The 144,179-nt window shown below is 36.1% G+C and overlaps 1 protein-coding gene across 1 annotated transcript; it reads left to right on the top strand.

The window, feature by feature from the left end:
* The first annotated feature begins 61,865 nt into the window (after positions 1-61,865).
* Positions 61,866-62,681, top strand: LOC149196294 (uncharacterized). The gene has a single exon (XM_089403726.1). The coding sequence runs from the start codon at positions 62,082-62,084 to the stop codon at positions 62,517-62,519; it is 438 nt and encodes a 145-aa protein (XP_089259852.1). The 5' UTR covers positions 61,866-62,081; the 3' UTR covers positions 62,520-62,681.
* The last annotated feature ends 81,498 nt before the right edge of the window (positions 62,682-144,179 follow it).

Raw genomic sequence — 144,179 nt, 5'->3', positions numbered from 1 at the left:
TCAGCTGTGAGGGCCAGTTTTCTCGCGTATATGCCTATCACATCAGATTGTTGATGCACTTCACTAGGGTGATAATGATGAATCTCCCCTATTTTATTTGCCGAAACATTGAGAAGATGACCACCTTAGTGGATAGGAAGCCTTCTCAGCAGCAGTTAAACAGTATATATCATTTTGCACTAATCAAGATTGTGGTCTTGCATAAGCTTGGTTTACAGAACATCTCATGGGAGGATTTCATTTCACATGACGTCTTCACAGGTCCTCAAGTACCCCCAAAAGTTTTTCATGAGACAGGAGGACCTTCACATCAGCAGGAGATTCATGAGACACAAAGCACTAGTGTGCCAGTGTTTGTCACCTATCAAAAGGGCACTAGAAGGTTGTTTGCAGCGGCAAAATGAGTATTATCTCCACCCGGGGTGGAAGGGGTCTCATTTCCTCCATCAGCAGAGCAGGTACAGGACAAGGGCAAGCAGCCATTACATGATGAGGGGCCTTTTGGAGGGCAGGAGATAGATTTCATTCTTATTCAGGATGACAGGTTTTGAGCTTCCAAAAAGGTCAAAAACACCTTAAAAATGACCTTTCTGCTCCTTTTTGGACACACGGGAAGCAGTGTTGGGAGAACTCAGTTTTGGAGGGGAAAATGGAGGTCAAATTCAAAAATTTGACTTGTTCTAGAAGGTAGACAGAAATACCTTTCCAACAAGCCCACTTGGAGCAAATTTGGACACCGGGAAGGCCTCCAAAATTAGCTGCAAAAGGCGCTATGCATAGGGAAATCAGCGCGGCGCATTGGAGGAATTTTGCTCATTTTGGCCAAAAAACTCTGTTTTTTGCCTAGTTTCTTCACAGTTTGACTTTTCTCCTTCTAATTGTCAAACTCATGATGTAATTTAATGTGACTTGATGGATTTTGATGTAATTATGCTAAATTTTCACTCATAGAGGTAGATTCATCCATGAAAAGGTAGTTTGCAACTGAATGAATCAGTTCCCTAGTTTTTAGAGGCAAGCTGTTCCACTGCCTACTTTTTAGTTCTCAGTTTAGAATTTGTTGGAACAGCTCCTAAACTTATGAGCTCGACCCCTAGAGGCTAGGATTAGTTGTTGGTTGCTTATATCTTGTAATTTTTCAGTCATTAGCATGGTTGGACTTTTGGGAAAGCTTGGAGCTTCATTGTATACTCATTTCAACAGCTTGGCTAAGGAATAAACTAGGGTTTGCAGCACTTTATGGGATTCCAGTGGCATCTTGTTTTGGTATTGTGTTTTCTTCTATAATTGTAAGTTTACATGTGATTTATGTATGCAATTATCTCTCCTTACTTCATCTTAACTAAATCAAACAAGGATAAAAGGTAGAATATATTGAAATTGCAGTGCTCTACCTAGGGTTTGTTTAGTTATCTATGTTTTCAGCTGTTTGAAGAGGATCCCTGAGACTTTCATGCCCTCTCCAACTCCTCACCAATCTAAAATCTATCCATCTTACTCAATTTGATATACCAAACCACTTACCTACCTTGCCCCATATAGATCTCTGCAAAACTGAGCCTCATTCCCCAGACCCAAATTTTCCGTTCACATTTGAGCCAACAAAACATCATTAAATTCAATCAAACACCTTTGTACACATACCTAGCCTAAAATCAGTCATTACATCAGTCATCTCAAGCTTCATTGGCCATATTTTCTGAGATTGACAAGGAGAGATCCCTCTCCCGACCTGGTAGGGCTAGCTACCAGGTTAAGCGTGGTTTGATGTTACCCTAGATCCTACCTTTCTCAGCCTGAGGTAGATTTAGGCCCTAGCAAAGTGGAGACTCCACTGGGGAATAAAGATTGTTTGTTTGTTAGTGTTCTTCATTTTATAAACTACAGACGGAGCCTGAAGTTATGCCAAGTAGCCTTCAAACTGCACATTGCTTTGCTAGTGCATAAGTAGATAAAAGTTGCTTCAGTCAATCTTCGGTCTAGTCTTATAAACAAAACATCTGACTTGCATATTTCCCCCAGTACATCAGATAATTCTAGACTTTTGTATGATGATTTTAGAATTCAATAGGCTGAATAAGTTGATTTTTTCCGTTTGATTTTTGGGAATAATTCAACACATTGGCTTCCAGATGACACACCAGAGCAAATCCTAATCCTGATCCACCTCCTGTGTATGGAAATCCCAATCTTATTCCGAGAATCCTTTGTCGAGAAAGTTCTGTGATTCCTGTGTTCAAATCTCGTTCATGTCCTGTCTTTTTTGAGTATCTTGAAGATATTGAGTTTGACGAACAGTTTGATCTGTCATTGTCTGAGACCAAATCTGAAAGTGTTGTTGGTTCTACTGCCCTAAATCCAGAGTTTTTCAAAGATCTTGAAACTGAAAAGACCAATAAATCAATTAATGATTATATTTTGAAACTTCAAACTTCCATTGTGGCTACAAACATTCCTGAATTCTTAGAGTCTACATCTGCAACTCTTGGGTCATCTACTATTGCGTCTAGTTCAAAAATTCCTACCGAACCTCCTTTCATTCCCACCATTCCCATGCAGCCTTCCATCTCTGATCAGAAATCTACAGTGTTGTCACCTCCATTCACTCCTTCTACCCCTCAAACATAAAAAATTTCTTCACCTCCATCCACACCTCATACATCAGCTGCTTCAACCCCTCCTACATCCCCAAGACCAATCGTAAATCCAAGTACAACAATGGCTGCCCGATATGCACCCCTTGTGTTGCCTCAAAACTTGGATGACATGCCCGCTGATTATCAAAGCAAAATTCCATTGTTTGATGGTACCCCTCAAGGTATCACAGCTCAGCAACATGTGGACAGGATGGTATATTTCTTTGATCTCCACGAGATCGATGCAAAAAATGTAACAATGAGATTGTTTTTGCAAACTTTTGGAGGTGAGGTCAAAAAGTGGTTTAGAGCATTGCTGGCTAGAACAATCAATTCATTGGAGGCACTTAAAAGACACTTTTTGGATCGCTGGGAGGTAAAGAAGAACCCTCTTCAAATTCTTTCCGAATATGAAAACATCAAGAGGAATGTTGGGGAGAGTGTCCAAGATTATTGTGTTAGATTCAATACTGTTTACAATGCAATTCTTGCTGATATAAAGCCACCTATGGGGCTAGCTTTGATTAAGTTTCCTGATGGTTTTGATCCTGATATGGCCTATCAATTAAGAGAAAGAGATCCGGCCACTTTGGAAGACATGCAGAAAATTGCAGTCAGCGTTGAAGCAAATCTACTTGCCAAGAGAGCTAGAACAAAGGCTGAAAAGAAGGTAACAATAAAGGAAGAGGCTTCCACTTCAGATCAAGTGCTCCGTAAGCTTGAGAAGATGTTTGATAGGCTCACAATTGCTGATAAGCCTAAAACACAAGTCAGAAATCCAAACTTTCGTGACCAGCAGCAACCACAATTCAGAATCAAGCAACGAGAACAAAGAGCACAAGACCAAGCGGTACAATAGCAAGTGAAGACACCCTTACAGCAGAATTTTGTACATGGTCCAGAATCATATGATGAGGAGAACGTAATTGGAGAGGAGAATCATTTTTTTACACCTAATGATAAGCCAATTTTTATCACTAAAAATGAGGAGTATTCAGAGAGCCCAACTGTACAAAGGGATGATAATTTCATCTTAGCAAATGAAACAGTTCTTGAAGAAGATTCTGATGAATATCAGAGGGGTTACATGAATGCTTTGACAGCCCAATAGTGACAATATTCACTCAGGAGTAGAGATGTACCCATAAATCCAATTCAGAAAAGGAAGGAGGCGACACTGCCAAAGAATGATCCTCCCATTGTGCAGAAAAAGGGAAAAGAGATAGCTGATCCTACCACCAACAAAACACCATCAGCAAATGAAAGAACAAATCAGCCAAGTATATCAAAGGAGAAAACTGAAAAGAAGGATGTTTCAGCTAAAGAGGTAGAGAAAACATCAGTTTTTAACTTAGAAAATGAAATTGATAAGTTAAAAATATCTATTCCTTTGACTGAGTTGATGAAGAATAGCAGCTATAAAGGTCAGGGGTCTAAGATTTTGAATTTAGATCCATTATTTGATATGGTAAACGTGGAGGATGATCAACATGAGTTTATCTTTGGTCTAGCATTGGAAGGTTAGTCTCAAGATAGTAATGTAGCTCGTTTTTACATCAGCCTCAGGGCGCATGACTATGTGTTACACAACGCTATGTTTGATTCCAGAGCCTCTCATAATCTCATGCCTAAGGCAATCATGGAGAAATTGGGTTTGGATATCACCAGAAAGTATCATGACCTTTACTCTTTTGATTCTAGTAGAGTAAGATGCATTGGTCTTATTAAATATTTGGTGGTCAGTTTGGATTAGATTCCAGCGAAAAATGTTTTGATGGATGTGGTTGTGGCAGATATTCCTCCTAGATTTGGCATGATTCTTTCCAGATCCTAGGGAGAAAAACTTAAAGAGACATTGCAGCTTGATTTGTCCTATGCTACTATTCTCGTGTTTGGTCAGATGAAGAAATTATACCGGGAGCAAAAGATGAAGTACATGATCACTAGCAAGGAGAAACCGGTAAATCATCCAATCAACTATGTACATATTGAGTTATAATCATTTGTTTTATATTCTGATATTTTTAATGATGTAAATAGGCAAGTAGTTGAAGTAGAAGACATTCCAGAGATCACTGAAAATTTCAGAGAAGTCTTAAAGCAAGAAAGACAAAGACATGATACTACTGCTAAGCAATCAGCCTTCCGACAGCAGCAAAATAATGATGGACAATAGGGAAATTTAAAAGAGAAAACATAATTTCAGCATTTGGAAGAGGATGAAGTTGGCTTGTGGAGCATGTATTTTGCTGGTGCAGTAGGAAGGGAAGGTGCTGGAATTGGCATTTGGATACGCAGCCCCGTTTTCTCCCCAAACAAAGTGCCAAGTAATGTAAGGGTCTCGTATAAATTGGCTTTTGTCTGTTCAAATAATGAGGCTGAATATGAGGCTTTAATTGCTGGTTTGAAAATCCTTAGAAAGTTAAATGCTAAAAGAATTTCAGTCTATGGCGACTCCGAGTTAGTTATCAAGCAAGTGAAAGGGGAATACCAAGCTAAGCATCCTCGAATGCAGGCCTACCACAATGCGGTATTAGATATCTTGAGATTGTTTCTAGATTACACTTTGACATGTGTCCCTCGTGTTCAGAATGTTATTGCAGATTCACTTGCAACAACAACAAGTAATTTGAAAATTCCGATGAATTCAAACAATAAGTTTGAGATTCATGTGAAACATCGCCCAGTTGTCCCTGATAATCAAAGGTATTGGCAGGTGTTTCAAGATGATAAAGAAATCGAAGAATTTCTGCAAAATGAAGGTAAATTCAAAGACACTTCTATCGATGGGGAGCATGATGATGGTGAAGCAGATATAGAAGTCAATCAGATGGAAGTTTTGCAGCTCAAAGACAATGTCATTCCTAAAGGTATAATACCTTTAGAGGAGTTGTTCAATCAAGATGATGTAGCCCAAAAACCAAGCTTGTTGCCCACTGAGAAAGGAGTTGAGGATGTGAACATTGGATCAGCAGAAAATCCTAGAATGGTCAAGTTATCAAAGGTGTTACCTCCATAGATAAAAGAAAAGTATATCAGTTTATTATCTTCATTTACTGATGTATTTGCATGGGACTATTCAGATTTGAAGGCATATGATACGAGCATAATTCAACATATAATTCCGATCAAGCCAAATCAAAATCCATTTCGACAGAAGTTAAGAAGAATAAATCCAAAGCTGCTACCCTCAATAGAGAATGAAGTGAAATGATTGTACAAAGCTGGTATAATCGTCCCCATAAGATTTTCAGATTGGATTTCAAATTTGGTGCCCGTGCATAAGAAAACAGGTGAGATTCGATTATGTATTGATTTTAGAAATCTGAATAAAGTATCTTTGAAAGATAACTATCCATTGCCCAAGATGGATCACATACTTCAATGAGTAGTTGGAGCGTCCCGCATGTCACTACTCGATGGTTATTCCGGTTATAACCAAATTCTGGTCCATGAAGATGACAGAGATAAAACAGCGTTCACAACTTCGTGGGGAACTTTCCATTATGCCAAGATGCCTTTCGGATTGAAGAATGCTGGTGCGACCTTTCAACGGGCCATGGATATTGCATTTTCTAATGAAAAAGATGTCTTTTTAGTTGTTTATCTTGATGATTTGACATTTTTTTCTAATTCAGATGAAGAGCACCTTTATCATTTGAAGATTGTATTTCAGTGGTGTAGAAAGTATGGTATATCTCTCAATCCAAAAAAGAGTCTATTTGCCATGGATGAAGGCAAGCTTCTCAGTCATATTATATCAAAGGAGGGCATCCACATTGATCCAATTCAAGTGGATTCTATTCATAAGATTGATTTTCCACGAAGTAAAAAGGAGATCCAATCATTCAACGGTAAGATGAATTTCTTATGTCGCTTTGTGCCCAATCTTGCAGAACATTTAAGGGAAATCACAAATATGTTAAAGAAAGATAGTGTAGTGAAGTGGACCAAGGAAGTAATTAAGTCTTTCAATTTGGTGAAATTGGCCCTTTCTTCAGCTCCGGTTTTGATCAGCCCGGATTATACTCAAGACTTTATTTTTTTTCATTTGCCTCTGATCATACAATGGCAGCGGTCTTAATGCAGAAAAGAGACTGCTCAAGGAACCAATTGCATTTTTTAGCAGAACGATAAGAGATGCAGATTTAAAGTATAATATTATTGAAAAACAAGCTCTTTCTTTGGTAAAGGCATTGAAAGATTTTTGAGTCTATATTATGCATTCTCACATCCTTGCTTATGTCCCTAACGCTGCTGTTAAAGATGTCTTAGTACAAACAGATCTAGAAGGGAGATGAGGCAAATGGATCATTGTTTTGTTGGAATATGATGTGGAGATCAAACCAACAAAGCTCATCAAAGGACAGGGGCTGGCCAAACTAATGGCTGAGTCAAATTTGCATGCCTTGGACATTAATCTCATCACTGCTATGTCTGAGGAAGATGAAGAAAGTTCGCCCACTCAGGTATCAGAAATTTTTCTTCTTTCTCCTTGGTATTCGAACATTGTTTATGTGCTCCAAAATCTATCACCACCACCTGGAATGGCTAAGAACAAAACTAGGACCGTGAAATTAAAGGCTGCCAAGTTTTGTATCATGAATAATGCACTCTATTGGAAAGATCTCGGTGGTGTCTTGCTCAATTGTTTAGTTGAAGAAGAGGAAAAACAGGTTATGGAAGACTTTCACAAGGGAGATTGTGGAGGTCATCATTTCTGGAAGACAACAGCCAAAAAAAATTTGAGAGCGGGATATTATTGGCCAACTCTCTTTGATGATGTGTACAAAACTATTACAAGCTGCCACGAATGTCAGATTTTTCAAGGTAGGAGAAAATTGCAGCCTTTACTGCTCAAGCCGATTGAAGTAAGTGCTCCATTTCAGCAGTGGGGTTTGGACTTCATTGGCAAGATTCATCCTAATTCTTCAGTGCAGCACAAGTGGATCCTCACAGCGACAGACTATTTTACCAAATGGATTGAGGCGATTCCCACTAGGCAGGCCACTGATTTGGTAATCATTTCATTTCTTGAAAACAATATTTTGTCTCGTTTTGGCTGTCCAAATACGCTGATCACTGACAATGCAACAACTTTTAAATCTAAAAGAATCATTGACTTTTGTAATAAATATCAAATTACCTTGGGGCACTCAACTGCATATTGTCCACAAGGCAATGAATTGGCGGAATCCTCAAATAAATCCTTGGTCAATATTATCAAAAAACTGTTGGAAACGAACAAGAAGAGTTGGCACAAAAAGTTGGTTAATGCACTTTGGGCAAACAACGTAAGTCAAAAGAAATCTATAGGCATATCCCCTTTCAAGCTCGTGTATGGTGTTGACACAGTATTCCCGACCTCTCTCACAATCCCGGTGGTTAAACTTCTGCAGGAAGCTGGCAGCGAGGATGATCATTTGCAGCAAAGAATCAATCAAATGATCCATTTACAACAAACTAGAGAGGAGGTTTTTCAGAACACTTTCAGGCTGCAAGAGAGAATCAAGAAAATATATGATCGAAAGGCAAAGGCAAACAAGTTTCAAATAGAAGACATAGTGCTGAAATGGGACGCGAGAAACGAAGATAAAGGTAAGCATGGAAAGTTTGAGAATCTTTGGAAAGGACCTTTCAGAATTGCTACATATTGGGGCCAAAATGCTTTCCTTTTGAAAGAAATGAATGGAGAAGATTGCTCAGGTGGGCCAGTCAATGGTCGGCTGCTCAAACGGTATTATTTCTAAAATGTTTTCTGCTGTCATATGTATCATAGTACATACCAGTTTATTTTATCTCATTGCAAGTGTGTACTGTCATCATTCATTCAATTTGGGGCCTGAGGTGAAGGCTATAAAACTGAAGTTTGATTTCAGTTTTGGTTTGGATTGTTTTAGTCAGGTCTTTTAGTCGATTTCAGTCTTGAAATTGAGTCAGTTTTGAGTCAGATTTCAATCCTGAAATTGAGTCAAGAGTTTGGTTTTGGTTTGTCGAAGTTATTGACTCCATAGCCCAATGGATGAAGGCACTACCTACTTTCCCAGAGATCTGTAGTTCTTGGCACCTCCAAGGAGCTACCATCCCCATTGGAGCCAATGTTAGTGTCGGTATCTTCATCCCTCCATCAGTGATCAAATTCTCTTGTTGCATTGCATGTTAGGTGTCTCACCCGATCAGCTGCATTCCATTAGGGTCATGGATCATCTGACGGTAGTGGCTTATTATACATTTTCCCTCATGTGCTGGCCCATTTTCATTCATCTAGATCATCTGCAGTCAATTTTTGTCTTTAAATCTACAAAAGTCATTTTTAGGGTTTTAGGTCTCATTAGGTCTAGGGTTTTGTCAATAAGGTCTTCAAAATGATCAGTAACGGTCAACAGGCGCATGAGGATGTCAAATAAAGTTTCAACAACTATAATTTTGATAATCACACACTCAGTGATTGATTTTTCCTCAAAACCCTGTTTTGAGGAAAAATAGAGTATTTTATGTTTTTATGTATAAATTTGATGTAATTTCAGTTTTTTCATATGTAATAACTTCAGTGGCAACCCTGGTCACCTTGCCAAGCTTCAACAACTCCATCGCCAGCAAGGTAAACAAAAAATCAAAGCATTCAGTTCATCAAAGGCAAAAATAAAGCAAACTGCCCAAAAACAATGTTTTAAAAGCAAGTCAAATGCAAACATTACAAAGTGGGTTTTTGATAAGTGAAAAATTAAAATCTTTTGTATATAAACCATTTGTCATGTTTAAAAAGCTCATTTGCATCCAAAAGAGAAGGAGTGAGCAAGAGAAAGGTCAAAAATCGCAAAGGAGGAAAAACCGCAGCAATTTTGGCAAGTTTCAAGGGCACGGCACATTGGGTCGTGGGCGCGGCGCATCCACTTGGCACGGCGCATTGGGCCGCCCTCTGCAGTGTAAATTTTACACAGGCGCGACACATTGAGTGGGCGTGGTGCATAGGGTTTGGAACCTGATTTCACTCACAAACTCTCCCAAAACTGCCAAATTTGCTAAATCCTCACTGATTCAAGTAAGTTAACATTTCTCCCATGACCAATGAATGAGTTTCTCTTGCTGTTTATGGTGATTTAATGAGAAAAATCAAAACCCTTCCTCTTTGCATTTCTTGCCAAAAACAGTTGCATAGGGTTTGCAAATTTTATGTTTTGCTGCAAATTTCACTCCCAGCCATTTCACTCCGTCACTCTTACATTCCCTCCCTCTCATTACATTTTCATCTACCCACTCCCTAAACCCCATATCCCTAAAATCACTAATCCTAAATCCCTAGTCCTACTATCCCAAACCCTAGTAAAAATTCCCAAACCCTAATTGTTGTCCCAAAAGTCTAATTACTGTCCCTAAAACCTTTCTATTCCCCCAAAACTTGACAGCAATATTCCCAAAACCCCTCATACATTTTCCCTCCACAATCCCTCATACATTCTCATCCTTGACATCAAAAAACCTAAAGACACCATAAATCTCTTCATACTCATCAAGAAACTTCAAACATTGGCAAACATGGAGTCTGATCCTTCCTATGATCGAGATGAGGAGACACTCAGTGATTCACCTAGAGAAATGCATGCACCAAGGAGACCTCACAAGGGTGGTAAACATATACGAGAGGAGCCTACTTCACTTGCCGAGTTGCAGGCCTATCCTTTTGCTGTCACATGCTTTCAACACCAATCTTGTTATCAGTTCTGTGAGATGGTAGAGAGAGTCTAGTACCATCATGAGTTGGACAGATTGTTTGTGCTTCATCTTCATAATGGCCAAGTCACTCTAGCAGGTGTGACATTCACCTTAACACCAGAGACTATTTCTCAAGCAACTGGCATTCCAAATGTTGGTGAGCAGTGGAATAAAAGGCAGTAGATTGATAGAGAGCATTATGAGCCTTACATCAAGGCTGGTTATCAGAGGCATCTTAGCAAAGTTTTTCCCTTCAGATATCTGAAGGACACATATGCTCCCTTGATGAAACTTATAATTAAATATTTCAGCTGTGAGGGCCGGTTTTCTCGCCTATATGCCTATCACATCAGATTGTTGATGCACTTCACTAGGGTGAGAATGATGAATCTCCCATATTTTATTTACCGAAACATTGAGAAGATGACCACCTTAGTGCATAGGAAGCCTCCTCAGCAGCAGTTAAACAGTATATATCATTTTGCACGAATCAAGATTGTGGTCTTGCATTAGCTTGGTTTACATAACATCTCATGGGAGGATTTCGTTTCACATGAGGTCTTCACAGGTCCTCAAGTACGCCCAACAGTTTTTCATGAGATACGAGGACCTTCACATCAGTAGGAGATTCATGAGACACAAAGCACTAGTGTGCCAGTGTTTGTCACCTATCAAAAGGGCACTAGAAGGTTGTTTGCAGCGGCAAAATGAGTATTATCTCCACCCGGGGTAGAAGGGGTCTCGTTTCCTCCATCAGCAAATCAGGTACAATACAAGAGCAAGCGACCATTACATGATGAGGGCCCTTATGGAGGGCAAGAGACAGATTTCATTCTTATTCAGGATGACAACACCGATTTGGGCTCATAAAGCTCAAAGCTTAGAGAGATCATTGAGGAGCAACAAGATGACATTCAACATTTATCTCTCAACCTGGATAGAGCCAAGTGGATCATTAATTATCTGGAGCAAAGAAACAAACAGCTAGAGGATCAGCAAACCATAATGGAGCTACAAAACATACGAGAAAACCGGCAAGCTGCCAAGAGAAGGAAAGTCAAGCTCACTTCACTTGAACAAGAAATCAATGCTGACCATGAATCTTGGCTTGAGAGGGAAATTATCCACTTGGAAAATATGCTAGAGAAGGCCAACAGAGAGAAAAATATGTGGAGGCACATGGCCTACCACTACTTGGCAAGAAACAAAGTGTGCAAGGCAAGAATCAGGAACTTGAAGGCCAAGTTGAAGAAGGTATCGAGGAAGCGAAAAGAGAACGATAGACTTTAGATCTTGGCTGAGGCTTCCTTGGCCTAACACAACACTTGAATAAAGGACACTCAACCCAAATTTCAAGAAATTTGGGACACTTTTTGCAATTTTAAAATTTTTGGCTTAAAAAACAGCTTTTTCTGTCTGATTCGCTGTGCCACCTGGCACGCGCTTTTGATGGTGACCTCCTTTTAAGGAAAACTTAGCATTTTTGGATTTTTCATGGAAAAATATGCATGCCCATAAATGGCCAAGAAATTTTGATAGGTTTTGAGCTTCCAAAAAGGTCAAAAACACCTTCAAAAGGACCTTTCTACTCCTTTTTGGACACACAGGAAGCAGTGTTGGGAGAACTCAGTTTTTGAGGGGAAAATGGAGGCCAAATTCAAAAATTCTACTTGTTCCGGAAAGTAGACAGGTAGACCTTTCCAACAAGCCCACTTGGAGCAAATGTGGACACCGGGAAGGCCTCCAAAATCAGTTGCAAAAAAGTGTTATGCATAGGGAAATTAGCGCGACGCATTGGAGGAATTTTTCTCATTTTGGACAAAAAACTCTATTTTTTGCCTAGATTCTTCACAGTTTGACTTTTCTCCTTCTAATTGTCAAACTCATGATGTAATTTAATGTGACATGATGGATTTTGATGTAATTATGCTAAATTTTCACTTATAGAGGTAGATTCATCCATGAAAAGGTAGTTTGCAATTAAATGAATTAGTTCACTAGTTTTTAGAGGCAAGTTGTTCCACTGCCTACTTTTTAGTTCTCAATTTAGACTTTGTTGGAACAGCTCCTAAAATTATGAGCTAGACCTCTAAAGGCTAGGATTAGTTTTTGGTTGCATATATCTTGTAATTTTTCAGTCATTAGCATGGTTGGACTTTTGGGAAAGCTTGGAGCTTCATTGTATACTCATTTCAGCAGTTTGGCTAAGGAATAGACTAGGGTTTGCAGCACTTTATGGGATTCTTGTGGAATCTTGTTTTGATATTGTGTTTTCTTTTGTAATTGTAAGTTTACATGTGATTTATGTATGCCATTATCTCTCTTTGCTTCATCTTAACTAAATCAAACAGGGATAAAAGGTAGAATACATTGAAATTGCAGTGCTCTACCTAGGGTTTGTTTAGTTATCTATGTTTTCAGCTGTTTGAAGAGGATCCCTGAGACTTTCATGCCCTCTCCAACTCCTCACTAGTCTAAAAGCTATCCATCTCACTCAATTTGATGTACCAAACCACTTGCCTACCTTGCCCCATAGAGATCTCTGCAAAACTGAGCCTCATTCCCCATACCCAAATTTGCCTTTCACATTTGAGCCAAAAAAACATCATTAAATTTGATCAAACACCTTTGTACACATACCTAGCCTAAAATCAATCATTACATCAGTCATCTCAAGCTTCATTGGCCAACTTTTCTGAGATTTACAAGGAGAGAGCCCTCTCTCGACTTGGTAGGGCTAGCTACCAGGTTAAGCATGGTTTGATGTTACCCTAGATCCTACCTTTCTCAGCCTGAGGTAGATTTAGGCCCTAACATGTTGAATCTTGCGCAAGTGTTCTCAGTATAGGGGTGAACTAGAGGAAATCAGTTCAAGGTCGGGTGGTCAAGTGTTTTCCCAAGCACATTTTTCCAGCTAGAGGTGTCAATTAGTTGTTTCAATTTATATTGTATCTGAATAATCCTTTTAATGCATCTGAAAGTTCGAATTATTGGAGTAAGTATTTACATTAATTTCTGTGAATTTTTATTGTTTAATTGCATGCAAGAGATTATGGTTGTAAACGGTTTAAATACTAGATACCAGATGTATAGAGAAAATATCCTTAGGATATATATATATATATATATATATATATATATATATATACTCAGATATTGGAGAATTTGTTTTCTTGGTATATATGAAAGACAAGGAGTGTGGGTTTTGTTATCTTGGATGCATGTAATACTTGCAAAGAAAATTTGTCCCTGAATGTTTCTTATATGTCATTAGATGAGGCTATATAATGTAGCATATGAATACTTAGTAGAGGAAACATAGATCTGATTTGATAATTTTATTATCAATATTAACCTGTTAAACTTATATGGTGCATCTAGATCGATTGGTTTTAATTGGTGTAAATGAACAGAAGATGGTGTGCACATTACATGTGATAAATGAGAAGAACCTCATTTTTAGTTGTTGGGGTGAAAACAAATTAACCACCCAGTTAAAGGAGGTGGAGTAGCCATCTTTGAACTAAATGGGTCTTGCTAATGAGAGGCCATGACAAATAAGCAGGGGGATTTCCTAAACCAGTTTCGATGGGCACCTGGTAAGGCTATATATTGAGATAGTGAAAATCTCGGTGTGGTAACACCTGTTGATGTAGGCTTGTTTCCATAGTATAACAATACTTTAGGAGTTAGGTTTTGGTACGCAGTACGAAGAGGCCTAGACCTCAGGGTGCATCATCGCAGATATGATGTAGTACCCTAGAAACCATGGCCAAATACATTATTGTTGTAATTAAGTTCTTTGGCTAACTATTATAAACAAAGTTCACAAAAAAGTTCTGATAAACTTCACAACTCAATGAATAATGAGTTGGGTTACTATTGAGCAACGATGAATCAATTTCCCCCCCAATAATGTATGAGATTTTGGGTATTAAGGCAGAAATCAGAAACAACATAACCCCTATGCTATGGGTATAATGTAGGAAGAAAATTCATCAAAAATTTCTATAGAGAAAGGGTGATAGAATTAAGATTCACCTATAATGGCTTCGAACTTGTGACCCCAAAATTGGGTATACCTTGGTCGTAAGGAGCCATGGGTAAGGGGTAACGAAAGACCTGAATTGGAAAAAATATTACAGGGTATTAGCTAGTAGGTTGAGACCCAATTATATCATCATATGTGTATGGAATTGTAATAAACAAGGTCTCAAATATATATCAGTTTAAATACCCCAACTATACACAGAGATTTTGTTACAAGTTTAAGGATCAAATCCAATAACTAAACACACACTGCAATTTTAGTAACCAATATTATAATATCAAGAAATAAGCAAGTGTTATAACAACAAATTGGATATAGCAACCAGAGAGAACATATAAAGGTATTAAAATATTGACTAACACTTCCAAGTGGGGGACCAAGGAAAGGGTTCAACTTTAATGCAACACGCATAAAGAACGAATCAAAGAAAAATAGGAATTAAATTAAATATGGCTATTCTTACTACAGTCAATGTTCTATTACCAGCCCCACTTAGGGTTTAAAGTTTAAAGGAAAAACAAAAGCTTTACAATTCACCCTTTATAAAGGATCTCAATGTATTAGTTGAATAGATTAATATTGAGTATGACTTTATGGTTATATCATAGCAAGTGAAATCCATGGAACCATTCCATCTGGGAAATGTCACAGAGATCCTTCATGAAGACAAATACATCAAACCAACCTGAAAGAAAGGTGAAATTATTTAGTGAGAAACTTCAGTGTAAGGTGGAAATATAGGGGCACACTAGGTAGGAACATGTCCTCAATACCTATATAAGGGATTCCAAAAAAATATATATATATATATACATATAAAGGTATTAAAATATTTACTAACACTTCCAAGTGGGCGACCGAGGAAAGGGTTCAACTTTAATGCAACACGCATAAATAACAAATCAAAGAAAAATAGGAATTAAATTAAATATGGCTATTGTTACTACAGTCAATGTTCTATTACCAGACCCACTTAGGGTTTAAAGTTTAAAGGAAAAACAAAAACTTTACAATTCACCCTTTATAAAGGATCTCAATGTATTAGTTGAATAGATTAATATTGAGTATGACTTTATGGTTATATCACAGCAAGTGAAATCCATAGAACCATTCCATTTGGGAAATGTCACAGAGATCCTTCATGAAGACAAATACATCAAACCAACCTGAAAGAAAGGTGAAATTATTTAGTCAGAAACTTTAGTGTAAGGTGGAAATATAGGGGCACACTAGGTAGGAACGTGTCCTCAATACCTATATAAGGGATGCCAAAAAAGAAAAAAAGAAAAAAAAAAAAAAAAAAAATATATATATATATATATATATATATTCACGAGGCGTATTGAGAAGGGTGATCTGGAAAAGAACGAGCTAATAACATTAATAACAAACCCAACCTTATGCTAAGTTAAAAAGTTACCTACTACATGAGCCTATAAGAGCTCCCTGGTTGTTAACCTAGGCACATCACAACACTAACCTTAACAACCCCACTATTATTGGATACAATTAGACAAGGGGGAAAAAGAATAAAAGAAACGTTGGTGATTGAATACACATTGAATTCGAAGTGGAAAAAATCCTGGGGGGCTCTGCAATCTGAACTAAGGTTTGAGTTAGGGTTTGGTGCTAGTAACCATGGTGGGTTGTGGAGGAGGGAGTTCTGCTCCCTCCTACAGTCAAATACCGGTGAACAGAAGCAAGGAAACTGATATGCATCTCTCCAAGAAACCAACGGAGGTGATAACTGAGGATACTAACACAGAAAATATCAAACCTCAAAAATAGAGAGAAAATCATGAGGAAGATAGCAGGGAGAAGAGGAAAGAGGGAAGCAGTCAGAACGTTGCACCTTTGAGGGTGACAGGGGTCTGTAAACCCAAGTTGACCATTCCTCCTCGGGTTTTTTTAAGTGACCTAGTGCTACAGGTGCACAGAGATCACATGGCAGAACACACGATCATATGCAAATTTATGGGGATTTGGCCGACGGAGAAGGCCTTACATGCATGGATAAGGAACCACTGGAAACCTAAGGGGGAAATAAACCTTCACCTTGGATCCAAGGGCTTCTTTATGGTGGTGTTCACGAGCTTAGAAGATAAAGATAGACTGTTCGAGGGAGAACCCTATTTTTACGCTATTGCAGGCCTTTACATGCGACCATGGGTGATGAATTTTGTCCCAGAATGAGAAACGTTCACTTCAGTACCAGTATGGATAATACTATACTCCCTTCCTTTAGATTATTGGCTGCCAGAGTCTCTAAAGGCTATCGGCAACAAACTAGGGCATTTTACAAAGACATTAGATGCGACATTAAGAGGCAAATATACTTCCTTTGCTTGGATTTGTGTGGACATGGACCTATCTGGGGCACTCCAGGATGAGATCATTTTAGAAGCTTATGATGAAGAATGGGTGTAGGCAGTGGACTATGAGCATGTCCCATTTAGGTGTCGTAAGTGCCATGAACATGGGCACCTATACAGAGACTACCCATTAAACAAACTGGAAAGCAACAAAAAAACCACCACAAGCAAAGATCCCGAGGGTTTCACTAAGGTGGGGGGTAAGGGGAAAGGAGGAAAGTGGAACCAAAATAAAATCAATGAGGACGGGCAACTGAGCCACAATAGTTTCAAAATCTTAGAAGAAGAAATTGGAAACAACGGAGCAAACCAGAAATTAGAGACTAAAACCAATGAGAAGGATAGGGATACTAGCATGGAGGACATACCAGAGAACAGCTAGCAACAGGATGATCTACTAAGCATTATGGAGCTTAGTCGGGACCATGAGATGACCCCAACTGAGGCAGGAACGAAGGACCATGAACTACAAGAGATTCTTGAGAAGGAGAACTTGGATCTAGAAAAGTTTCTGGAGCAGGGTATAACCAAAGGAGTTGACTCTCTGCCAAAAGAGAAGTTTGACAGGGTTCAATAGCTCTCCCTATGGAGATCCCAACTGAAGGGTCCTGGAGTCAAAAGAAACCATGACAGCCAAGAAAAGAGAGGGATGAAGGAAATGGAGGAAACACTGGGGCACTCTTCCAAGACCCCGGGTAGGAAAAGATAGAATGAGTTGCTGACAGAATGTGGAAAACTCATGATCAACTCAGGTAAGATGAAAGATCTCACCAGTTACTCTTTTACAAACCTTTCTAAACAAAGCTTACAACCTGGAACATTAGGGACCTAGGAAGTAAAAGGAAACAAAGAAATCTCAGCAGTAAAATAAAAGAAGAAAAACCAAATATGGTTTTCATTCAAGAAACAAAGTGCTCAATGGATCAAATCAGAGAAATACATAGCAAATGGTTAAGCAAGTATGAGTATCTAGAGGTTAAGGTAGACAACTCAGCAGGAGGGATTCTTACACTTTGAGATCCCCAAAAATTTGGAATCCTGGATGCAGAAGCATCTAGGAACTATCTTTCATTGGTAATACAACCTGTGGGTGATAAGGAGATTTACATGATTACAAATGTCTATGGTCCTCAAAAACTAGAAGACAAACTCAAGCTTCTCACTTCCCTTGAGGAGCTAAGAGAAAGATATCCTAATATGCCGTGGATTCTGGCAGGGGATTTCAATATGATCAAATCTCTTACAGAGAAAAAAGGTAGCACCAGAACACTAGGCAGAGACTCCATGGCCTTCCAGAACTTCATAAATAACATGAGATTAGTGGATGTTGAAACAATAAATGGAACTTTCACCTGGAACAACAAGAGAGGAGGGGATTCTCAAGTTACCTCTAAACTAGATAGATTCATGATCTCAAAGGACCTATTTCTCACAGGACCTGACATGTCAGCTTTAATCCTTCCTTTTGGAGGCTCAAACCATTGGTCTATCCAACCTGAAGCCACTTTTATGGGTACACCGAGGAACAGACCTTTTAGGTTTGAAAATGTCTGGCTCTCTCACCCTGACTTCACCAGCAATATTGATAAATGGTGGATGGAAGACTTTCCCTTTCAAGGCACTAAAATGTTCATGCTACAACAAATACTTAAACACATCAAAGCTAAACTCAAAGATTGGAATAAAAAACAGTTTGGTAACATTTTCAAAGCTAAAAAAGAAGTTGAACAGAAACTTCAGGGGATTAATCAGCTCATGATCACAGATGGTTTTACCGAGGAAAGGAAAACTCAAGCTGATTCTCTTTAGAAGGAATGGGATGATAGGTGCAGGCAAGAGGATATTTTCTAGAGACAAAAATCAAGAGTACAATGGATTAGAGAAGGGGAAAGAAACACAAAGTTTTTTCATAAATCAACTTTGAGTCACAGGTCACATAACAGAATTTCAAAACTCAGAGATTCTCAAGGGAAAGAGTTTGTCACCCACAAAGAAATGGAATCTGTCCTAGTACAACACTTCCTTAGCATTGCAAAGGAGCCTCTCTTAGACAGGTCACAGTTCATTAACAAATTCACAAGGTATATTCCCAAGCTTGTAACAAGGGAAGACAATCATAATATTAATAGGCCAGTGTCTGAAGATGAGGTTAGTGAAGTTATCAACGAGATGCAAAATGGGAAAGCTCCTAGCCCTGATGGTTTCAATGTGGACTTCTTCAAAGCATGCTAGAAAATAGTCAAACAAGACATCCTTGATGCAATGGAAGACTCAAAAAGATCCAGATCAGTCTTGAAAGCTCTCAATGCCTCTTTCATAGCTTTAATTCCAAAGTAGGAAAAGGCTATGACACCGGATAGATTCAGACCCATAGCTTTATGTAATGTGGTGTACAAAATTATTTCCAAAGTGATCACTAACACACTCAAGCCCCTTCTTCTAGCTCTGGTCTCAGAGGAGCAAACTGGTTATGTGGAAGGAAGACAGATTCTCAACAACATCATACAAGCTCATGAGATGGTACACTCTCTTAAGAGTAATAAGCAAGCATGCATGATTATACAGCTTGACCTAGCGAAAGCTTATGACAAGCTAAGCTGGTATTACATCAGGGAAGTGCTAAAAGATTATGGTTTTGACCACAATTGGATCAGATGGGTAATGGCCCTTGCATCCATGGCCAATTTTTCAATCCTGCTTAATGGCTCGCCCTCAAGAACCTTCATGCCTTCTAGGGGTCTAAGACAAGGAGATCCGCTCTCCCCCTTCCTCTTTGTGCTCATGATGGAAGGGCTAGGCAGAGTGATAAAAATGGCAAGTGCTGAGGGAAGAATCCAGGGTTTGAAACTCACCATAGATGGAGCTGCTTCAACTCACCAACAATTTGTGGATGACACTATACTGCAGGGCATTCCCACGGTCAAGGAAGCCAAAGCTTTTAAACAAATCTTGAATGACTTTACTATGGCCGCTGGTACAGAGGTAAGCCTTGACAAATCAAAAGTTTTCTTTTTTAACACTGACATTGCTATTCAGAGAAACCTTACCAGAATTCTAGGGCTCCAAATGGATCAATTACCCTGCAAGTACCTTGGAATGCCCCTTACAGACAAACCTCTAAGCATGAGAGTGTGGGAGTTGGTCATTAACAAAATTTAGGATAGGATCAGGAAATGGACATGCAGATCGTTGAATTTAGTAGGGCACCTTGTGATCACAAAAGTTGCCCTGCAGGCCATACCCATTTTCATGATGTCAGCTCTTCTTGCTCCTAAAGGAGTTTTGCAACAGATCAGGAACATTCAAAGAGATTTTCTTTGGGGCAAAGGGCAAGAGGAAAAGAAATGGGCTTTGGTAGCTTGGGATAAGCTGTGTAAACCTAAGGCCCATGGAGGTTTGGGGCTTCATGAGTGGAGATGGCTTAAGGAATCGGTAACCCCATGGGCCTAGCTTTCGAAACAAAAATATGAAAATAATTGGCAAGACAGGGATCATATTCGAATGTCTGGGCTTATCAAGGGCTCCCACATTTGGAATCTTGCTTTGGAAAATAGAGGCATTGTCCAACAGCACAACTTTTGGGAGATCCGAGCTGGGAACCTAGCAAGATTCTGTGAGGACAACTGGCAGCAAGAACCAAACTTGTTTAGGGAAGAACTAACCGATCTCAAGAATGACACTGAAAACAAAGGTTTATGCATGGTAAGTGACTTATGGGATTAGGTAAGGAACAATGGCAAATGGAGAATATGGAAGGATCTAGGCTATAGGGAAGAGAGCCCTTTAAAAGCTCAGGCAGACTCTCTTGCTATGGACTTGGAACAGAGGAAGATTTTGGTATCATCCTCGTCTGACCAACTAAGATGGGGAAGAAACACAGAAGGAAACTTTAACCTCAAAGAAGCCAAACGAATAGCCCTAGGGTTTGATTATCAAAACCCTGATAAGGTATGGAAGGACCTTTGGTAGCACCTGCATTGGATGAAAATAAAGTTGTTTATGTGGTTGGTTCAACAAAAGAAAATTCTAACTTGGGAAAATCTTCTGAAGAAAGGTTTTGTTGGCCCATCCAAATGCTATCTATGTGGTTCACAAGAGGAGACGATGGAACACTTACTCAACCTTTTCCCATTCACCTCCACCTTATGTGATTGGGTGGCCTCGATCTTCAGGCAAACTGACAGGGATGGCCTCAACATTACCAACAGTTTGAAGAATTGGAGAAAAGAATTCTCAGGTAATGAGATCATCAACAAAGCTTGGACTCTGGTTCTAGGCTTCTTAATCTGGGATGCCTGGAAAGAACACAATGGCAGGATTTTCAAGAACAAAATTGGCTCAACCCAGAACAATATTGTTATGCTTCTTAACCTGCAAAGCGAGACCCAGACATAGAAATAGTGAAGAAAAGATACCGAGAACACAAAATATGCGAAGAAAATATACCCAGAGCACAGAATAGCAATGATTTTATTATCCAGAGAGAAATGTTCACAGGCCTCTTCGAGGGGGCAACCTCCAATAGAGCAGAGCTCGATTACAAAACAAGACACAATACTCCTCGCAGGGAGTCTCTATCCTTTATATATGACTCATACATGCAATATCTATCTAATACTACCGCCCATTTGCAACTAACTGTGGTCCCGTCATTAACTGCGGGTTAACCACTTACAATTATTAATATGGGCTTTATTGACTCTAACTAATACTACCGCCCATTTGCAACTAACTGTGGTCCCGACATTAACTGCGGGTTAACCACTTACAATTATTAATATGGGCTTTATTGACTCTTGACTATGACGTGATCCCATGACATAAATAAGGGGGTTAGGGTGGGACCCTAACATGCCCTCCCCCTTAAGACTAGCCTTGTCCTCAAGGCTGAAGCTGCGGAAACTGCTGAAGAATAGCAGCTGGTTCCCAAGTTGCATCTTCCGGCGAGGTGTCTTTCCATTTGACTAGGACCTCCTTAATCACGCGGCCACGCAGGTGCTTGTCTCGTGTGTCTAGAACCTGTTCAGGTTGAAGCCATATTGATCCTTCTTCATCCAATTCGGGTAGACTGGTTTGAATTCGGCAATTGTTCCCAATCACTTTCTTGAGGCACGATATATGGAAAACTGGATGGATTTTTGCTGTAGGTGGCAAAGCCAGCTTGTAAGCCACTTCTCCAATGCGCTGAAGTACTTGATATGGTCCGTAGAATTTTGGAGAGAGCTTTTGACAGCCCTTGTCTTTGAGTGAGGTCTGCTTATATGGTTGCAGCTTCAAGAAGACCTGATCCCCTTCTTGAAATTGGCGCTCTGAGCGATGTTGGTCAGCCTGTTGCTTCATACGGTTCTGAGCTTGATGAAGATTCTCGCGCAAGTGTGCCAACATGGTTGCACGGTGTTGTAAGAGTTGATCCACTGCTTGTACTTTGGAGCACCCCGTTAGGTAAGAAGTAGGGGACGGCGGAAGTTGTCCATAGACTGCTTCATAGGGAGTCATTTTGGTGGTGGCATGATAGTTGGTGTTGTACCACCATTCCGCCAGAGGTAGCCACTGTGCCCAAAGGTGTTGTTTTTCTGAAGTGAAACACCTAAGGTAGGTTTCTAGACATTTGTTGACTGCTTCGGTTTGACCATCTGTTTGTGGATGATATGAGGTACTGAGTTTGAGTTGAGTGCCTTGTATTCTGAAGAGCTCCTGCCAAAAATTACTGGTGAAGATTGGGTCACGGTCGGACACAATCGAAGTGGGCATGCCGTGCAATTTGAAGATTTGATCCATGAAAGTTTGAGCAACCAAAGTAGGTGTGAATGGTTGGGGTAGAGCGCAGAAATGAGCATACTTCGATAGTCGGTCTACGACCACCATGATGACTGATTTGTTCCCCAACTTTGGAAGACCTGTAATGAAATCCATGGAGACCTCCATCCAAATTGATGCCGGAATGGGCAATGGTTGTAATGTGCCTGGTGTGTTGACTGTTTCCCCCTTGTGGCGTTGACAGACGTCACATTCTGCTACAAAAGTAAGGATGTCCTGTTTCATGCCAGTCCAAAAAAATGATCGTCTAGTGCGAGCGTATGTCTTCTGAAAGCCCGAATGTCCTGCAATGGGGGAGGAGTGCAATTCTGCCAAAATGCGACTTTTGAGGGTGGAGGTTGGTGATATGACGACTCTGTCCTTGTAGCGAAGAATATCATTCTGCCACGAGTAGCCCTTGCTGGAATTAGGATCTGCCTGTAATTGAGAAATGAGTTGGGCGAGCTCAGGATGCGAAAACCATTCCCTGCGAGCCTCTTCAATCCAGTCTGGAATGGGGAGGGATATTGCGAGCAGAGTACTTTCCTCCTCAAATTGGCGTGACAATGCATCTGCTACCTTGTTGTCTTTCCCTTTCTTGTAAATGATCTCATAATCATAACCCAGCATTTTGGCTAACCATTTACTTTGTTGGGGGGAAGATAGGCATTGCTCCAAAAAATATTTGAGACTGTGATGATCTGTGCGGATTTGGAAACGTCGCCCCAACAAGTAAGGTCGCCAGGTCTCCACTGCATGTAAGATGGCCATCATTTCCTTCTCATAGGTAGATTGGCCCAAGTTCTTCCCACTTAGTTGTTGGCTGGTGAAGGCCAATGGTCACCCTTCCTGCATTAATACTGCTCCAATACCTGTTCCCGAAGCATCAGATTCGATGACAAATGTTTTGGTGAAGTCTGGTAGTGCTAAGACCGGAGTGGAACACATAGCAGTTTTGAGAGCGGTAAATGCCTGTTGTGCCTCGTCGTTCCAGAAGAAAGAATTTTTCTTGAGAAGTTGCGTCAGGGGCTTTGCTATGCGGCCATAGTTGCGGACAAATTTACGATAATAGCCTGTGAGACCCAAAAATCCTCTCAAGCTTTTCAAGGTCTTAGGTTGAGGCCATTCTTGCATTGCCTGAATCTTTTTGGGATCAACCTTGACACCTTCACGACCCACAATGTGGCCTAAATACTCAACTTCTTCCCTGCCAAACGCACACTTAGACATTTTGACAAATAATTTATGCTTGCGGAGCAGTTGCAAGAGGATATCTACATGCTTAAGATGTGCCGCCCAAGTGCCACTATAGATGAGGATGTCATCGAAGAAGACCAGCACAAATTTTCTGAGATATGGTTTGAGGAGGTGATTCATAAGGCTCTGAAAAGTGGAGGGGGCATTACAGAGACCAAATGGCATGACCAAGAACTCATAATGGCCTTCATGAGTTCTGAAAGTTGTCTTGGGAATGTCCACTTCCTTCATGCGAATTTGGTGGTAGCCTGAGCGAAGATCCAATTTAGTGAAGAATTGAGCCCCATTGAGTTCGTCCAGCAAATCGTCAACCACTGGGATGGGAAATTTATCTTTGACTGTTAACTTATTGAGGGCCCTGAAGTCTGGACACATCCGCCACTCCCCATCTTTCTTGAGGACCATGACGACTGGAGATGAGTAAGGACTAATACTAGGACGAATGACACCTGCTTCCAACAATTCCTTGATGATTTTTTCTATTTCATTCTTTTGGGTGAACGGATGTCTGTATGGCCGTACATTTGGGGGTTGGGCCCCTGGGACCAATGTGATGCTATGATCATGTTCCCCTCGCGAAGGTGGAAGTTCATGAGGTTTGTCAAAGACCGTCCGATGTTTATTCAAAATTTGTTGCATCTCAGGATGAATTGGCGCAAACATGGTATCTACTACCTGGATGGCATTAAATTGAGCTACTACTCCATGATGGCCCTTTTTTAACAATTTTTCCATACGATGCGAGCTTATGATAGAAGGGGCTCCTGCTTGTAGCCCACGGAGGGTATGTGTGTAGTCGTTCTGCTTAAAACTCATATATAACTCCTGGAAATCCATTGTGATTGGCCCAAGAGTGCGGAGCCATTCCGCCCCTAGGACAATGTCGCAGCCCCCCATGTGTATTGCAAACATGTGGGTTTTCAATTGATAATCCCCCATTTGAATTTTGACATTTTCACAGCGACCTTCACATTTCATTGTGCCTCCATCTGCAATCTGGACTTGGAAGTTAGAAACTGCTCGTACATAACAATGCGCTGCTTCAACGATCTTTTGGTGGATGAAATTATGGGTACTTCCACTATCAAACAAAACTATTACTGGCCGATGTTTAAGAAAACCCCTGATTTTAAGAGTTTGAGGTGAAGAGATTCCAGCTAATGCATGCAGCGAAATCATTGGTTCATCAGATACCATCTCCTGTTGGTTATCTTCTTCGGTTGCCTCTGGTTCCTCAAGTGGTGGATCTTCCTCGGTGGAGCTGTATTCAGTGGCATCGATTTGAAAAAACTTGTGCTCTTTGCATTTATGACCCGGGGAGTATTTTTCATCACAGTAGTAACATAGTCCTTGCTTCCTTCTTTCGGCCATTTCTGCAGGTGACACCTTTTGAATCTTAAGTGTTTGGGTCATATTGGGAGCCTGTGAGGGACGACCTTTAGCGGAAAAGTTGAGGCGGCTGGATTGAGCTGTTAATGCCCATTCCACCTTACGGGCTACCTAGCAAGCCTCGTTCCATGTGGGGGGGTGGTGGAGTATAACCTGAGCTTTGATGGCTTCTTTAAGACCGCTGATAAAGCATTCCATGTAGAATTCATCTGTGAGAGCCTTAGTGCGGAAGGCTAAGGCTTCAAAAGCGGTAATATATTCATCCACTGTACCCGTCTGTTGGAGCTTAGTCAGACGCCCCAAGAAAGAGTCTTCCTGTTCAAAGCGATTTCGTAGAGCTTTGGTAAATTGGCCCCAATTCCGAAATTGTCCATTGCATCACTGATACCATTCCTTCCATTCCCATCGTTCACTGTCCAAGTACATGGTGCCCACCATAAGCTTAGACCCCTCATCTATGATATGATTCAATTGAAAATACTGCTCCATTTGTGCTAGCCATGCTGACGTGTGAGACCCGTCAAATTTATGCATATCCAACTTGGGAGGTCTCTGATTGGGTGGTGGGTGGGTGTGCCATATGTGAGGAGAGTGGCTAGATTCCCCCTCAGGGTCTTCATGGCCCTTATACTCCTCCTCGTGGGCTGGCATCTTGCCCTTGTCCGTTATGAGGCCCTCTAATCCTTTAAGATGAGTTTGGATCTGTGCCATCGTAGAGTTGATGAGGTGCACCTCTTCTTCTAGTTTGTCCATCCTTTCAGCGGCCATTGCTTGAGCGCGAGTTTCTACCATACACCCGGCTGACGAAAATTTGGGATCGCCGAAATTTTTTTACTAAGAATTGAATGGTACCACCTTGCTCAGCTCGTCGTCCTGATTCTGATGGGCTAGGTCACCAATAAACACCCCGGCAGATCTCAGACTCTTTTTTTTTTTTTGGAAAACTCCTAACGGAGTTTTACTCCTTTCTGATCAATACTGCAGTCACCAATTCCTCAAAATGTCAATGCCACCAAAAGTCCTGCGAAAATCATATGCAGGTACAGGAACCCTTCGCAACTACTCCGATCTGATGGATCTGAGATATCTGAATGGTGGAACACTGCTGCTGCTGATCTGAAATATCCGATCTGGTGGATCTAAGAGATCTGAATGGTGGAACAACTGCCGCTCCTGAACTGGAATAGATGATGTGTGATCCCCCAATAGAAAAGGGAACTATAGTCTTGGGGAGTGTCAGGTGCTACAGATCGCAATATACATAAGGGTCTGACAGTAGTACTCGGCCCAATGTTTCAGGGCTCTAACTAAGGAGGATCGACCGTACCCTTAGCCGTACAACCCGACTACCCTATCGTACGGGCGAGTAATCTCTCCGAGTGCTGTTCTCGGTGTACTGTAGCAACAAGACGGCCGAAGTTTTATCTATGGCGAGGTTTCAAGGGAGCTAGGGGGCTTCCTATATACCCAGAGGGTACGTGGAAGACAGTCCGTGCGCGGTTCTGTCTAATGCGCTACTACTCGAAGGGGTACCCACAGGGGTTACAAGGGAGTCCAACAGACGTGACCACCTCTTGTATTTCCTGCGTGCATGCCTCCCCAAATCCGCAGGTTTATGCACTTAACGACAGATCCCGTGGTTTAAAGACGCCGAAACACGTCTCTAGCCTAAAAAAAAATTTGCTAAAATTTGGAGATCCCACCGAGCCCTAGAAAGTGCTCTGATACCACTTTTTATGCTTCTTAACCTGCAAAGCGAGACCCAGACATAGAAATAGCGAAGAAAAGATACCGAGAACACAAACTATGCGAAGAAAATATACCCAGAGCACAGAATAGCAATGATTTTATTATCCAGAGAGAAATGTTCACAGGCCTCTTCGAGGGGGCAACCTCCAATAGAGCAGAGCTCGATTACAAAACAAGACACAACACTCCTCGCAGGGAGTCTCTATCCTTTATATATGACTCATACATGCAATATCTATCTAATACTACCGCCCATTTGCAACTAACTGTGGTCCCGTCATTAACTGCGGGTTAACCACTTACAATTATTAATATGGGCTTTATTGACTCTAACTAATACTACCGCCCATTTGCAACTAACTGTGGTCCCGACATTAACTGCGGGTTAACCACTTACAATTATTAATATGGGCTTTATTGACTCTTGACTATGACGTGATCCCATGACATAAATAAGGGGGTTAGGGTGGGACCCTAACAAATATTGCACAAATATTAAGACAGCTCAAAGACACTGTTGGTGCCATGTTAGGGAGACCTCCTGAGAACCCGACTCTGCCCCAGGACGCTTGTATACTACTGCAGTTGGGTCTCCATTCGCTAGTTCCCCAGAGCATACACAAGGATGTGAGCCAGATAAACATTGGTAAAGACTTTTGGCAACCTCCTCCTCATGGTTTCTTGAAAATTAACATAGATGGAGCCTCTAAAGGTAACCCAGGGATGGCTGGTTTTGGCGGGGTCATTAGAGATGAGCAGGGGTGCATAAAGGACATCTTTCATAGTCATTTGGGGACTGCCACAAATAACATGGTAGAGCTCATGGCCTTAGAGCAATGCCTGGAAATACTAATCGAGTCAAATTCTCATAATGCCATCATTGAAGCAGACTTTGAATTGGTTATTAATGCGGCCAAGAAGATCTGTAATGGAAAAGCACCTAGAAAAGTTTCAAAACATTGGCGGCTTTTGCAGGTCTTTCAACGCATTCATTCCCACCTACAAACCCTGAGAACGACTAGTTTTGTTCATGTGTGAAGAAAAGCCAATATGCTAGCTGATCGTCTAGCGAATGAAGGAGTGTTTTGCAAGGATAGTTACAGCAGGTATGCTTGGGATTCGACACCCTCGGGGAAATTGCGTGAGAATTGTCAAAGACAGGCAGCCAAAGACATGGAAAACTTCCAAACTATTAGGAATGAACAAGAAGGAAGACTAGTGGAAGCAAGAGAAAGTAGAAGCGGGAGAGGCACTTGGTAAACAGCAGGCCTCTTAGAAGGTCGCCGGCCATAGATCTTGACAGCCTTCATCATCGAATGGCCATCGGGTGGAAAAGTAATCGAAGGTTAACTACTCAAGCGGACCCAAATTTTTTTAGATTAGCAGTTTATAATCTTCATCGGGTCTGAAAAGAAAGTAAAGATCGTGCAGGTTTCCGTTCCGATATCTCGGAGGACCGTCAGATCAACAGGGGCTTAATCGTGTGGTTTTTGGGTTCTAAAAGTGATCGAAGCTTAAGTTTCAAACCGGACCCGAACATTTATAAACCAATGGCTCACAATCCTTATCAGGTCCATGAACCAGGTAAAATGGGTGCATGTTTCCGAGATGATATTGTTCGTGACCATCAAATCTCACAGGAACTAGATTGAAAGGACATCGAGTTTCAACATAGGAGGAGGCTAGGTCCAAAAATGGACCCAAAGTTTTACACTTCGACTGTTTATTCACCTTTTTGGATCCGTAAAGTTGGTAAAGACTGAGCTCACCTTTGAAGCGAATTCTGTTGGATCACTACGGGTCTCATCGAATGGCCATCGATTTGGCTCATGGATGGTGACTTAAATTGTAAGCCTCAGGTTGAGGGTTGAGGGTTTATTTCGGTTTGTGTAGTTGGGTACTCTTCATAGGGTTAACCCTTGATGGTCCTTACATTTGTAAAGCCATGTAACATATGTAATCTTTCTTTCGGTTAATAGAAGGCTCCACTCTTATTTGACCAAAAAAAAAGAATACACATTGAATTCACCTCGAACAAAAGCTGAATAGTTGAATTCTGAGACGACCACAAGAATTTGAGAGCCTTTGCAAAGCGTAAGAGAGGCAGTATTTGGGTAAAGTGCCTTCAAACCCCTGTATCTGTCAAACACTAGAAACATGGAGGTAAAGCGTAAAGGAAGATGAGTGATATGAACACAGAGAAAACAAGATAAAAAGAAACCAAACCCATTATTACCTCTGCAATGCTACCAGAACTGCTCCACGAAGGCCCACGTCCAAGCATTTGAATGGTGAAGGTCAAAGGAGAAATGTGAATAGGGAACTAGGAGCTCACGAAGGTTTGCATAGTCAACCTCCAAGATAATGATATAGGATTATAAGTACCTTATGAGACATAGGCTTTGTCCCATAATTATACAGGGAAATAACTTAACTCGAGAGGATAAACTAGAACCCTAAATGCAATAAGAGGCGCCAGTAGAGATTACCTCCATAGATCGAGCCAGATGGTACATCATCACCGAAAAAGGATTTAGTGATTTCGCACCAGCCAACATGCTCAACACCTCTGCGGATGACACTTGTCGGCGTGCTCAATTCCTTGTGGTAAAACCAGGAAGAAGGAACAAACAAAAAGGGAAAATTTCCAAGCAGGGAATGGCATAATAGGGTTTGGTGAATTCCCAAGGGGGGTGCCAGATATAGGAAATAGTTCTTCATCATTCGTATGAGTGGGACTGACATCTCATGAAATGTTCACATGGTGAGGCATCGTGGAAAACAACCAATGGCTCTATTATTTCCAAAGTTTTAATGTATAGTGTATGCCTGCCTCATATCGTATGAAATTAATTAGAAGGTGCCAATGAAAATGAATTATGCACAAAACTATTAATATGCTAGCACTGACACATACACCAACAAATATCTTGCGTAGAAAAACTGGCCACGTCGACTATATATCCAGGAAGGAGCATAGGATACCATAACCATACTGTTGTTAGCCATACTGGATATCAGTATTGACCCTAGAGTGGTCAGCAAAGAAACAAAAGGAACCAAAATATTTATGCAATATGTATGAAGTAACCTGGATAACACTTGGGCGTGGAGAAAATAGAGGTGGAATTATATACCAAGGTATTATTATGAGTTAAGAATAAAATAATCCCCTTCCCGCCATTCAAAGCGGGTAATGTTTTCCAACACGAGGGAATTAACTCTTATCAATGTTAAAAAAGTACTGAGTAATTGATTCGCATAGTCTCTAAGTATATTAAATAGAAATCCACTACTACCCTATAGCGTATAGGGTTGATATGGGAAAAATATATATATTCATTTTTCCATATGGGTTGTAATGTGAAGGGATAATACCCTTTTTCCTAAATGTATGGTGAAAATAAGAAAATTTCTTAAGGGATTATGAAACCATAGGCACTTGGAACATAAGGGTAGTTACAAATATATAAGTGAACTTGTATATCTAAACTAGTTTGGGAGGTTCACGATCATGGGGCAAATCATTGTAATCATGCCAGAAATTATGAGAAAGGAATAGTGTTACTGCTAAATATATATATATATATATATATATATATATATATATATATATATATATATATTTGGTTACGACCTGGAGATGTGACAGTTGGTATCAGAGCCTAGGTTCAACTCTTAGACCTAATGGGTAGAAAGGAGTGTGAGTACATGTGAGAAAAAAAAAAAATGAGACATGTAGAGTTTATCAAGTCACCAACAATAAAGATTGGGTACCATAGGAGAACATACTTCAGGTAGTTGTGAATGAAAATAAGATTAATAATTTAGGCACATGGAACACACCTGGAAAGAGTAAGATGTATTACAACGATTGCACTAAATAAAGTTAGCTTATACCAGTGGTTACATAACCAAACTGCTAAATTCGAGGATAAATAAGAATAAGGAGAGTTCTATTGATAATCAACACAACAACATGCTAGACATGACACTTTAGTCTTGTAAAAAAAAAAAGTTGAAGTTACTATAATAATTTAATGGAAGGAACCATTCATGCAATGGTAAAGTGATTATAACAAGGCTAGGTTCAATATTGAAGCCTATGACCAATCCCCAACTGCAAGATAAAAATGATTAATAGATAGATCAGACCTAAAAAATAGTGGTTACAACTGAAATACCTAAGATAAAAATGTTCAAGGTCGATTGTAGATGACGGGGAAAGGGAGTCATATTTACCAAGGGATTATAAATGTTGTGGGGGGGGGGGGGTGTTTTGTTATGAAATAACTTATTGAGGAGCACGCACGTCATTTTGAATGTAGTGAAACAGATAATTCAAATTTGAAACAAAATTACTATGGTGCAAAAAGATATAATCCTCTTTTCTAACTGGGTGTGCCATCACCCCTTTATTTTGGAAGGCGAAGAATCCCCTATGTCAGTCATGCAATGTTTCTTATATAACTCTTCATGAATCTAAATGTTGATCTTGATGTAAACCTAACATTTGTCCTAAAAGGAAAACCCATGAAAGGAAAAAATAAGTTTCTACAACTCGACTGAGCCAACTATAAAGGTGGATACGCTAACCTACAAGATTATTAACTCTCCTATGTGTAATTCTTCAAAGTTTTATTAAAAGATGGAAATGGAAAATGCAAATTATCAGCAAATATATAAATATATATATTGTGCAAAAATGGGTACATCAACCGGGATAATGTTGATTTCCAAACCTCTCTTCTCATCTGTGAAGTATCACCTACACTGTCCTTATGCCCACATGGTTACAATCAGTACGACAAGTACATAATATTAATCCAGATCTGTGAAAATTATTTACTTTTCACTACATAGTCATTACTAGAAGAAAAAGGTAACTAAGGTTCTAGAGATATTTTAGGCAATAAGTTGGGTTAGCTAAAAAAAGTTAGATGAAAATCGATAGATGGAAACCTTTAGAAGGTTCATAAGGATAAATTCAAAATTATATGAATATAATTACAATAAAAATGGAGATACATGCTAGACTTGAGAGAAAGCCGATTCACACATGTGTTAAATGATAGAAGTAGGTGGGGAGGTGTGACAACAACTTCTTGGTTTTTTGATATAAAATTCAATTGTGATAACCATTAATCTTTCTGAACCGACTAATGATGTGTATAATATGATGATATGATCTACTTCTCATGTGAAAAGGGTGATCTGGCGAGGATCAAAACATTATTACCGGGTACTAAGGTTAAGGGATTTGTGTGTCACTATTCGAAATATATCTATGTAACTATAAATTACTGGATTTTGATTTAAATTGACCAAAAGTGTATATGCCACACTAAATGTATTAACACCTACAGTCTTGAGTAGTGCTGAGATGATCAGTTTGGGACAGGTAATATAAGGCACATAATGTTGAAGAGTGAAGAGAGTCACTCAAACCAGCAACACGTGTTGCAAAGAAATGGTAATTTCAAGAGAAAAGTGTAATGGATACATTTCTGCAGAAGAAATGAAGGTTGGAATATGATGTGGATGCATATTAATTCTACCAGATATATGAACCATCCTTAATTAAGAGAAGGGAAAGATAAGAACTATGGTATTCAATATTGAGAACATAAGGCAAGGTAACAAATGACAATGGCAAATAATAATCGTATATAGTCAATTTTGCAGGATTATGGGTAACATAGGAAATTAACTATAGGTTCTCCCATCGAAATAAATAAATAATTTAATTTAGAAAGTGAAGAGTATCCAGTAATCTGCTGGAAAAAATAAATAAAAAAAAATAAAAATAAAATTGTGTAAGAGAGAAATGAGTTGACAATGTAAGGATGAAATACAAAGTTGAGATAATGTATATAAACGTAAATAGAAAATAAATCTTCTTGGGCTTGGCTAGTAATATTCGTATGAATACAACAAAATTATGGCTAGTGAGGAAAACAATTGCTAAAATCATAAGCATTATAAATATTACACCTTTAAGGTTAAGAATTAAATTTCCAAGGATGTTTGAATATAATTGTTTGAACAAATAATATAGGTTATGATAAAATGGAATGTGTTAACAAAGGAAGCAGATTGTTGAAACATGGTGATTGCCTCAATTGGGGAAGTTAAAGAACAATTCCTTATGAAGTAACATTATAAATTCCAATGTTTGAATACCCACGATAATAGGAATACATAATATATCCAATGGGAAAGTACACAAGATAACAAATTGCAAGACTATAAAAAAAAATGGGCCTAATTAAGTCCACCGTGGGACGAAATCAGTAATATATTAAGAAACTAGGCAAGGAAAGACATGGTTAAGTGCACATGAAGATTTTGTTAATTATAACCTAGCAACTAGAAGAATGGATAAAATAATAGATGGCATCCACACTTGTAATCTCTCTCTCTCTCTCTCTCTCTCTCTCTCTCTCTCTCTCTCTCTCTCTATATATATATATATATATATATATATATATATATATATATATATATATATATATATATATATATATATATATATATATATATATATATATATATATATATATATCTATATATATATATATATATTCATGAACAATCCCTTGATTATATTGTATCTATAGGAGCAATGTGAGAAATCCATTTACAATTCTGTATATTGAAGTTTATAGATAAACAATGGTCATATTTGGCAGGCATAGCCACACAGCTTGTTATAATGATATGTTAATGGTACTGAAATTGGTAGATACATGTGCATAGAATGTTGAAATGCAGGTGGAAGTTACAAATCATATATTCAGTATACAAATGTGTTAAGAAAAAAAAGAAAAAAAATGCAAGGGTATGTGTGCTTTCGAGCGAGATGTCATACCAAATAGGATAAAAGAATGAGGTTGATAAGCGTGAAAGACAGGAAGCATCTACCCCTCGGTCTTAAGGAAAGATGAAATTATCAGACAATATGAAGGGTTTTGTACCATATTAGAGGTGCACTTAACCAACACAATTGGAACTATAACACATCGATTAGTAACTTCCAGTTAAAAAAACAAATTGTTATTTTTTTCATATATTGTACTTAGGAAATAAGTACATAACAACTTTCATCTAATCAATTGGAAACTGCTATAGGAAAAGTTATGGTAGAACTTCCGCCAGAACCTTGTGCAGCTTAGACTAGAAATAGATCTAGCTTTGTAATCGAGTCTTTGCTCAAGATAAAAGCGGAATGAATACCTTTACACTAATAAAAGTATGTGAGAACAAGATGAGGTAAGGAAGAAAAGTTACCTAGTCAGGCTTAGGGGAAAGAAACTAGATAATGAACACATATGATAGTGTTAATAAAACGAGAGGAGAATATAATATCCCTTCATTGTTGTAATACTGTCATGGTTAGAATAAGTTACCTTGGATGAAATGGCTGAAAATCCAGGAAAATTATTGGAATAATTATGTAAATGAATAATTATTAATAAATAAATAGATGGGATGCGTGTACTTGGGAATGAGACTCTTGCGAGATAAAATCTCATTAGGATTTGATAATTCCTTCATGATAAGAACCTATTAGATCATCATACATGTTTGGCATTGTAATAACCAAGGTCTCAAATATATAATGATTTAAATACCCCATCTATGTTGAATTTCCATGACCTTGGGTCTAGGTTAGAGTCTTAAAATCACTGATGCTACCAAACCAAGAATCTCAACCATAAAATACTTTGCACAACAGAAATATAAAGCATTAAATCACATATGCACAATATACACAGTTTTAAACAAAATTGTACAATATGTACAATCCCAATCTTTGTTATATTAAACCAATTCAGAATAATACAACAGTCTATGGTATACAAGATACATTGACAAAAAACACTGCAACTTCTATGTCGTATCGGGTCCTGCTGGTCCTTCGTTCCCATTCTACTCACTAATAGTGTCTTAGTCCATTAAGGCATCTACACATTGGACTCCAAGAGGGTTGCCTCCTATCACTTCTGTAATTCACGTCTGCTACAATGAACACTAGCTCATCAACTGCTCTCTGGGTATGCCTAATTCCCAAGCTTCAATCTACCAATCTAGCAGTCACTTTCGTCCATCAAAGTGTTGCACATAAGGCTGAAATACTTCACCCAATATCACACCAACAATGTCCTTCTTGTCTATTTCTTTAGGACTACATTGGGTAGCCAACACGCTGCCCCTCCAACAGACCTATGACACCCAATCATGTCACTCTCGAATCTACACCTAGGAAGACACTTTCCCTCCCTGAAATGTCTTCGAATTGGCTCCAATAGTTTGCACCAACAAAACTGATCCAAACCGGGTCAAATACCTTGAGTCAATAAACCTCCAAGTGTTGTTGTTACACCTTGTTACAATGCTACACTCCTACAGCCCTGATTAGGGCACACCACATTGCCCTCAACCTCCACACAACTCAACAACTAGCCTCCTTTTTTATTGCGGTCCACCTTATGGGGACTCCTCGTGCCTTATAGGGTTGTTGTCCACCCTGAACGTAGCTCCTATAGGCTCCACTTGTTGGCTATGTCTTGTGGCCTAGTCTAGTAGTGGACTGCAGTAGTTGTCCCCTCCACACAATCCACAATTCTATCTTCAAAACATCAGCAACACCCTTCTCTTAACTACAACTCTCCTGCCTTGCAATTGCACCAAGAAAAACCCTTAACAAAAGCCCAAAATAACCCTCCAAATTCCACGCTACCACCTACAACATTGTGGCTAAACCATAGAAGATTCCCATGCTATTTTCCAGGCTCCTCCATGTTATCTTGTGCTCCCTTGCTGTGGCTTCTTCCCCACGAAATTTCAAAGATATTCCTTGAGTGTATTGCTCACAAATGGATGCCTAAACAATGAGCCTTCGTCCTCCTTTCATAAGCATAAAGAGGGGCTCCCACGATTTGAGAAGAGACACATCTATTGGACTTGTTTACATTAAGTCGACCTACTTGACAACCAATAATTAATTTGTCAACTTCAAAAATCAATATATCTCTAACGACAACTCAAATTCAGACGATTTGCATTGCGTTGGAATTGGCTTTCCAAGTAATATCATCCTCATCCATCACATGTCGTATATACATCATAGTTTTTTTCCCAAATCTCGTTGGGTACCAAAACCCCACACTTGGGTTCCAAGCCCATAAGTTTCCCTTGTGGTGCTTTTCTCTCCAAACCCTAAACATTAGGGCTTGGAGTACCTCCCAAGCTACACATATCAACAAGCTATACACAAAGATTTCGTTACAAGTTTAAGGATCAAATCCAATAATTAAACACGCACTGCAATTTTAGTAACCAAGATTACAGTATCAAGAAATAAGCAAGTGTTATAACAAGAAGTTGGAGATAGAAACCAGAGAGAACATATAAAGGTATTAAAATATTGACGAACACTTCCTAGTTGGTGACCCAAGAAAGGTTTCAACTTTAATGCAACACGCATAAAGAACAAATTAAATAAAAATAGGAATTAAATTAAATATGGCTATTGTTACTACAATCAATGATGTGTTACTAGACCCCCTTAGGGTTTAAAGTTTAAAGGAAAAAAAAAACTTTACAATTCACCCTTTATAAAGGAGCTCAATGTATTCGCTGAATAAATGAATATCGAGTATGACTTTATGGTCATATCATAGCAAGTGAAATCCATAGAGCCATTCCATTTGGGAAATCTCACATAGATCCTTCATGAAGACAAATACATCAAACCAACCTGAAAGAAAGGTGAAAATCTTTAGTGAGAAACTTCAGTGTAAGGCGGAAATGTAGGGGCATGTGAGGCAGGAATGCGTCCTCAACACCTATATAAGGGATGCTAGAAAAATATATATATATATATATTCTTGAGGCGTCAGTGAGATGGGTGATCTAGAAAAAGCGATCTAATAACATTAATCACAAACCAAACCTTATCTTAAGTTAAAGAGTTACATGCTACACGAGCCTATCGGCAAGAGCTCCCTCGCTATTAACCTAGGCACATCACAACACCAACCTTAACAACCCCACTATTATTGGATACAAATTAGACAAGGGGGACAGATAATAAAAGAAACATTGGTGATTGAATACGCATTGATATCACCTCGAAAAGAAGCTAAATGGTTTAATGATGAGACGACCACATGCAGTTGAGGGCCTTTGCGAAGCGTAAGAGAGGCAGACTTTGGGTAAAGCACCTTCGAACCCCTGTATAGGTCAAAAATGAGAAACGAGGAGGTAAAGTGTAAAGGAAGATTAGTAATATGAACATAGAGAAAAGAAGATAAAAATAAACCAAACCCATGATTACCTCTGCAACGTTGCCAAAACCGCTCCAATGAGGCTCGTGTCCAAGCATTTGAACGGTGAAGGTCGAAGCAGAAACGTGAATAGGGAACTAGGAGCTCACGGATGTTCACACATTCAACCTCCAAGATAATGTACAGGAGTATAAGTGCCTTATGAGACATAGGCTTTGTCCTAGAATTATACAGGGAAATAACTTAACTCAGGAGGATAAACTAGAACCCTAAATGCAATAAGGGGCACCAACATATATTACCTCCATAGATTGAGCTAGGTGGTATGTCGACACCGAAAAAGGATTCAGTGATTTCGCACCAGTCGACATGCTCAACACCTCTGCAACTCACACTTACCAGCATGCTCAATGCCTTGTGGTAAAACCAGGAAGAAGGAATAAACAAATTGGGAAAATTGACAAGTAGAGAATGGCATAATAGGGTTTGGTGAATTCCCAAGGGGGGGTGCCAGATCTAGGAAATAGTTTTCCATCATTCGTATGAGTGGGACTGACATCTCATGAGATGTTCACATGGCAGGGCATCGTCACAAACAACCAACGACTCCATTATTTCCAAAGTTTTAATGTACAGTGTATGCCTACCTCGTATCACATGAAATTAATTAGAAGGCGCCAACGAAAATGAATTGCACACATAACTATTAATATGCTAGGACTGATACATACACCAACAAATATATTGCGTAGAAAAAGTGGCCACGTCGACTATATATCCTGGAAGGAGCATAGGATACCATAACCATAGTGCTATGACCCATGAGATCGGGATTGATCCTAGAGTGGTCAGCGGAGAAACAAAAGGAACTGAAATATTTATGCAATATGTATGAAGTAACCTGGATAACACTTGGGCGTGGAGAAAAGAGAAGTGGAATTATAGACCAAGGTATTATGATGAGTTAAGAAGCAAATAACCTCCTTCCCATCATTCAAAGTGAGTAATGTTTTCTAGCATGAGGGAATTAACTCTTATCAATGTTGAAAAAGTACTAAGTGATTCACACAATCTCTACATATATTAAATAGAAAGCCACTACTACCCTATAGCGTATAGGGTTGACATGGGAAAAATATATATATTCATTTTTCCATATGGGTTGTAACACGAAGGGATAATACCCCTTTTCTTAAATGTAAGGTGAAAATAAGAAAATTTCTCAAGGGATTATGAAACCATAAGCATTTGGAACATAAGGGTAGTCACAAATATATAAGTGAACTTGTATATATAAACTAGTTCAAGAGGTTCACGATCATGGGGAAAATCATTGTAATCATGCCAGAAATTATGAGAAGGGAATACTGTTGTTGTTAGAACAAAAAATAAAAATAAAAAAATTATATATATATATATGGTTACGACCGAGAGATGTGATAACTTGCCACCCTGATACCTTTCGAGGTGGTTCATTCCTCAACTTAATGGCTCCAGGCACCATTGCACTGCATGTATGCCTGAGCAAAGTCTTAAGGCCTTACAATAATTCTTGCTCTCACACAACATGTCTACCTAAACATTAGGTCTTACAACTTCCTAAGGAAATGCACCTACTTATGATAGGATTTCATAACTTGGACCAAAACTCTTAAGGTGTTCACACATCGCACACTAAGTCATTTACTAAACATTAACACCGTTTACTCCATCTCCATTATTTTCATTCATATGGCCACTGTCTCTACCTTTTTATCTTGCTCAATCCATACCTTGATCTACGCTTTCAACCTCATTTATTACCCAATATTTCATGGGCATCATTTTCCATTATCACAACTTTGATACCACATGATAGGATCACATAACACAAAGAGATATGGTGGTGTCTAAAGACATCGTTGCTTGATCTCACTAGCTAGCAAGATGACTTAGCCACAGAGTTTTTCTAAACTATTAAATAGGCTACATCATAGATAAATAGCATGGGAAAAACTATGGGTGCTCATAGGTCCTAGAGCGCAAAACCACTGGTAACTTGACCAATCAAGTTTACTTGAACAACCCTAACAACATGAAAAAGTGAAGAAGAGAATGAAGTAGCTAAAGAGAAGTGCAAAAAAAAGGAAGATGAAGAATGCATCAAAAGCAAAATAAGAAAGAAAGATAACAAAAATGCAAGAAAGAAGAAGAAATGTAAGAATAAAAGTGTTGTCTGTTTAAAAATATAGATGCATAAATAATGAATCCATAAAAATGTTATCCCTAAAATGTTTAATGATATGATAATGTTTTCAAAGGATGGAAATAAAATGATCTCAGTTTAATGATTGTATAAGGACTAGACTGTCCTAAATGTAGATTTGAATTTTATGTATCCGATTCAAATGATGTGAATATGAGCCTGATGAGGAAATTATAACCCCATTGAAAAGTTTGTGGTGCTATAAAACCCACATTGTAGTGAAAGGTTTGTGGTAAGTTGGAACCACTTGTCATGACAAAGGAATGTTTGTGGTAATATAAAACCATTAATGTGTATGGTTCATGGTCATTTGGAACCATCTAATGTGATATATGTTTGCCATAAATTGAAAGCGCATAAGATTTGTATGGTTAAGGGTAAGTTGAAGAGAACCTTGGTTAATGAATAATGATGATGTATGGGGAGTTAAAGGTGTAGATATAAAGATATGTTGTTGAACCATGTATGAGGAAAAAAATTCCTAGAGAACCAATAGACGTAGCTACTAGTGACTCATGTATTTCGGTGAATATCAACTTTTTTATATGGACTTCAACAAACACACACATTATTTATGTTCTGCAAGTATAAGATGAAAGTTGAAGATAGACAGAGTTGAAAGAAAGAAACCAAAGAATAAGAGTGTATAAGATAGAAGATGAAGACGAGACTAGTTCAAAGGAGATCTAAAGATATTAAAATCACAAGTATTCGTTAAAGGGGGGTATGAAGGAACAACTCTTACTTGTGAATCATAATTAATGTCCAAATTATGTGATGAAAATTAATGAAGTAGGCCAACCATGTAAATCTACAAAAGAATGATAGATTAGAGGAAACATATGATGTTAGGGATGAAAATTACTTAAGAAATTTATGGAAAAATTCATGGAGATATTATGGAAGAAGTTAAGGAAATGGTTTGAAATAAAAATCTAATTCTGTCATAATTTTTATAGCCACCTAGCATTATATGTAGTGACCATGTACAATTCAAACACACAAAATAATGTTTTTACAATATAATTTCCCCTTTAGGGATTTCTTATCTAAATGCTCTCTGTCTGTTGCTTCTTAATTGGCTATTATAACCAACAATTATTTGAAAACAACAAAATGATTAATTCCTTATACATATAAAACATAAAAGTAATTTATAAAAGTAATTAGTATATTTCAACATTCTAGAAAATAAGTACCCAAAAATAATTAATGTCAACCTTTTGTGCTCAATCTTTATTGATGTCCATGGAATAAAGTTATTGTTTAATAATTTTTTTGTCAAACTAATTAAAAGGATCTTAGCTCTCTAAATAAATGACACTGCGCATTACTCTTGAAAATTTGAAGTTATGAGGTTTTTATTAAAAAATGGGTCATCGTTCCTTGATGTATCAAAATGCATAATCATCTCTACACATTCCCATGACGTTATCTTTAATTCTATTTCATGCATGATAATTCATAATCTAAGCTATGTTTTTTCACTTAGAAAAATGGTAGAATTGTGGATCATTATGATGAAAAATCTTGGAAGAGCACCTTCTTTTTACTTGATTAGTTCAATATTTATCAATTTCACATTCAAGGGGTTCCAACTTTGTTGTATGCTATCTATAATATGTAATATTATCATTAAGACATACATTTATTGTTTAGTAATCCATTCTTATATATCTCATAAGGGTACACAATTCTTGGTGAGTGTGAGGTAAATTATTTGATAGTGGTACAAGAATATCACCTAACAATTTAAAATAAAAATCAATGTAATGAATAATAGATATTATATCCCAAATATTCCAATCATAAAAAGAGATGCAAACTTATATAAATAATTATCTTGTATACCTAGGATTTGTCCTATGCATGTGTTTGAAATATCGTTCAATGTTAAGTTGATCAACAACAAAATAACAAAAAGAAGAATTGCCTTTGAGTCTTTGTATATGGTAGATCTCTTCCATGGAAATAAAGGTGTCATGGATCAACTTATTTATTCTTTCATTCATAATAATGTTGATATCATTTTCTTCCAGAAGATTAACTTCAATTGCATCACCCTCACCATCTTTCCTACAAATCATAACATGATGAATTCTAAACCTAAGCACTTGTATCATTGTAATTATAAATATGATTTGTATCTTAATGTTAAAACATTTGGAACATAAAAAGGAAAAAAAAAACATGTATGATTTGTATCTAAATGTTAAAACATTTGGAACATAAAAAAGGATAAAAAAACATGTCTTTTCTATCTTACCAAGGCTTCTTATTTCAGCTTACACTCGATGAGTATTTGTTTTTTTTTTTTTGAATTGACAACCTTTATTGATTCATTGAGTCTTAATGTTTATCAACGGGTTTGTTACAGAGTTTTCTAGGTTGCATTAACTTTTAATAAATTTAAAAAATCATATTTGTGCCAGGTGGCTCCGTGCCCACCCATTTCCTAGGGATTTGAGATTATTCCAATTCTAATATGTTCATATTCTATTTAGATGGAGAAATTAATATATAAGAAAATTTTATTTAGAAAAATGGTCATTTTACAATAATATGTGTAATTTTTTTTTCTCAAGTTAAATATGTGATTCCTAGCCCACCAATTTCCTAGGGATTTGAGATTAATCCAATTCTAATAAGCTCATATTCTAATTAGATTGGAAAATTAATATATAAGGAAATTTTATTTAGGGAAATGGTCCATTTTACAATAAGATGTGTAATTCTTTTTTTTTCTCAAGTTAAAGTTGACCCATAATTTTTTTATACATGGTTAATCAAGTAAATATGTGCATTGGTAACACAATCTCCGTGTTGCAACAATTTTTTTTGTTATATTTATGAATCCTTCCACCATATCAACCACATTAACATTTTTAATGTGGTTGTACTAGTTTTATATTAACATGTTAATTTATCTTCCTTTTATACTTTACACTTCATGCAAGGGAAATGGCATTACCTATCACTAATATCAAAAAGTTTGAGATAATTCAAAGATAGTTTTTTAAGAGTACTTGTATGCTCAAAAATTTTGCATTTTTGAAAATCAATATGCTTAGAGAAAAAGTGAAGAAGAGAATGAAGTAGCTAAAGGAAAGTGGAAAAAAAGGAAGATGAAGAATGCATCAAAAGAAAAATAAGAAAGAAAGATAACAAAAATGCAAGAAAGAAGAAGCAACGTAAGAATAAAAGCGTTGTGTGTTTAAAAATTGAGATGCATAAATAACGAATCCATAAAAATGTCATCCCTAAATGTTTAATGATATGATAATGTTTTCAAAGGATGGAAAGAAAATGATCTCAGTTGAATGATTGTATAAGGACTACACTGTCCTAAATGTAAATTTGAATTTTATGCATCTGATTCAAATCATGTGAATATGAGCCCAATGAGGCAATTATAACCCCGTTGAAAAGTTTGTGGTGCTATATAACCCACATTATAGTGCAAGGTTTATGGTAAGTTGAAACCACTTGTCATGACAAAGGAATGTTTGTGGTAATATAAAACCACTAATGTGTATGGTTCATGGTCATCGAGAACCATCTAATGTGATATACGTGTGTCATAAATTGAAACCACATAAGATTTGTATGGTTAAGGGTAAGTTGAAGAGAACCTTGGTTAATGAATAATGATGATGTATGGGGAGTTAAAGGTGTAGGTATAAAGATATGTTGTTGAACCATGTATGAGGAAAAGATTCCTAGAGAACCAATAGATGTAGCTACTAGTGACTCATGTATTCGGTGGATATCGAATTTTTTATATGGACTTCAACAAACACACACATTATTTATGTTCTGCAGGTACAAGATGAAAGCTGAAAATAGATAGAGGTGAAAGAAAGAAACCAAAGAATAAGAGTGTATAAGATAGAAGATGAAGATGAGACTAGTTCAAAGGAGATCTGAAGATATTAAGATCACAAGTATCGTTAAGGGGGAGTATGAAGGAACAACTGTTACCTGTGAATCATAATTATTAATGTCTAAATTATGTGATGAAAATTAATGAAGTAGGCCATCCATGTAAATCTACAAAAGAATGATAGATTAGAGGAAACATATGATGTTAGGGATGAAAATTACTTAAGAAATTTATGGAAAATTCATGGAGATATTATGGAAGAAGTTAAGGAAATGGTTTGAAATAAAAATCTAATTCTGTCATAATTTTTATAGCCACCTAGCATTATATGTAGTGACCATGTACAATACAAACACACAAAATAATGTTTTTACAATATTATTTCCCCTTTAGGGATTTCTTTTCTAAATTCTTTCTGTATTTTGCTTCTTAATTGGATATTATAGCCAACAATTATTTGAAAACAACAAAATGATTAATTCCTTATACATATAAAATATAAAGTTAATTAGTACATTTCAACATTCTAGAAAATAAGTACTCAAAAATAATTAATGTGAACCTTTTGTGCTCCATCTTTGTTGATGTCCATGGAATAAATTTATTATTTGATAATTTGTTTTGTCAAACTAAGTAAATGGATCTTAGCTCTCTAAATGAATGGCATTGCCCATTACTCTTGAAAAGTTGAAGTTATGAGGTTTTTATTTAAAAATGGGTCATCATTCCTTGATGTCTCAAAATGCATAATCATCTCTAGGCATTCCCATGACATTATCTTCAATTCTATTTCATGCATGATAATTCATAATATAAGCTATGTTGTTATGTAACCAACTCACAAAATAGAAGAAAAGATAGATCAGCGACTTCAAAACCAACCTCTTCTAGGGGGAAACCTCCTTTACATTACACAAATGAACAATTCTTGGATGATACAAATGACAAAACCTCCTTTCTATATATAGGAGGCTAAGGGGTCACAATATAATCAAAGCTGACATAACAATAATAATATAAGGGCACAACAATAACTATAGTGGGCTTCTATGGGGCACAATAATAACAATATGGTGACAATAAGGGCAAACAATAACAATAAGGGCTACAATGACAATAGTAATGGGGGAATCACTAGTTCGGGATGCTTATGTATAAAATTCTCACCCTCCCATGTGGAATCTTCAGTGAGTAAGTTCTTCCACTTAATGAGATATCTGAAATTGATCAATTTCGTAGCTGTCAAGTTCTTGTTTCTGTGACTGCTTCAGGTTCCAATATTATTTTTCCTTCCTCGTCAAGTTCTGGCAATATTGTTTGAACTGGGAGCTTGTCATCTATAACCTTATTTAAGCATGAAACATGGAAAACTAGGTGCACTTGGGAAGCTGCAGGAAGCTCCAATTTGTATGCCATAGTACCAATCCTTTGCAACACCTTGTACGGACCATAATAATTTGCTGATAATTTATTATCCTTCTTAGCTTTCTTGAGGGACATTTGTTTATATGGTTGTAGCTGTAGGAATACCCAGCCACCTACATCAAAACTTCTTTCGCTGCGATGTTGATTTGCCTGTTGTTTCATTCTATTCTGCGCTAAAGTGAGGTTATCCTTTAAGAGTTGGAGAACTTGTTGTTGATGCTTGATGTGATCTTCCACTGCTTGAACCTTAGAATTTTCTCTTAAATATGATGTGATGGACGGTGGATGATATCCATAAAGTGCCATAAATGGGGTCATTTTTGTTGTAGTATGGAAGGAAGTGTTATACCACCATTCAACTAGAGACAACCATTTGACCCATTGTGTATGTTTATCAGATACAAAGAAACAAAGATATCCTTCCAAAAATTTGTTTACTATCTCAGTTTTCCCATCAGATCGAGGATGATAAGATGAGCTATGAGCTAATTAAGTACCAAGACAAGAAAATAATTCTGTCCAAAATTTTCCAGTGAAAATGGGATCTCTGTCGCTTACAATAATCTTTGGGTTTCCATGTAGCTTTTGAATTGTTTCCATAAATGCAGTAGAAACTGTACTCGATTTAAATGGATGCGATAATGCACAAAAGTGTGCATACTTGGTAAGTCTATCAACTACCACCATGATGACACTCTTTCCTTCGGACTTGGGTAAACTTGTGATAAAATCCATTGAAACCTCCTCCCAACATTGGCTTGGAATGGAGAAAGGTTGTAATAGACCTGCGGTCTTAATTGTTTCAACTTTATTTTGTTGGCAAACCTAACATTCCGCCACAAATTTTTGAATATCCGATTTAAGTCCATCCCAAAAAAATTTCTTCTTAACCCTATGGTAAGTTTTTAAAAATCCCAAGTGCCCTCCTAAGCGAGAGGTGTGCAATTCCATAAGAATCTTTTGTTTGAGTTGGGAATTATTACATATGTATAAGCGATCTATTTACTGTTACGAATCATTTTTCTAGCTAAATGTATCAGATGTACTAGGATCTTGTTGTATCTATTGAATGTGTGTCCACACTTCTTCATCATTCTTCCATTCATCCCTTGCTTCGTTTATCCAATCTGGTTGGATAACAGAAATGACACAAAGAAATGCTTCCACATCCTCATCCTTTCTTGAGAGTGCATTTGCCACAACATTTTTCTTCCCTTTTTTGTAGATGATTTCAAAGTCATAACCCAACATCTTTGTGACCCATTTTTGTTGCTCTTTTGAAGATAATCTTGAAGGAAACTCACTCATCCATATTAAAAACATATGCAAATTAACACACAATAATATCAAACCAGCAACACACAAAATACAAACTGGCGGAAAAGGCAGAGAGCCATCATGTGGTCTCTCATGCTCATGTAATTCTCTCTTATTCAAATAATTTAATAATACATTTAAATACATGAGTAGGTGGTCTTAAGATAGTGCGTCTATCTTAGACTCACTTGGTTGAGACAATTTCTCAACTTACACACTAATTTAGGAGAGCTAGTTGGAGAGAATCTCTCATCCAAACTAGAATCCTTGGTTTAAGGAATTCTCATGATTTAATTAATTTAATTTAATATTTGGATTTATCAATTGATTATAATTGAGTGAGGCTAACATTCCCCCCCTCAATGATAAATCCAAAATGAACAAGGAACCATCTTCCAAGTTCTCAAGTCGATCCTCAAAAATCATTTGCCTGAAAAAACCGCCAAAGCTGGATGTTGGAAAAACTCAAATCTGAAGAGAACATGAATCAGCTGCATGTTTGATTCATCTCTGAATGTCACTTGACAACTCCATCACGTGCCAAGCTGCAAAAGGATCCAACTGTCCTTTGCTTGAAAACAACATCCGGTGTCCACTGACATAATTTGATGAATTCCCACTGGCGTATTTGTTGATGAGGATCGCCCACTGGCTGATGAAGATGCCCACTGGCTACCTTGTTGATGTTGTCGAGACTTTCAGTTTGACAACCACTTTTCAATTTCATTGACATTTCCCCCCTTTGTCAGTTGAAAGGAGAGGAAATCTTCTCCAAAATATCTCTGAACTCCCCCCTGTAGGTGTAGGAGTGTTTCACTGTTGTACTCCCCCATTCAACTGCACAAGAGTACCATCTTCATTTGACTATTGGCTGCAATATGTGTGAGTGAATCCGATTGTAAAACTTGTGCAATCTTCTGGCTGTGGATGACCATTCCCATGGATCAATCCATGAATAATCGATCTTTAATTTGGTAGGTTGGTCTTGTTTGCAACATTTCTCTGATGAATGATTCTGCTTTCCATAATGGTGACAAGGATGGAGATCAAAACACTGATCTTCCAGATGACCGGTTCTTTGACAATGAGAACATGTCGATTTGTCTGCAACTTCAGTTTGTGTGCATTTCTATTTGTCTACAAGTGGCTGAGAACTTGCTGAGGTGATTTGTTCAAGTAATCCGACACTGATGAACTGGGCTTTGAATAATCAGGGATATGTAAGTTGTCGTTATCTTTGACATATCCTAAGCCGCGCCGATTTTGATTCTTTTGAATTTCTTCCCATGGCTTGTTGATGGGTTTGGAAGAATTTTGAACTGGAACAACTTCAACACTTGAAGCTAGTTGGATGAATGAAGTCGAATGATCAGTTGTCTCTGGATTGGTCAAAGACTTGGAAGCAACACGCTTCTCTTCCAACTCATTTCTCTGTAGTTGCGACTCCAGTTGAAGGAACTCAATCGTTTCATGTGCATGTTGAATATGCACTTGAATGTCAGCAAGAGTGGTTTTGCTGATGTGCACCATGTCGTCGGCTAATGATAACATTAAATTGTGAAGAATTTGGGACAATTGAATGTGTCTCGCCATGTTTTCTTTCTTACTTTGAAGTCAGGCTCGCTTGGTGTAGAAGTCGTGCTTGAAAATTGTGCACTTGAGTTGATCACTGAAATGACAAGTTCGCTTGTACTATTTGTTGATTGTTGATGCTTTAAACACTTGCTTGAATTGTTGACTTGACGATCACTTGATGACGATCATTTTGCTTGAAAGGAACTTTATGAATGTTGTAATGAACTTTACACATGCTCACTTGTTGTGATTGTTGTACTTGCTTTAAACACTTGTTGTCTTGAACTCTTGGGTGATTACTGCACTTAGTGATGCACTGAATGTGCTGAAAAATGATGGGTGTCGAACACTGTCAAAAATGCACCCAAATGACAAATGATAAATTCAATGTTCAAGTAACAACTGACTTGACTTAATGATGCACTTTAACAAATCAAATGAGGGTGTCGGTTACAACCGAAAATGCACCCGGACAATTCAGTTAAAACATTGCAAGTGATACAAAAAGTGTTCATAATGTTGATGTCATTTGGACTTGAAATGCTTGAGTGTGTAGCATCCTTAACTTGATGGCATGAATTAGTTGTTGTGAAATGTTGTTGCAGAATATTACTTTTATCAAGTCGATGATGTGATGCTTTGTGCTTATGAACTTAATTGATTATGGGAGCTTTGATTTCAGGAGCTTGATCGATGACTTGTATATGTAAACTTTTCTTATGTGCATGTAGTTGTTTTGTTGAAGCATAAGAAAAAGAGCATCGACACAAGTCATGCACATGCATTCATTACACACCGTGTACCTAAGATCCCCTTATTCAATTTCGGGCGAATCTAGGACACAAACACCACAAAAAAGATATGTTTTTATTAATCTTCAAGATACATCATCATGACAATATCTTCAATGAGGTGTCTCAAGCATAGACTAAGAACTTGGTGTCAAATTGTCTTCAAAAACGGACTCACCCGCTTTCTTCAACAAAATATGAAAATGACCTCCTTAACAACTACACCTTATCACTCCATTACAAGGAAATAATCCCAACCATCAACCTTATTAGAAAATGAATCCCAATTTTCACCCTTATTACTCCCAAAAAAAAAAAAATTGTCCACTTCTTATCTCTCCATTAGACTCTCAAAATATTAAAACATGTCATTTTTCTCCACTTGCTTAATATTAGGTTAAAAAAAACACTTTATGATGTAACCTTAAAAAGTGAAATAAAGTGTATGACTACAAGCAACAACAAGAATCCAATAGAAGAGGGTTTGATAAAATTATAAAACCTAACGTAAATCAAAAATTGGGTCCAGACCCAAGCATTATCGCCCTCGGCAACGTTTCGGCTACTCTTCCGCCTGTCAAGAGCAGGGAACTTCTGATTGCAAATAACCAGTCTCAGTCTGGCTGTTTCATTGGTTCTTCCCAAGACACTGTTGGATCTTCACCCTTCCTCACAACATTATGTAAGAGCAGAATTGACCACTCCTCCAATTTACATTATTGGTTCTTGATGAGGAAAGGCCTCCTGCGAAGTATCTTCTATATATACAGAACAAATGGAAAGATATTCTGCCTTGCAGGTTCACAATTCAAAACAGCATACGGATGCCAATCACCTTCTTCTGGTTTTATGGTACCCAGTTGTGGGTGACCTCCAATGAAGACCACCTCAATTTAAGAAATTAATTACATACCAAAATTCCAGGTTTTTACCTCTATTGATGTTGAAGTTTGAAATCTGAACGGAAATCACCATACGTGCGAACAAGTAATGGATGATCGGATCCACGCACTCGGCAATTTAGAAATGTGAACTTGGTTTGCTTGGCCAGATTAACTTCGGTCAAAAACACTTGCACATTCAACCACCTGATCTTTATCACTGGCATCCACTTTGTTCTGGAGAATTTGACCCCTATATGATCTGTTTCCAGATGCAAAAAGGTGTATAACTACAACATGCTACAATGTCTGGAGCACAATTCGATCCCAACTTAATTGTCATGCCTCTGATAGCAACCCTATTGAAAATGAAAAGGCAATTGGGAGACAACAACCCCTCAGTTTGTAGTAGATTACAAATATGGTGCAAATGGCCATGAACCTCATGTACCACCACATGCGCCTCCGTCACTCCTAGCGCAAACTCTTGGTATATGCGGCTCTTTTGATCTTTAATACTGAGGTGCTTTTCTGTAATTACCAATTGTCTTCACAACTTCCAAATGTCGATGACTAAGTAGATTTAGGACAAAACCAAGATTCACAACTGACCACTCACCACTGGTTTAGAAGGTGTATTACAAAAAATTAAGCATGCCAGCACCTCTAAGAATGACTGACATAAACAGAGCACGAAGTTTATAAATTTTCACCTCTAATGGTGGCAACGTGTTCTCCAATGAATCTACATCTACACGCAAGTGGTTCTCCAACACACAAATTTTCTCCACGAGTGTCCACAGGGCTGTTGCACACTTGATACAGTACTACGTTGATTCCCTTTGGCCTTCTGTTGTGATGTTGATCTTATCTACTTATGAAGCTCAAGAGGAAAAACAACGCAAGCAGAAACAATTCGAGCAACATTTCTAAAAATCATCCAGCTCCGATATCACATGAAGGAAACTCACTCAGCCATATTAAATACATATGCAAATTAACACACAATAATATCAAACCAGCAACACACTAAAGACAAACTAGCGGAAAATGCAGAGAGCCATCATGTGGTCTCTCACGCTCATGTAATTCTCTCTTATTCAAATAATTTAATAATACATTTAAATACATGAGCAAGTGGTCTTAAGATAGTGCATCTATCTTAGACTCACTTGGTTGAGATAATTTCTCAACTTACACACTAATTTAGGAGAGCTAGTTGGAGAGAATCTCTCATCCAAATTAGAATCCTTGGTTTGAGGAATCCTCTTGATTTAATTAATCTAATTTAATATTTGGACTTATTAATTGATTATTAAGAGAGTGAGGCTAACAAATCTTTGTTCTAAAAAGTATTTAATACTTTCATGATCCGGTTTTACCTTGAAGTGTCTTCCCATTAGGTAGGGTATCCATTACTTAAGTGCATGTAGTATTGCCAACATTTCCTTCTCATAAATAACTTTGTGTAAATACTTTCCTTTGATTGGACAAATTTTGAAAGCAATGGGTCTTTCTTCTTGCATTAAAACAACACCAATTCCATTTCATGAGGCATCACATTCCCCAATAAAGGTTTTTTTGAAGTTCGACGTAGCTAAGACCGGTGCTTGGCACATTGCCTCTTTAAGATGTTCAAAGGCATTCATTGCTTCTGGAGTCCATGAAAATGCATCTTTCTTCAATAATGTTGTTAGAGGTGCTGCTATTCTCCCATAATTCTTAACAAACTTGTGATAATACCCTGTCAACCTGAGAAATCCTCGCAGATGCTTTATGGATGCGGGAATTTTCCATTCCTTAATGGCTTTAATTTTGTTAGGGTCTACCTTCACACCTTCATGAGATACAATATGACCCAAATATTCCACCTCTTGTACTCCAAAGAAACATTTGGAGATTTTTGCATGTAATTGTTTCTCCTCCAAGAGTTTGAGCACCGTGTCAACATGTTGAACATGATCCTTCCAAGACTTGCTATACATTAGTATATCATCAAAAAATACTAACACAAATTTTCTAAGGAAGAGTTTGAAAATGGAATTCATCAAACCTTGAAATGTAGAGGGTGCATTGGTAAGGCCAAAAGGCACAACCAAAAGTTCATAATGACCCGCATGAGTTCTAAATGTTGTTTTCAGAATGTCTTCAGTCTTCATTCTGATTTGATGATATCCTAAACGAAGATCCAACTTGGTGAAGTAAATTATTCCATGCAATTCATCCAATAATTCATCAATGATAGGAATGGGAAATTTATCTTTAATATTGAGCTTGTTGAGCTCCCTATAATCCGGACACATGCACCATGACCCATCCTTCTTGTGCACCAATACTATTGGAGCAAAGAAAGAACTTTGACTAGGTTGAATTATACCAGCCTCTAGCATTTCTGCAACCATACATTCAATTTCACTCTTTTGGGCATAGGGATATATGTAAGGCATGCTGTTTGGAGGAACACTTCTTGGAATCAAATGAATAGCATGATCATGATCATGAATAGGTGGGAGGCCTTTGGGAGTCTCAAATACCTTGGAATGATTGTTCAAGACTTTTTGGAGATTTGGAGAAATATATGATTTCGATGTGGGAACTTCTAGCGAACATAGTTGTGCAATTACACCTCATTGTTCTTTATTTAGAAGCTTTGTCATTCCATTAGAGCTGATTATCTTTCTTAGTTTCACTGCGATACCCCTTAATTCAACTTCCTTTCATTCCGAAAAAAATTTCATGAAAAGTTCTTGAAAATTAAAAGATATTGTACCCAAGGATTGTAGCCATTGGACTCTTAGTACAACATCAGCACCACCCATTGGAATGGAAAGCATTGGGCTATTCAATGCATATTCTCCCATGGATAGATTGAATTATGGCACTTTCCAGAGTAATGTATGGTTCCTCCACTTGCAACCACCACTTGACACTCTGGTGCTAGATATAGGAAGCAATTCAGTTCCTTGGCTATTTTACAATGAATAAAATTATGGGTACTGCCCGAATCAATCAACACTATTACCTTTTTCTTCTTGATATGTCCTTCTATCTTGATAGTTTGAGGAGTGGTAATTATGGCCAATGCATTATAAGATATGGTTGGATTCATTTCTACTTTCTCTAGGGTTTGTTCCTGGTGTATATTCTCTTCTTTTGACGTTTCTTGTTCCTTTTCTTTCTCCTCTTCACAATCTATGTAAAATAATTTCTTCTCAACACACTTATGACCTTTAGTGTATTTTCTATCACAACTATAACAAAGCCCTTTTGCTCTTTTTTCTTCCAATTGTTGTGGTGTCAACCTTGTAGGTTGTGGAAGGCTAGGGGCAACAACACTTCCATGTTTATAGTTGTGAGTGGTAGGCTTCCTTGTTGCCATAATTTTGCTTTCCATTTTTCTTGCCAACCTGAATGGCTTCTCCAATGAATCAGGTTCCCAGAGGTGAACCTCATGTTGGATGTTATCCTTTAAAGTCCCTATGAACACATCAATCCTATGCTCCTCTAGAATATCTTTTACTCTTATATTCAATTTTTGGAAGTCCTCAATGTGCTCCATCATTGAACCCTTTTGTTTGAGATTTATCAATTGGCTAAAAAAGGTGTTTCTTTTTGTATCCTCATAATGTGCTATCATTTCTTTCGTAAAAATTGCCCAAGTGACAATTTGTTTACGATAACAAAGCCATTGATACCATACAAACTAATTTTGTTCCAAATATAGAGTTGCAATGTTGTGTATTTTTCACATTATGGATATCTTTAATATTGCTCTGTCTATGATATCCATGTTATGGGATCCTTTCCATCAAAATTCCTCATATTTATCTTTGGAACATGGTGGGTCTTCAATCCAATGTTAGAGTCTATGAAATCATGATTATCATTTCTTTTGTTCTCATCATTAGTTTCCTTTACTACCTTTTTGCCATTAGTAAGCATTTCTTGTAGCAAATTTGTCAAATTTGTCTTCAAATCTTCCATGTTGCCTTTAAGTTTTTCTTCTATACCATCCATCTCAGCTTCCACGCCTTTCTTTAAACCATCCAACTTATCTTCCACGTCTTTCTTTAAATCATCCATCTTAGCTTCCACGCTTTTCTTTAAACTATCCATCTTAGATTCTGTTACTTTTCGTGAGAGTGAATTTTTTTGCACTTGGTTTCATAATTTTAATATATCATGTTGCATTTTTTCCTCTTCTTCATGAGTCATGCTACAACTTTCAGGTTGCTTACTAGGTGTTTCCATTTTCTTTCTTAGGGGCATCAATTAATGATAATAATTCTTCAATATGCCCTTTGAATTCCTTCAAACTAATTTTTCAAACTAAACTTATGCAAAATTTAAAAGAAACTACACACCTTTTTTCACTTTGTAGGAGCTCGATATTGAATCTATTGTATCTCTGTAATTTAGGATCTCTAAGGTCTGAAATTGTGTCTTGTGGTAGCCCTCTGAGTCCTTTTTCCAATCCCGCAAGTCTGATCAAGATTTGATTCTCCAAGGAAGAGTTATGCAAAATCTCCCACGATCACCTGATTATAGACTCGTCCAGTAAGGAAAACTTGTACGAAGTGCCACGTGTCACTGTTTCGACCTTAGGACTTGAAACTGATATACAGAAAACTATAGGTCGTCCTCTTTCTGTAACGTTTTACTAAATTTCAATCTGATTCTCAGAGAGAAAGTTATGACGATTTTCCCCATGTCACCTCTTTGAGATATAATTTGGGAGCCAGCAAAAACCCCAAATTCCTTGGATCTTATCTCAGACAATATAGAGAGAAAATATTTGAAATTCGGACCCGATGTTCATTGATATTTCGGCTCAAATGAGTTTTAATTTCAACATCTGAAACGTCGTAGAAAAAAAGTTATAGCGGAAATTCCACGATGACCTGTTTGCAGCAGCGAAACCCTAGAATCCAAAGCTCTACTACCAAATGTTATGTAACGAGCTCACAAAATAGAAGAAAAGATAGATCAACGACTTCAAAATCAACCTCTTCGAGGGAAAACCTCCTTTACATTACAAAAATGAACAATTCTAGGATGATACAAATGACAAAACCTCCTTCCTATATATAGGAGTCGAAGGGGTCACAATATAATCAAATTCTACATAACAATAATAATATAAGGCACAACAATAACAATAGTGGGCTTCTATAAGGCACAATAATAACAATATGGGGACAATAGGGGCACAACAATAACAATAAGGGCTACAATGACAATAGTAATGGGGTAATCACTAGTATTATAGGGACCTAACATATGTTTTTTCACTTGGAAAAATGTTAGAATTGTGGATCATTATGATGAAGAATCTTGGAAGAGCACCTTCTTTTTACTTGATTAGTTCAATATTTAGCAATTTCACATTCAAGGGATTCCAACTTTGTTGTATTCTATCTTTAATAAGTAATATTATCATTAAGACATGCATTGATTGTTTAGTAATCCATTCTTATATATCTCATGAGGGTACACAATTCTTGGTGAGTGTGAGGTAAAGTATTTGATAGTAATATGAGAATATCACCTAATAATTTACAATAAAAATCAATGTAATGAATAATAGATATTATATCTTAAATATTCCAAACATAAAGAGAGATGCAAACTTATATAAATAATTATATTGTATATCTAGGATTTGTCCTATACATGTGTTTGAAATATCGTTCAATGTCTTCAAGTTGATCAATAACAAAATAACAAAAAGAAAAGTTGCCTTTGAGTCTTTGCATAGGGTAGATCTCATCCATGGAAATAAAGGTGCCATGGATCAACTTATTTATTCTTTCATTCACAATAATGTTAATATCATTTTCTTCCATAAGATTAACTTCAATTGCATCATCCTCGCCATCTCTCCTACAAATCATAACATGACCAATTCTAAACCTAAGCACCTGTATCATTGTAATTATAAATATGATTTATATCTTGTAATTATATATGATTTGTATCTAAATGTTAAAACATTTGGAACATAAAAAAGACAAAAAAAACATGTATGATTTGTATCTAAATGTTAAAACATTTGTAACATAAAAAGGACGAAAAAACATGTATGATTTGTATCTAAATGTTAAAACATTTGGAACATAAAAAGACAAAAAAACATGTTTCCTCTATCTTACCAAGGCTTCTTATTTCAACTTACACTCTAAGTATTTGTTGATTTTTTTTTTTTAATTGACAACCTAGATTGATTCTCAAGGGAATATGCTTAGCATATGCTTAATCTTAATGTTTATCAAAGGTTGTAGTCTGTTACAGAGTTTGTTAGGTTGCATTGACTTTTAATAAATTTAAAAAATTATATTTGTGCCACGTGGCTCTGTGCCCACCAATTTCCTAGGGATTTGAGATTATTCCAATTCTGATATGTTCATATTCTAATTAGATGGGGAAAATAATATATAAGCAAATTTTATTTAGCAAAATGGTCATTTTACAATAAGATGTGTAATTTTTTTTTTCTCAAGTTAAATAAGTGGCTCCAGGACAACCAATTTCCTAGGAATGTGAGATTATTCCAATTCGAATAAGTTCATATTCTAATTAGATTGGAAAATTAATATATAAGCCAATTTTATTTAGGAAAATGGTCCATTTTACAATACGATGTGTAATGCTTTTTTTTTCTCAAGTTAAAGTTGACCCATAATCTTTTTATACATGGTTAATCAAGAAAATGCACTCTTCCTGTTGCAATAGTTTTTTTGTTATATTTACAAAGCCTTAAGCCATATCAACCACATTAATATTTTTAATGTGGTTGTACTAGTTTTATATTAACATGTTAATTTCTCTTCCTTTTATACTTTACACAATGGCATTGTCGATCACTAATATAAAAAAGTTTGAGATAATTAAGAGATAGTTTTTTAAGAGTACTTGTATGCTCAAATTTTTGAAAATCAACATGTTTAGTGAAAAAAGGTTTCTTTCATTTATTTGACATTATTTTCTATTTAAACAAATAACCATTCCTTACATTAGTACCACAAAATTTACCAGTTTTAATATATCACTTTACCCCATGTCTTTAATTGAAAAATACAACTACAATTGTTCTTATATAACTATTTTATGAAAAACCAAAAAAAAAATACTAAAAGTGTTTGAGACCAGTCAACATTTTTTCCACATATTTGATAATTTTTTCCAAAGAAACATAACTTAATTTAGTTCATTAATATGATGAGATTACATTTTGAATATATATCTCCACCATGCAATAACAAGAAGTTACATATGAACCAAAAATGTCAAAAAGATAAAAATATAATCAAAATGTCAAAAAGATAAAAATATAATCAAAGAACATCTTCTCAAAAGCAAAGAATGGAGCACTAAAAAAAACTATCATGGGCCAAAAAGGCTTATAAATGAAAATTAGTGTTCAGTACTCTTTCTCTCTATATCTATACTAAAAATAAAAAAAACCATCTATACAATAGTCATCCATCACTAGGGTTAACATTAAGAGAAAACTCAATTAAGCAATATCAACATAATAACTCTAGCCATATCTAACATCTGCAAGATAAATGATCATGTACGAGTAACAAAAAGATGAGACTCCTAAAAAAACAATTATCCTATTACATTATAACCTAAGGATCTTTCTCAAGATGGAGGCCATCTTTTCACAAGCAGTCCACATCGTGGTTCCTTTATTTGAACATGTGAACTATGTGAAAGATCCAATAATATAAGGAACCTCCTCAATAATTGGCAAAAGAGAGATATTTCTGCAAGCTAATAAACTAAACCCTAAAAATTTAAATGCTCAAACATCCCTTGCCTTTGCAAACAATAACAAATATTAGAAATTGTGCTCTAGACCAAGAATGATCTTTATTTTGAAGAAATGATTTGGGCAGAGAGGTAAAAAAAAAAAAAACAACCACCACATTTATGCCCATTTTTAATAAAAGCAACATGGAAGTATCCCAAGGAATAAATGAGTCCATGTTTTTTGCCATGATCACTCTAGAAACAATTGGTTTTTTATCTAGAGAAAAATAGTTAAAATCTTAACAACAATGATGCAAATATTTAACATCACATCTTAAAAGACAACCCCATTAGACTAAACCAAATTCCCCAACATATAATGAGAAGAAGAGCGTTTATATGATAATTTCAAGAGGAATTTAAATGCCAAGAATGTGAGTCCTCCTCGGGATCCAAAAATGTCCAAGAAATATAATTACCAAGAACAAAGTGACAATGTGACCAAAAACTTTGAAAAAAAGAACATTGCATATAAACATGATGAATAGATTCACTTACTTGATAATTTGAAAAATTATTGAAACTATTTTACACTAGTCTACTCATTTTTTTTTCACCTTATTGGACATTATTTAAGTGTTAAATTAAGTCAAATTTAATAGACACATCAATTTCAGTATCTACAACATTTGTTAGTCGACCTAAAGTTCATAAGCAATATATCTATGACAAAAGAGAATATTATTTATTTATATATTTATTTATTTATTTAAAAAAATACAACTTTTAATATCAAATTTAAATTGAAAATATAATAATATTGATATTATATATATATGTATGGGGTACAAATTTATTAATATTCCATTATTTAAAAAATGATGATTTTTTTTAATAAATAGTTTTTAATTTATAATAAATTAATTAATATAATATTAGTTTAAAGCGATTAAGAACATGTATAGGTATACATTACAGATTTTAATAATGAAATAATTAAGAAGGGGTGGGTTTTTTTATTATACAAACAAGGGTTTGATATTATTATATGGTATAGTTTAATAAAAGATAACAATTTTTTCTTTTAACTTGATGATACAATTTTGGGTAAGATTGTAATTTTTTGTTATTAGTTTTTGCTTAGAGGGTTGATCACTATTAGTTAAGTATTGACCAATACAATTTATAATGTTTAACTTTGAAAAATAAATATTTGTTTTTCAATATTATTAAAAAACTAATTTTTAAATATTTGACTCTACCATAAATTGAAGATTTTATTGTGGCTTTTGCACAAGATAAGAGATTAACCCTATCACATATTTTATGTTATAATATATTAATATGGTTACCATATTCATGCATTAATTTTAGATATTTATGTAGTGATTTCTTTTTCTTAAGCTTTGAAGCAAGTAAATAATATATTTGCCATTAGTTACTTCCCAACATAATTTGAGCAAGTAGTTGAATTAAAAATGGATAGGAATAAGATATAAATAAATATATTTTCCAAGAGTTACTTCTTACTATTATTTACTTTTCCTACATAAGTGGTGGTTACTGCCCACCAAAATTTATGCAAATCCATGCCCATGACCAACCTTAAAATATGTAACCATATTAATTCAACTAAAAATCCTTATCTCATAAATAAATAAATCTACACTTTTATAAAACATTATAAGTTAAAATCCAATTATAAATTAAAATCTAAAAAATAAAATATATACTTTTTGTTGAACTTTAACAGTGAAATCACCAAACTAAAATAAATTCTTATCTCATACATAAATAGATCTACACTAATTTAATCTTAACCTGAACATTAAATCATTATTATTAATGATTTCTCAAGAACCCATATTAATACTTTTAACAAAATTTTTTAAAAATTTAATAAATAAATTGATAAATAACTAATATTGATACTTTTAACTATTTTTCCTTAAATTAATAAATTGATAACGTAACCTAACATTAAATCATTATCATGAATCATCTTCACTAATATTGGTACTTTTAACGATTTAAAAAAAAAATAATAAATAAATTGATTATTAATTTGGTGAAGCTTTTTAAAATTCATAATAATTTTTATGAACCAATGAAAAGCCTACGCAATTTTAATTATGATATAGACTGTTCACATTTAATGTGAAATTTTACTTTCACAAATCTTTTAATGTTGATAACGACTTATCATACATGTGGGATCGCTATCTAAATGAACGAGAAACCCGTACAAATGAGAAGTTATTTGGTGAGTAGATTTACCTAAATATATAGCAACAATTGCACGGAAAGAAGTCATGCACTCTCAGGTCAGAATAAATATTCAAGTAATTGGACATTGAGAAGTTCTTTGGTCAAAGTGAAAAATATGTGTGACCTAATTATATATATATATAATTAATTATATATATAATTAATTTTAGGTTGGGTAGAGTAAAATTATAGTTTTTTGAATATTTAAAATGTATTTTTATTAAATATATGTAAATTTTATAGTTCTTTATATTTTAAGATGATTTTTTGGAAAATAATTGTGTATATGAATTTAGTTGGTACTATATTGGGATGGACATTTTAAATCTTTAATATGACAAACTGAATTCATAAGCACAATTTTTTTTTCTTTCTAAAATTCATCTTATAACATATATTTTAGTGTAAATTACATAGCTCAAACTTGTGATTATAACAAATCTCAGAAGTATTTAGTGAGAATTTTATCCAAAAGAATACATTTTAAAAAAGGAGAAGAGGTAGGCTATCTTTTTTTTTCTTGGCAAGAAAAATTGCATTACTATGTGTAAATAAAATTTGGATATCTAAAATAATTTACTCATGATTCATAAAGAGGTATATCCTTCTCTTGTCACTTGAAATAAATATTAAGGAAAATAACTTCTAACTTGTTAGTGTGTCATCAAAGATGAAGTCTTAGTTAATTAAAAGTAATTTAAAGTCATACTCTAAGACCGAAAAGTATTCAACCTTAATAATATTTATAAGAAAGCCATAATCCAATAAGAAATCCATAATCCAATATTTTCCTAATTGGAACTACAAAATGTAATCTTGTACTTTCAAATAACATATAACCTTAATACTATACATCAAACAATATACTTCTTATTTATAGCAATTTAACCTTTACGGAAAATTTATTAACCATCAAATTGCTATAAGTTTATATAGGTACTTTTTTCAATAATTTCTCTCTATCATTAACTTTCTCTATAATTTTCATTTCTAATTCTAATTAGTCACAAAAAGATTGATCTATTTAGTAAAAGGTTATAATGCAACCTAAATAGTATTTGGTTTCATGTACCGTGTAGTGCAACCTACACAATGTTTAGTTTCATGTATGGAATAGTACCATTTAATTAGTATTTGATTTCATGTATATGTCAATGATATACACTATTATAAAATAAATGACCTCATTAAAGATAATTTTTACAATGAACATAAAAAATACGCAATTCTTACAAATACTATCAGGTGCCTTTTGATAATCATTTAAAATCTAAATTGCCTCTATTTGGCTAAAATCATCTTAACCTATCACCAATTCAATTTAAAGAATATGCTTTTTATTGAATATTAATAATAAATCTATCCACTTCTAACAATCATAATTAATGATAAATAATATGCTTTTTATTGAATATTAATAATGAATCAATCTACTTCTAAGAATCATAATTAATGATGAATATCTTTATTATGAATGATTTATTCACTATTTATTTATATTACTTATGATATAAGTCTTAATATCCTTAAAAATAACAAATTTATTAATTTTATTATCAAGTGAAAAAAATTTAAATTAGTTATATTTAATTTAAATTTAATAAGAAGAATATATATTTAAAATCTTCCTAATATATTATATCAATTTTTTAAACAAATTTATATTATATCAATTTCTTAAACAAATTTCAACTATAAATAGCAATTTCCATTTTAGTGAAACTTAAATAAATTGATAATTGAATGTATATTTAAAATTTTCATTAAACTATAGATAAGTTTTTTTAAATATAGATATAAATTATATAAATTTTTTTAAATATAAACTTAAATTAATTGGTTTATATAGAGTTAAGTTTTTTTTATTAAGATTAAAGTTTTAACTCAATTAAATAGAAAACACCCATACAGAAATTCAACTATCACTATAAAATATAAATAAATTAATTTATATGAAATTCGGTCTCTAAATTCAAATTTCATATATATATATAATTGAAAATAAAAATCACGTGTGTAGCATATCCAATTATCCACTTAAAAGCCATCCAAAATAGGAACTCCTCTTGAAACTATCTTCAAAGCTATCGTTATTGCACTGCAGAAGCTCGGTTACAACCATCATGAATTTCCAACTACTTCACCTACACCAACGACTTTCTTCAAGTGAGAGCTTTGAAGTACACTAGGGTTAGTTCAGCTGAATTTCTCGTACTACACGCCGCCATAAACATCCTGTCAAGATTGTACCTGCGATGAGTAGTAGCATTTATACAATTTTATTACAATCTGGCACTTTATCCATAAAGATCCCTTGTATAAACCATGCTGAGACTTGATAATCTCTGTATTTATAACCTCTGCAATGGCAGATGGGCCGTTGTCTGACCACACGCTTTCTCTTGAATGCAAGGCAGCAGCAGCAGGTTACATCATACATGTGAATTGAAATGGAATAAAGGTGAAAGTGCATGGTATAATTCCAACCTACCCAGTCTGTTACTGAGTTAATTCTTGCTTTTTGAGAGAGACCTGCTCAGTTGGGTTCTGTGAACTATTATATAGAACAGTTCGGCTTTTCTCAACTCCAATACATTCTGTTCTGTAAGCCTTTTGCTTTGTTTCAATACATTAGGGTTTCATAGTTAAGGTTTTGATATTTAGGGTTTCTTCGGCAGTCACGATGTCTGTGAGAGCAGTAATGAGCAAGCGTGAAGACGCGATAATCTTCAAGGGAGACGAAACCCTGGACAAAGCCCTGGAGCTTCTTGAAACCTATGGAATTCCCAAGGGTCTCCTCATGCCTCTGGAGAACGTGGAGGACGGGGGCGGGGTTGAAGCCACCGGTGACATCTGGCTGAAGCAGAAGGGTGGTGTGAAACACCACTTCAAGCGCGCAGACAGCTTTGTGCAGTATGGCACTGAGATTTCTTGCCAGTTGGAGAAGAACAAAATGAAGAACGTGAAGGGAGTGAAGGCCAAGAAACGGCACATGCCTTTCTATGTCCCGGTTCGTGAGATCGTTGTGGACGAGGAAGCTACTCCTCCTAAGATTTATTTCAAGAGCTACGCTAATCTTGGGGAATGTTTCCCTGCCGAATACTTCAACAGCAAAGACTGAGAAGGCCACTGCGACGTGGGATTGCTGATCAGTATTATAAATAAAGGCTGCTTGATTGTAGTTCTACTGGTTTAGGTTTTTATCTTGTTGCAACCATGAAAAAGTCTGAAAACGCTAAATTGCTCCCTGAATATATCTGGTCCTCCAGACTTTTTATTCTCACTTCAGGGTAATTATATGCAAATGTTGTGTTTCTCTTTCAATTTTATCTGTTGCATGGAGATTATTAACTACTGGTATTTAGCAAATCTGATTTGGTTTATTATATAGGGGTTATTTTGATTTTTCGGTACGTGGAGGACACTTACGAGTGTAGACTAGCAGTAATCTGAACCCGTGTTAATAATATAGTATTTAGCCAAAATTTCCCTTCATGTGTTAATTTATTTTTAGTCATAATTTCCCTGAATCTGTATTAATATATATTTATTAGTTATAAGTTAGAGCATTCATTATTGTCGATTTGTATTCGGTTTGATTAGGCATATAGAAACTATTGCTTTGTACGGAAGCATGCAGGAAATTTTATTAATTTGAATGTTTTTAATGGGTTATAATCCAACTAATTTCAAATTAATAAAAAATGAGTTAGGAACAAGTAAGAAATTAGTAACGAGTAACATAGTCAATTTAAATATATTAAATACATAGAGATCAAATTCAACAACATGCCATGCGTGCCATAACTAAATTATATATCCATTTAGCAATATAATAATAAATTGTTTTATATATATATATATATATATATATATATATATATATTTATTTATTTATTTATTTCTATAATGTATAGTTTAATTTTTAATTTTTTATTATTGTTATTTTTTAAAATGTATATGTCAAATTCCATATTAAATATGGAAAGAATAGCTAATTAATTTAATAATGTGAATTAGAAAGATATTATAAGAGTAAGAGATTTCTCACCTACTTTACATTGAATTTTTTTGCTAAAGCATTGGCTATTTGAACCAACAACCTTTTCCTAAGTACTCAAGGAATGTTTTAAAAATGCACAAATTCACCATTCATTCAAAAAGCTTCAATGAGAATAATGAAAATTTAGATAATATTTTGGCAAAATCCGAAATTTTTGGAAATTTGGGTTACATTGTTAGGATTTTTATTTTGGGTGCCCTAGGAGTTCTTAATGGCTCTGAATCCATTTCCACCATAGAAAAAAGTACTCAGACACTCAAGTAGTTGGATTTTTTGAAAAAAAATAGCTTAATATTTGAAATTGGTCAACATAATAGTCTTGATAGACAACACCATATAAAATTATGTTATTTAATATAGACATTGAAATATTTTATTTATGATTGACATTAAAATATTATTTTATTATTAATAATATTTTTTTAAATAATACATGTTAATTATAACACAAAATAAATGACATATTCTCTCTGTACATTGTAGTATGCAAGTAATTTTTAGATGTGAAATGCCAATTCCATTTTGAATAATGAAAAAATTACGATATGTTTCTAAATAAAAGTTAGAATGCAATTATAAACAAAGTTATAATTTTTCTATTTTCAATTACGAAATTTATATATAAAGTTGATGTAAAAGTAAAATGGAAAATGAAGTATTTCATTTATTACTACATTGAAATATATTTTTTGTTCATATTGCTACATTGAAATATATTTTTTTGTTCATATGCTGTTGCGGAGTTCTCATCTGCATGGACGAGAAGCAAAAATTTCTAATTTCTTGGAATGGAGGTACAGGTTTTTACCAGTTGGCTAAGGCTAAAGCTCTAGGAGGCGTTCTTGCATTCTGTGTTTTCTTTGATGTTCAGGGTATTTCAATTTTTGGTAATTCTAGGCAGGTGATAGATCACGTAAATGGTGTTTGCCACATTAGGAGCCCCCTCATGACAGGATAATGTTCTTGCAGGTACTCGAGTGACTGTTCCATTCAATTCATAGGTCATGAACAGAATCTCCCGGGTTTTTGCCTATCAAAGAAGGGCATGCTATCTGAATTTCGCTGGTGGTCTATGGAAGTAATGGAGGAAGCGAAGTCCTATTCAAGTCAGGATTTTGTTATCCCTAGTTTTTAATTTTTGATGAGTTTTAGCTTTTCTTCTGAAAGGTTTTGGCTTAATACTAGTTGATGTATATGACTTGCAATCTGGTTGCCCTGTATACTCAGTTCTATATGTCATGGTCTGGTTCATGCTGCTCTATATGTTTTCTGTATATGATTCCTTTATGGACCTTTGGTATTTTCTCTGAGATGTCTTTGTCGTGGCTGTCATATGCCACCCTTTTGTATCTTATGATGTTTTTTATATTGTCTCAATATAATCAATGATGTTTTTTTCTCTTGAAAAGAGTATGATTTTATTATTTTGAAGTGTAATCTTCTTGGATAAACACTTCCCTTGTAATGAACTATAGAGTGTCTCTCAAACCAATAATATAATAATTTAAAAAGATTTTCACTTCCATCTTCAAGTTAACTTAGATCAATGCTAGTATTTTATTTCAACATCTATATATAAATAAATAAATAAATATATATATATATATATATATATATATTATTGAATTGAGAGTTGATTTTGAATCTATATATATAGATATAATGTCAACTTTATGTTAAACATGAAAGAAATTACACATTTTCAATTTTAACACATATATATATATATATTTATCTAATTTATATATAGCAAGAAACTTACACTTTAAGTTAAGATAGTTAAATTAAACTTAGAAATTAATAATCAATTTTAAAACATTAATAATGAAAATCTACTTTTCCGGATACCAAATTAATAAATTTCATTATTAGTTTTAATTATTACAAATTTTCCAAAAAAAAATAACAAAATCTACTATAATAAATAAAAATTAATATATATTTTTCAACATCTCTTTTAGTATAATATTTTGTTAAATGGATCCAAGGGGTAGATTGGCAAGCCTATGTATGTAAAATTTTGTGACTGACAAGTTTGTGATCGTATGTGACTCATGACTCGTCAGTTTTGTTCAGATCCTTGTGAATAGACACGTGCTGCTCTTGAAGAGAGGCAAGGCAATTACACATAATAGTTACAGTGATGGTTATCGGAATTGACCCTGTGACTATGGGAGTACAAGCTCACCCATTTTCTGTATCCAAAAAAGTTGTTAAATTTAATATATATATATATATATATGTAACTTAATAATAAAATAATATAAAAAACATGAGATGTTAAACCATTTTCAATCTTTTGTATGTGAGATCTTTAACGATTTTCAATCTCTTTGTCCAGATGAGTTTCTTATTTTATTTTATACACATAAATGGTGCCACACCTAGCCAAATAAAGTGAAAACATCATGATCTGTTGAGTTGGTCATGGTTGTTATGGGAAGTTATTACATAAAAGTTTAATTGGGTTTTTAAATATATTTTTAAGATAAAGTTGGCGTATTGTAAATTTGAAGGGTATATTTTATAATTTTTAATGTCCCCATTTTTTTAAAACTGTCCACCACTCTCAAATATAAAATACAATTTGAAATACAAAAACCAAAATATTAAAAAAAAAAGTTAGATTAACCGTCTTGCTCGTTAGGATTCTCGTTATTCAAATCTTAATCAATACAACTTAATCGTTTCCCTATCAATATCCTCCTTGCCAAAGTATATATTAGGTACACGAAAGAGATGTTGAGGTCATGGCTTTTATATCGGTAGGCCATGCAGTAAACCGGAGAAGGGCTTTTCTCGTCTCGTACAAGGTCATGTTTCCCGGTCTTGCTTCCCTCCCCTGCTAAGGTGTTCTTCCGCTTAAAAGTTTTCTCGTCTCTTTTCCCTGTCGGTTCGTAAGAGAGTTATCAGAGGGCGTTTCTCCCGGACCATCGGGTGGTAATCAAGCGGCCTTGGTCAGAGTTAAAAGTGGTTATATTCCAAATATAGAAAGCTGAATGGTTAGTTGTGTTTTTTGTTTTTCTTTTTTTTCTATTTTTCTATTTTTTGAAATTTTAATGGTAGGAAAATTTATGATAATTCAGTTGTTAAACTGTAAACAATTATCATTTGCTATTACTTGGGCATGTGAGTTTACTCATCACTATTATTGAAGGAAAACAATAGCGGTAGTGTAAAGAACAGGGTTTAATTTTTTAGAAATCCTTGTAGGGCTAAGACATCTCTTAGAGCCAAACAAAAACAGTGTTTAGAATATATATATATATATATATATATAAAATTTCTTAATATAAAAATAAAATGTAGTTTGATTAATAGAAGAAATGAGAATTTTTTAGCGTATTTTCTCATCAATTTTGCCCCAAAATAATAGAAATTATGAAAAATTACAAGTCAAGGCAGTTTAATTTGTAGAGTTCATCCTACTAGAGTTTTTCATAATACTGCCCTGCAAGAGTTTATTATAGCATCACATTCATTTATACATTCTCAATCATTAAGGGAAGGACAGGCCCGTAGGACTACAAAATGGAAGATCCTACTATGTGAATCTTCCTAGATAAAGCATTGGAAAACATTGGTAGCGTATATTTGTTTTATTAGGTTCCCAAAATCCATTTGGGGAAATCTTTTTGTGGTAAAAACACAAGTCCCCATGATTCACTTAATTCTCATTATGGGGACACTTTGATTGAACAATTGGTTATATTACTATTTCAATTTGAGTATTCATGAAGTTAAGATTTGTAACTTTCATCTTGTTGTGGTGAAAACACAAGCCCTCATGATTCACTTAATTCTTATTATGGGGACTTTTTGATTGAACTCTTGGTCATTGGTCATATTACTATTTCATTTTGAGTATTCAGATTGCTTCAATGAGTTCAATATGTTCTTATCTCCCTATCATAACTTTTTGAGCTCATTTGATTGTTTGGTTTGCAAATAGGGCTCAAGTGAATATTGGATATTTTTGTTTGCCTTTACCTATTAAAATGTATAAATTGTACATCAATTTTGTTTTATAAATTTATTTATTTGTAAATAATTAACTTTCAATTGTAACTATTAATTTTAGCTCCACATAATAAGACGAAGTCTTATATTACAAAGTGACTTTTATATTATAAATTGGTTTATTGATAAAATCGAAAAAAGACCTATTGAAAAAATGCATATATCAAATCTAATATAGGAGTTTTGAATTATGGGAGGTGCATTATACATATGAATCCATGGATATTGTAATATTAAAGATATTCGATATAAGCCCATTTAACATGCAAACTTTGATTCATAAAACCAAAATTTACCACATATCTTTGCACCCACATTCCATATCATTGTTTCCGCTGGGAAGTAGTGCATATTGGAGATCCCCTTTGGAAACACATTTATAAAACTCTCATCACACCATTCCTCTATATTGGGATATGCCAACTTCGTGGATATGAGGATACAACATATCCCTCTTATTTGATTTTTGATACAACACCCTCTTTTATCTCCCATAGCTATATAACCACCCATCTCCCATGCTCTCACCTAGGATAATCTCTCCATGGTGGATATTCCAATGCACTTCTTCTCGTATTTTCTAGGCAATTGGAATATGGCCTAGGGCTATGAGAAATTTTAAATGTTGACAATTGTCATTAGAGGAAATTTCAACCTAGAAGTGCCCACGAAATTTTCAAGTAATGTCCATATAATAATATGTGAATCAATCAAAAAATTTTAAATTTAAAAAGAGGTACATGTCCTATATAATTTTAAATTATTTAATTTTTATTTAATTTAAGTATCCTTGAAATAGGTTATTATTAATTTAGCTATCCGTGAAATATTTTATTATTAATTTGGGTATGAATTAGAATATTAAAAAATTTATTAGTGCAAAATAAATCTTGATATTAATGAAAAAATATAAATTAAAATGCGGTATCATTTGACATTGATAACCATACTTAAAAAACACCAAAAAAAAATAGTTAAATATAAAATATATATAAATGGTTAAATAGAAAAGATAAATATAAAAAATTATAGTTAAATGTAAAATAATTAAATAATTAAAAATAAAATACAATTATAGTTAAATATAAAATGGTTAAACAATTAAAAATAGTTAAATATAAAATATAAAGTATAAAATTGTTATATAGTTAAAAATAAAATATAGTTATAGTTTAATAGTTAAAACAATATAAAATAGTTAAAACATGTATTTCAAAAAGACAAATTACATGATTGAGACAAAAATATAAAATATAGTTAAAAAAGGTTAAAAAAGGTTAAATATAAAATAATTAAATAGTTAAAAAAAAACATATTCAAGAAATGACAAATGACAAATTACATGATTGAGACAAAAATATAAAATATAGTTAAAAAAGGTTAAATATAAAATAATTAAATAGTTAAAAAAAAACATATTCAAGAAATGACAAATTACTCTCCCACCAAAAAATATATTTCGGTGTGAAATTGTGGCTTTAGTAGACAGTGTTGTTAAAAAAAAATATTAAATATTAAATATATATACACAATTATTTTAATATAAGTGCCATATGTTGAGGGATTTTGATAAAAGTAAAAAATTAGAAATAATATATTAAACAATTTATTAAATCTTGTGCTAATAAATATTGTAGAACACAGATAAAATTAGAATAATATTAAAAATTTGTATACATGGCATTTTTTTAGTAATTTCTTGATTCTTCCTTAGGAGGCGACATTTACGCTGAAATTTCCTCTAATGAAAACATAGATATCTTAAACCTTTGATTGACGATATTTCTTCGGATCCTATAAGCATAGAAACTATGGTTTAATGTCGATATCGTGTTAGGTCCTCATAGGGATTTCCTTACATCGCAAGTTTTATATTATTGCCATTGTTAAAAGTTTCTAATATCCATTTCTCCGATGTCTTCTACGGTTGCCACTTGTCACTATTCTGCCTTTTTCATTAAGTAAAAAGCTACTTAGTTATGAAGTTGGGCATAAGAAAAGTTAATTTGCATTTTATTTTTATAATTCGTTTTTCGCTGTAAAAACATTATATGCAACTAATTATGGTTTTGTTTGATAGAGAAGTCTCCAAGGCTGAAGAAGAAATAGATTAAGTCAATATTTTCGTAGGAACCCACTAAGTGGCATAACTTTGGATAAGAATAGATAGAGGTGGTTGAAACAACAAGGCTAAGGTTGGACTTCACTATGAAAAGTGCAATTCCACCTATCACTTCGAAACAAACTAGACAAACTTATCAAAGAGCAAACTAAACTAGCCATTTTTCTCAACTCTCGTCATCTACATTTAGCGAGAACCCCAACTGAAGAAATCATTCTGTTTCATTTTCTTTTAATTAACTCATTTGTTGAGAAATATAGGGGAACTGTTAATATTTCCACTATGTATAAATACCTATCTCTCATTTTGAGAAAAGGGATTTGAATCCGATAGAAAAGACATAGTAATATTAGATCTTACAACTTGTTTGTATAGAAGGAGTTAATAATCATTTACACTATTGTAATGAGATCGGATTCACCTGTGGAGATAGGGTATCGATTTAGAGACAACAAAGGACTTGCACTATTGTAATTCTCTATTGGTTTTTGAAACTTGATTCATCTTTATAATAATATTTATTTTTGTAATTGGTAGTGTATCACTATTGCTTGCTCTGTGATTGAATGTAAATGCTTCAGCATTCAAATATTATTTCTAGTGTATGAGTATATTGGTTTGGCGTTAGCACTATTGTTAGATGTTTACTGAAATTCTCATTTAAAATTTGGTCATGCTATCTTGCAAGTTTCATAAGGAATAAATTCTGAAACTGGAAAGTGCATAAGGACAAACCTTTATCTCCTTGCGTTGTTATCTATATAACAATTTAATACTATAGATGTCTTGATTTCTACATGTCATGCATTTGAACTATTTCAGTGTTGTGACATGAATCTTTTTGTTCTTATGCATATGTTTTATTAGGAATTGGAGATGTTCGCAGTTGGATCTTTGTTAGCTATTTAATGGAAAGTTATTTGTATACATTTTCTCGAACAAGGATTAGGTATTAGAACTATTTCCCTGCCCTATTTCAAGGATTAGGTATTGAAACTATGTTCTTGGCCCCTTTTGTTTAGCCCATTTATGCATTTCTCATGATAGGGCTCATGGTTGTGACTTGCTACTTAGCCTCAAGGCACTAGGTCTTTTTGTTCCTACCGGGGGCCATTTTTCCTTTCTAAAGTGTTTTGCACCCCTCGGCCTTTAAGTTCTTCTAGATCATGCACTAGCCCAATATTGGAGCCCCTCTCATTGAAAGTTTCTAATCAGGGAATTAACTTTAGAGTTGTGATATTCCCACTTCTCCGATATGCAATCTCTGATATGATGTCATTACTCCACATGGCACCTCATGAGTAGTGACATGTGTCACCCTGTGTCCCCACAAACCTCTCAAAATGCCAAAACTGTCTGCCACACGTCCCGCTAGAGGAGAGAGAAAAGAGTCCTCCCACCTTTGGTTTTTCGATGAAATCCTTATCGGTGCTCCCCTGCGGTTTTTAACACTACTAGAACTTTTCCATGTCACAAATTTTAAAAGGTTGTCACCTTTAGAAGTTCTGATTCTCTAATTGCCAATCTACTTGATGCTTCGATGTGGCAATCTCCTCCAAGCTTCGATACTGCCTGCTCTGATGTATTGGACCTCCGAGATGTGGGACCTCTGATATGCGATCGCCAATATGCCAAGACCTCTGATATGCAATCACCAATATGCTGATGCTCCGATGTCGTGATGCGTTGGTATGTACGACCTCCGATATGGGATCGCTGATATCTCTGATTTTGCGATCGCCGATATGCCTAATGTCGCTAGACTTCCGATATTGTGATTTTCGATATTCTTATATGCCTTCATAAGGCTTCAATCCTTGAAACTTAAGAAGACCATAACTTTTGATCTAGGAGTCCATTTTTTGACTTCCATATATCGTTGGAAATCTTGTTCAAAAAATGTTCCAATGGATAGTGTCCAATTTGGGCTTTGATTCATTTTGAGGCATGGAAGATGACTGCAAACTTATTTTCTCATTTACTCTTTGGATAATTGAAAACACATTTTGCAGTGAGTGGCAACATTGGCTCCAACTGAGGACAATGCCTTGTTCGCAAGGTGTTGAGAACCTGTAGACTAGTAGCCTTCACCATTGGACATGAAATCAAAAAATATATTGAACATATAAAATAAAATAAAAAATCCATGGAACTTTATTTGTTGGGAGTCCTTTCCTCAGAATACTAAAATGCAAAAATAGAAACTCTAACAACTCGAAATTAAATGGTTAGTGAGTGAGATTATTTATATGCAACTCCTACTTATGCATAGGGTTCAATTCTCCCAAGTGAGATCAACCTTCTAATGGTAACAAATTAGCATTTGGGTGCTGGACCTAATGCCTCCATGTTGCTGAAATTAAAAAATCAAAACAAACATGCACCATGAAAAATATTCAAAGAAAAAAACTTGATACATACTCTAGAAACAACATACTTTTTTGACCGAATAATTTTGTCATGTAGTCAGCTACTGGGTCATAGAACCAACAAGAAAAAATTGTGGTTGTCTCCCTCTCTTGAACTATTTCTCGACATGAACCTTTATGCAACAAGCAACCACAGACAATGCTTGATCCTTCAAATTTGGGCTCTCCTTGAAAAAATTATTGCTAGAAGACTCTCCCCACTTATTTGTAAGTGAATCCCTTTGAAAGTTTGCAACCATCTTATACTCCTACGAATCATATGAAACATAGATTGGAGAAGGTTCTTGAACTTGTTCTCGAGGTGAAGGATGTGAATTGTAAACTGGAACCTCCTTGTTAACCTCATGGTGGGCCTCCTCTTTTTGTGCATCTTCCCATAATGGAGACTTTTGTGGTTCTACATCACTTAACTCCCCATCAGAGCATACACATCATAAGAAGGAGAATCATCAAATTCGACAGAATAAGATCTCTGAAGGTTTATTTGCAGCTTGATAATGTCTCCTTCTTCCCTTTCTTGATTGTTGGGTGATGCTTCTTGATGCCAATATATGTCTTCTTGGAGTTGATCCTCACAAACATCTTTAGCGGGATCATTAACCTCAAAAATATTTTGAACATTAAAATGTGCACAACAATCTTCATATAGAGCACCTAGTGGATACAATCTTTTTCAAAAAAGTTTAAATGCTATGTGAAAGCTCTTTAAGGAATATATGTTTCCATGAGGTATTGTTTTGTAACAAAATCCAACATCTCCATCTAAAGAATACATGAAAATTTTCATTTTCACATCTTCAAAAACAATACCTTGTTGTTCCATGCATTCATGAAAACCTTTGAGGTGTTGGTTTGATCTTCTATCTGTGTTTCCACTAAATCTAGGCAAATAGGTATACCATTCATGAACTAAAGGGACATGATGGGGATAACCAACAACAAAGAAAAATCAAGTGGATAAAATTTGTTGGCCAAGAACGCAAGAATGGCCATTTTGAAAACCCCTTTAGGTGAGTGATCTCAAGTTCAAATGTAGGGGAAGTTTTCTATAGTTTAGCATCAAAGTGAGTATGAGGCCCCTTGAAAGCCATGATGACCAAATAAGGATACAGATAGTGGAGTCGCCAGGGTGTTTACAATAATATTCAAACATTGGAGTCTCTAAGGTGAGAGATATTCAACCCACACTTCCCTTGCTCACCCGATAGAGGGAATGTAAAAATTGTCGTACCCAGGGAAAAATATTTCTATTCATTCCTCGACAACGACACGAGAAATATTTTGTAGCTTTTTCTATCTCTTGTCACGCAAGTGATTCAGAAGATATAAAACCCTCCAAGATACAACCTCTATGTTGATAGGAGACCAGTGCCTAGGGCATCTAAGAGGAGTGCTTTTGAAGATTATCTAACGGATTTCTGCTGCACTCCATATGGCATGTAATTTGGAAAGGGATAATTCAGTGCTTGGTTCTATAGTCCTTCATCAAGGTAAATTCAAGTGAATACATAGATATAAATATTCATAGGGTAAATATGGCTAATGTTAAAGAGAAATGCATTGGTTCTGGTTTCTGACACACAACAATACATAGTTTAAAATTGTTATTGTAGTATAGATGAAAAAGAGGAAGGAAATGAGGGAAATTTGAACGAGATCTAGTCGCTGCTATTGGCTTCACTTCATCAGTGATTAGTCCTAGCAGGGGTATTTTATCCCTTTTTATCAGTTGACTTTCACTTCCCTGAAATCAAACCCTCTCCATCGGAAAGTGCTCTAAACAATATTTCCAACGATATGTTGATGTCCAAAAATGGGCTCTTGGATCAAAAGTTATGGTCTTCTAAAGTTTCAAGGATTGAAGCCTTGTGAAGGCATATCAGAATATCGAAAATCGCAATATCAGAGGTCCAACGACATCAAGCATATCAGTGATCGAAACATCAAAATATTGACGATTACATATCAAAGGTCGGACATACCAACACATCTCAACATCAGAGAATTAGCATATCGACGATCACATATCAGAGGTCCAATGCATCGGAGCAGGCAGTATCAGAGCTTGGAGGAGATCGACACATTAGAGTATCAAATAGATCGACAATCGGAGAATCAGAGCTTTTGAAGGTGACAACCTTTTAAAAGTTGCGACATGGAAAAGTTCCGGTAGCATTAAAAACCGTCAGGGAGCACTGATAAGGATTAAAAAAGGATTTCATCGAAAAACCAAAGGTGGGTGTGCCCTTTTCTCTCTCTTCTAGCGGGACATGTGGTAGCATATGACTGGCTTCAATAAGGACACATGGCAAATAGTTTTGGCATTTTAAGGGGCCTATAGGGACAAATCAAGGTGACACGTGTCACCACTCATGAGGTGCCACGTGGAGTGATGATGTCATATTGGAGATTGCATACTGGAGAAGCGGGAATATCACAACTCCAAAGTTAATTCTCCAATTAGAAATTTCTGATGAGAGGGGATCTGATATTGCGCTAGTGCATGGTCTAGAAGAACTTAAAGGACTAGGGGTGCAAAGCACTTTACAAAGGAAAAATGGCTCCCGATAGGAACAAAATGCCCTAACACCTTAAGGCTACGACGCATGTCACATCATTGGATCCTATGATGAGAAAAGCAGAAATGGGCTAAACAGAAGGGGCCAAGGACATCAGAATTCACTATTTTCGTAAGGTCCTTTAAGAATAAAAGTCTCGATGAGGCAAATCTTCGATATTGTACTATGGCGATATTACAAGGCATATTGGGCTCCGATAGCGTGACACAAAGAAGTTAAGAGATGGATGAGTCGACAACTGTGATTCCTCGAAACCACTAATGCCACCACTACTTCAATTTTTGGATTATGTGATGCGTTTGATCAAGATCTAATTGCTGCTATTGGCTTCACCTCAACAGCTATTAGTATTGGCAGGGGTAGTTTCTCCTTTTCTACCAGTCCGCTTTCACTTCCCCTCTTCCTACACGCTTGGTCAAATTTATTGTTTCATATGTGTGACTCGTTAAGTATACCAATCCAAACATAAATGTGCATAACCAATTCAAACTTCAAACTTAAAAAATCTCATACATGTAATTCTTTCATTTGCCCAAATTTGACCATATGTTTCATCCTTCCATAGCAAGTCTCATCCTTCCACGATGTTAGCGAAGCATGGTGGTAACACTATGTTCTTTAATTAGGCGGATATGTGTCAGAGATTGTGTCGAAGATGACAAATCTGCTACAGTGTCATGAGGATGAACCTCATAATAAAAATATTATCAGATTAATTAACTAGTTGGTAAACATGCATAAAAATTATATATATATATATATATATATATATATATATATATATATATATATATCATTATTTTATTTTTTGTAAGTCGAATATTTTTCATTACTCAAAAAACATATACAAAGATGTCAAAATTCATGTGGTCCACCGTGACCAGGTTTGTTAACCAATGTTATTACCATGCTACATACAAAATGAAAAATTCCCAACGGAGAGATCCACATCCTTATAGGCCTTACATACGAGAAAAAAAGAAGAAGGAACTAGTAATCTGATACTAGTTACCATAATGGGTCATCAGAGGTGATTGAAGTAGAATTATCTGGCACCATTCCTGGAGGAGGAGGAGGATGGTACAAACAATTGACACATTGCTCAAGGTGAGCAAGTCAAGCTTCCAGCTTTTCGATTTTCTCAGTTAACAGATTTTTCCCACGTCAAAAAATCACAATTCTTTCGTGGACATGGCATTGCAAATAATAGATTTGCTCCAGCTTGGCCATAACTTCCTCGTGTTCCTCCCTTCGGACCCTATCATGAGATTCCATTATTTCTATGACAAATCAAACCATCGCTTGGAGCATCATAGTTCTACCAACACACCTAGAAGATGAGCGTCCAACTGACCCCACACCTATGCTACCAAAAACGAAATGATGGTCAACAGTCCTGTGAAAAAACACTCCAGAAAAGAGACGGGACAGAAAACCACGTTTTATATGGGTGTTCTCGTTTTCATTGACCGGAAACTAGTTTCTAGTGAAACAGATAATTTCCCACAATGTATCAAGCAAAAATGTTTATCCGTTTTCGCTGGAACGTTTTCTTTCTGCCTCTATTTTTCCTCCTTTTCTCAATTTTCTTTCTCAACTGATGTTAACTCCCATTTCAAAAATAACAGTTTCCTTTTCAAGTTGCTCCATTTCAAAAACAACAGTTTCCTTTTCAAGTTGTGTTTCTCTAGTTGTGCATGCGAGCTAGCGGTTGTGATTGCTTGTAAAGCAAGGTTTGAGGATGATTTAAGATGGAGATGAGTGTAGATTCATCATTTAGCAGACGTCGATAAAGCAAGGTTTAAGGACGATTTAAGTTTGGAGAAGAGCACATTCAACAAACTTCATAACAGACTGGATTTGTTTGCAGGTTCCCAATTTTCCGATATGTTTTCATATTACGTCAATGAATGTTAAATAGATATTCTTAAAATATTATTACGCCAAGGAGTCTACACACATGTCCATCAATTGAATTAGTTCATATAAAATTGTTTAGTTCATATATATATATATATATATATATATATATATATATATATATATATATACGCAGTACACACATATATTCATAGGAATTAACAATTCGGTTGTAAATTCTTACGTGGGGCAATATATCAATATGTTCCGTCTACCCCTGACATTACATTCTTCTAACCCAACTTATCTACAATTCTACATAAACCAAAATCAAAGTATATGGGCCTCCACTTTAGAATCCAACAATATATTATTATATTATATGAATGCACATCCCTATGTATTATTTTAGGTGAACAACCATGATGCGGGTAGGATATTCCCTTAGAAGCACCAAAAGAAATATTATAACGAGTAGGCCAATCCAACATTTCCCCTTGAGAAATATGAATTCGTTCATACAGGCTCCCATTTGGCATGTATTCATACACTTACATATTAGAATCTGAACTAGATATGCAAAAAAGAAACTTGACAATGTTGGCATGCCTAATATTTCCTAAAGTCTCCACTTATGCTTGAAATCCCTTGTCTTAGGCACACTGCAGTTTCCTATTGTTCCATATCTTTTCTATAGCAATAATATTATCATTTCGCAGTGTTCCTTGTACACTTTGCCTTCATCTCCACTTCCAATAACATTATCTTCTGTCAATCCCTTAAGAATGTCCAACTCATCAAATTCTACCCTTTGAAAGGCTGTGAGATTCCATGACTCTGTATTTGATTTAACCCAAGCAAAATTCTTGTATGTCTTATGCAAGAAACCTATACCAATCAAGCATAATACTACTATCACATCAATAACCAAAATCAATACCCTATATAGATGGTTTTCAGATCTGCCTTTCTACTGGAAACATGAACGTAGCAATAATGGCGTGTCAATGGAAATAATGGCGTGTTGATGGAATTCTGTATTCCATCGCTTGGGCGAGAGATGGTGTGTTAATGGCAATCTTTATTCCATTGCTTTTTAAATTGTATGTCATATGGAAACCAATAATCCAACATTTTTTTGTTAGTGTTGCATTTTGTGCTTTATGCAATTGTTATCAAATAAAATGCTTGCATAGTTATAGTAATTAATTTTTTACACTTCGATTTTTCAACAACCCAAATCAAATATCAGAGGGCTTATTTATTTATTTTTTATATTGTTCATTTTGTTAAAAACCGAATTACATAGAAAGAGAGTTTGTATAAGAGAGGATGAATTTTCATTTTAAGGCATGAATATGTAACTAGAGCTTACACAACAAATTTCAGTAGATTTTATGTTCAAAGAATTTTCAATTAAAGTCATTTAACTTTGAATTTCACTAAACTCATGAAAAAATATATTTTTTAACAAGAAGTTATGAAGTGTGATGATTCACTTGGTCTTTGTCCTTAATAAAATTTACTTGAGTTTGAACTTATATTTAGTTCGGCGGGATATCTACAAACCTCCTCTGAGATACTAAGAAAAAAATAAGTTTTATTTATGAATAAATTTTATTCATAGTGTTTTCAATATTTACCATTCTTAAAAAGTTAAATACATTATTCGATCTTAAGAAAACCCACTGCAATTGACAGATAATTAGGTTTTTTATCAATTAATTTACATATAGACTTTTATAAGGTCTTTTAATTCTCAAATTCATTTTAAATATGCCATTCTCATTATTTTATTAAAAAAAATCTGTTACAGTGTACATGGAATCAAAATTTTTATTTATTAAGCCACAAGTTATTTATTTATTTGAATTGATGCTATTGTTGGAGAGAAAAGTTGCATAATTTATTTCTTTGGGGAATGAAAATGATTGTCTTGGTTACTTTAATTTAAATTATTTGGACAGTCATATATTTTTTTCAAATGCACATAAATTTAGCCTTCACAATTGTTAATTACTTAATTAATGTTTACGTTTCAAATTTATGTTAAAATTTGGTAGGCACTACTTTTTTCCACCCATAAAGATCAAATATAAATAATAGAAAACATCATAAATGAGAGTGAACAATGATTGAATAATATGCACTAAATACGTTTTTCTAGTACTGCTAATGGACTTTTATTTTTTGTTTTAAATCTTGAAGCTGAAAACAATTAATATAATTACACTTATTACATATTACATTGTAAAATTTAAGTATAATAATGAAATTTAACGGCTTTGAATTTAATTTTACACTAAATTTATGAAATTATGATTTCTCTAGGAGTATAGTCCCTCATGTGATACATTAAACTATGCATGTGAATAAATTTATTTCTTCAAACTCTTTGTTAATCGTACTTTTCTAATTAAGTATCATTTTTTTTTTCTTTTTATTTTTTAATTAATTTTCAAATATAAACCATGCACATTAGAATTTCTTGTCGCACAAAATTATCTATTCTTTATTCCGCTCATTTCCCATTACAATGGGAGAAAGTTCACCAACTTCACAAAGTAGACTACCCCTCCCAACATAAATATTCCACAGTAGCATAAATTTTTTTCCCAAAATAAAGAATATCATGAAGCTAAAAAGGCCTTTGAAGCAAGGTTATGGGTAGCCGCAAAATGAACTAAATATTATAATGGAGGAGTAAGTGGATCAACTGGTTCAAAGGCTTGATTTTTCCCTTATTGTAAAAAACAAAAATCAGGGAGTGTAGCAAGAGTTCGATGGCATTTACTTGGAATGGGGGAAAAAGAAAAAAACAACTGTATGTACGAGTGTACCTAACACAGAAAAATAATATTTACATAAACAATTTAATGAACTTGAAAAATTGGGACATGTTGTTGAATGTTCAATTCAAACCAACAATAATCTTAGTGGATTGGCAGTTGATGGTCAACACTCTTATTCTAAACATCAAGTTTCAGTTTCCCACCTTGAAAACTTATGGGATGTAAAAGGGAGGGGAAATCTTGATGCATCCAACAGACGATTTTTTTTCGCAAATGACATAGCTTTGAATGTTTTTAGATCTCCTGAACTCCACTGAGACGGAGCATGGGAGACTGCGGTTTCTCACGGCGGAGGGTTTCTGAGCACGTGAATCACCATGGAAGGTTGCAAAGGAGGGAGCTCCTCTCCCTCCTACAGAGAGGAAGTGATTAACAAGGGCAAGACACCACTGGAACCAGGCAGAGGTAACTCGAGGGGAGAAAAAGAAAACAGGGACAAGAAAACAGCAAGTAACAATGAGAAGGAAAATGCTGGCACAGAAGACATGGAGGAAAACGACAAAAAACAGGGCACTCCAGACAGAAAGCAAAAGGGACCGTGCAAGCCCAAAGCTGAATTCGCTCCCAGAGTAATCTTAAATAACCCAGAGCTGCAGGCCCACAGGGAGCACATGCAGACTTATGCCATCATATGCAAATTCATGGGGCTATGGCCCACAGAAAAAGCTTTACAAACTTGGATCAAATACTAATGGAAGCCTAAAGGAAGCATTGATCTTCATCTAGGATCCAAGGGTTTTTTTACTGTGGTGTTTGCAAACATTGAGGACAAAGATAGAGTGTTTGAAGGGGGGCCCTATATATGCGGCCGTGGACGATGGACTTTGTGCTGGAGCGGGAAACCTTTACCTCAGTTCCAGTTTGGGTAAGACTCTATTCCCTACCTCTGGAGTATTGGCAAATAGAATCACTAAAAGCTATAGGAGACAAATTAGGGAGGTATGTCAAGACATCTGAAGCCATGAGAAGAGGAAAATATATCTCCTTTTCTAGGATATGTGTAGAGATGGACCTATCTAGAGCTCTTTCAGACGAAGTTATCTTGGAGGTTTATGATGAGGAATGGGTGCAGAAGATTGACTACGAGCATATTCCTTTTAGATGTTGTAAATGTCACGAACATGGGCACCTACTTAGAGACTACCCTCTCAGCAAGGTAGAGAGCAAAAGCAATTCCAACATAATGAAAGAAATATAAGGCTTTCAAAAAGTAGTGCATAAAGGTTGGAATGGAAAAAAAGGGCCAAAACAACACCAAAGCGTAGAACAAAGAGGGAGAGCGAACACGTTCCAAGTTTTGGAAGAAGAGGAAGATACAGTGGTTGAAAACCAAGTAATAAAAGATGGATATGAAAAGCAGGACAAAGAGAAAGAACAAGATCAAGAAAAGGCAACGGAAACACAAAAAGGAAGCATGATAAGCGAATCAGAGATGGACATGGATCAGGAAATAACTCAGAGCAAGATGGAAATGGAAGATAATGAGTTGCAAGAGATTCTGGACAAAGAAAACCTAGATCTAGAAGGGTTCTTGAGCAAGGGAACAACGGGAGGGGTAGAGTCTCTACCACAAGAAGATTGTGTTCGGGTACAACAATTATTCTTATGGAAAACTAAGGCAAAGGGATTGAGTGAAGAAAACAGCATGGAAAGACAGGGCACGCATGGAATAAAAGCAATAAAATCAACACCAGAATTAGCTCCAAGAAACCTGGGGAAAAAAGGGGAAGGAAAAAGCAGAACGAGCTATTAATGGAGTGTGGAAAGCTCATGATAAACTCAGGTAAGATGAAAGATCTAACCAGTTACTCCTTTACCAATTTGTAATAATGAAGTTTACCACTTGGAATATCAGAGGTCTAGGTAGCAAAAGAAAGCAGAGATTACTGAATAATAGAATGAAGCAAGTAACTCCGGATATAATTTTTGTCCAAGAAACAAAAAGTTCGGTTCAAAAGATAAAACAAATCCATAGTAAATGGCTTAGCAAATATGAATTCATAGAAGTCAAAGTAGAAAACACAGCAGGGGGTATCCTTATCCTCTGGAATCCCCAAAAAATAGGGATTATAGATGCAGAGGCATCAAGAAACTATTTATCAGTTGTTATTCAGCCTGTAGGTGACAGGGACACCTTTCTTGTTACGAATGTCTATGGCCCTCAAAGGTTAGAAGACAAAATCAGGTTTATTGATTCCTTAGTGGACCTTCGAAACATATTTGTAGGGCTACCGTGGGTTATAGGAGGAGATTTCAACATGATCAGATCTCTCTCGGAGAAAAAAGGAGGCACAAGAGCTCTTAGCAAAGATTCCTTAGCTTTCCAATGTTTTTATGAAAACATGAAGTTGGTGGACATTGAGACTAACAATGGCCTTTGCACTTGGAACAACAAAAGAGGAGGGGATTCCCAAGTAGCTTCCAAGCTAGATAGATTCATGATCTCTGAAGAGCTCATGCTTCTAAACAAAGATATAATAGCAGACATTCTTCCTTTTGGAGGCTCAGATCACTAGCTGATTCAAATGGAGATCACGGGTATTGGCACCCCAAGAAACAAACCGTTTAGGTTTGAAAACATATGGCTGTCACACCCAGATTTTAACAGCGATATTGAAAAATGGTGGGCTAAAGATTTGCACATTCAAGGATCTTCTATGTTCCTTCTACACAAAAGACTAAAATACATCAAGCAGAAGCTAAAGGAATGGAACGAGAAGGAATTTGGCAATCTTTTCACGAATAAAAGGATGGTAGAAAACAAAATACAAGAGCTTAAACAAACTATGATCAGGAATGGCTTTGATAAAGACATAAATGATCAAGTAGAGAAATATCAACAAGATTGGAAAATGCTGTGCAAACAAGAAGAAATTTTTTGGAAACAAAAATCCAGAGTACTATGGCTGAAATAAGGAGAACGTAATACCAAATTTTTTCACAGATCTACCATTGCGAACAGAACCACAATAGAATCTCTTCTATCAAGGATGAAAATGACAAAATTCATCACTCCCACAAGGAGATTGATGCAGTGTTAGTGAAACAGTTTCGGGACATAGCCAAGGAAAACTTTTCAGATAGAGAACCTTTTATAAAGATCTTAACTAAACACATTCCTAAACTGGTCTCCATAGAGGACAATGGTAATCTTAACAAACCTGTAACTGAATTAGAGATCAGTGAGGTCCTCAAGGAAATGCAAAATGGCAAGGCAACAGGGCCAGATGGTTTTAATGTGGATTTCTTTAAAGCTTGCTGGAATACAGTCAAAAGGGATATTGTGGAGATGGTGGAAGACTCCAGACGGAACAAAACCATTTTGAAAGCTCTCAACACCTCCTTTATTGCTCTCATTCCAAAACATGATAATGCTCAAACTCCAGAAAGATATAGACACATCGCCTTATGCAATGTAATTTACAAGATAATCTCCAAAGTGGTGGCTAACAGACTTAAACCCCTGCTACCCAGGCTCATCTCTGGGGAACAAACAGGGTATGTAGAAGGAAGACAAATTCTGGACAATATAATTCAATCTCACGAGGTGGTTCACTCTTTAACTTGAAACAAGAGAGCGGGTATGATCATGCAACTGGATATAGCCAAATCATATGGAAAAGTAAATTGGATATACATTAGAAAAGTGCTCATAGCGTTTGGTTTTGATCATAATTGGATTAGATGGGTCATGGCCCTCGTGACCTCTTCTAGATTTTCAATTTTGGTGAATGGCTCTCCTTCTGAACTTTTTATCCCTTCCAGGGGTCTTAGACAGGGAGATCCACTTTCCCCTTTTCTCTTCATCCTCATGATGGAAGGGTTGGGTCGTTCTATCAATCATGCAAGAGCAACAGGAAGAATTCAGGGTCTTCAACTTTCGGAGAATGGGCGGGTTCTGACACATCAACAGTTTGTAGATGATACCATGTTACAGGGTATTCCCACAGTTAAAGAAGCATAGGCTTACAAACAAATTTTGAAGGATTTCGCGAAAGCAACAGGTATGGAAGTTAACCTTACCAAATCTAAAGTCTTTTTCTTTAACACTCACATTGCCATCCAGAGAAATATCTCCAGAATTTTAGGCTTTCAAAGAGATTCCCTCCCTTCCAAATATTTGGGGGTTCCTCTTACAGCTAAACCCCGACACAAAAGCATCTGGGATACTCTTGCAACCAAAATGCAAGACAAGGTCGGGAAATGGACAAACAGATCTCTAAATTTAGTTGGCAGACTAGTGCTTACTAAAGTAGTTCTCCAAGCTATCCCAGTCTTTATGCTATCAGTTCTCCCAGCTCCAATAGGAGTCTTACAACATTTTTGCAATATTCAATGAGACTTTCTGTGGGGCAAAGAGGAAACAAGGAAAAAATTGGCTTTGGTCTCTTGGGAAAAGATCTGAAAACCCAAATGCCAAGGAGGCCTGGATTTGGATAATCTAGATATTCTCAACAAAGCTCTTGGAGAAAAACTTTGGTGGAGGTGGGTTAAGGATCCTCAAGCTCAATGGGCAAGCATCTGGAAGGAGAAATATGCCAATGCCTGGCTGGCTTCTGACATAATCCGAATGACAGGAACAGTGAAAGGCTCACCCATATGGAACAAGGCTTGGGAGAACAGAGAAGTGGTTCAAAAGAATAGTTTCTGGGAAATCAGAGAGGGAGATCAGGCACTTTTCTGGGAGGACAAGTGGCAACAAGAACCTAATCTTCTAAGGGAAGAATTTTTAGGCCTCAAGCAAGAGACTGACAATCTAGGTTGGGTTGAGGTAAAAGACTTTTGGGAGAATCCGAATAATGCAGGTAAGTGGAGAATTTGGAAAAAGATAGAGAGTAGAGAGAACAGGATCCTCAACAGTAAAGTTGAGTCCCTGCAAAGAATTCTGGATCAGTGAATAATTCTAGTAATGGCAGGGCAGGATCAACTAAGGTGGGGTAACAACAAAGAAGGAAACTTCAATATCAAGGAAGCTAAAGGCCTTCTCCTTGATCTGGAACCACAAGCTTCAAACAAAACTTGGAAAAAGCTTTGGAATCACAAAGGCTGAATGAAAATCAAACTCTTTATGTGGTTAGTTAACCACCAAATTTTTTTAACCTGGGACAACCTCAAAAAAAGGGGCATGCTGGGACCCTCCAGGTGCCAGCTCTGCGGGACCCAAGAGGAGACAAGCGAGCATCTTCTCAACAGCTACATTTTCACTGATAGGATTTGGGATTTCTTTACAAACATCTTCAAACATTCCGATAGAGACAAAGAAATTATTGGTAACACCCTCAACAACTGGAGAAATAAGGTTTCCGATAATGAAGTTCTCAATTCTGCCTAGGAGCTCTTGCCGGGCTTCATTGTATGGAACGTGTGGAAAGAAAGGAACAAAAGAATATTCAAAGAGGTAAAAACTGACTCTCTCAGACTGGTGAAGCTGATTGTAAAACAAATAAAGGAAACAGTTGGTACCACCGTTAGAAATCTCCCCAAAAATCTTCCCTCAGCAAGAGAATTAAGAATCATTTAGCTACTAGACTTGCAGGGGCTTATTCCTCAAGGCCTAGGCAGGAAAGCAGGCATGAGAGAGAAGATAGAGGAATTTTGGCACCCTCCCCTGGAAGGATTTCTAAAATACAACATAGACGGAGCTTCCAAAGGCAACCCGGGGGAGGCGGGCTTTGGGGGAGTTCTAAGGGATGAAACAGGCAGAATAATCACCCTCTTCCATGGATATCTGAGAAAAACTACCAACAATATGGTAGAACTAATGGCTTTAGAAAAATGTTTAGAATTTCTGATACAGAACAATTGCAAAAATGTCATAATAGAGGTAGATTCAGAGTTAATCATCAACGCAGCCAGGAGATTAGTAATGGAATAGGGCCGGATAAGGTTACAAAACATTGGAGATTAACTTGAGTTCTTCAGAGAATTCAAGTTCATCTTCAGGTGCTTCGTACCCTCAGTTTTATACATGTGAAAAGAAGAGCAAATAAGTTGGCAGAGATCCTTGCCAACCATGGTGTTGGCTGCAAGAACAATACAATCTTATGGAGGTGGAACACAGTGGCACAGAGCAACCTAAAAAATCTCTATCAAAACTAGGCGGAGGAAGATATAGAGGGGTATAGAAGAAAAATGACAGAAACCAATGTGTAACGGACATAGGGCTGAGGGCTGCCTAAATCTGGACAATAGGTTCAGTAGGGAAGAAATGCCAAGAATAGCGATTATGTCGAAAATGATCAGTTTTCCTCTCCATGGTGGTCGTCCGGGACGCCCTGTTAGCAGGACGCAACATCTCTTTCTCCATCATCTCCTCAAGGGTTTGTCGGTCGTTTGGCTCAGTGGCATCCCTCGTTAGCTCTCGGGTGGGGTCTTCTTTGTTTTGGGGATGATTGGGTGCAGGGTTTGAAGCTCTCAGGTGTCGCACAACCAGTTGTTCCCAGCCCAGAAGATGCTTTCAGGAGTAAATATGGTTTACGGGTGATCGCAAGGCCTGAAGGCGGTTTCCGGTTTTCGAGGATTGGCAACGATCATAATCACTAGCTGACGCGTGGCGATGGGGTCGGTGAGAATACCACCCTCCCCGCGCACTATAGTTTGAACTTGTTGGGGGTCCGATATTATCCCTGTCCATCCGATCAAATGTGGAGAATCAACGACGGGGATGGTTCATGTAGTTCGATGTACGGGCGGGTCAATTGTCACGCCTCTTTCATTTGCGGGGTTGATTATTGTCGTCGAATCGGGTCAGCTATTTCAACGGTGCAAATTGTGGAGGCAGGCTGTCATTTAACTGTGATTTGTCAAGCTTTATGGGAGCGTCCTACACCTTGTACGGGGGCCATTTTTGGCGTCTGTCAGCTTTTTGGCGGATGTAGCGAGTCTCTTTTTCACTGGTCGGGCTACTTTTTGTTCTTTGAGGAAAGCGCCTTTCCTTTTCCTCCTCTGTTACTCCGGGAGTGTGTTAAGTGGTACTTTGGTACTTGGTTTTCTTTTGGTCTGATGGCTGCCTCTTTGTTTCTCTTTTGAGAATTTGGAAGTTGAGATGTTGAAATTGGGGCTAGTTCCTCTCGCCCTTTTTGTTGGTTTTGTAGGTTTTCTCCTTGGTACTCGTTTCACCAAGGATGGTTGTATTCTATGTATTTTATACTGCTGATTAATGAATAGAAGGATCGACTCTTGCATTAGCAAAAAAAGAATGTTTTTAGATCTCCTTATTAGAAGGAAATGGTGAGGGATCTAGTTAACAATTCCCCTAGGTTACACACCTTCTGGTTATGCAAAGATGAGGATAATAAAGTTATATGAAGAGAGTGCTCTGGTTGAAGCTAGACTTCATGACATTAAAGATAGTTTGAAGGAATCTGGGGTCTCCATTGTCTTAGATCATTGGATAGATATCAACCATCGTCCCCTTATCAATATTTTGGTTTCTTGCTCGAAAGAAGTTATGTTCTTAAAATCCCATGATACCACAAGAAATACAAAATATGGTCCATACCTAATGGGTCTCTTCAAAGAGGTAATAGAAGAGGTTGGAAGAGAAAACGTGGTCCAAAATATCACAAATAGTGCCTCAAAAAAATTTCCTTGCTAGGGGGTTGATTAAGGATGAATACCCAACAATTTTTTGGACTCCTTGTTTTTTGCATTGCATGAATTTGCTCCTAAAATATTTTAATAACATTGCATGGGTTGCGAAAACTATAAATGAAGAAAATATGCTACAAATTTTTATTGTTAATCATGCAACATCCATAGCGATTTATAGGAAATATGCAAATCTTTAGCTTCTTTGATCTGCTGAGACTATATTTGCATCTGCATTCATCATGCTTCAATGCCTTATTAAAATACATCATTCTTTGAGAGAGATGGTGGTATCAATGGATTGGTAGAGATGGAAAGGTTCTCATATTGGATATAGCCCAAAAGTTGAGGACATTATTATTGACTTTTCTTCAAAGGATGTTTGGAGGAGAGTGAAGGATATTGTCACCCTCATCACACCAATTTTTTCCACCCTTCACATATTTGATAGTGACCAACCATGCTTAGGGGATGTGTTTGAGAGTATGGATCAAATGAGAGAGAAAATTCATGACATAATGGAAGATGCAAATTCTAGGATTGAAAAAGACACTAGATGTTGGGTGCAGGAATTGGAGTTAAGCAAACTCCTTTCAACACTTACTTTGTCAACCCAGGGTTTCGTACACTTCGAGGCATAGCATATGAAATGAAAAGAAATGATATGAACATTCTTTAATTGTATTCATACTTCTTCAATTACAAGTTTTAGAATCGAAAGGATAGATCACACGACAATGAATAGCAAGAAAATTCTGGTGCTAAATGAAAAGAATGTGCTTTGCAGAAATCCAAAGTAAAGGAAACTCTCAATTCATCATAAACAATCTGAATCGATAAAATAACTATTTGAGATCCTCTTCAGTATGGCTGTAAGATGGAAGAATGATCCAACTAATCAGAGTGCATGTCTTCTTAATATTTTCCGTCCTGCACCAAGATGTCGTTCATGTACTTCAACAAGGTTCGTGTACTGGAACGTTGTTCCTGTACTAGAGCAAAGCTTCTACTGGAAGTATTTATATTGGGCCCTTACTGAAGATCTGGACCTGCATACAAGACCTTTGAGCCTTTGTACTAAAGTACTTTGTTCTTATACTTGGAATGTTGATTCCTATACTAGGAAACCGGAGTTCCTGTACTTGGTTTCCAAATTGGTTGCAAACAATAAAAGCATGTTAACTAAGGAAAATGAATGCAAGGTGTTAATATAACTGTAAAATGAACTTCTATAAGCAAAATGAACCATTAACTAATCTCATGCTTGGAAATAAAAAGTGCTTTCATAGCTAAAGGAAATTTCTATTGGAATAAGAAACTGTCCCACTTGAAAACTACTTTAATTTAAACATGAGAAATCTCTTTCTTGAGATGACTATTTATTGAATGAATTAGATCTGCAACCTTATACAAACAATAATTTTAACTCAGGGAATCCTTCTGATACATTCAATATTAAATCCAGTGAATGAGTGCAGGTACAAATCCAAATAATGTAATAGTGTTTTAACGAAAGCTCATAGACATCAATCAAATCCGAATCCAAACATGAATATTAGAATATTCTTCACTAAAAAAAAAACCAAACACTATTTTAAAAATGATAATATACCTGTAGAAATAAGAACGACTGGTTGCAATGAATAAAGGAATCTTTTCAATCTTGCTGAAATGAAAACAAATGAGTGCAAGAACCTTAAATGTATGTTTTCTTACTAAAGAAAATGTAGCACGCATTTACAAGAATGAATGGAAGGGAAATAAAGTGAATGCAAATGAACCGTGCACACACTTGGATCTAGATCACACATCTTGCAAGAAATTGAATTTCATTAGCTATAAAGAATCCAAACATGATCTGCTTCATTAACCTTGCATAAAAAAAAGAAGAAGCTTAACACACCTTTAACAGAGGGAGAACGAGCTGGGTTGGCTGGGCCCTAGCTAACCAACTCGTTTCCCTGTAATGAAATGAAACTTCAAACGCTCAAATGGAGCATCACAATGATATCGAAACAAATAACTTCACAACTCGCATGTTCCTTTGTATTAAACTTCAAAAATAGAAAATATGCATCATGGCTCCCCTGATCCAACCCATAAATGACATTACTCAAAAATTACGAATAGTAGCAAAGGTTTGATACAACATTGCCCCCTAACATCTACAAAGAAACCCTATTAAATACATACTTTAGCTCTTGGTCGCAACAATAAATATAACAACATGGCATATTAAGCCTTTTGGCTATTCGCAAAAAGTCTAAATAGGGTTTTTGCAGCCAAAGTCTAGCCTTCATATCCTGCCTTCTTCTCTAAACATTGAGCCCAACAAAGAAACTGATCTCTTGGCAAGAAATATGCGTGTTCTATTGAGTTGCCTCATCCATAAACGTTGAGTCGAACAAGGAATTGACAGCTGCCTTGAAAGTGTAGGAACGCTAATCGGTACAAGCACGATTCCTGCACCAACCCAATATTCCACATAGATTAACACTTTGGTTCCATCAAATTACTTAGGAGAGGAATATATTAGTTAGAAATACATTTTAAGATATATAAAACCTGTAATTTAATGATTAAGTACATATATAAACTTTGAATATGAAAAACATAAGAGGAGTGTAGGAATGTGTGCAATTGGGAAAAAGTACAGGAATAGGTAGGCCTTTTGGGTTAAAACAAGGGTTAAGGTGGTATGTTTGGGATAGGATAGAGACCAAAACATAGGACAATTGTAGCTACCAACATCCTCCCATCCCTATCTTGTTGTGTGTCCTCACACAACCTCACCCTTACCTCTACAACAAAACACATAGAGACCTCCCTTTAGTCTTGTATCCATATGCTGATTCCTGTCTTCAACATCCTCTGATTCTTTGTTCGAGCCTTCTTGACCCGTTTGACTAATTTCCTAAGTCGACCATAGCATTTCGAAGCTCGGAACTTCCACACTCTTTCTTGTTGTTTTTGTTCTTGCACTTCCCCTTCCAATTCAACATTCTTATTCTTCAGCACTACACCTTGTTATTTCATGGCCTGATTTAGAATTTCGAGTCCATAAATGCGTTGCTTCAGCTCCTCGATCTGACTATTCAAATTGAGAGTGGAGTCCTCCTTAACGAATTCCTCCTGTGTCATAATCTTCTTAGCAATTGACTTAAAGCAAGTGTCATCAAGACCAATATCATCCTGCATATCAATATCTGACATTTCAACATCACAAGGTGTCTCATCACCCTTCATTTCATCATCACATTGTGTTTCATCTGTTGGAAATAATATTGAGAGGGGGGCGTGAATCAGTATTATCAAATTCTTTTCAATATACCCTATAGATTTATAATTTAATTTATTCTTCAGATGTTGACCATTAATTTGAATGTCAGTACCATATAATAATGAACAGGAACAAGAAAAATAGACAGTCACACCAAAGAACACTAGATATAAGGTGGAAACCCAATGTGGGTGAAAACCACTTGCTGCAATGTGTCTCTATCTTCTTTCAATTAGAAACTTCTTTTTACAATGATTCTGTACTGGTGTAGTCCTTTACCAGTACGCAGGCTACAACCTGCAGAGAGCTACAACCCTCTCTTGTTTTCCAGACTCTCCTGGAAAGGAGCTACAACCCCCTTAGCTCTTGTACTAGCTGAGCTACTAGTACGTAGGTGCTCACCTATTGAAGGCTTCAACCTTCTCTTTTCTTCCAGTGACCACGTTTCATAAATTTTCAAACTGGATCCAAGAATCTCAATAAAACATCAATTAGATCTGCAATCAACAAACTTCCTTGTGCAAATATTGAATTAAGAACTTCTCAGAACACAATACCAGTAATCAGACACCAATTCAGAACCCTGAACACAACAGTGATAGACAGAAGTAGCTAAAACATATATCAAGAGAAAAGTCCGCAACTTCACTAATAGTAACCTGCGGATGTCCGCACTTTCTCTGTCAGTGGCTTGCGTAGCTTCGCTCTTGTGTTGTCTATGGCCTACGCAGCTTCGCACTTGTATTGTCTCTTCCCTGCGGACCTCCGCAGCATCTCCTGATCTGCGTACCTCCGCACCTGCGTTGTCTGTGATTTGCGCACCTCCGCACCTGCACTCTCGGCTGCTTTGCGCACCTCCGCACTTGCACTCTTGGCTGCTCTGCGCACCTCTGCACCTGCACTCTCGGCTGCTCCGCGCACCTCCGCACCTACACTGTCGGCTTCTCCACGCACCTCCGCAGCTGGGGCGTCTTCTGATCTGCGTACCTTCGCACCTGAACTGTTTCTGGCCTGCGGACCTCTGGATAAAGACAGTTTATCAGTCCTCAGATATACCCTCGACTGTCAGATTCACAGATCTGATCATGCGCCAAAGAGATCACGACCCCTCAATTGATCTGTCTTCTCATGCTCAGGTTCAACTATAACTCACCAACCGATTACAAGTATTTCAGATCTTGTTCGTCTTAAGATATTCAACACATGAGTGCCTAGCCAATTGATCTCCTTTCCTTTTTATAGGCAAGCCCTTACTCAAACCATGGATCAAAACCATAGAAAGCCAATACAAGGGACCCAAAACCGGGGTTCAATATTTTAGATGCAATACCACAGACCAAAACCATAGGATCAAAAACGTCGGACTAAATACCATGGATCAATCATAAAATTTCCCACGTGCGCACGCTTCTCTGCATGAAAGTGAGTGAATTTGACGTCCGCACCTTTTGTTTGGAGAACCTGCGGGTATGTCTGCACTTCTTGTTTGGAGCACCTGCGGGTCCGCAACTTTTGTTAGGCGCACCTGCGGGTATCTCATTTTCTATCATTTTGAGAGCCTGAACAGTGATTTGCCATCAAGGACAACACTGATGCCATAGTGCCACATCTGTGTCATAATGCCAACAATCTCCCCCTTTGGACTTGATGGCAACCCCAAGATCCTCAAAGTCTGCGGGTATGTCTGCACTTCTTGTTTGGAGCACCTGCGGGTCCGCAACTTTTGTTAGGCGCACCTGCGGGTATCTCATTTTCTATCATTTTGAGAGCCTGAACAGTGATTTGCCATCAAGGACAACACTGATGCCATAGTGCCACATCTGTGTCATAATGCCAACAATCTCCCCCTTTGGACTTGATGGCAACCCCAAGATCCTCAAAGTCAGTCTCCCCCTTTGTCATCAAGGGCAAAGGGTTATGCTCCCCCTGAGAACATGCTGAAAAATTTGCTCTGCTGTGGTGATCATGCTCCCCCTAACTGTAGGCCAGATCTGCAAAAGAAATTTTCTTCAAGAAGAACCATAATCCACCATACACCATAAATCACCTTCGTATCACCAAAAGACTCTATACATACATTCATCACCCAACCAAGTGGGGTTACATCAGAGATTTACATATGACAACAAAGTACATTATATCATTCATCCCAGGCATAGAGGGGAAACCCAAATAGGCCGTTACATGACCTTGACAAAAGAAATATAAGACATACTGACAAAACATTAGCAACATTATTCAGATCAGCATCCATGTTCTCCTTCTATACTTGCTCTTCCAAGATCTTCTACAATAATGCCAACAATGCATTATTAGAAGAATATATGCTCCCCCTGAACCTGTGCCAGATGGTCTTTGACCAATCCATAAACCAGCGAATGTACGCGTATACCCCATATGAAACTCGCATACAACCAACAATATCTGAAACAGATAAGATTCAACAACAAGATGATGCAACAACTACCCCCAGCTTTTGTTTGAGGTATTCAAAGGTCTCCCTGGGTAGTGGTTTGGTGAGTATATTAACAACTTGTTCCTTAGAGGGAACATACTCCAACTTGACCTTTTGTTCAAGCACTTGTTCCCAAAGAAAATGATATTTGATAGGTATATGCTTGGTCTTTGAATGCATGACTGGGTTCTTTGAAATGCTGATAACACTTGTATTATCACATAGGATGGAGATAGGTGGAGTACAAGTGATTTGAAAATCCTGCAAAGTTTGCATCATCCAAAGAAGTTGTGTGTAACAAGATGAAACAGCCACATACTCTGCTTCAGTTGTAGATAATGCTATTGAACTCTGTTTCTTGCTGAACCAAGATACTAATCTGGAACCCATTAAGAATGCACCACCACTAGTGCTTTTTCTGTCATCCATGCTTCCAGCCCAATCTACATCTGTATAAGCATGAAGTGTGAGATCTGTATCTCTAGGATACCATAAGCAATAATTTTGAGTTCCTTGAAGATACTTGAAGATTCTCTTAACTGCCTGAAGATGAGTTTCCTTTGGATTTTCCTGAAATCTTCCAACTGTTCCGACTGCATGTGTGATGTCTGGTTGGGTACCTGTCAAATAAAGCAGACTTCCAATCATGGATCTATAGGTTGGTTGATGCACTGCTGCTAATTCATCATTTTCACTGGGCTGCATCCTGTAACCATAGGGGTACATAATGGTTTCGAATCTTCCATTCCATATTTCTTTAAGAGCTGCTTGAGGTACTTGGTTTGAGATAAAAAGATACCGCCTTCATTTTGTTGGATTTGTAGACCAAGAAAATATGTCAGCTCTCCAAGCAATGACATTTCGAATTCTTTCTGCATTACCAAGGAAACGTTTTGACTCATAGCTTCTTCATTGTTGCCAAAGATAATATCATCTACATACACAACAAGTATTAGCAATTTGTCATTTTCAATTTTTATATAAAGATTGCTATCTGCTGATCCTTTTGAAAAACCTTGTTGATGAAGGTATTTGTCCAAGCGATAGTACCAAGCCCTTGGAGCCTGTTTAAGACCATAGAGAGCCGTTTTTAGTTTGCATACAAGATTTGGATCATTCCCAAGGATGAAACCATCTGGTTGCTCAATGTACACTTCTTCTTCTAAGTCTCCATTCAGAAAGGCTGATTTCACATCCATTTGAAATACTTTGAACTTCTGAAAGCTAGAGAGAGCAAGGAACATTCTGATGGCCTCAAGTCTAGCAATGGGAGCAAAAGTTTCTTCAAAGTCTATTCCTTCTTGTTGAGCATACCCTTTACAAACAAGTCTGGCCTTGTTTCTAATTACTTCCCCATTTTCATTCAACTTGTTTTTGAAGATCCATTTTGTCCGTATGACATTCTTATCTTTTGGTCTAGGAACCAACTCCCAAGTGTTATTCTTTTCGATTTGCTCAAGTTCTTCATCCATTGCCTTGACCCAACATTCATCTTTGCATTCCTCTTTTACATTTTGTGGTTCAGCGGAGGAGAGTAATGCCAAATAGCTTGAAGCTTCTGCAATTGTTCTTCTTGTTTGTATACCTGCCTCCTTTTGCCCAAAATTTTGAGATTCTGGATGATTCTTTTGAACATACTTGGATGGAGTCTTTTAATCTGTCCTTATTTGTTTCTCTGGTGCCTCACGGGTTTCTTCTTCATCATGAATCTGATTTGATGTTGATGGATAGTCCTCATCATATTCGAAGTCTTCAGATCTTACCTGTTTGGGAGTGATTTTTTCTTCATCCACCACTATATCAATGTTGTCAACAATTCTTCCAAGCCTTTTATTGTAACATTTGCTTTGTTGTGAGGAGAATAACCAAGGAGAATGCCTTCATCTGCTCTAGGTTCAAACTTGCCAAGATTTTCATCATTATTTTTAATATAGCATTTGCTTCCAAAAATTTTGAAATGTTTTACCGAAGGAGTCTCACCATACCAGAGCTCATGAGGAGTTTGAGTGTTGTTCACCCGGATATTTGTCTTGTTGAGAATAAGAATTGCAGCAAATGCGGATTCACCCCAGAAGGTTGCGGGAGTTCCAGACTCATCAAGCATAGCACGAGCCATTTGTTGAACCGTTCTGTTCATCCTTTCCACTACTCCATTTTGATGAGGAGTCCTAGCTGTAGAGAATTCCCCTCTTATTCCATGTTCTTCACAAAAATCGAAAAATTCATTTGAGGTAAACTCCCCACCTCTATCAAACCTGAGGCATTTGATTTTGTGATCTGATTCGTTCTCCACCAAGGCTTTGAATGATTTGAACTTTTCAAAGGCTTCGTCTTTGTGCTTCATAAGTCCTATCCAACACATCCTGGAAAAGTCGTCAATGAATAATATAAAATATTCTTCTCCTCGAGGTGACCTTTTCCTAGATGGACCACATACATCAGTATGGACAAGTTCAAGTGGCCTGCTAGCTGATCCTTCCTTCCCAGGGAAGTTAGTTCTGGTTTGCTTACCAAACTGACACGATTTGCATATTGTATTGTCTGGAATTTTGATGTCTGGAAGACCACAAACTGCCTGGTATTTGCATGATTTCCTTATCCGTGAAAATCTAAGATGCCCCAATCTTTTGTGCCATAACCAGTGTTCATTGTTCTTGCTTAGATAGCATTGATGTTGTCCTTCTTTGAATATGTATAAATTATTTGGAGTCCTTTTGGAGTCCTTATGCCTTTGATCACTGTTTTTCCTATATCAATATCACGAACACTACATCCATTTGATCGAAATATTACCTCCGTTCCTTGATCGCACATCTGACTGAAACTCAATAGATTATGCTTTAAGCTATCAACATACATAACATTTCCAGCTTTGACCTTTTCTTTCAACTGAAAAGAACCTTTACCTTTTATGAGCGCAGGGGTGTCATTTCCAAATGAGACCTTCTTCTCCTTCTCTAAGGCACTATATGACTGAAGTTTTCCTTTATCACCCGTCATATGTTTCGAACATCCACTGTCGATGTACCATTGATTTTCTTGCCCTTCCACATATAAGGCTATACCACATCTTTCTGGTTGTAGTTCTTTCATTCTCCATGTTTTGGCATTTGAGGCTTGTTCCTTTGTTTGCCAAAACCTGCTCCTGCATTCAGAATCTTCATGACCGAAGTTGTTACAAATAGAACATTCAATTTCATTCTCAAGGGAAGAAAAGTTATTGTAGGTTCTTTTCGTGATCCCAGTCATACTTCTTTGTTTTTGAGCTTCTCTAGTCATGATTGTCTTATAGGCAACACATTGAGCTGCTTTGTGACCAAAGTTATGACAAGAGAAACATTGGCCATTGAAAAAACTCCTACAATTATCAAATCTACCAACCGAATGATTGTAGTTTCTATCGACATCCATTCTTCAGGCAAATTGAGAATGTTTTACCTGTGGTTGGTTGTAGCTTTTGTTCATCCTTAAAGTAGATTGCCCCCGATTTACCTGGTAGTCTTTGTTCATTCTTGAGGTAAATTGTCCCTGATTTACCTGGTGATCTCCATAGTGCCTTTGCTGTCGATTGTCAATTTGTTCACTCCTCCTTGCTGCATCAAGATAACTTTTGGAGGTGGATGGTTTCTGCGCTTGAGATGCTTCTTCATTATATCCCAAACCTGTCTTGATTAGAGGATAACACTGCACCTTGATAATCTCATCTAGAGTTTCAGATCCTTTAACAAATCTAAGATTAAGTGCTTTTGTTTTCTCAATCTCTTTTCTAAGACCCACAATTTCACATTCCAACTTTTCATGATGTTTTTCCCTTTCAGCCAGTTGGAATTGCAGAGTATCAATAATCATATTTTTCTCTTCTAAAAAACTTTTGAGTTTAGAAATTTCTTCATACAGACCTTCTTCATCTATAGAATCCATGAAATCATCATCTTCAAAGGCCATTAAAAGTCTATAATTATTACCTTGTTCATCTTCATCACTATTAGAAAGTCCATCACTGTCTTCATGAGTGTAATAGCTTTTCTTATTTACATTCTGTTTCTTGTTCCATCTAACAGGTTCCTTACCTTTGTCAACCTTATCCTTACGAGGACACTTGGAAGCATAGTGACCAACTCTTCCACAAGAAAAACATTTGAAAGGTAACTTACCTCTGAATCTTCCAGCACCCCGTTGAAGGTTCTTCACAAAATTTGATTCTTCCTCTTCTTCTGACATATGTCCTGACTCATAGTAATCTCCTTTGCCTGCAACCTTGAATGCAACTTCTCTCCTGTCTAATGGTCCTCCTTTCCTCATTTCGTAAGCAATTAGAATCCCGTGCAACTGTGACATGGTAAGTTGTTGTAGATTATGTTTTTCTTTTATTGCAAAAACTTTTGATTCAAACTTAGAGGACAAAGATCTTAGTACCTTTTCAACCACAACCGCCTCTTTTATTTTTTCACCCAAGTTTTTCATACAATTAACAATCTCATCTATATGTAGAAAATAGTTAGCCATACATTCATCATTGTACATTTTGAGATTTTCATACTGAATTCTGAGGGTTTGAAGTTTTGCTCGTTTTACCTGTTCATCTCCTTCATAGCTCAGAACGATCTTATCCCATATTTCTTTTGTGGATTTGTACTGCATAACCTTGATGAACTCTGATTGAGATAGACATCCTAATAGAGTATTGACAGCCTTTGCATTTGTTTCATATTGCTTCTTACCAGCCGGATCTGTAGGTGTTGCTGACGGAAAAGTGTACCCTGTATCTATGATATCCCAGACTTCTGTACCAAGGGATTGAAGATAGGCAGTGACTCTTACCTTCCAATATACGAAGTTTGTCCCATCAAAAATTGGTGGCCTGATCGATGCTTCTCTCTCGTAGTTTCTCATGATGATAGATCTTCCTTCAAGCGATCAAGCTTCTTCTGAAGGACCTGCTCTGATACCAATTGTTGGAAATAATACTGAGAGGGGGGGGGGGTGAATCAGTATTATCAAATTCTTTTCAATATACCCTCTAGATTTATAATTTAATTTACTCTTCAGATGTTGACCATTAATTTGAATGTCAGTACCATATAATAATGAACAGGAACAAGAAAAACAGACAATCACACCAAAGAACACCAGATATAAGGTGGAAACCCAATGTGGGTGAAAATCACCTGCTACAAGGTGTCTCTAACTTCTTTCAATTAGAAACTTCTTTTTACAATGATTCTGTACTAGTGCAGTCCTTTACCAGTATGCAGGCTACAACCTGTAGAGAGCTACAACACTCTCTTGTTTTCCAGACTCTCCTAGAAGGGAGCTACAACCCCCTTAGCTCTTGTACTAGCTGAGCTACTAGTATGTAGGTGCTCACCTACTGAAGGCTTCAACCTTCTCTTTTCTTCCAGGGACCACGTTTCATAAATTTTCAAACTGGATCCAAGAATCTCAATCAAACATCAATTAGATCTGCAATCAACCAACTTCCTTGTGCAAATATTGAATTAAGAACTTCTTAGAACATAGTACCAGTAATCAGACACCAATTCAGAACCCTGAACACAACAGTGATAGACAGAAGCAGCTAAAACATATATCAAGAGAAAAGTCCGCAACTTCACCAATAGTAACCTGCGGATGTCCGCACTTTCTCTGTCAGTGGCCTGCGTAGCTTCGCTCCTGCGCTGTCTATGGCCTGCGCAGCTTCGCACTTGTACTGTCTCTGCCCTAAGGACCTCTGCACCGTCTCCTGATATGTGTACCTCCGCACCTGCACTATCTGTGATTTGCGCACCTTTGCACCTGCACTCTTGGCTGCTTTGCGCACGTCCGCACCTGCACTCTTGGTTGCTCCGCGCACCTCTGCACCTGCACTCTTAGCTACTCCACGCACCTCTGCACCTGCACTGTCGGCTTCTTCGCGCACCTCCGCAGCTGGGGCGTCTTCTGATCTGCGTACCTTCGCACCTGAACTGTTTCTGGCCTATGGACCTCTGGATAAAGACAGTTTATCAGTCCTCAGATATACCCTCGACTGTCAAGTTCACAGATATGATCATACACCAAAGAGATCACGACCCCTCAATTGATCTGTCTTCTCATGCTCAGGTTCAACTATAACTCATCAACCGATTACAAGTATTTCAGATCTTGTTCGTCTTAAGATATTCAACACATGAGTTCCTAGCCAATTGATCTCCTTTCCTTTTTATAGGCAAGCCCTTACTCAAACCATGGATCAAAACCATAGAAAGCCAATACAAGGGACCCAAAACTGGGGTTCAATATTTTAGATGCAATACCACGGACCAAAACCATAGGATCAAAAACGTCGGACTAAATACCATGGATCAATCATAAAATTTCCCACGTGCGCGCGCTTCTCTGCATGAAAGTGAGTGAATTTGATGTCCGCACCTTTTGTTCGAAGAACCTGCGGGTATGTCCGCACTTCTTGTTTGGAGCACCTGCGGGTCCGCAGCTTTTGTTAGGCGCACTTGCGGGTATCTCATTTTCTATCATTTTGAGAGCCTGAACAGTGATTTTCCACTTGAGTGAGTTGCCATCAAGGACAACACTTATGCCATAGTGCCACATCTGTGTCATAATGCCAACATCATCTTCCTGTACTTTGTCATCACAATGTATCTCATCTCCCTATTTTTCAGCATTACATTGCACTTCATTACCCTGATCCTCTGCTGGACCCTTCTCTACACGGACATTTGGTGTCTTAAAGGTCTTCCTCTTTTTCCTCTTTCCAACTAATACTGACAGAGGAGTAAAATCTTCCTCTTCGAGGTATCATGCACTACACGCTGTGTGAACCGCAACATCCACAAGGAGCGAAATATTGTTCTCATTCGGTGAATTACACTAGGAGTCATCTATATTTATTAGAGAGGATGATTGAATACGGCCCTCTCTCGAAGAGGCAAACCTCTTCTTAACAGAACTTCTAGTTATTCTCTTGAAAGGACGAAGGGTGTCAGTTATGGATGCTTGTTTCTCTTCCGACGCTGGTTCCTTAGGCAGGGTCTTTTTCCTCTTAGTGGTCTACAGGGTGTCTGGCCAGATTCTTCCTTCCTACTTCTACCCTTCTTCCAAGGTGACTCCACTATGTTTCCTCTTTGTAACTCCTTCAAAAACCCTTCTGAGGTCACATTTTTATTCTCTACTTCCTTCCTAACTAGAATTGAGATCAACCCGTAATGATATAGCTTGAACCCAAACTGACTCTGGACTTTTTTGAACACCCTTTGACATTTTTTCCAAACTTTTAAGAAAGAAGTAAGGAAATCTAATCAACTTACTAGACTCAAAGTGTAACAACAAGCGAATGTGATATAGGAAGGCTAGGGAATATCATCTCTCACAGGTGAGAAACTTTTGTAGAATGTACAACAGGTGCCTCCATTCCTCGATCATAGTAGTTTGTTGTAGCCCTTGCTTCCAGTCCACTTTCTACTTTTTATTGATTACAAACCTACGCCAAACCCCTTTTTCAAGCTCTCATTTCCTAAACCACTCTTCGCCTATGGCCACCAACCCTATAGCCAGTGAAATAATCTGCTCTATCACTTCAAACTCTAAAGGCCCCACCTTGGCTCTGCATCCATCAAAGGTTTGGGCAAACTCTAATGCCATGGCCGAATCAAAACCATCAAATTTTAGCAAGAATGGGTGAAATCCTACTTCCTGTATCATGTAAAAATTGTTCTTGTACTCCGCTGTTTGCTCTATGTCCTTCACAGACCATGGTTCAATTCGAACAAGCACCATTGCTTGTTCGAATTCACTCAAGTACTCAGAATTGGGAGAGTTAATTAGCAGGGTTTCAAGACTGAGCAATTCAAAATTACCGAATGAATTGGACACTCCTATATTAATCTTTTCTTTAATGGCCACACTCATGAAAATCTCAGTTCTTGGGAGAGGATATGATATGACCTGATCTAATCGTGCATGTAGTAATAATGATTGGTGATGGAAGGCGGTGATGGAGAAAATGCGAGGTGGTATATATGATCGATCATTATTTAATTAACAACAAGATTTTCAAAAATGAACGTTGAATTCGGGGAGATTTTTGCACACATCCTTTGATCAACTCATGATTTCATACAAGGCGCACATGTTAACTTAAATAAAGATAGGTTTTCATAATTAAATGTCCATGTACTTAAAAGAATCTTTCCTAATTATAAATGATGAACAAAGCCTAATCATCTACGAAAGAAAATCATTGCATGACATCATCATAAAGTAGTGTATTTAGTTGTGCTTAAGCGCGATTGTACCAAACATAAAAAATAAATTCTTTTTATCCGTGGACTAAACTTTGGCTTCAAGTGTGCATTCCTACACCAGACATTCATGTACCATAACATACATTATTGCACTAATGGAATTGTTAGTTCCTGTAATCGAACATACATTACTGCACTTTGAACATACATTACTGCACTGAAGGAAACTACTGTTCATGTACTGGGCACATGTTCTTGTGCTCAGGGCACACAACAATGTGTGTTCTTGCACCTGAAATTTACTGTTCTTGCACTGCAACATACATTCTTGTACCAAGGGACATCATTGTTCCTGCACTAACTGATGTTGTGGAAAATCTAAAAAAGGTTTCTAAAATAATACAATTCGTGGGTTGAATCTTGAAAGATTTGAAACATTTCCAAAGGATGTTTTATTCACTAGTTTCTTGGTAGTGATACATGCCTTCTGATCTAATCCATAAATTAATTAGATCTTGCAATACAATCCATGACGGAGAAAACAAGCGGGAAAGGAGTAAATTTCAGAATGGGAAGGAAATTCAACAGGGAATTCAAGTATGAAACCACCAAGAGGGCGTATGGAAAAAGGGAAAGGGAAAATAATTTTAGGGGAAAAGAGGGAAAAACGAAATTGGATAGGGGTAGTTTCTTTAGAAGAAAGGGAAGGTTCATTTTCATATGATGAAGAAGAAGAAAAAATAAAAGGGAATTTACGAAAAAGGAAATAGGAGAAGGGAAAAATTTCACCTCAAAAATATGCCTGGATAGTGCCGAAACAAAAGTAAATGTAGTGGAATTGAATGTTGCTTGCATGAAAATTTCCGTGCAGTTGTCCCAATCTTGGATAAGGGCTCGGTTCCTACACTTCAAAACTTGCTTCTTCTTGGTGATAGTTAGCACATATAAAGATCAAGCAACATTCCCATTTTATTAAAAATTTGATCTTCCTACCAACATGCTAGTTTTTAGGCTGATCCTTCTCTGACCATGTCAGCAAACTAATTTTCACAATCACAGGAAAATGATTTTTTTTTTTTGAGTTTTTGTCATTTTTTTTTTCTTTTTATTATTATTATTATTGAAAAGAGAGAATCAGATTTGTAATAGGTTGGCATGGCCACCTACCATCTCTAGCTCAGATTGCTGGTGCACTTGCTGCATGAAGTCCTCCTTTGTGAGGGGTTGAAAATATACCTTGAGTCTATGCCCATTTACAAGGAATACTAAATTTTTCCCATCAATAGTTTTGATATCTACAACCCCATTCTCGAAAATTTTGACTACTTCATAAGGTCTCATCTAGCGTGTATGGAAGTTTCCTTTGAAATGTTTAAATCTAGAGCCATAAAGAAGTACCAAATCACTTGGTTGTAACTGCTTCCTCCTGATAGACTTGTCATGCCAATTTTTGCATTGTTGCTGTACTAACACATTCTATTGAACAACATCTCTTCGAAATTCATCTAACTCATTTAACTGTAATAGACGCTGCTATTGTGCTTCTGAGAGATCTAATCCCAAATAAATCGTTGTTCGAAAGGTTTCTATCTAGAAATCTACTGGCAAAAGAACTTGTTTCCTGCATACCAACTCATATGGTGTATGTAATGTACTATTCTACCAAGTGGTTCGATAAGCCCATAAGGCTTCAACTAATCGACTAGCCAAATCCTTCCTATGTAGATTTACTGTTTTGATGAGGATGGATTCGATCACCATGTTGGTAGACTCCACCTGGCTGTTTTCTTGTGGGTGATACAGAGTGGACTTTCTATGCCAAATTTTGTATTGATCCATGACTTCCTATACCAGATTAGAAATAAACTGCGGTCCATTGTCAGTAACAATCTCTCTAGGAACATTGATGGTATTGAATGCTTGAAGTAGTTGGAGAGATAGCACTAGTGGTGGGAAACAAGAGGCGCTGCGGGGGAAAGCATAGAACGAGGGTTTGGACCAACATGGGATTGTTGGTAACCATGGAAGGGCAAGGAGGGGGGAGTTCTACTCCCTCCTACAGCCATGTAGTGGCGAACAGAAACAAGGAAGAGGGTTCGAATCACTTCAAAAAGCCAATGGAGGTAGGAACGGAGAGGATCAGAACAAAAAAGCCGGAAAAAACAGTTCTCATGAGCAGGAAAAGAATCATGAGGAAGTTAGAGGAGAAAAAGAGAATAGAAGATAGCAGTCAGAAGGCTGAGAACAGGACTATGATAGGACTCTGCAAACCCATGTCAGCCATTAAACCCCGGGTTGTTTTAAATAATCCGGCACTACAGGAGCACAGGGATCACATGGAGACATATGCAGTTATATGTAAATTCATGGGGATATGGCCAATGGAGAAGGCGTTGCAGGTGTGGATAAGAAACCAATGGAAACCTAAGGGGGAAATAACCCTCCACCTTGGGTCCAAGGGTTTCTTCACAGTGGTATTCACAAACCTAGAGGACAAAGACAAAGTGTTCGAAGGAGGACCATACTTCTATGCTGCGGCTGGCCTCTACATGTGACCATGGGTGATGAATTTTGTCCCAGAACGAGAAACATTCACATCAGTACTGGTATGGATACGACTCTACTCCCTACCTTTAGATTACTGGCTGCCTGAATCCTTAAAAGCCATAGGCAATAAATTAGGTCATTTTTTAAAAATATCAGAGGCGACTCTGTGAGGAAAATACACCTCCTTTGTGCGCATATGTGTAGAAATGGACCTATCAGGAGCACTTCCAGATGAAATCATTCTAGAAGTTTATGATGAAGAATGGGTGCAGGTGGTAGACTATGAACATGTCCCATTCAGATGCCGCAAATGTCATGAGCACGGGCACCTCATCATAGATTTCCCTTTAAACAAACTAGAGGACAATATGAAAACCAAAAAAGGCAAAGACCCCGAAGGCTTTACCAAGGAAAGAGGCAAAGGGAAAGGAGGAAAAAAGTACCAAAGGAAAACTAGCAAGGATAAACACCCAAGTCATAAAATTTTCAAGATTTTAGAAGAAGAGGATGGGAACAATGCGATGAACCAAGCATTGGAGGATAATCTTGCAGAGAAGGAAAAAGATGTTAGCATGGAGGATGTACCTAAGAACAACAAACTAAAGGAAGATGTGCTAAACATCATGGAACTTGGCAGGGACCATGAGATGACCCCAAGTGAAGTTGGAACAGAGGACCACGAACTACAAGAGATTCTTGAGAGGGAGAATCTAGATCTAGAAATTTTCTTGGAGCAGGGAACCACCAAAGTGGTTGATTCTCTATCACAAGAGGATTTTGACAGAGTACAACATCTCTTCCTCTAGAGATCTCAAGCAAAGGGTTCTAGAATCAAAAGAAACCATGACAACTAGGAAAATAGAGGGGTTAAAATGATGGAGGCAACATCAGGACACTCTTCCAAGAACCTAGGCAGGAAAAGAGGAAGGAAAAGACAAAATGAGCTACTGACAGAGTGTGGGACACTCATGATTAACTCAGGTAAGATGAAATATCTTACTAGTTACTCATTTACAAATCTTTCATAATGAAGCTCACAACCTGGAACATTAGGGGTCTAGGAAGCAAAAGGAAACAAAGAACTCTTAACAATAGAATAAAAGAAGAAAAACAAAACATGGTGTTTATCCATGAGACAAAATGTTCAATAGATAAAATTAGATAGATACATAGGAAATGGCTCATTAAGTATGAGTATCTAGAAGTGAAAGCAGACAACACGACAAGCGGGATTCTCACTCTCTCGAACCCCCAAAAACTTCGAATCCTAGATGATGAGGCATCCAGGAACTACCTTTCAATGGTGATCCAACCTTTGGGTGATAAGGAAATATGTATGATCACAAATGTCTATGGTCCTCAAAAACTAAAAGACAAACTCAGGCTTCTTACCTCATTGGAGGAGTTGAGAAGGAGACATCTTGTTATGCCCTGGATTCTGGGAGGGGATTTTAATATGATCAGATCTCTTACAGAAAAAAAAGGCGGGACCAGAATACTAGGTAGAGAATCCATTTCCTTCCAGAACTTCCTAATCGACATGAGGCTAGTGGACACAGAGACAATAAATGGTACTTTCACATGGAACAATAAGAGGGGAGGGGCTTCTCAAGTTGCCTCTAAACTAGATAGATTTATAATCTCGGAGGACCTCTTTCTCACCAGCCTTGACTTGACTACATCAATCCTTCCTTTTGGAGGCTCATATCATTGGCCTATCCAACTTGAAGCTTCTTTTATAGGTACTCCAAGGAACAAACCTTTCAGGTTTGAAAATGTATGGCTCACTCACCCTGACTTCATTAGTAATATTGGTAAATGATGGATGGAAGATTTTCCCATTCAAGGAAATAATATGTTTCTCCTACAACAGAGACTGAAACACATCAAACTCAGGCTTAAAGAATGGAACAAAAAGGAGTTTGGCAATATTTTCAAAGCTAAAAGAGAGGTTGAACAAAAACTTCAAGGAATCAATCAGATCCTTATCACAGATGGCTTTACCGAGGAAAGGAAAATGAATGCTAACACTCTTCAAAAGGAATGGGATGACAGATGCCAGCAAGAGGAAATCTTCTGGAGGCAAAAATCGAGAGTGCAATGGCTTAAAGAAGGGGACAAAAACACCAAGTTTTTTCACAAGTCAACCATGGATCATAGGGCACATAATAGGATTTCAAAACTTAGAGACACTCAAGGGAAAGAGCTCAGCACCCACAAAGAAATGGAATTTTCTCTGGTACAACATTTCCAAAGCATAGCAAAGGAGCCTCTCAGAGATAGATCACAATTTATCAACAAATTCACAAAGTATATTCCAAAGATTGTAACCAGGGAAGACAATTACAATCTTAACAGGCTAGTGATTGAAGAGGAAGTCACTGAAGTTATTAAAGAAATGAAAAATGGGAAAGCTCCAGGACTGGATGGGTTCAATGTTGACTTCATCAAAACATGCTGGGAAATAGTCAAACAAGATATCCTTGAAGTTGTGGAGGACTCGAGAAGATCCAAAATCGTTTTGAGGGCGCTTAATACTTCTTTCATAGCTTTGCTTCCAAAGGAGGAAAAAACTATGACACCAGACCCATATCTTTATGCAATGTGGTGTACAAAATTATTTCCAAAGTAATTGCAAATAGACTCAAGCCCCTACTTCCAACGCTTGTGTCTGAGGAGCAAACTGGTTATGTGGATGGAAGGGAGATTCTAAACAACATAATTCAAGCTCATGAGATGGTTCATTCTCTTAAGAGCAATAAGCAAGCGGGGATGATCATACAATTTGACCTAGCGAAAGCTTATGACAAGATCAACTGGTCATACATAAGTGAAGTACTAATAGCATACGACCTCGACCACAACTAGATAAGATGGATAATGGCCCTGGTTACTACAGTTAATTTTTCAATCCTGCTTAATGGCTCTCCATCTAGAACCTTTAGGCCTTCAAGAGGTCTCCAACAAGGAGATCCTCTCTCCCCCTTCCTCTTTATTCTCATGATGGAAGGATTAGGCAGAGCCTTTAAATCCACCAACATAGAAGGAAGAATCTAGGGTCTCAAACTCACCCCGAATGGGGATGCTTGGACTCATCAACAATTTGTGGATGACACTATGCTGCAAGGTACACCCATGGTCAAGGAAGCTAAAGCATTCAAAAAAATCCTGAATGACTTTGCTATGGCTGTTGGTATAGAGGTAAGCCTCACCAAATAAAAAATTTTCTTTTTTAACACTGACATTTCTATTCAGAGAAACCTCTCTAGAATTCTCGGCTTTCAAAGAGATCAGTTACCATCCAAATATCTGGGAATACCTCTCACTGATAAACCTCTGAGCAAGGAAGTTTGGGAGCCAGTGACTAATAGAATGTAGGATAGAATCAGGAAATGGACAAGCAGGTCTTTGAATTTAGCTAGACGACTAGTGCTTACAAACGTTGTCTTGCAAACTATTCCCACCTTCATGTGTTCAACGCTTCCTGCTCCTAAAGGAGTTTTGCAACTCATCAGAAAAATTCAAAGAGATTTTCTTTGGGGCAAAGGGGAAGAGAAAAAGAAATGGGCTTTGGTAGCTTGGGATAAGCTATGTAAACCTAAGAACCATGGGGGTCTGGGACTTCATGACCCTGAAACCCTTAGCACAGTCTTGGGGGAAAAAATTTGGTGGAGATGGATAAAGGAGTCGGTAACCCCATGGGCCAAGCTCTAGAAACAGAAGTATGCAAACAATTAGCAAGAAAGAGATCATATTTAGATGTCTGGGCACATCAAAGGCTCCCACATTTGGAACAGTGCTTGGGAGAATAGAGCCATAGTTAAGAAGCATAGTTTCTAGGAGATCAGAGATGGAAACCTAGCATGGTTTTGGGGGGATAACTGGCAGCATGAACCTAACCTGTGTAGAGAATAATTAGCCAATCTTAAGGATGACACTGACAGTAAAGGTTTACTCAGGGTAAGTGATTTCTAGGATCAAACAAGATGTAAGGATAAATGGCGAACATGGAAGAACTTGGGATATAGTGAAGAAACCCCTTTGAAGGCCCAAGCAGAAGCTCTCTCAGTCATCTTGGAACAAAGAAAGATATTAACATCAACATTGTCTAACCAACTAAGATGGGGAAGAAACAATGAAGGCAACTTCAATCTCAAAGAAGCTAAAAGAATTGCCATTGGGCTTGACTTTCCAAACCCAGATAAGATGTGGAAGAACCTATGGCAGAACTCACACTGGATGAAAATTAAACTGTTCATGTGGTTGGTGCATCATAAAAAGATTCTTACTTGGGAGAATCTCTGGAAAAGAGGTCTAATTGGTCCATCTAGATGTTAGTTGTGTGGTCTACAAGAAGAAATGATGGATCACCTACTCAACCTCTGCTCATTCACCTCTACCTTGTGGAATTGGGTAGCCTCAATCTTCAGGAAAACTGACAGGGATGCATCCAACATTACTAGCACTTCAAAGAATTGGCAGAAATATTTATCAGAAAATGAAATAGTCAACAAAGCATGGACTCTAATTCTAGGTTTTTTGCTCTGGTATGTATGGAAAGAACACAATAACACAATTTTCAAGAACAGAATTGGCTCGAAACAAAGCATCATAGATCATATTATAAGACAACTAAAAGAAACTGTAAGTACCTGTCTTAAGCAACCCCCCAAAAACCCTCCTCTAAAAAAGGATGCACATATACTTGTGCAATTGGCTCTCCAGGTGCTGATCCCCTAGGGCATATGCAAGAAAACAAGCTATAGAACAGTGGGTAAGGATTTCTGGAATCCTCCTCCACATGGTTTTATGAAATTCAATATAGATGGAGCCTCTAAAGGAAACCCTGGAGGGGCTGGTTATGGCGGAGTCATAAGAGATGAGTAGGGATACATACGAATCATCTTTCATAGTCATTTGGGGAATGCCACTAACTAACTCATGGCCTTAGAGAAATGCTTAGAAATATTGATTGAGTCAGATTTACACAATGCTATTGTAGAAGCAGACTCTAAACTGATAATGAACTCAGTCATGAAGATATGCAATGGGACAACACTAGAAAAAGTGTCAAAACACTGGCGGTTATTGCAGGTCTATCAACGCATTCAATCCCACATGAGAGCCCTGAGAACACTCCAATTTGTTCATGTTCACAGAACAGCTAACAGGTTAGCGGATCGTTTGGCAAATGAAGGAGTACTATGGGCAAAAAACAACAGGAGATATGCCTGGATGAGGATGCCATTAGGGAAATTGCGTGAGGACTGCTACAGGCAGGCTATTGAAGATAGGGAGCACTTTCAAAGAATGAGAAATGAACAGAGAGAAAACCAATGGAAACAATAGGTAGTGGACCAATCATAGGGTAGAAGCAAATGATAAATTGTGGGCAGGTTGGTAAGTGGCTAACCAAAGATTGCCCTGAAACCCCTCATCCTATGCATTTCGGGCGGAAAAAGGCACGAATATTAATCTTCCAAATGGACCTGAATTATTATAAAGCAGTGGCCTATCTAATTTTCGGGTCTGTAAGAAATGGTAAAGAGTGGGCAAGTTGACGAGATCTTGTAAGAAATCCCTCATCCCATAGATTTTGGGCGGAAAGCTGCACGAGAAATCCCTCATCCTAGTGTCAATCTAACCTTTAATGACTGAACCTGGTATCTGTTGTCTTCTATTGCGTGTGTTTTTTTAAGACTCATGCACTATCCAATGTGCCAAGGGGCTTAACACTCTTCACAGTGCATAGTAATAGGTAGAAAGTGAAGTATGTGTCAGTTAGAAGTTGTGCGTCATGAGTCATAAGATAGTCCCGCCGGACTACAAAAACATGGTTCCAACAATCACCCTTTAGCATCCCGGGTGAGACTTCTCTCACTTCGTTGGTATTTATGAAATGGATGATGGTAAGTGGATCTTTGTTATCCATTAGATAGAAAATCCCGGGTCTATCAAAATTCCGCATGCCAATGATATTTCCATGATTATTATTTCTACAATTTTTAATATATCAATTGGTTTAACAAATATTTGGTCTACTAGTTTCAAGAAATTTGTAGAGTTGATCAAGTTAGGTTTTCCCATCCTAATGTAAGTCTCTTTCTAGAGAATATTGATTCGAGACCCAATTTCAACCATGACTTCTCGAATCATAAACCCTTTGACTTCTAATTTTACTTGTGGATTGTAATCATCATGAATCCTTTCTTGTAGAGTTAGTTGGCACAAACTTTTGCATGTTAATCATTCTCCTTTACAATCTTTAAGAATATTCAATACTTCAATCGTTGGAAGATCAACTCTTCTTCTTTTATAAGATTAAGTAACTCGTATAGGATTACATCCTTCATTCTTCTTGGTAAAATTCCTATTGGCATTCTTGTTTATTTTATTTATCCACTATTTATTAGAATTATGAAAGAGAGCGAGAGAGATTAAACACAACACCAAACACAATATGATTTTATTGATCTCACAGACATTACATATTTATAGTATCTAGATCACTGACAATGACACATCTAGATAGCTATTACAACTCACACATAGGAAACTGACTACTTCTAGATTGAGACCTAGGGACTCACAATGACAACTATACATGACATGAAAGCATTACTTCCAACACCCTCCCTTAATGCCTACATGTAGAAAATATTAAAAACTCACATTATAACAATAAATAAATCTTTGTTAGATTTGCTTGATATGGTCATCATCAACACCCATATCCGCTTTGGGATCTCGCAAACACCGCTCTTTCACCACCACATCTTCGAGATGTCACTTGACCTCCATTTAAAATGTAACCACCTCTGACCATCGTTGATGAGCTTTGCAGAATTGATGCTTCTCAACCTCCCAGAGCGCAACAGGTTAGTCTCGATACTGAACCATCCTATGGAACTGCCACCATTTATGAATCCACGGCCCTCCGTAGCCTTCATCAGTTATCTAGGATAACATTTTGGATACATAATGTCTTCAGGAGACAATTTTACAACTTGACTTTATAAAATAACATGTACTAACACTCTCGGAGCATGACGAGTCACACCAGCTTGACATTATTAAGAACTACTTGTGACTAATGCTCCCGGAGCATGATGGATCACATTAATCTATTGAATAGTTGGCCTGTTCTTTGTAGTTCTGCATTTCTTCTTCTTCCTTTTTTCCTTTTTTATTATACACAACAAAATAATTTTACAACCAACACTAATAAAACCACCACAATTTCACACACTATTTTCTCAACAAACTCCGTTGTCGGAACCATTAAAGATCTACCTACCACGTGGCTAATAAAATAGTCATATTGAACCCTCTATATGTGTGAATAGTGAAAAACATGATAAGAATTCACGTCTAATTAAACGAATGAATCAAACCATTCGAATAAATGGCTTGACTTTAAGAAAGAAAATGTTTTTCCACGTGACCTTCATAAAAATAAACTTCTAAAATAATTAAGTCTGCAAGTGGCTCACAGCGCATATTCCTCTGAACGAGACTTCGGCCCTCAGAAAAATAATGGACAACTACGGTTTGAGGGAGACCTGCGGTTCTGCTTGAAAAAAAAATAGGGAAACTCGTTTTAACCACTAAACTCCTCCCCACCAGATTTGAGATCCAGATCTTGCCGTGCCATATCTTGTTGCAGCCACTTTGATTCCTTTCTAAACAGATGCACAAATTTTTATTCATGCAATTCACACAAATTTCCACACAAACGCAGTTAACATTCGATCTCTCTCCTCCAGAAAATCGACTAGATGACTGGAGCGGTTAAATCACAGCGGCAATGCCTCCTTTCATATTGTGCAGGTAGCTTCACTTAGGCAACGGATAAGCAAGAGCTCACAGAAGGAGGTGTAACACTGAGGGAATCTCATAAAAAGAAATTCCACGATGGCTCAAGATCTGATCACCACTTTGCAAGCACGGTCCTGATCTTGAAATATTTCTGCAAATTTCCGATTCGCAATGTTGAGTACCACTGGTAGTGATGATGTTGGCCTGTGCATTTGGTGCTTCTTCCCTCACAACAACTTATTTCCAGAATTCACACGGAAAATTTCCAATCTTCTCACAGATCTAATTGATCTCAGCCACCAAGGCACAACGACATTCAATAATAAACCAGGAGTGATGAAAACATATGGAACAATCTTGAACAGGCATTACACATAGGAAAACTAAATTCACACATTAAACTACAAAAGAAATAACACTCAAAGATCTCTCATCGTCTTTGATTTCCCGAAAGGGAATTAAGACAGAATAGGCTCTATTACCGTGTTAGAATTATGAAAGAGAACCAGAGAGATTAAACAAAACACCAAACAAAATATGATTTTATTGATTTCACAAAAATTACATGTTTATAGTATTTAGATCATTGACAATGACACATCTAGATAGCTATTACAACTCACACATAGGAAACTGACTACTTTTAGATTGACACTTAGGGACTCACAATGAAAACTATACATGACATGGAAGCATTACTTCCAATACTATTTCATCAAAGGAATTGATACCTTTTCTAATATTTTGATTTTCCTTTTGAGTGTTTGGGTACCAAATATATTTTCTTCCAAGTTTTACTTGAGATGTTTTATTCAATGACACATTTCACACTCTCTTTACTCTTAATCTAGTAATAAAGTTTAATCTCTTTGAGTTTAAAACCTCATGACTTAACACACTCTGTGAAAGATTAATGATTATCTAATTCCTTACATTTTCTAGCATAATATAACAATTTTCTAGGAAGTGATTACTAGCTCCACATATGGTATAATATTTAAGATCACTTCTATTTTTTAATGGGTAGTCTAGACTGAAATGATCTTTAAAGCAAATGAAGAATATTTCTTTCCAAGTCCTCCTTGACTTCATCCTCTTACCATTCTTGTATCGCTCATAGTAGTCTCCCCAATATCCACCTAGATATTTATGTCCTCCATCACCTTCTCTACATGGTTGACCTTGGTTCTGTTCTATCACCTCCATTTGATATTCTTTTTGATAATTGGGTTTGTTTTAACCATGTTTTTCACACTTGGTTGTGTTGTGTATTGTTTATTCACATATGGTGCACCATTTGAGTTTGGTGTTTTTCAAATTGTGTGGGAAGTATTTTATGACGTGATTCATTATAATCTAACATATTTCGCAATAATATCCAATTTGGACTAATCTAGAATCTAAATCTCTATCATTTTCTTCATGGTTCTTGTAATGGTATTTATATGGACTCCATTCATACAAAAATTGCACCACAACTTGCTTCACCTTTGAGCAAGGTCTCATATTAACTTTGACATTAACTACAATTTCTCTTTGACTTTCTTATCCAATGAAGTTACAATCCAATTATCATCATATTTGATTTATTATGATTTTTAACCACAAATTCACAGTACTTCATTTCATTAATTTTTAGTGGTTCCCTAATTCCTTGAAGTAGTCCTATAAAAAACTATTGTATGATTAAATTATTTGCCAATGACACGCAAGATTTGGCTAAGGACATCCTTAAATCATTTGTCATATTATCAAATTGACTCCACCAACATTTGTATGATTTCTCCAATATTTTGTTCTACCAAGCGCTTACTATCTTACATTTTAGAAAACAACAAAAAATTACTTCGAATTTCTACTTTCCTTCTTGTTTGGTTGTTGGTGAAATTCATAAAATAGGTTAGGATTCTTTTTATTAGTGCACTAATAAATTGCACCATTTGTTTTTCCCCATATATTTCATCCATGGAATATGAAAAAATTCCATGTATAAACCAATGACTTCTTGGATTATTACCTCCTTTGTAGAGAGGAAGGTGATGTCTTATTTTCATGGTCATTAAGGGTTTTGACAGTAAAGGTGTAGGTGTCAGTGGTCTCAATAGATTCAATTTTTTGATTGGGTTTGTCAAATAAATACTCTTATTCAATTTATCTAGTGTCTCTTGACTTCTTGTTCATCTACCTTTTGTTGGAAGGTTTGATCTTTATACTCTGCAAAAATACTTCTCTCTCGTCATGTCTCTTTCTGCAACCCTCAACCAATAATATTTGATCTTCCTTAGTGGTTAAATTTGATAGCGGGTTTCTCTCATGAGATTCCATTTGGACAAGTGATTATCATCATCTATAGGTATGATATCAATTTCCTTCTCTCTATGGAATCTAGATCCATATGTTGTTGGTGACTTTTCCTTATTCATTGAAGAAAGATTAAATTCCACATGAAAGTGATCTTGAAGGATTTATCTAATATTAGGATTTGAGTGATTCGGTTTTGGATTTTGATTTATCATTGGAATTTAATTCCATACTTTCAATGTTCTTTGAGAACTGTATTGATCCAAAGCCTACCTCCATTGATTGTAGATCTTCATCCAACTCAAGAATTGTGAATACTACTTCCACTTTTTCATCTAGTCAATTATCATATGACTTAGGTAAGGTTAACACTATAGTGAATCATCATTCCCATGGACCTCTTCCTTTTATTGTTTGACAAGGGTCCATGAAATCATGTATTTTAGACCTAATTTTTTTGTTTTGTCTTGTTCAAATTTTTATAGATTAATTATGAGTTTATGGTGTTGCATTATTCTTGTAGTTATTTCATTTGTTTCTTCCTCCACTTCACATCACCTTTTTATTTTAATTAATTCTTGCTTCCTCCATTTCCTTAGCATGTTCATAGTATATTCTAATTAGGTTTCCTAGTGTGGGTAGACTAGGGTTTTACATGATGCATTTTACAAGCAGCTACTTTTGCATTGTTGAACATAAATTTACTCTTGGTCGAGGAGGACAATCCTTGTAGTCCTCTTCATTTTCTTAAGGAACACCCTAACTCCTCTTGCTTCTTTTTTGAATTTGATTTTATCAGCATTCTTAGAGGACATTGTGGTTGTATAACATGGTTGACAACCTTGTCAATCATAAATTAATGTAATAATATTGAGATTTTATCGTGGAAACTATCATGCAATTCATTATAAAATATTCTCTCTATGTCCTACAAGGATGTATGTACTTCGATTTATTTCTCCATAAAGATATTTTGCAATTTTCTTGTCCCATTCATAGAAGTTAGTTCCACTGTTGTTGATTGACTTTGACAACAATTTTTCATCCTTTGTTCTATTATTCACGTGTATATTTATCAAGGAAATTTACTATGCAAGTGTTGGTTCCTAATTCTCCAACTTTTTCTACCACCATTCATGAATCTCCTCACCACTTAGCATCTATGGATACATGAAACTACTATATGGTCTCAAATCATGTACTACATAATGGAATTGATGTATGGGATTACGTAATGTAGGTTACCAATAATGAAGTCACACAACCATAATGTGTGATAAGTAATATATAAAAATGCATACATATAAGGAGGAAGAGGATAAATGTAGTAGTGAACCTGTTGTAATTGGATTTGAACGCTAGTATTTATTCCATTTGAAATTTTGGTCAATATTTAATTCTCATCATATTCAATCGTGTATGAAGGGTTCTTTATAAAATTTACGCATAAGCACTTGAAAGATCATGTAGTTTGAAAAAACTTTCTAATCAAATATTTATGTTTATGTTTACAACCATTAAAACATTAGTATTTTAAAATAAGAGTAATTCAATTGCCAGCATCAGATGACAACCTGTAGTTCAAATAATTCAAAATTGTCGGCATCATATGACCAGTCGACGAAAATACTCTTAATCTAATGGTGAATATTCCCATCAGACTCAGAAGAATGTGAAAATTAACACACACAGTGTAATCCCATATGATCAAACGATTAAAATGTATTCAATCAAATCGTTATAAATCACATGATATCGCAACTTGCGTGGTGTTTAAGAAGAGCATTGTGACCTGTTATGATCTGACGATCATAAATCATTGGATAGAATGTTCCTTATTTTCATGGGATGGAAACATGAGAGAAGTTAAAAAGTTGAGTTACGACCCAATATGATCCGATGGTCTATCGATGATCAAAACTACAGGATAAGTGTCATATCTTGAATTGAATCATGTAGTAGTTAAGTGAGGAGATCAATTCAATGCATCGAATGGTGGAATTTGTTCCCATCCAACTATTGAGATTCAAATGAATGTCTTTCAAATTAATTGTCACCTAACCTAATATTTATTGGATGATATAACATAATGCAGAAGTAATGCACGATAGATCAACTTATATTAAGCTAATTCTTAATCTTAAACCCATGTTTTCAACCTTTCAATTGATTTTTATAGTAAAAATTGCCACTCACACCAACACAATTTCGAGATAAGAGGAAAGTTTCAATGATTGACATCTAAAGGAAGGGGAAAGCCTCCAAACCTTACCATGGCACTTTAATAATAGTTTTTAGTAGTCTCATATATTTTTAGAGTGTATAATGGTTATCGAACACCCAAATGAAGTTTTCATAAAATTGTTTGCCCAAATTCACAATACCCACATAGAAAATGTTGATAGATATGCCCTTAGAGCCAAGTTAGGACGAAGAGCTAAGCTTAATAGGTAATATAGCTACATATTGAAAACTGGACTACTCTGAGTGGTTTTTACCAACTGTACATTTTGACCCCAATACAATTATGCTTTTGCTTGAAAATTAAGACTAATATACTCAAAGTATTATCCATCAAGCAGATGGACAAATTTTCTTAGAGAAATTTGAAGAAATCATGGCTAAAATTTTGAAGTTACCAGTGTATGGGAAAAATGTTAGTGATAAGGAGTTAAGTGATGAGTTTATCAATTACGCTAAAGATGAAAAATTAACTTTTCTATGAGGCTTGCTCCAAAAACCTAATTAGATATCAAAGGTGGAATTACCTATTCCAACTAAGTTGATCAAAGAATTATTACAGTGTAAGATCTCACTATTGACTGTTATTTTTGGACCTTCTAATGAATCTTATATGATGGATTAAGTCACATTCATGTGTTTGGGAGAAATAATGATGAAACATAGGGAAATTAAAATTAATTTTATAGGTTATCAGCTGAAAGTATTTATTTACACCTTAATACACCGACTTTGGATTTATTTAAACATTGCTAATATCTTGTACATTTGATCATGTTCAACTATCCTGAGTACTTTAATAGCAACAGACTATTACCGATGGTAAATGATGTACATCAAAATGAAAAGGAAATTCATAAGTGGTATGCAATATTATACCCAGGGAAATAATTAAATGGTTATGTCAAATATGTATATTATTTTTCATTCCACTTTCATGTTAAACTATTAAATAAAACCCCCAAAAGAATGCCAAGATATTTTAGAAAGATTTTGTAGTTGACCAAAGAAATCAATATAGGGGACTTTTATTTGTTTAACTACTACTCTGTTATGAGGATTTATGGTTTTGAGGGTAAATCTTATGGTCTTCCTAAATTTATTACACCTCAGCCCTTTTGCTTTAGAGGTAACTAGACAAAGGCTGCATGTTGATGAATTTCATTTTCTTTCAAAAAGAAAAAAAAAGAAATAATAACATTTCCTTTTGAAATATTATATGTTATAACCCTATTTTTCACTACACTATAGTGAGAGAAACCTAAGTTCAACTTACCTCAATTACTGTCTAGAATTCATCCCCTTTTCACCTATAGATTTAATTATGTGTGGGTTATTCCATGTTAAAAGGGTGAAATTACATAATTGAGAAAATTCTGATAATTGTTTTGCCAAAATATTATAATTATGAGATAATAATTATTTCATAATTGATAAAAAAACTCATAATTGAGAAAAAGGTTTCTAGAGACTTACTTTCCCAAGGAGATCAACTTGACCCACTTGTGTATGAGTTGGCTAGGGGTCTATTATTGTAGAATATTCCTTAAAACTTTGTCACCCTAAGCATCTACATTCATCCCCCTAGGCTTTCCTCTACATCTATATATATTGGTCTATTCTCTAGGGTCAGGCTAGTTAGAATTAAAGAGTCAAAACTCAGGGGCTGTAGTGAGTTATCTTATATATACTTGGTAGGGTTATTCTTCTTATTTTATACCAGTAAGGATTTTTTCTCTTTTCATTGGTCATTTTCTCCAAAAAGAGGGGGAGACTCTGTCGAAATTTGGATAAGAGAATTTCGATGGTATACTTCATGTACTATTATCGTTTTGATGTTAATGAATGATTTGATTCCTTTCCTTCATATTTGTATATTAGATCTATTATCTATTGTGTTGGTTTTGTGAGCTAAACAGTCTTCTGTGGAAGATCTTGTTGTCTTGTTTCTGGGTGAATGTGTGTAGGGAATAAAGTGATTATAGGGAGTCACATATCATAATTTGGAGCATGATCTTTCTGCTACAAGATCAACACCCACTCATGACCTATGAGGCTCTTGATATTCACTTAAAACAAACCTTATATTTGGGTGTTTACTTGTAAATCTATAGATATGATTGTGTTTTGGATTGGAATTGGATTGTTGTTTTCATTGGCACATTCTCTTTGATCTAGTAACCCTGCTAGGGCCAGGACCATGGGGAAATAACTCCTAGTGGTTGTCTCAAAATAGCCACAACAGAACTGGCGACTCCACTGGAAATCCACAATTCTATATTTTTGCTACCAATGCACCAATCCTAATGCATGAAGAGGAGGTTAACGTGACAACACGATCAAAATATTATGACATTCTTGAATCAAGTTCTACTCCAAAATAATCGACCATCCTTACTGCTTCTACGAGACCTCTCATGTTAGATAAGATTTTAGTACCAGTATATCGCGCAACCAAGGGTGTAGTCCTAAATTCAACACACAACCCCAATGTGTGGGCTACTCAACACTATAGTATTGTTGACGACCTAAGCACCTTGTGCCATGTTTACTTTGGAGGTTTTACAGAGCTATCCTTAGCAACACAAGGCTTTATTGACCACCATCGGAGGGGTGGTTCCCTTAGAGTTTAGTTTGATTGCTTGTGAAGTTGGTGTACCTCATGGTAGACTTTCCCATCAGGTTTCCTTTCTCATTTTAGTGTGTGTCCTTAATAATGAAATATATAGCGCATCAGTGAAAGAAAGGTCTTCCACTTGTGTCATAGTGGCATCATGCTAGAAATATCTTGGGTCCCTAACACTTGCAAAGTCTAGTACCACTTTACATTCCTTTGATGGACACCATTTTGTAGCCTTGGGGGTTGTTTCACAGTTTACCATTAATCTAGGGGACAAGACAACCCATATTGATATTGAAGTTGTAGATTCTCCCTTAGATTATAGTTTTTTATTTTGTGATAGTTGGTTTTATGCCATGTATGTTGTTGTTCCTTTAATGTTTTGTGTGCTTCACTTTTTCCATGAAAGAAAGATTGTCACGATTTATCAACTTGACTATTGTATACCATCGAATGAGCTTAACGTTACAGGAAATTTTGTACCATTTGTTGAATATAACCCTAGTAATTACAAAAGTGTTGGGGTAGGATTGTTTAATAATTCCTCTCTCACGGGGGTATTTCCTTTACCCCTACCTGACATTCCTTCTTTTACCACGTGTCCAATGCACATGGCCTCTTCTATCACCTATGGACCCTATAGTCTCCTGACCCTTGTGAGGTGTCTTATTTTATAGATGTAAATCAAAATGGTGAGCATATGTCACCCTTAGAAGAAGAGATTTCCTCCTTGGAAGTCCCGTTAGTATCTCCTGACACTAGTGATAATCTCCATTCTTATATGGAATATGACTAGGATCCTTTTCCCACATGGGTTGTCACTTTGCCTCTTCCTTGTGACTCCCTTGACGATAAGTATCCTTGTCGACAAGTCATCTTGGAGATCATGGATTCACTTATTTCTCATCCTAGAGAGATTGTGCCTATTCATACCTCTAGTCTTCCTAAATTGGAAAAGGTAGAGATTGGAAAAAAAAATCGTGAATCGACCTAGGGGGCATATCCTCGACCCTCCTTAGGAGTTCCACCCTTGGACCGAATAAAATCTTGGGTTTCTAATGCTAAACTTGACAATGAATTGTCCATCTCATCTCCAACTATTGGGGAATGTCTTGTACCCCCTATATGTCTTAATCGTCTTGTTCAAGGAGTTGCACTAGCTCATGAGATCTCTCACTTTATATGTCCATGGGTTATTTCTGGTAATGTTATAGTTCTAGGTTTTCCATGGCATCATTGACCTTTAGGAATAAGGAAGTTCAATTTTCTATGGCATGGCCCCATCATAGTGTGCCATATGGTACCTCCACTCCTCCATGAGTTCATGTATGGAAATCCTTGTCCTGTGCTCGACAATACGTACACTTTGACGTGACATATTAGACTAAGTTACACTTATAAATATTGTACATAGGAGTGCGTGTGATATTTTTCTCTCTTTTTTGGCTTGGTGTGTGATGCGAGCTCTTTTCCCAGTATATCATATATGTCGAAAATCCAAAAAAAATATAAAACCCCAAAAATAAAAATTATATGGTCCTATTTTTATTGAATCCATGTTTATTTCTTTCATTATGTGATTTAACCATGGGTATAGTCTTTCTAGATGGGTTTTACATGATAGGGTGGTGTTTTTATTGTGATATTCGTTGTACCTTAGGTGTGTTTCTCTTGAACCTCACATATAAGGATAGGTTATATATCACCATCTCTATTGCATGATTGAATTCCAGTTCCATCATTGTGTCTTAGGTCTGACCTTGTCAAGTTGCAACATTAGCCTCTCTCTTCTATGCTCATCGTAATTTGATGGTAGAGACTACCTATACATAGATGCCCAAGTTTAGCACCTATTTTATGTATTGGTGTCTATGCATTGTCTCATTTATTTTCTTCTTTGAATCCCTCCTTTTGACCCACCATGACTTAGAATATGAGCCTCATTCTCCTATTCTTCATCATTTTCTCGCCTTACCCCAAAAGGAGTCCACATTTTATCCTTTCTGATCACCACATTCTATCAACCTAATTTTGCACGAAGAGCCTTCATTTTTTTTTTCACCATTATTATCAAATCCCTGGCCTATTATCTCAATTTCACTTGGTGTTTTACTTGTTCTTAGGGGGGATGTTGTGATGAGTGGTCATATTAGCTAGCCTCTTGACCTTTACATGTTTTGAGTAGTTCCACCATGACCGGCACCAGTTTCTACCCCTTATAACACTTGTTCCTCTAGGAGGATCAGTTACCTTTAAGCTCTTTTCAAACTCCTTAACTTAGAAAACATTGTGAAGTGAACTTGTCTCCTTCGCACTCATTAAAGTATTTGAGGGGATGTCTATTCATGTTATAAGTTTAACACTTTTTTGGATTTAGTAGACTAGTTACAAAAAAGGGATACTCTAGTCCCTTATTGGTAGAAGAGTTCTCCCTTGTACTTTTTTGTCTCATTTGTAGACTTAGGGTACTAACCTTATGAAAAAGGAACGTATTTATCATACATGTCTTCTCTTTCTTTCTCATTAAACTATGAAGCAGATTTAAAAAAGGAAAAAAGGATGGGAATATTTTAATTTTGTTGATTGTCAAAATGGAATCGTCAGTTGCGTCACCCTTGAACATGGCACCTATCTACGTCATTATCTTATAGATGGGTTTTAGCTTACTTAGGAGCCATCCAATACATATGATTCTATAAACTCCTCCGACTAGTTACACTTCTAGTTAATATGGAGCATGCTTTGATTCTTCTTGTGTTGTGGCACGATATCATGTGGTGCTCATTAGTCATGTTGCCAAGCCACTATTGTGTCTTGCCATTATGTGTTCAAGGTAGTATCATCATGTGTCGACTATCTGTAATTTCCTATTAACATTTTTGAGTCTATCATCCATATGTCAGTTGTACTTCATTTCTTCATGAATTCATCCATTCACATCATCTCTCGCTCTGTTTTGTGTCAATTTATGGGGGATACATTAATGCCCTTCTTTGATGGATCTTCTCCTGTCAACTTCAACACATTATCTAGGAGCTTGATTTAGGAACTAGTAGTATCTTGGAGCTTGCAGACATCAGTGGTAGGCTTCCTCACGATTTATAGTGGGTTTAAATTATTGACTCCTAATCATGTGAGTTCACAAGTGTTTGACCTCATCTCATCTATTCACACTTAGTAGACTATACTCGGTACCTTGGGGTCCATTTTCATTATTATTGGGTCGTCTCACATCTATTAATAGTACACCTCATTGACTAGTAATCAAATGGCTTCTACCATTCTTGAAATCAGCTCATCTATTTGCATGTCGTATATTTGCACCATCGGGGTTATGTTGAAGACCCTAGGTTAGGGACATATCACTCTTAAATGGAACCCTTCTGAGGTTACGCCGGGGTTTTGTATTCTTTATGTACTTTGAAGGCTACTATGGGGCACCTCTTTTATTATGTGTCCATAGTCCTATTGATGTATACTTTGACATAGATCCACACTATATTTGTTGGTGGCTATGGTATTTCTGATGTGTCACATGGATCCACTGTGTATTATTTATGGGCATGTTCTAGTGTGTCCTTTCATGGATCCATAGTGTATTTTTTGGTGGCCATTTTAATTTTCTCTTTATGATCAAGCTTGGGTATGCCCACATCGGGGATGTTTATCAACACATATGGGACTACAACGTCAGGATTCATCTGATCTGACTTCTTGGCTTTGTCTTCTTCCTTCTGTTTTGACACTTAATCTTTCTTGTAATGCATTTTGTCCATCAATTTCTCTTTTCATATCATGCATTAGGGGGAATATGTTATAACCCTATTTTCCACTCCATTATAGTGAAAGAAATATAAGTTCAACTTACCTCAGTTACTAGATAGAATTGAGCAATTTGTCATAATTATTTTTCTAAAATATTATAATTATGAGATAATAATTATTTCATAATTGACAACAATTGAGAAAAAACTCATTATTGAGAAAATGGTTTCTAGAGGCTTACTTTCCCCAGGGGATCAATCTGACGCACTTACTTGTGAGTTGTATATGGGTCTATTATTGTAGAATATTTCTTAACACTTCATCACCCTAAACATCTACATTCATACCCTAGGCTTGCATATACATCTATTTATATTGATCTATTCTCTAGGGTCAGGCTAGTCAGAATAAGAGAGTCACAACTCTAAATATATAGTGAGTTATCTTAGATCTACTTCCTATGGTTATTCTTCTTCTTTTATACCAACAAGGAGTGTTTCTCTTTTCATTGGTCATTTTCTCCAGAAAGAGGGGGAGAATCTACTGGAATTTAGAGACTGGATTGAGATGCTATACTTAATGTAATGTTGTCATTTTTGATGTTAATGAATGATTTGATTCCTTTCCTTGATATTTGTATATCAGATTTATTATCTATTATGTTGGTTTTGTGAGCTAATCGGTCTTCTACAAAAGATCTTGTTGTCTTGTTTTTCTCCAAATGTGTGTAGGGCATAAAGTGAATATAGGGAGTGAGATCTCCCGATTTGGAGCATGATCTCTCTGATGCAAGTTGAACACCTGGCCATGACTTGTGAGGAGGTTGGGTATTCACTTAAACTAAATACTAGATTTGGGTGTCTACTTGTAGATCTATAGATCCGATTATGTTTTGGATTGGAATTGGATTGTTGTTTTCATTGACACACTCTCTATGATCTAGTAGCCCTGCTAGGGCCATGATTATGGGGAAATAAATCCTAGTGCCTTTGCCAAAATAGCCACAACATTATCTTTGATGAATAAACATAGGAATGCATTTGAAATAATTGAAAATGGTTTTATTTCTTCTCATTTAGAAAAATATTCTTCTTGGAATTATGATCTTTTTCATATAATGTCTGAATTAAGAAAAAATGTAGTTTTATAAACTTATACATGTCTGTCTAATCCTGCAATGGAAAAAATGGCTAATATTGATGTTTGGCCTCAAATTAATAAAAAATCAATAAATATCCAAGTCTTTAAGGAAGCTATAGTTGAAGCATCACAAATGGAGGATCTCATGTAATAAAAGAAGTAGATCCAGCTATGGGACAGGTGTCAGATATTTCTAGAAATACATCCTTTATGAGAAGAAACCCTCAATAGGCACATTTAAAATAAAGACAATTTAAATAGGTCCTTATGACCTAGGTCATGTAATTAAGAAGAAAATTGATGATGTTGAGGATGTTGCCATCCAAAAGGTTAGTGATGAACTATCTAAAGAAGCATAAAACATATTAAAGGAAATGCAACCAAAAAGTCTTGTAGGTTTAGCTGTAATCAATGCCACTATTGTAAATATTGAGAAGTTGTTGAAATTTAAAGGTAACGAGATAATGATGATTCCAAAGTAAGAATATGTTATAGAAGGAATTGCATGTGAAGAAATGAATTCTAGTATTGGCTCTAGGTTTTTTCCTATATTTCAATCCAAATACTTTCAATTTAACTGTTTTTCAACTAGAAATTAAGGTTGGAACAAAGCTGATAAGTTCTAGAACCACTTCCATTAACCTTGATTTGAGCCAAGTTCCCAATATATATATGGTAGAATGGAACAAGTAAACATGGGAAGTGGTGGCTAAGAGGTTAATTCAGTGTACTGGTATAATAAGAAGTTAAAAACTATTTTGACTAGAGTTAAAACTCAACTATACAATGCCAAGGTGGCAGTTTAAAGTAAAGAAAACAAGATCAAGGATATGGAAAAAGAAATAATTAGTTTATTAGGATTTCCAGAGGATGGAATTGTCACCAAGAAACTGTTGGAAACTAAAGAAAAAGAAATCAAAGATTTAAAACTATCTTTGAAAACTTTTGATTATGAAGTGATAGATTTATTTCATACGTACTAGCACAAATAAGAAGAAAACAAGAGACTGCAAGAATTTCATAGAACATTGAATATAAATGAAGCTTATTTAAAAGAATTAAATGAACAAATTGTTAAATAAATTAATTAATTTCAATAAAAAGAGAAGAAATATCTTAGCAAAATAGAGGAATATAAGACCAATATTGATAGTTCCCTCGAATAGGATGCAACAACAAATGTTAATCCAGTGAAAGTAAATTTATTTGAAATCAAAATCACTTAACTCAAATGAAAAAAAAATAAAAGTAGCAAGAAATGAAACAATTTGAGTAGAATTTGGCTAATGAAATCAAACATAAGGATGAAGTTATTGAAGGAGTGCAGTCAACATCGAAAGCGAAAGAAAAGAAATTCTATCTTTGGATAAATATATAAAGAAAACACCACATTGGGAAGTGCCACTCTTATTGAGACCAAAAATAAAGTTTGGGAGATGATAAATGGAAAAATCCTCAAGGTAAGGCCTTATGGGAATCTCCTCCACTGTGAGACAATTATCATGTCCAATGCTAATATTGATATGGAGAACACAAATCCTATAGTACATGAAATACTAAAGGAAGTGGATCATATAATTAATTGTCTAAATGCATTGGATTACATCCTTCTGGAAAAATTACACTTGGGTTGTAGCAAAAGAACACTTTCAAAATTCTCTCAAGAAAGCTTAGGATGGTCTTAGGTGTATTCCTTCTACTAATGAAGAAGATGTTTCTACACAACTACTCATAAAATATCTCTTTATGGATTTTAATGTATTCCATCTCTTGGACAAACGGATTTAACAATCACCCTCTACCCCTTATTATCTCCTATATATACTTGGTGTGACCTAATTGAAGTTCAAAAAAATTCAATTGGTATTATCCCCAGCCGAAAGGGATAAATTTCTAAAGTTAAAGAGATGCCTTGCTCAATAGACTATCCTTGCCTAGACTACATAAGGCACTGAGATAGTTCCATCTCTACAATATGTGATTGGAGAAATTGCATAATCTGAAGAAGAAGTGGAATTCATCACAATTTTTCAAAAGATGAAGAAGAAAAATGTCCAAAGTCCTCAAGCCTCAAGTTGATACTACACCAAAGGGAAAAAAACAAGGTTTCCAAACAATATTCAAAAAACAAAAATACTTTTCACAGATAGTTTTTTTTTATAAATATGCTATGTAATTTTGTAATTAAGAGATAGTTATTTAGGAAGTTCTTGAAAAATCTTGTTTATAAGGACCTCAATTTAATTTTGAGGGGAGTGGCATTTTTGAGAAATGAACTTATGATGAAATTGGTCTAGTGCACATGTTATGTTAGCCTAATGAGATGATTGTAATTTATTTATGTAATTTTGATTTATAATGTTTCTTTTAGTGTTCATGTTGTGTTACTTTCATGTTCATGTATTAGTAGATATGAGTGATTTAACAAATTGACATGAGAAACTAATAACTCGTCCCAAATATTACTTGATTTATTTCTCTCTAAATATACATTATCTAAAAGGTTTAAGTCAGGATATTTTACTGATTTATTGATGACGAAACATATCAATGCATGACCTTGAATGAATTTGTTACACTTCTCATTTGAAATATTATTATATACCAATGATATATGTCTTATTTTTTATTTTATTTTATTTTTTTATATGTTTTTCTTCTTAATCTTACTTCACTCACTTTTTATTTATGTTATGTGTCTTCTATTAGTTCAATTATAACACTATTAACCTTGATTTCATACTTGGAATTTACTTTTGATTCATTGATTGTTTATTTTATATAAGTTTCACTCTTGATAAAGCTTAATCATTTACTTTTTTCAATATACCTTTCTTTATAATCTCACCATATTTATAAGTTATCATAGAAAAAATTATATAAAATTACACATAATACCCATTAACATTGAAGAAGGACAATATTACAACCTAAAGTAGGAATATCATAGATCGAAAGTAAATGCTCTTTTAGATTGTTTATGCCACCAAAAAAACATGAGAACAAACATTTCTTTTAGCACCGCTACTAGGGATCAAAATTTTAAGTTGTGTTTAATTCATGACTAATGGAAATCCTATTCAACCCTTTATTCTTTTTTGTTTTGATGATAAATGACATGTTATTAATGGATTGTATCATTTGAATTTGTCGATCTCTCGAACACGTGAAGAAATACAAAGGAATTGGGAGGTGTTAGAACACAAGGACAAATTAGCACACCTAACTCTGAGGCGCCTCAACAAAAAGAAATACCACAATGGTGAACCTTAACATTTACATTTCTTAATTTTTTTTTATATCTAATCTAGAATAAAGTTAGTTTCTAGTATTGGGTACGCCCAATTTATTTTCTCTCGAAACTTATTGAAATGATTTTGTGAAATTTGATTTTAAAGATATAATTACTTAAATTTTGTTGGCAAATCTAAAATGGATCTCCCTAGGAGAATAACTACGTCTAATTAAAATTCAACATATCTAACACTATAGGATCTAGAGATCCTTATAAATGCAACAAATAGGAAAATGAAAATTGAGGCATCTAAGGAAAAGGGAACCTCAAACACTGGCAGTAGCTGAGATAAACACATATGTTGTGGAATGGAATCTCACGACTTTAAGTCAAATCAAGAAGAAAGAAGATAAAGACAAGGGAAAGAAAAAGGTTGTTGACCAACCTATAAAACTCTCAAGACCAGAGGATAGAAGAGATGACAAAAATTATAAAATCCGTGTCGAATAAAATTCAAAGACTTGAACTCGGAAATAACCCCTATGGCTAGGTGCCTCCAAATGAAGAACCAAAAAGAAAATTTCAAAATACCAATACACCTAATATAAATCTTAACTTATCTTTCAATAATAAAGGTCCATATCTTACAAAGGGTTCAAAGGGGAGAAGAACCTCTTATCCAAAATCCTTTGTGTAATAATGAAAATCTATTGGAAGATTATGATGATGAAATACCTAGTCAATAGACGATACTACGCGAAGAGGATTATCCCGAGATTAGTTATCTTCGCTAAGGTCAAGATCAATATGATGAAAATTAGAATCAATATCATATTGATTGTTTTAATCATGAACTTTTGAATCCTCAACTTTATCATTTTGTTGACATTATAGAGGTTCAAATGCAAAAACAAATATGATCTATGACCAAAAAAAGAGAATAAAAAAATCTCACCCCAAAGAAGATATGGCGATAAAAGTGAGTAAATAAAATCCAATTAATTGAAAAAAGGGGATTCCCTAAGAAGTAGATAAAGAAGAAAATGCACCAAAGAATTCCCAAAATTTTAACCTACAAAATGAATAAATAAAGGCTAAAATCTATGTCCCATTAAATGAGATTGTTAAAATAACTATATATAAGAATGAAATGGACAAATATATACAAAAATATATTAATTTTTTGACAAAGAATCTTTCAGTGAAAATCACATAAGGGAAATTTTGGTCGATGCGTTTCCAACCAATTAGTGGGGTTCATCTTCAGGAGAAGATGAAGAATCAAATATATGCATCGAAATAAATAGATGTAGAGAGAATATAGTTTGACTCTATAGCCATTATTAATATTTTCTTATTATTTATTAATAATAGATAATTTGACCAAGGAAAAGGTCAAGCTAAGAGTTCCAAAATAAATTTATTATAGATACTATTATTATTAAAAAATATATGTATTAGAATAAAATTTAATATTGTAAATAATATTATTATAATAAATTTTAATAAAAATATTGTTAAAATAGTATTATAATAAATCTTATTCTTACAAATATTATCATTAATCAAACGATTTTATTAATAATATTACAAAACTAAATGAAGGATAAGGACCAAAAAAAAATAAATTAAAACAAGAAATAAAAGGTAGGTCTTTATATATATATATTAGGAAGATAGAGCAAGGACCCAAAACTGTTGATACTCCAGCCATTGTCTCTATTCATATTAACATGCATATTTTCAATTTATAAGGCATCTGTTAATTTACGATGATGAAAATAGTCAATCCTAGCTAAGAACCTAGCCTCTTCTATGCAAATGTGATGATTCATATTTTTCGCATGTTCTGCCAAAGCAGAGGAGCGAGACCTACCATGCTTGATGTTTGCAGCATGATCACAAATCCTTTGATTTATTGATCGACTAGTTTCACCAATATAAGGAGTCCCACGGGAATAAGGAATGATGTAAACACCTTCCCATCCTTGGGGTTCACAGGGTCCTTAACTGACTGAAGAGAAATCTGAATGGTGCTAAGGGGCCTAAATGTTGAAGGAACCTTATGCTTTTTTGGGATCCTTGCAATCTTATCTGCGGTCCCCTAAATAAATGGAAGATGAACTCCAGAAAACCGATCCTTAGGATCACTCTTATTCCTAGGACCTTTTTCAACCTTAAGGAAATCTCTAAGACATTGGGACCTGCTATTACTATTCTTATTAAAAACCTTAAGGAGGTGGGTTTTTTCATCTTTGAGGTGATTTTCATCAGAAACTCATAATGCGTAAGTGGCTAAGGAGTTGAGTACACCTAGATTTTCAGCAGGGAAATGATGGGAACTCACATGAAGATATTGCTCTGTATGAGATTTCTTCCGAAAAACCTGATGAGAGAAAGAACTATCATCCCTTTTTGAAATAAGAACATTGAGAAAAGGCACGCTACCATCAACTTAAAATTCCATAGTGAACTTTATGGAACTCAAATTAAATATTCAAAACTTCTTGATATTCGGGGATTCTGAGCTTGGTATTAAATAAGTCACTAATAAATGCTATACCAAACATCCAAGGTTGAGAACCTATAGAAATCAGGTTTGGGATTTTATTGAAAACTTATTTTTTGTTATCAATTCCACTGTCTTTCCTAGTGACATAAATCAATTAGTGGATGCACTAGCAATAACAACTTCACCATTTTCTCCTCCCAAGGAAACAAAGTTGAAATACAAAATTGAATTTTTATATAGGCCCTTTATCCCTAATAATGCAAAGCATTTGCAAGTTTTTAAAGATGATCATGAGATTAAGATATTTATTGAAATGGTTGGTGAATTTTCTGAATCATGTATAGAAGAGGATGAAAATTATTATGAGGGAGATATTAATTCTTCCAAACTTAAAAATAATAACGGTAAGCATGATTTAGTACAATGAAACAATAATTATATCCCTAGAGGACTCATTTATCAAAAGCATATTTTTAATTAGAAAAACGTTACATCTTCTCCTATGTTAAAACCCCTAAGTGAATATGTAGAGAAAATTAACTTAGGAACACAAGAAAATCCTAAATTCAAAAATTTATCCATATATTTGTATGAATAAGCAAAAAAATAATACATTTCCTCTTTAGATAATATGCTAAGGATTTTTCCTCGAGTTATGAAGATTTAAAGACTTATCATAAAAAAAAATAAAATTTGAACACTGAATTCCTTTATAAGAAGGAGTTAAACCTTTCCAACAGAAAATTAGACAGGTTAATCCCTTATTATTACCATATATATAAAAATAAATAAATAAGTTACTAGATTATAAAATAATAGTACCTTTAAGATACTTGAGTTGGGTACTAATCTAGTACTAGTACAAAAGGAAAACGGTGAAATCAGAGTTTGCGTTGATTTTAGAAATTTAAATAGGATTTTGCTCAAAGATAATCATCCATTGCTCAATATGGATCATACCCTTTATAAGGTAGTGGGGATCACTATATTTATACGATGGATGGTTTCTCGGGGTATTACGAAATAACTATGAAAAAGGATAATAGGTATAAAACCGCTTTTATCACTCCTTGGGGAACTTTTATGTATGAGAAGATGCATTTTGTTTTAATAAATGCAAGGGTGATTTTATAATGGGCCATGGATACTGCCTTTGCTGATGAAAAGTATTGATTTATTGTGATTTATTTAGATGTCATGAATGTATTTTCAAAATCTAATTCTCAAGTCCTAAAACGCCTTGAGAGAGTGTTTCAGAAATGTTGAAGATATGGCATATCTATAAATCCTTGTAAACCTTTCTTTGTCATGTTGAAAGATAAGATTCATGAGCACTTAGTGTCAAAATAGGGAGTTTAGGTAGACCTTGAAAGGGTTGAGGATATTGAAAATATTCCTCTCCCCAGAACTAAAAAGGAAATTCAATCCCTTTTTGAAAGAATCAATTTGTTAAGACATTTTATACCAAATTTTGTTGAAATTATTAAAAGAAATCACTAATGTTCTTGAAAAGAGAAAGGCAGTTAAATGGAACCAAGATACTCAATATTATTTTGCTCAAATTAAGAAATATGTAATAGAAGCTTCAGTTCTCATGAGTCTTGACTATACCAAAGATTTCATGATTTTTACTTTTGCATCCGAGCACACTATAACAACCATTTGCCTCCAGAAACATCAACAAGGATTTGAAAAACCCATATTTTTATTTAGTAAGTATTTGCAAGACACTGGAATTAAATATAATATAATTGAAAAGAAATATTTGCTTTAGTGAAAACTTTGAAGGCTTTCAGAGATTATGTTTTGTAGTCTAAAACCATAATCTACTTGCAAAATCCTATTGTAAAAGAAATCTTGATTCAACTTGATTTTGAAGGTAGAAGAGGTAAATGGATTTAAAAAATATAAGAGTATGACCTAGAATTGAAACTATTATAAATTGTAAATGGGAAAGGTTTAGCCAAGTTGTTAGCAGAAACTAACTACAAAGAATTGGGCATCCATCAAACAATTCACTTGAGTCTCATTACATGGATTGAAGTTGTGGATAAGGATAAACTACTAGGGTTCTTATTACCTTACGAATACTTGCCTACCCCATTAATGAAATATTTCATTCATTCGATTCTTGTGTGTATATCATTACATACTTTCAGAATTTGCAATGAGAAACTTGATTCTTGTGTGTAAATCATTACATACTTTCAAACTTTGCAACGAGAAACTTATTTGATAAAATCTCACTCATGCTCATTGAAATTAAAATATATAAAATATTGTATCATAGGTAGTAAGTTATATTGGAAATATACATTAGGAATTCTTTTGAATTGTGTATTTTCAAGTGATGTTGATTGTCTTATCAACAAACATCATAGTGGATTGTGTGGTGGGAATTATGCCTGGAAGGCCACTATTCACAAAAATTTTGAGGAGTGGCTTTTACCGGCCCACTTTGTTTTTGGATGTAAATAAGAAAGTAAGGGCATGTCACGAATGCCAAATTTTTGTAGAAAAATAGAAATTAGATACACTCCCTTTGAAACCTATTTAGCCTGAAGCACCCTTTGAACAATGGGGACTCAACTTTATTGGAGAAATATATCCTCGTTATAACGGTCAACATCACTGGATTTTAACTACAAACTATTTTACTAAATGGGTTGAAGCTATACCCATCAGGTAAATAAAAGACAAATTCTTTATGAATTTTCTTGTAGAAAATATTTTCTCCCATTTCAGTTTTCCGAGAAAGATAATTTTCGTAAACATGTTTTGAAAGCTTCTTCAATAATTACATTGTAATTTTAGGATATTCAACCACCTACTACCCTCAAGGGAATTGGTTGGATGAATTTACTAACTAAAATATAATGAGGATTCTTGAAATAACCATTGATTCCAAGAAAAGGAATTGGCATGTAACATTGAAATATGTTCTCTAGGTAGATTAAATTGGTGCCAAAATATCTATAGGAATGTCACCATTTCACCTCGTATATGGTATTAATGTTATCATACCTATCCATATAGGTTCTAAGGTCATCAAATTATTGCAAGAAAGCAATGAAGAACCTATTGATTTACAAAGATGAATTAACAAAATCATACACATTCAATAAAATAGAAATCAGGTTATGGCAGAATAAATAAATACAAGGTGAAAACGAAAAAAAAATGGAAAAAGGGCTCAAGGTTTAACCTTTCAACCTAGGGATTAAGTATTAAAATGGGATAAAAGGAATGAAGAACCTCATAAACATAAAAAGTTCAACAATTTATGGTTGTGTTTTTATATTGTTGATAAAATAGAGGGAGAAAATTCAATTTCACTTTGAAATTTTAAAATGAAATTATCATCCCACTAGTAAATGGCCAATTTTTGAAACATTACATAAGCTATTGATTCTTCCAGTGTTAAAAAATTAAAAAAATCTATACATCAACAAAAATAATGTAATTAAACGAAGAAGAAGAGGAAGAAGAAAAAGAAGGTCAAAGATGAATTGAAATACTAATTCATCTTTTTAACATTCATAGTTCCTGATTCATAGGTTATGACTATATTTAAATAACATTGTTTTTCCTATTTTAATTATTATGAGATATTTTGATGAGTACTATATTTATATTGGTTTGATATCTAGAAAATCTTGTATCTAAAATAAACTGACTATTTGATAAACCAATTATACAAAATTTTGTTGAAATTATTAATGAAATTGCTAACATGCTTAAAAAGGGAAAGCGAGTTAAATTGACTGAAGTTTCTTAATATTCTTTTACTCAAATTAAGAAATATCTAATGAAAGCTCCAATTCTCATGAGTCCTAACTATAGAAAATATTTCATGATTTTTCCTTTTGCATCTAAGCACACTACAATAGTCATTCTCCTTCAAAAAAATTATCAAGGATTTAACCACCCCATAGCTTTATTTAGTAAACTTTGCAAGACACTTAAATTAAATATAATATATATTTGAATGCTTTTAGAGATTAGGTTTTGCAGTCTAAAACCATAATTTACTTGCCAAAATCTGATGTAAAAGAAATCTTGATTTAACATGATGTTAAAGAAATTGATTGTAAAAATACAAGAGTATGACATGGAATTGAAACCAATAAAAATATTAAAAGGGCGAGGTTTAGCCAAGTTGTTAGCATAAACTAGCTTCAAAGATTTGGGTGTCATTCAAATAAATCATCTGAGTCTAATTACACACACTAAAGGTGTGGATAAGGATAAATAGTCAAGGTTGTTGTTACCTTATGAATATTGGATTTCACACATCAAGGAAAGATCTTTTTCATCTGATTTGTGTGCATATATCATCATCTACCTTAAAACTTTGCAATTTCCAACTCATTTGAGAAAATCTCAATCACGTTCATTAAAATTAAAATTTGCAAAATATTGTATCATAGGAAGTAAGGTATATTGGAAAGATATGGTAGTAATTCTTCTAAATTGTGCATTTCTTGATGATTTTCATTATCTTATAAACCAACATCATAGTGGAGTGTGTGGCAGACATTAAGCCTGTAAGGCCATTTCCCACCAAAAAAATGAGTAGTTTTTACTGGCCCATTATGTTTTCCAATGCAAATAAGAAAGTAAGGGCATGTCATGAATGCCAAATTTTTACAAAAAAAACATAAATTATCTACATTCCATTTGAAACATATTCAGTATGAAGCACCCTTTTAATAATGGGGACACAAATTTATTGAATAAATACATCCCTACTCTAGCTGTCAACATCATTGGATTTTAATAGATACATAATATTTTACTAGATGAGTTGAAGCTATACCCATCAAAAAAATAAAAGATGAAATTGTTATGAATTTTCTTGTAGAAAATATTTTGTCCCATTTTAGTTTTCAAAGAACGATAATCATAGAAAATGCTAAGGCCTTTTTCTCAACTTCTTTTGAAAATTTCTGCGATAATTTCAAGGTCATTTTAGGACATTCAACCACTTACTACCATCAACGGAATGGGTTAGTTTAATCTATCAACAAAACTATAATGAAGTTTCTAAAAAATACCATTGATACCAAGAAAATGAACTGCCATGTAACATTGAAATACGATGTCTAGTAAATTGAATTAGTACTAAAAGATTTATAGCAATGTCACAATTTCATCTGGTATATATATGGTATTGATGTTGTCATACATGTCCATCTAGGTTTTAAGGTCATGAAATTATTGCAAGAAATGAACGAAGAACCTAATGATTTAAAACAAAAAGTTAACCAAATCCTACACGTTCAACAAAATAGAAATCGGGTTTATGACCAGATAAATAAATGCCATGATAAAATTGAAAAAATGCTGGACAAAAGGGCTCGAGACAAAATCTTTTGCCCTGGTGATTGGGTATTAAAATGGGATAAAAGTAATAAATTGAAAAACATGAAAAGTTCAATATTTTATGGTTGGGTCCTTTCATTATTGATACAATAGAGGGAAAAAAATGCATTTTCTTTAAAAAAAATTGAAAATGAAATTATTGTCCAGCTGGTAATAACCAATTTTTGAAACATTACATAACCTATTAATTCTTTCAGTGTTATAAAATGAAAGAAAGACATACATCAATTAAAAAAAGGTAATTTAAAAAAAGGTCCATGATGAGTTGCAAGACTAGCTTAACTTTTTAGCGTTTGTAGTTCATGATTGATAGGTTATGACTACATTTATATAACATTTATTTTCCTATAATTATTATCATATATTTTGATCAGTAGAATATTTATACTAGTTTGATATCTAAAAAAAATTATATCTAATATAAATGGTGACTATTTGATAAACTAATTATTCATAAATGAATCCATACACGTGACCTCTCATATTCACCAATGCTATTATGAAATAATAGGAAAATATATTTTTTTAACATGGGGATGTCAACAACTTTGTTAAAGCTATAAACATTAGTTGGTCGCAAAGCACTATAGGTGGTATTGGGTTAATCCCAATGTGTAACCATCCCACGATTCTTAAATGAGGTTACTTCAAAATGGGGCACGTTGATAACTCCATCTCGGCTATAGATGCTTGCTGGAAACAAATAAATGTTAGTGGTATCAGGTCAATCCTAATGCATAACCATCCCATGATTTCTAAAAAAATAAAAAAAAGGACCTTTGTTAAATCTGCCAAAGTGAAGATAAGAAAGAGATAAAAAAATTTTATTTTGATGTAGTGGCTGACATTTTTAGGGCTATGGACACTCGCTAGTAATGAAGCAACATCCAATTTTTGAAACACAAGTAGAAGGATATTAAAAGGAAAATGAAAATTCATTAATATCTAGTCTCAAACTATACTCGTTAAAATACATAAAACTTGTAAAAATAAGTCAGTTGTCTTAAAATTTTTTTATACAAACTGCTTTAATAAACTTTTAAAACTTCTAAATGTTATATCTTAATAATTTCTTTGGGAGGATCGTTAGAATCTGCCTATCCACCATCATCATGACCTGTTATAAGATGTAGTTTTTGCACTAGCTGAAAAAAGTCAGGGAGGAGCACAAATTTTTCTTCAATTCGAGTTAATTGTATTTTGAGCTCCTATTTTCCTTCTAGAACTTAGTCAAGTTTGGAATGTAACATGTCTCAACAAGGAATCATTTCCCTAAAAGTTTCTTCCATGGATGTGTCCACTTCAAGAAGCTTAATCATAACATAAAACATCAATGGAGTCATAATTGAAGTAGTTTATCCATTTTATAAATCTAATCATCCTACAAGTGATCATAATAGGTTACCTCACTAAATCACTTCAATCATCTTTACAATGATGGCTAGTACAATGTATTAAGTCTTTGCATGTGATTTGATGTCTTGGTGTAATTGAATGTTGTCAATTTCTATATGACTCCATCACCCAACCAACGAAATTTGTTCTTTGTTCTTGTTGCTTCATAATGAAATAACATCCCATTGGATTTGAAAGTTGTAGCCAGATTTGAATGCTAGGATTTCTTCCATTTGAAATTTCGGTCAGTTTTTAAATTTCATCAAATTCAATCGTGTATGCAGGGTTCTTTATAAACTTTGTGCATAATCACTTGAAAACTCATGTTGTTTGAAAAGACTCACCAATAAAATCCTAATGTTTAGGTTTCCAACCTTTAAAAGATTATTGTTTTAAAATAATAATAATTCAATCACCGACATTTGATGATCACCTGTGGTTCAAATAATTGAAATTCATCAGTTAGATATGATCTAATGGTGAGAAACCTTTTTATATAATGGTGAATATTCCCATCAAATTTAGAAAAGTGTGAAAAATAACGCAAGAGTATAATCCAATATGGTTGGATGACTGATATGATCACAACTTTTCCATTGTTTAATGACTACCTTTTGATCCAATATGATCCAATGATCATAAATCATTGGATCTAAAGGATTTTATTTACATTGTATGGAAACATGTGAGGAGTTTAAAGGTCGAGTTGTCACTTAATATGATGCAATAGTCTACCAATGATGAGATCTATAATTTAGACATCATATCGTGAGTAAGATTGGGTGACAGTTAAGTTGGGAGATCAATATGATGCATTGGACGGTGGAATTCGTTCATATCCAATGGTTGAGATTAAAATGAAAGTCTTTCAAATTAATTTTCACCTACCCTAATAAATATTGGCTAATATAGTGTACTGTGGAAATAATGAACAATATGACAAGTTCTATTAAGCTAATACTTGAGTTTAAACCCCGTTTTTCAACCTTCTAGTCAATTTTGATAGTAAATGTTTTCGCTCACACCCACACAAATTCGAAATAAGATGAAAGATTACATGAATTGACATCTAAAGTAATTGGTAAGCCTCCAAGATTTAGTATTACACTTTAATAGCAACCTTTAGCATCCTTGTGGACTTTCAGAGTAGAAAATGGTTATTGTACATCCAAATGAAGTTTTTGTTAATATGTTGGCTCAAATTCAAAATACCCATGTGGAAAATGTTGATATATATATATACCCTTAGAGACAAGTTAGAACTAATTTCTGAGCTTAATAGCTAAGATAACCACTTATTGAAAATTGGACTACTTAGAGTGGTTTTACTAGTTGTATGTCTTGACTTTGATACATTTCTGCTTTTATATGAACATCACGACCAATCTACTCAAAGTACTATCCATCTGGAAGATGGAAAAATTTTCTTAGATAAATATAAAGAAACCATAGGTAAAATGTTGAAGTTACTAGTATATGAGAAAAATACTAGTGATAAGGAATTAAGTGATGAGTTTATCATTTGAAATGAAGATGAAAAATTAACTTCTTCTGTGAGGCATGGTTGAAAACCCTAATAAGATATGAAAGGTGGAATTACATGTGCTAACTAAGTTTCTCAAACCACTATTTTAGGTTATGACCTCACTACTGACTGTTATTTTTGAATGTCCTGATTATTCTATGATGGACGAAGTCACATTCATGTGCTTGAGAGAAATAATGATGAAACAAAAGGAATATTAGAATTAATTTCCCTAGTTATCTAGCTCAAAGTATTTACTTGCACCGTAGTACAATTTTTTACTTTCGATTTATTTAGACATTGTACATATATTGTGCATTTGATCATGTTCAGTTATCCTGAGTACTTCATCGGCATGAGACTATTGACAAGGGTAAAGTATTATGCTCTTGACCTACGAGAAGATACCAGAATACCAAGTATGCGAAGAAATATACCTAGAACACAGAACAATAAGAAATAACAGCATGCATTTTATTATTCAGAAAGGAAAGCAATGTTCACTTGCCTCTTCGAGGGGGCAACCTCCAATATGAGCTCAATTACAAAATAAGACACGACCCTATTTCATAAATAAGGGGGTTAGGGTTGGACCCTAACATGCCCTACCCCCATAAAAATAGCATTGTCCCCAAGGTTGAAGCTACGGAAACCGTTGAAGAACAAACATCTTCTAGAGATGTGTCTTTCCACTTGACGAGGACTTCCTTGATCATGCGGCCGTGCAGGTGACGTTCTCGCATGTCAAGAACCTATTCAAGTTGGAGCCAGATTGAACCTTCTTCATCTAATTCTAGTAGACTGGTTTGAATTCTGCAATGGTTCCCAACCACTTTCTTGAGGCATGGGACTTGAAGACGAGATGGATTTCTGCAGTGGGTGGCAACGCTAGCTTGTAGGCTACTTCTTTGAGGCTGAAGTATTTGATACAGTCCATAGAATTTTGGAGATAATTTTTAACAGCCCTTGTCTTTGAGTGATGTTTTCTTATATGGTTGCGACATCAAGAATACCTGATCCCCTTCTTGAAATTTTCACTCTGAACGATGTTGGTCTGCCTATTGCTTCGTGCGATTTTGAGCTTGATGGATATTCTCTTTGAGGTGGACTAGCATGGTTGCACGGTTCTATAGGAGTTGATCCATTTCTTGTACCTTCGAGCATCCTTGGATATAAGAAGTAGTTGAAGGAGGGAGTTGACCATAAACTGCTTCATATGGAGTCATTTTGGTGGTGCCATGATAGTTAGTATTATACCACCATTCGGCTAGAGGTAACCACTGTACCCATAGATGTTTCTTTTCTGAAGTGAGACACCTGAGGTAGGTCTCCAGACATTTGTTGACTGCTTCAGTTTGACCATCAGTTTGGGGATGATAGGAAGTACTGAGTTGTAGTTGGGTACCTTTTAGCCTGAAGTGTTCTTGCCAAAAGTTACTAGTGAAGATCAGGTCACGATCAGACACAATGGAAGTGGGCATGCCATGCAATTTGAAGATCTGATCACCAAAGCTGGTGTAAAAGGGTGGGGTAGGGTGCAAAATCGAGCATACTTAGAAAGTCTGTCCACAACCACCATGATGACTGACTTGTTGCCTGAATTCGGAAGACCCGTAATGAAATCCATAGAAACCTCCATCCAGATTGAGGCAAGGATGGGAAATGGATGTAATGTGCATGGGGATTTGACTGTTTCTCCTTTGTGGCAGTGACACACATCACATTTAGCTACAAAAGTAAGAATGCCCTTTTTCATGCCTGTCCAAAAGAATGAACATCGAGTGCAAGCATAAGTCTTCTGAAAGCATGAATGGCCTACATTGGGAGATGAGTGCAACTCTGCCAAAATGCGACTTTTGAGGGTGGATGTTGGTGATATCACTACTTTATCCTTGTAGCAAAGAATCTCATATTGCCAAGAGTAGCCCGCGGTGGAATTTGGATCCGCCTGCAATTTATTAATGAGTTGGGATAGCAAAGCATGTGAAAACCATTCCTTGCAAGCCTCTTCAATCCACTCTAGAATGGGAAGAGAGATTGCTAGTAGGGTGCTTTCCTCCTCAATTTGGCATGATAAAGCATCACTATGACATTTTCTCACCCTTTCTTGTAAATTATCTCATAATCATATCCCAACATTTTGGCTAGCCATTTATTTTGTTGTGGCGAGGATAAGCGTTGCTCCAAAAAATATTTAAGCCTTTGATGGTCTGTGTGGATTTGGAAACATCGCCCCAATAACTATGGTCACCAGGTATCCACTACATGTAGTATGGCCATCATCTCCTTCTCATAGGTAGATTGTCCCAGATTTGTCCCACTTAGTTGTTGGCTAGTGAAGGCCAAGGGTCAACCTTCCTGCATTAAGACAACCCCAATACCCGTACGTGAAGAATCACATTCAATCAAAAATGATTTGGTGAAGTCGGGTAGTGCCAATATGGGAGCAGAACCCATGGCATGTTTGAGAGGTATAAATGCCTGTTGCGCTTCATCATTCCAGAGGAACGAATTTTTCTTGAGAAGGTGAGTGAGGGTTTTAGCAATGCGACCATAATTACAGACAAATTTGCAATAGTAGCCAGTGAGATCCAAAAATGCTCTCAAACTCTTCAAGGTCTTTGGTTGAGGCTAATCCTGCATTACCTAGATCTTTTTGGGATCCACCCTGACACCTTCACGCCCCACAATGTGGCCCAAATACTCAACTTCTTCCATGCCAAAAGAACACTTGGACAATTTGACAAATAATTTATGCTTCTGGAGTAGTTGCAAGAGCAGATCTACATGGTGAAGATGTTTTTTCTAGGTGAGGTTGTAGATGAGGATGTCATAAAAAAAAACAAGGACAAATTTTCTGAGATATGGTTTGAGCAGGTGATACATGAGGCTCTGAAAAGTGGATGGGTCATTACAGAGACAAAATGGCATGACCAGGAATTCATAATGGCCTTCATGAGTTGGGAAGGCAGTCTTTGGAATGTCTACTTCTTTCATGCGAATTTGGTGATAGCCTGAGCTAAGGTCGAGCTTAGTAAAGAATTGAGCCCCATTTAGTTCATCAAGCAAATCATCAACAACCGGGATGGGAAATTTATCTTTGACAGTTAGCTTGTTGAGGGCCCTGAAGTTTGGACATATATGCCATTCCCCATATTTCTTGAGCACCATGACCACAGGCGATGAATAAGAACTAATGCGAGGACGAATGACACTGGATTCCAGGAGCTCCTTGATAATTTTTTCAATTTCATTCTTTTGGGTGAAATGATATTACATGGGTGCACATTTTCTGGTTGTGCCCCTGCGACCAAAGTAATGCTATGATCATGTTCCCCTCTCGAAGGTGGAAGCTCACGAGGATTGTCAAAGACCTGCAGATGGTTGTTTAAGACTTGTTGCATCTTAGGATGAATATGATGAGAAGTGGGTTTGAAGGCCTGGATGGCATTAAATTGGGCTATAACTCCATGGTGGCCCTTTTTAAATAATTTTTCCATCCTATGCGAGCTGATGATAGAAGGAGCACCTGCTTGGAGTCCGCGAAGGGTATGTGTGTGGTTATTCTGCTTGAAGCTCATATATAACTCTTGGAAATCCATTGTGATTGGGCCTAGTGTGCGGAGCCATTAAGTACCTAAGACAATGTCACACCCACCCATGTTGATGGCAAACATGTGGGTCTTTAGGTGATAATCCCCCATTTGAAGTTTGACATTTTCACAGTGGCCTTCACATTTCATTGTCCCCCCATCAGCAATCTGGACTTGGAAATTAGAGACTGCTCTAACAAAAGAATGCAATGCTTCTGCGACTCTTTGATGGATAAATTTATGCGTACTACCACTATCAATCAAGACTAATACGGGGCGATGCTTAATAAAACCTATGATTTTGAGAGTTTGGGGAGAATAAATTCCTGCCAAAGCATGAAGCGAGATAACTGGTTCTTTAGGTGTAGTTGGGAGCTCATTGTCCGGCTGGTTGTCCTCATCTTCCTCGTATGGTCCCTCAAATGGTGGGGCTTCCTCGGATGAACTGTGATCAGTAGCATCAATTTGAAAGAATTTGGGTTCCTTGCATTTATGCCCCGAGGAGTATTTCTCATCACAATAGTAACACAATCCTTTCTTTCTTCTTTCCACCATTTCCAGTGGTGACACCTTTTGAACCTTAAGTGTTTGGGTAGTGCTCGGAGCTTGGGTGGGGCATCCCTTGGCTATGAAATTTGGATGAGTCGACTGGGCTGCTAACGTGCGTTCTACTTCACGAGCTATCTTGCAAGCTGCCAGACATGAGACTAGGTGTTGTAGTCAGACGTGGGATTGTGTGGCATCTTTGAGACCACTGATAAAAAATTCCAAGTAGAATTCATCTACTAGACCTCCTGTGCGGAAGGCTAATTCTTCAACGACTTTAATATATTCTTGTACTGTGCCTGTCTGTCGGAGCTTAGTATGATGACACAAAAAGTTAGAATCATGGTCAAAGCGATCAGAAAGGTCTTTTGAGAATATCTGACAAGTCAGTGGCATTGCATAGCAGTGTTGATGCCACTGCCACCATTTCCATATTTCTTGGTCCAAGTACAAGCTTCCCACACTTAGCTTAGTCACATCATCTCTGATGTGATTCAATGTGAAATATTTCTCCATTTGTGCTAGCCATATGGCCAGATGAGAGCCATCAAATTTATACATGTCTAGCTTGGGTGGTCGAAGCTGGGACTGTTGGTGGTTTCCATAGAAGTGAAGAGAATGGCTAGACTCACCCTTAAGGTTTTCATTAAAATCATATGCCACTGATTGTTCCCCCGCTTTTCCCTTTGTGATTGTGTCAGTTAAGGTTTGGATCTGCTTCGTTAAAGCCTCCAACTTTTGTTCAAAGGTGTCGATCTTCTCATTGGCCATAACTTGAGCTCTGGTTCGTACCATGCACCAATTTGGTGCACTTGTCGTTACTGTGAAAAAAATTTGGGACCTGTTATAGACATTTTTGTGCCTCGCAGCATGGAGCATGAAATGTCAATAATTACAGGGATCCTCAGTCCCTAAACATGTTGTTCTTACCCCTAGAGGAACAAGGTCAGCAAACCACAGCACTTCCTATCAGTTCTCCACCTGAAAACACTCAAAAACAGGCTATTTTTGGATCATGTCAGCTGCTCCACTGAGCATCTGCGCTGAATGTCAACTGCTCCTCCTTGTACCTGCGCTGAAAGTCAAAACCAATGAAGGCTACCTGCGCTGGGCGAGATTGGCCAAGTGGCACAGTCATTCTGCAAGGTGTCAACTGCCCAGGAAGCTTCCAAACTGACACTTGGTTCAAGGGATTCGCCCTATGATGAGTAAGAAGGTCTTGATCTCCAAGTGGAAGCAAGATTCTCCAAGTGGACTCAAGAACTGAAGATTAACTAAAGTGGGAGAGGACACTAGTCAGCTTTATGCCAGCCTCAAGCTGACTCATCCTTTCTCCAAATCTCCTATATATAGAGCTCTCTCATGAGGTCTAGGGAGGCTGGAATTTTGTGCAAAGTAAGGAAGTGCTGTTGGTTTACAGTTAGAGCTATTGGGTGATTGCTTTTATAGAGGGGAAGAGGAGATTTCTTGCTGCTGGGGAGGTGCTGCTGGATTGGAGCCATTGATGGTTGTAACCTTCTCAGAACCCTTTTACTTCTATCAATAAAGCTTTGAATGTTCTCCTATATACTTGTATTGCATTGATGTATTGTATTTACTTGTATATCTGATTCACTCTAATCCATGCATCAGTTATGAGTACATGTTTCTTGTAGTTTCCCTCTCTTGTTTGTGCAGGATCTTTGTGTAGCTGGGCCGGCAAGAGAACAAGGAGCTGGGAACAAGGGACGAATAGAGAGGACAAGATCGACAAAAGCGAAGGATATCGGTTGGTCAATCTTTTCTTCCTTCTCTGTACTTTCATAAAGGAAAATATCAAAGCTTTACTTTCAGTTGTTGCTAAGGAACTATCACCCTTAGAGTAGGGATAGGGTCATTCCGAGTCGGATACTTTTCCCCACAACAGGACCACCTGAAATTTTGATGCTGACAAGTGAATGGTACCACCTTGCTCAGCCCGTCAACCTGATTCTTATGGGTTAAGTCTCCTATAAGCGTCCCGAGAGGGTATCAGACTTCTTTTTCATTTTAGTTTTTTGGTTACTCCGAAAGGAGTTTTACTCGTCGCTTAGGAATACTGTGGTAGTTGATTCCTAGAAAAGTTAATTTTGCTCAATGTCCTGCGCGAATCACGCCCAAGTATAGGAGCCACACAAATAGTCAGATCTGTCAGTGAAACCCTCAACTGCAGAGTATGAGTAGGAATGTGGCAGTGATCGAACCCCTGCTGCTAGATCTGAATGGCGGATCTGATTGTTGCGACTACTACAGAACCCAAACTGTTAGATATGATCTGGCAAAGATGATGTGTGATCTAGAGAGAGACAAGGTAACTATGGTCTCAAGGAGTGTCAGGTGCTACAGATCGCAATATACATAAGGGTATGATAATAGTACTCGGCCTAATATTTCAGGGCACTAACCAAGGAGGATCAACTGTACCCTTAGCCATACAACCTGACTACCCTATCATATAAGCGTCCAGGGAGGGTTTCAGAACTTTTTTTTTTTTTTTTTTTTTTTGACTCTGAAAGAAGTTTTACTCCTTGCTTAGGAATACTGAAGTAGCCGATTCCCAGAAAAGTTAATTTTGCCCAATGTCCTGCGAGAATCACGCCTAGGTATAGGAGCCACACAAATAGTCAGATTTGTCGGCGAAACCCTC

The sequence above is a fragment of the Pinus tabuliformis genome, chromosome 2_2, assembly GCF_031772625.1.
Source record: "Pinus tabuliformis cultivar Carrire ecotype Pingquan chromosome 2_2, CPIR1, whole genome shotgun sequence".
NCBI lineage: Eukaryota > Viridiplantae > Streptophyta > Pinopsida > Pinales > Pinaceae > Pinus > Pinus tabuliformis.
Note: the sequence above shows the minus strand (reverse complement) of the source record. Positions and strands in the feature narration are given on the sequence as shown.

Bases quoted from the DNA above. Each gene is read 5' to 3' on its own strand.
- LOC149196294 (XM_089403726.1), top strand. From the start codon at position 62,082: ATGTCTGTGAGAGCAGTAATGAGCAAGCGTGAAGACGCGATAATCTTC.